Source organism: Battus philenor, unplaced genomic scaffold (assembly GCF_028537555.1).
Source record: "Battus philenor isolate CCGP_79_NKW_IND1 unplaced genomic scaffold, ilBatPhil1.0.hap1 SCAF_20, whole genome shotgun sequence".
NCBI classification, from domain to species: Eukaryota; Metazoa; Arthropoda; class Insecta; order Lepidoptera; family Papilionidae; genus Battus; species Battus philenor.
Genome location: NW_027181683.1, coordinates 10,690,163 through 10,834,341, shown reverse-complemented (window position 1 = coordinate 10,834,341; position 144,179 = coordinate 10,690,163). Strand labels below are relative to the sequence as shown.

The following is a 144,179-nucleotide window of genomic DNA, read 5'->3' as shown; positions in this document are numbered from 1 at the left end:
GCCACATTCAACGAAAACCAGATGACCACGTGGTAAAAACTGCCTTAAGCCTCCCAGAATTCCCCAAAAGGGAGAGGGCAAAAGCTACGTGGTGGTCTAATATCGGAAAGGAACTGGAAACCCTTCAACTTGATGCAGAGACAACCAAGGATAGAGTGGCCTGGCGCAAATGGATAAGAAGACCCGACCCCAAATAAAGGGAAAAGAGAAGGAAGAAGAAGAAGAAGAACGTAGAACCACGTCGAGTGTCTCATTGACTCCTGGGACTCCAGGATCACTTCGGTAAACATTGTTGTAAATAAAATACAATGTTTTTGCGTACCGTGGATCATAAGATATAATAACGAACCCGCAAAACATGTTTTCACGTTCAGAAACTTAAAGTACGTATGTTACGAAATAAGTTAATCTCATAATTGCGAGATAAATTCCTTGATAACACTACTTACATCACATTATTTAGGTTTATTCTAATTAGTGAAGATTAAAAATATAAACGTATTCAAATTCGGTATTGCACATAAAAAAGCTACAATTTTTATTTGATGTTTTTAATACTACATTTATGTTGCAAAATATGGTACATTAGTATGAAGGAACTTTAAATTATTATTATAAATTTTAATAGTAAAAAAAGGACTAATATATAGCTATTTCCGCTAGCTATATATTTTATTAGTCCCTTTCTTACTTAGGATGGACTTAGAAAGTAACGCCTGAATCTATTAGATATTTAAAATTCTATTAGATTTCTAGTAGGCGACTATTGTTTAAATTATACAAGATGATTGGTTATAGATGTATCATTTTAAAATGGGCTAAAAAAATATTATTTCTCCGTTCGATAAAACGCACTATCAACGCTTTTCCAGTCCTCAAAACAGTCGGAATAGTCTTTTTCCGATACAGCCTTCGAGGCTTCGATTAGGTTTTTATCTTCTCGATCGTGTCAAAATGCTTCCCCGCATTGGCTTTTTGAGTTTGTTGTATAGGCAGAAATCGAACGAAGCCAAATTAGAATACGGTAGCTACGGAACGATATCGGTCAATTCTTTGGTGAAAAAAAGTCGCGAACATCTAATGCAGTATGACATCGACTTATCGAGACATGGCGCGTTTGAAATACAAAACATTCTTAAAAAATGTTTGGGCTGAATGAAATGATATTTTAACTTTTGACAAACAGGCATTTGCCAAATGTTATAGACATTCCTTGAAAAAAAAAAAAAAGAAATAACCCGTCTTCCTAATGCCAGGAAGTTTTAGATGACAATGTCACTTTTTGCTTTAAGTAGTACATATATAGTCTGGCCACAAACACTTACAATTACAAATAATTTTAAAATATTACAATTTGAATTTGGAATCTTTCTTATGATTATTCATGGTGTTTTTTTTTTATTTTCACGCCAAAATACTGTAAGATATATTGTGATATTAAAATTGAGTGGGGTGATAAAGATAGCCGAATCGCTATTATTGTGTTACATATAGTAGGTATGGTGGTAAATTAAATTTTGGAAATCCTCCATATTCTTAGTTTTAGTAATATGTTCGTGTACCGGGATATAATTAGATACAAAGAGACCTTCACTATTTGTGGTTATATAACAATGTATTAAACTAACTGTAATAGGAATAAATGTTACGTACATTAATTATATATATACACGCATGTATATATATATGTGAGAGTGTGTGTGGGTGTGTGTACAAAAAGTTTTGAAGATTTTACCCCTTTTACCAATCATACTGTATAAAGTTTTAAGATGACATCTAATAGATTCAGGTGTTACCTTGCGGAAGTCCATCCTAACTAAGAAAGAAACTAAAATATAGCTACTTCCACTATGCACCACGGGTCATCCCGGGCATCCCACAGGGGGTGTTTGGCACTGGTCAGTGTAACATCTCCTGAGGATGCCCCGTGGAGATGTGAAACACGTGTAGAATAAATTAACGGTGGTAGTTGTGTTTCGCATTGTTTGCCGCACGCGCATTTATCAGCGGGCTGGCCGGCGGTGCATTTCATTGCACGACTGCGGCTGCATAGCGGAAGTAGCTATATATTAGTCCCTTTCCTTTAAAATGACGTTTGTGATGATGTTACTCACCAATTCCTGGGTCAGGATGACTTGTTCTCCAGCCATCCTGGGTCTCGGGCTGGACTCGGGCGTTTCGACCGGAGAGAACCAGTTCACCGTCGACTCCCCATACGTGGACTGGGCACCAACAGGCCTGTCGGGGTTCAGGAGTGGTGTTCTTTCCGTCACTACCCGTTGGGCTATAAACAAATCACGTTAACTTTGAAACTTTTGTTTTATAATTATTTTTATCAGTTAGTATATTTAAATCAGGTTCTTATATCTTACTTTTATTTTACATAACTTCATTAGTCTATGCGCCCCCTATTGTAAAAGACTTCGGTATTAACTTCACAGCAATACAACGTATAGGAACTGTCTTCTTCGTTCCTTCCTTCAAAGATATCTATGGGGATATACAATAATCACGATGTTTGTCTTCAAAAGACTTCAGCAAACACCGTAAACGTGCCGAAAGGTTTAATAATGGCAAATGAGCTTTTCGATTTCTTTATGAACATGAATCCGTCTATGGAACCAAGTCTTATTTTTAAAAGGCAAATTGTTAATGCATCTGCTGCGTGTCGGTCTGAATTTAAGGAGTTTAAAAACTACCAAAAGAAAATTAAAAAAATTTTCAAACCGTTACATAAGCGTTAGTATAATTAACCAATATTGTCAAAAACCTAATTTAACTAGATTTTTTAATTTATGTATATAATGGATATTTAACTTTTCATTGTAATTCAAGACTATTAATGGGACCGGAAAGTAATGCGCAGAATCGCAAGTCGATATTCGATTGTCATTTAGCACCTCATTACGTACTTGAAAGACCTTATATACTGGATGGCAAAAGGTTGTTGATAACGAAGGCAGATATATTGTTGATTAGAAATAAACACTTGTTAAAAATGTCGCGTGGATTTAACATAAGAAAGCGAAATTACTTTCTGGTCCCCATCTCCTGACGTTTTGTCTCTCTCTCCTGACATTTTGTTTCTCTCTTTCTCTCTCTCTCTCTTTTACTCGAGGAGGAATGTGTCCAAGTAAGATATAGGAAAATGTATGCGTTTAACATATTATTATAATTCAAAACTATAAAGCATTCATTTTTCATTAATTTCATCTAAAGAATTGTTCATTAATCGAGAAAAAGGCACTTAAAGTTGGATCAAAAAATGTCAGTGCTTTTAATCATACAGCTTAAATATACAAACTAAAATGAGGGTAGTTCAAACATGGTGGTAAAACAAGTGATATTAAAGTAAAATACTCACCATTGGCTTCCAACTCCAAAGGAAGCACCCGGAAGTCCAAAAACCACGCCTCACCCCAGGACAGAGTGAAAGAAGCAAGGATGAGGAACACTTGGTACACAGGCTGAGAGGCATCGGGCCACTGGAACAAATTTAGAAGATCACCTTTTCAAATAGTTCTATTAACCTTATGGATATGCTAAGAAATTATGGAGATGGATTCAATGTTATATATATATTAATAATAAATAAACATTTAAAGTTGACATATGATCTGGTAAGGGTCCTATTAGAAGTCTAAAAGAGAATGAGAAAGGAGAGGAGAGAAGGAGAGAGGCTATGTCCAGCACTTGGCATATGGAAATAATGAAATGATGAAGATGGTGAACTGTTTTTAGGGTCTACATGTACAGAAGCAGATGTAAGCTGTAGTAGTAGAAGTAGTATTTCACATTTCATTATTTAAATATTAATTAAATCATCATCCTCAATTCAACCGTTAGGTGTCCACTTCTGTATTTAAAATTCGCCCATAGTTTTAGACATTTGACGTTACGCTTACAAAAGTCCATGGTCTACAGAACCTTAAGTTAGTAATTATATTTAATAATATTAAATTAAATTATTTACCTCATACTTACATCATAAACGAAAACTTTGGCTATTAAAAAGGCACACGTTCCACCCGTCGACAGCTACAACAAAAAATTTCTTATATTAATTCTTTAATGGAATCAGCCGTTACCTTGCGGAAGTCCATCCTAAGTAAGAAAAGGACCAATATTTAGCCACTTCCACACATGCAGTGGTAGTCGTGCAACAAAGTGCACCGCCCGCCAGCCCGCTGATAAATGCGCATGCGGCAAACAATGCGAATTACACAACCGCCACCGTCAAATCACTCAACAAGAAGGGTTATTTACAGGTATTCGTTATAGGTAAAATGCTTTAAAGAGGTGAATGTATAGTTTATTTGGTGTTATTTAATGTATGCTACACCACATATGAAATACTACATATTAACATTTATTATTGTTCACTATCCATCCCTGCAGACTGTACTAACATTAGTTATTGGCATATCACATTCAATTTTTAGAAAAGTAAATAAATGTTATCTAGATAATTGAAAATAGTTATAAAAACCTAAAAGGTTTTTGCTGTAATATGAGACTTTTATAATCACATATTTTTTACAATCACCCTGTATATGGCTATAAATATACATACATAAGATTAGATTAAAAAAGAATAAAGCTATCAACATATATTTATCATATATTATACTATATCATATAAATTGAAACGCCATTGTAAATTTGATACAACTCTAATATCAATCATTCAGGAATGTGTTGTTATCAATGACTGAACCATAACAATAAACATTCTCCAATTTTAATAAAATAAACCATAAATGCACATTTTATGAAATTACTACCTTTTTGTTCAGAGTAAATGGGTTTCATTTACACAAATTCCTAATAATAATGTATTAGAATAGTTTTAGGGTGTAAATTAATTATATAAAATATTTTTCACAATATTTCTATGTATCATAATGATTTCTGGGTCTATCGCTTTCTAGAAGAGTAGTACGAAGTAGCAGATAGTAGTACAGAGACTTTTTAGCTTCTCACATGACCTTACTAAATTTTTAATGATCTCATTAATGCCTTTGGATGCCTAATGAAGAAATGAGATGATGAGAGATTACACTGCTAGACACTACACCACTTACTCAACCACATACAAAATATCTATGAATTTATTCTTAGTGATTTCCTTGACTAGGTTGTTATATTTGTTTATCATCATCATCTTTATATCAACTAATGACGGCCATTGCAAGGCATAAGCCACAATGAGCAGTCTTGTCCTCCCTGTATCTAGCGACTATCCGCAATCTTACCAATATTTATTAACCAAACTTTTATCTATATTATTTTAATTAGAAAAGCAACATATGCCCATAAATAATAATAAAGCCTTTTCATTTCAAGAAATTGTTTTGCATTTGCAAAAATTTACAGTTATAATAATTAATTCATTTATGTGTTAGATGTAGTATGTCCTGGGTCCTGATGCCATTTAGGGTAAAGGAAGACCTCTAATATGTTTTACTCCAGTCTATCTTTCGCTTTAGATATTTATTGCTTACAAGCCACTTGAAGATTACATGTCGGCCCATGCCTAGTGGTGGTTCTAGCGGTCCATATGTTATCTAAGAGATGGGCAAATTGACCAGCCTGTTGCCATTTATGTTTGAGAGTATGAGTAAGAGCGTCGGTGATATTAGTTTTTTTCTCTGATTTATGTATATCCTTCTGTGTTCATCTTTCTCATTGTACATGTGGGCATAGATTTTATAAATAGAACTATTTTTAGATTAAATATGATACACTGCACATTTTCACAGATTACTCAAAATAATTGATTGTATAATTGATCAGTATGAAAGAAACTAGAAAATTATTAACTTATCTCTATTACTAGTCCTAACAAGTTCCGGATACATTTATCTCATGCAGGGTGAGGACATTTCCTCCTGTATCTGAATGTCTATCTCCGATTACATGTGTTATATTTTGATAAATGATTGAAATTAATTACTCACAGCAATAACACTCCAATTGTTGATATAAAGCGCGGCATAAAATAATATCAGCAAAAGAAACCTCAACAGTGCAACAAGCACAATGTCAAACAGTGATGTCTTTATACTGTAATGTATTATTTCTCTACTGAATATTTGCGCTAACGTCTCGCCTTTCATCTGGAAAGAAATTAATTAACTATTACATATTATTAATATAACATTAACATATCTTTTTAATATAATTTTTTTAATGGCCCCCTTATTAGAGCCTCTGAGGCCTCTTGTACCTGCCTACAATCATGTTAAGTGTAGGTACTATATTTACATTAAGTTTTTTACTCATTATATGTCCTCTCACTCCTTGGTCCACCATACTTCAATATATCTGTCATTCCATTTTAAACTTTTTTCTTCTAAGCACCATTTACTATTCCTCATCAAGATTTACAAATTATCACAGGTCTATTTACACTAAATCCATTATATTACTATTTTTATTACTTAATTTAGATTTAAATGTTAAGGTTTTTTTTGTTGTTTTCTTTCCATTTATTAATATTCCTTCAAATTCTCTGCAGTATTTGAGAAACGTCTATAGGTGTTACAGACAGCCATCTGTGCAGGGCATGCCTAGAAAATGAGGAGACTCATGCTCACTTTTTATTCCGCTCAACAGTGGGTAGCATCCTACCTAATAACCCATCGCGGTTCACCATGGTGCCCTCACAAGACAAATGACCTAAACATTCATCCCTTTTTCATCTCTTACCAATCACCCTCTGTAGCATTATTGTATTTTATAGGTCAATATAAACCACAAGGAATATAACATTTCAATGGGTTGTCATAAATATATCTATGCCTCTTTATTTTTTTAACGGGCTATATTTTGTTTAAATTAACATATAATAATCTATAAATTTGCATTTTTTTGTCAATGTTCACAGATTATTACTCACTTAAAAAGAATAAGCCAGTTTTAAAGTATTAAATTTATCTCCTGGAAATAAAATAACTAAACCGCCCAAATCCCAAAGAGAAGTAATCAGTTGGAGCAACATCAATGAAGATAAGCTTTAATTTACATTCAATTTGAAATTATTAAAAAACATGATGACATATTTTTACCAATTTTGAAAATAGTCAATACACAGATCCTAATATTTAGTTACCTGTTCAGTGTTAATAAGTAATTAAAAAGAAGTAATGCCCACTGCATAGGCATAGGCCTCCTTCAAAGATTTATTTTAATGGTTGCTCCTGCTTTCTTAAGGACAGGGATATTACAATGCGAGTGTACACAACTTTTACTGCTCATTCTCATTTCTTTCTCCACAAATCCTCTCTCTTTTCCTCACATCCTTTCCCTAAAAAGATTGCCAAGCAACTTACTGGGGCATTGATTATTACATCAATCCACCTAGAGGAGGGTCTAGCCTTTGCTGAATGTACTGGCTTATAGTAGAGAATTCATTTAATTTTCACTTTCTCCACACAAATTATTTACGTAGTCAGTAGACAGAATGTGGATTAGCATAGAAGGAATAAAAACAATATTAATGATAATGTATAATGTTTGAAACTTACCACAACGCAAATAAGCCACATCAGGCTTGTGAACAGCAGATCAAAAGTAACAAATAAACAGAAAAATCTTCGCACTGATGACATCCTATTATTTGGCCTGTATCCAGCAAGCAAATCTTCCGTCGTTAGATTTATTGACTGAGTGTTAGCTGAAACAATATAATATATCTGAATAAGTATATTTATCAACAAATAATATGTTTGTTAAGTAGCAACTTCATAGAATTACCAAATCTTCATATAGAAACTGCAAGTAACAATGAAGATATCATCTATTTACCTAAACTCTATGTAAGTGTGTGTCATTTCAGTTACATTGCCAAAAGAAATTATGGAATGCACCCCATGTTATAACTGATCTGCTTCCAAATATCTGGTCAGTCTTCTGTGCATGGCATGGAGAAGGAGACCACTGCACATATACTACTTCAATGTACGAAGGATAGCATCCAGACCACCCCCCTTGTATTACCAAGGGGTCTATACTAAAATTTCTCTAGGGGATGAGTTAGCTGACTAAAGCCAACATGATGGAAAATGTGTGCAATGTTGCTTTGTTGCCAATACCAACTCATTGAGACAGAACAAGTGTCAAGTATGAATAACTAGAGCCATAGGTTTTGTATTCTATTTGAACTCTTACTTAACTTAACCTTTGTGTGCCGCAACATGGCACCTATCAGTGTTGGTAGTAATTTTTTAAAGTGATAAATGAAATATTATTGTTTATGATCCTATAGTAGTACATCAAGAACAAGCCATTTTAAACTGTATTTTTAGGGTGATTCAATATAATGTAGTAGCCTACTTTGTTTCTGGCAGATCTGACCCATAAACATCTGGGGAGTTTAGTCAGATATGTCCATAGGCAGCTGATAGGTTAAGAATGAAACTTAAAAATGGTCCCACAAAAGTGTGTGTATTCAATTTTTAACTTTTAACCTGTATATGTTATTTGATGACAAAGATTAAAAATATAAAAATATGTAAATATACTTACATGCAGTCCTATAGCGAGGATTTGTACTCTCTAGTAGAATTTCAGCTGCTTCCCTAATACGATGTTCAGCCATTATGACCTCTGAAACAATACTGTTATAAATACATTATTGATAATGAGATGGATATCTAATTATTAGTAAACATTCATTAAAATTAATATTTGCTTTGAATTAGTACCATAAATTGATCCAAATATTGTTTTTTAACTTCTTACACATTTAGTTACCATATTTGTTATAATTTTACCAATATAATTTTAAGAACTACATAGAAAATACTTCATTGTTTCAGTTACTCAATATTTATGCTGATATTTATAATGGACGCGTCATTATTGAATGACTCCATCCAAAGTTTTTATGTTTGAAATGACTTCTTAGTCATTTCAAAGAAAAGTTTCTGGTATTATACACAAAACTTGTTAAAATATTTAACATTTAAAAGTAGTAAACAATTTCAAAGCAATAAACACAGTTTCTCATAAACACTTGAAACATAAAACAATACTTAAACTGAGTAGATTTTAGACATTTTCATTTGACTTAGATAAATTAATTATCAATAGAGAAATTTATTTACCGAACACAAAATCAAAATACAGTACAACTTTATTGAATAAACTTGTATATATATGCACTGATTATTAATTCTTACATTGTTTATAGATAAATAGAAACAAAGACTCGCTTCAATTTTCTTCACTAAATAAAAATCATATCTGTTTTCTACTTTATTTGCTTTAATACACTTATAGTATTATAATTAACTATACTCAATACATCACGTACTTGTAACTTCAATCACAACATGTTATCAAACATTTAAAATTTGTTATCAACTTAGACTAATTCTATTCTCTAAACACCCTGTCATAAAATTGAACTAATTACAATGACGTTTAATATAACACCACGTTCCGTTACAGTTTATATGCTATGAAATATATCTTTTGTTTTTGAAGTGTAATTTTTATTAATTTAATAGTTAAAGTATTGATATAGCTATTTTAATTACAGATGTAATATTTAAGTCAATCCTAAAATTGTTTAATTTGAGTAAAGAACACCATTTTTTGATTTATTAATAATTAGTTATAATGAATGCAAAATATTTTTAGTCCGTTTCAATGATATATTGCGTTTGTTCAAATAATGAAATATAATACCAATAATAATATTAATTACACACATTTGAATAATATAAAGTTATTTTAGAAATATAAATGCTTAATACGGCGAAGAAACATTAATATTACATTTTATTGATAACTCTAAGTCATGGTCACTGTAAAGCTACAACATACTTATTACGTCTATTGGTCAGTAAACCGTAAATATTGCGTGCAGGTGTTCAAGAACACATTAAAATCGTTAACCGCGACCGCTGCTCTTGCGACTGAATGTCACGGTTTAATACCCACTAAACGAGTGCTGTCTTTATTCAAAGTAAATATAAAAAATGTTTTTCTTACAGTGTTGTTCACCATACGAATACATTATATTACAACTACTAGACTTACTAGAAATTTAAAAATGCGGGGTACTTGTAACTAATTTTTTCTGCCATATTGTAAAATAATCGATTAAATTACTTAACATATGCTTTACAACCTGAACCTAGCGTAATACTCTAATCGGGCTAAGCCAAAACAAAAACAAAAATTATTTATTGATAGTGTTTTTTTTAACATTTTTTTTTCGCTCTTACTAAACGCAGACAGTTAGGAGAATGTTTCCGCTATTATATTTATTTATTTGCCGATACTTAATTAGCACTAATTTTCACTGTGTGTCGTTAGATTTTCGAGGTTGCGTTGTTTTGGGTTCGAGTCTTTAATTTTTTTTTTATTTCCTATTTTTTTTAAAAGATAGCAACAATTTTATTTTTAATTGCGCCAAGCCATCAAAACTCGGGGATTCCTTTTCTAACTAAAAATCAACGCAATTTAAATAGTTTTATTTTCACTTTGTTTTGCTAATTTTAGAATTCAGTTTCAATTACGTGGTGTGTTGTGCTTTTTTTAAAAGAGAATAATAAATTTATATAAATTTTTACGCGTTGTTTCTGGTTACAAAAAGGTAAATATCATTCCAATTTGTTTATTGGCAGAGTTATATTATTTTTGCTTTTTAAATGTTTACTTTGTTCAATTTTGATTTTAAAAAGTAGTATTTTCGTGACCCTGAAACCTATCTTCGATCTTTACATGGTTTGCTATATAAAATCTTAATTCACTTTGCGGCGTTTCAATTTGCGCCGTGTTTTTTTGGAACGTAACCACGACGCAAAGTGAGATATTGGTGTATTTACAATTTTTCTTACACGTAAGTATAGCTATAATTTATACTTATAAACAATACAATTTGGAAGATTCATTAGCAATGTGTTGCACGAATCGTTTTCAAGAAATCATTTTTTTTAAAATCTCCCTCCATGACATGGCAGGGATAATCCGTTAACGATGTTTTCGGGTGAACCCCTCGGGTTAAATGGTTAAGTGAGTGATTATTATTTAGTGAGCAGAGTGGGCTATATAGAAGAAATAAATATAATATAAAATTATAATAAATATAATTGTCGATAAAATGATTTTTTTACATGCGTGCAACGTATCACCAATTATTTTCCTTTATATATACCCCTGTCTTTAAAATCAGCTAAATAAATAACTTTGTAAAATATAAAATCTGTTATATACAACCAGTCTACATATTCTGGGTCTATTCTAATAGTCTGAGCCATTTTCCAAAATTTTAAAGTTTTCGCGAGCCATAAGTAAAAACGTATTTATAATGTGGGCAAAAAAGATACTAAAAATTAAAAGAAATTACATTGTTTTAAAATATAAATACGAGTACAAAATATGTGTATTGAAAATTATTAATTAAACTCATTTATTTTATTTAACAATTCTCTGAAATTAAGTGAATAATTATTTGTAATTTTGTAAGTAATTTAAAATTTTATGTGGAGTGTGAGCCGCACGTTGGCAACCTCTGACCTATATTATAAAAACGTAGTCTGTATATATGCTTAGTTTTATTTTCGGCAGTTAAACTGAAATATACTTTTTTCTGATTTTTTTGTTATTATTTAGTATAATACAAATATTAAATTTATTTATTTTGGTCATGCCAATACTTCTACATTAGCATAAGAAATTGAATTTGCTGTACCACTTAATATATTTTTTTTTTCGTATCATCACGCAATATTTATGGTACCGTATTTTCAATGCTAACGTTTAGTTTATCGTTCAAAAGTACTTAAAAATAAAATAAAACATCAGTATAAATTATTTACAACTTTATTTTAGATTTTAACAGAGTCAATAAATACTAAAAAAAGAAACCTTTACAATTGTCAAATCTCAGCTTCAGATTCATTAATATCTATGTGTCTATTCATTCGTAACAATTCTAAGTAAAAAGCTTTTTCTTTATTTACACTTAAAGATTGTTAAGCCTAAATATTAACCAATATGTTCATATTTTCGGCAGCCATTGAGATTGGACTAAAGGGTTCTCAAGTGGCGACCGCTAGATGAACCTACGATACAATGAAAATCGCGGGAAGTCGTCGCGAGGCAACACAACACCCGCCATCTTGGCGAGGCGGCCCACGACTTGCAGTGGCTATCTATTGGCTGTAATTAATCCCGTTATATATTAAATACAATTTTTTTTAAATTAAAACGAAAAAAATAAAAGTATGAAATATTAATTTTAACACGATTTCATTTCTTTGGTTATACTATAATATATGTATAATAATTTTAATAACACATTACCTTTTAAATATTGTGTATTTAATTATATTCTATAAGGCCATCACAATTAAAAAAATTTACGTATTGTAATTACTGTTTATAACACGATAAATTAAAAACTCACAAAAATCTATATTTATTTTATGTTTAAACAATTATTAAATTTTGCCGTAGTTATTATTTTGACAGAATGTTTTTTTTTATTTAAGACAAAGACAACTTAAATCATGCAGCCAACGTCGAAGTAACTTGAAATTTTAAAATTACTAATACCATCTTGTTGTCCCAACTCTATTGTCAGGAGGATCTCTAGCACAGCAGTAAGAAGCTAATAATCCTACTGTAGCAAGGCACAAGGAAAGTATGCTAATACTGCAGACAGCTCCCGAAGTTATGTCGTTAAGCGCCGTACCTGGCTTTGGTTGTATCGACAACAAAATCAGCAAACCAAAAGCGCTGAGTAGTGAGAACGAAGATAGGACAATGTAACCTGGAAAATAAATTATGACGTTTAAAATACATTTATATAAAATTTTGATATAAAACAAAAAATAAATTTTGATAAATATATAGATATTTTTTTTTAGATCAATACTCAAAAAATATTACAAAAAAACCGAAAAAAGGGCAATAATGCAAATACAGAAAGACCATCGCTCGTGGACTTAAGACGTTGTGGTCTGATGATGGCCTGAATTTGAACGCCTATCACCTTTTTTATGATTATTATTATCAAGTTCAATTAATGTGGCACACAAGCACACGCACGCACACATGGACAATGTTCTGTTCGGGATAACTAATGAATGTTTGCTTTACTTTAATATCCACTTTTTTATTGTTTTTTATGTATTTTTAAAATAGTACTGGCCACCCTATGGCTCTTTGAATGATTATTTATAGCCTTCGATGTATGTAATCGAGCTCTCTTTCCATTTTTATGTTTAAAAAATTTACGTGATCAGTGGGCGAATGTGTTACCGCCTGAGCGAGGAAGATGATAGCCAAGAGTGATCGAAGAAGGTGTATTCACATACGTATAAAGAGTATTTACAATTTACACAACCCTAATACAACGTCAGCGACCACATCACTGATGGCGTACGAATTCAAATCGGCGTTCGAATTTTAATAGAACGCACTAGAACGATTTGACATTTGTGGTGGATGTATTTTAAAAACGCTATTTACGATGTTATCATTAGGTTATTTAACATTTCTGAAACCGTTGATTTCTGGATAGGATGTAACATACATTAATTGTCATGCATTCATACTTTTAAAGCTTTTACACATTTAACGAATCATTAGTAATAGTAAACGTTATCAGAACATCACATCTTATTTATGTTATTAGTTTTAACCTAAATAAGACGTTTTTTCCCCAACCGTCTAACCACCGTTAACGATATGAGCCCGCATTTCTTGAAACAATTTTCAAACAATACTCTGACAATACGCAGAAATATTATTGCGGTTGTACAAAACATGCGGGTGATATTATTACTTAATATTATTGTTACATTGACAATTATTAATTTAAAAAATATCAATACAGGAGAAAAGAAATATCAAATTATTAAGAAATACCACATGTTGATTCTAATCTGGTGTGTTTTACAATCCGTAGCTTTAAAATAAATATAAACATCCATTACAATTATGTAATATTTCAATGTTATAATTAAAATCCTTATTTAGTTACATTAATAACATAAACATCCATATCTATTTTATAATAGATTCTGAATGAATAACGAAAAAATCTTATTTTAATAAGTTTTATAAAAATAGCGACCTTCGTAGAGGTATTATGTGCAATAGAAAAAAATTCGTGAAGAAATTAGTTTGACGGTATATAGCCGATATATGTAATACGAGTAGGTATTTAGTAGGTATGATGTGTTTATATACACACACACATGTCTATATATATTTATATATATATGTGTGTGTACAACATATGTATACAAACAATGCGTGAATATGCACAATACTACTTCGGATAAAGGAAATGTCAAACATGTAAATGTGAATGTCGATATTGACATTCCACCGACATTTTGCAGTTCCAAATATGTGAGTACATGGAATGGAAAATAAAAAATAAATACCTGAAATATAGTTCCTATTCGGCAGCAGCTGGTTTCGTCGCGACCTCAGGCCGAGCAGTCCAAGCAGGAAGCAAGTGAAGCCAGACAGTACCCCGAAATCGAGATAGTAGCGACGGCCCACCTGTGATATGCAAATATAAATACATACATAACATTGCACAGCGTCTGATAACTTATAATACATTAAAGAAAAGGTAGAAATTGTACCAAACGCAAAATAAATAAAGTAATGATCCGAGTTAAGTTTCCGAAAAGTGCCCTTTTTTTAAACTGGAGTCTAACCTAACCCCTTTGAAGGTAACAAAGGTCAAGGGCTCTGGGAGTGCCTTGGCTCAGGGCACTAAATACTGTTTTTGATCTCTTAGATTGCTTTTCTGGACGCTCTATAAAGAGACAAGACTCAACGCACTGGGCTTGGACTGCCACTCGTTAGTATTAAAAAGAGCCCACATATATACTTATTGAAAAAAGATTTATGCTTAGCTACTTCAGCTTTCTGCCGCAGCAAATTGATGAAGACGTAAATTGTCATCAATCATAAAGACAATAGCAAAAAAATAATAATTTTATTCATAATTTTAATTATTTACTAAAATTATTTATATATGTGAAAACGACGAAGCGTTCTATTTACTGGCCACTAGAGACATAATACTTTTTAGAGTAAAATTATTATTGCGCTTCGATTTAAAATTCGAACGCTGATATGAATTAGGACGCCATCAGTGAGATAATCGCTGCCCTTGTGTTCGAATGCAAATTGTATATTATACAAGTTTGTTAATATTTTTTGTGTATATGTAATATACACATTGATCATTTCTAGCTATTTTCTTGCTATAAAAAAATGAATACATGCAAGAATTGTAATAGGAATTTAGCAACGGATTGTCACCTCTACCCGCTAAATGTTTATTTGATATTTAAAATGTTGTTACCTTTATTAAGAGAAATAAAAATGGCGGGAATTATTTAAAACTTTTACAACCGATTCGTAATGTCGCCTAGGAGTGTCTTCCTAGTTAGTGTACTTCCTAGTAGTTTTCGATTAATAATAAATTAATAACATCAAGCGTTTCTGTCATCTGTCACATTAAATTCGAATTTTCGTAATTCTATTTTTAAATTTCGAGAGCTAGTCGATTTCAACATATTTGTTTTAATTATTTATTTCTTATATTGAAAATAAGCGTACGGGGATTGGATGAATATTCCTTTTTTGCCAATTGTTCAAAATTATGTATTAAATATGTATCATTCACCAACACGTTGGTATTCCTATAGCGAAGGTACTTTACGTTTTTACGCAGTCTTTGACTAACTTGAAAGGTAAAGAAATTTACAGATATATCACGAATTATTTTATTAAGTTATTAAGTATGAGCTACAGATTAAACAGAAGATAGTAAAAATGTAAATTAAATAGATAAATAAAGAATTTTCTAAGTAATATAATCCAACAAAATCGAGTTTTAGTTCTCATTTTTCTAATTCATTCCTCTTTTACCATAACATTAAATGAATAATCATTGTACACTTACGCTATACATCATGTAGAAACTCAGTCCGGTTGTCAATCCCCCGCATAGAGTCAGCATTAAAGCAGCAATGGTCAGTGAAGCATACGAACTGTTCACTGCCTTAAGACTCGACAGCGACTTATAGGTCTCTTCCGAGTATACTGATGGACTTTGTGATGCGACCCTGAAACAATACGAAAAGAAATTGTATTAATGAAAATTTACGAATAATCTATTCTATTTCTAGAACATTCGAAACTGTATAATGATGACGATACAGAGAAAGTACACCGGTAAAGGTATTTTATTTATAATTTAAGAGATTTTTTTTTAATTTAAAGCTTTTTAGTCTTAGTTGTTGGTAACCTCAAAACAAATTTATTGTTGGCAATTACGCAATTTAATTCTAATGAAAAAAAAAAAAACTAACAATGAATCATATAATTATTATTTCGATTAGGATTTGAAAAGCAATGTCAGTAATATAACGTACATTTAAATACGTGATGATTCTATCGAATCCGGCAAGAATCCTTGACAATGATGGCGCATGTTTATTTTGTTTTCATTAAGGCAATATTAGAAACTGTATTTACATAAATCTGTATTTAAGATATGTGTTTTTGGTGGAGTTTCTTCATTCTGCTTATTCTCTATTAAATATAAAAAGTTGCGAAGCAGTAGCGTCAAATAAAGATATATTTGAAAAAAAAAAACAGTCGACGATCAATAAGAATTCGAATTTTGAATAAAAAAATTATATTTTTTCTTCGTTTTAATAATAAAATAATAGTTTATTACCAGTTAAATCTTATTATAGCATGCAAGAGTTAATCAACATGTGTGGTACTTGGTTTGTTGATGTTTACATGATTGATATTACAATGTTTACATGAAAAAATGTTAAATTTCAATCAATATAGACACTAATGAGTTTTTTAGGCCGGCTCTTCCCAACAGATCTGCGACCCAAACCGGTGGTAGCTTATTACTTATAACGTTGTAACAATCGACGCATGAAAAGCGCATGGAAATGCCTATTTAAATAAAGATATTTTGATTTTATTATTAATTTTGCTATAATATATCTATAAATTGAACACAAATGTATACATATACTATATAATCTGTAATTAGAGAGAACCATTAACCTTCTTTTAAAACCCAAAAGTTTTGTCACCTTTAATTCCAATAAGAATTTTGTTCCAATGAACGCTTTGGAATTTTAAATTACATTTGTTTGAAATGCCGTTATTAATTTAAAAATAAAATAAATATATTAATAGTTTAATACAGCACGAGAGATAAAGAAGTTTTTGTTGTTATAACACTGCAGCAAAATAGAAACTTATTCAGTTCTAAAAATACACACCGGTGTTTTGTTGTACTTTATATTTTCTGTTAGGGTATATGTTTGTTAATACAAATTAATGCCTACATAATGTTATTTAGTACTAATGCTATTAATAGGTAGTTTTAAAGTGTAATGAGGTTGTATATTTATGTTTATTTATTTATACATCCTTTGTATACATCATGTAATGACGAACTAAACATCTTAAAAATATTCTCTATACACCAATTCACGGTGGTGCACAGATAACTAATAGGCAGGTGTAAAAATGTTATAGAAAAGTTTATTAGTAATACGATATGGTATATATACATGATAAATACTATACTTATATAGTACGATATTTTAAATATATTGTTATTAAAATTATGATTAGTTTTGTGTTGTCAGTTTATCACAAATTTATCTTCATTTCAGCCATAAGATGTTCACAGCTGGTCAAAGGCCTATATATCGATGTCTATTCGATCGGCCGGAAACGGCCTACACTCATAACATGTCTTTCGACAAACTTAAAGCAGTTGTTTGTCCACCTTATTAGCAAACGACATATGCTACGCGTGAGTAGGGCTTACAATACCGGGATTCCCCTAAATATCCCGAATACCGGACGTTTTTTAGTCTGTTATTAAAAACCGGTATTTATGTAAAAATACTGGTGTTTTGGTATTACATTAGTTGATAAAAATAGAATTTATATACAATATAAATCAAATTAAAATAAAATTAATTAATAAGAAGATATTTTTAAACACATACAAACAATTTGTTTGCATTAAAATGTATATCAGGCACATTTGTTACACAGCGGGCCGATAAGCCGACTATGGCACCATCGAGAAGCGGCGGTTTAATACAAAGCAAATGTTTATGTTTTACTTCTACTGTCTAACGAATAGGTCTTGTTTACACAAATAAATAAAGTATGTAGCACAAAAAATATTAAACAGTTTAGATTAGATTGTTTAATTTTGCAAATCAGCTAATACCGGTTTTAATACCGGTATTCCGATATTTCAAATATCCAATACCGGTATTCAGACTTTAGTTCGGTATTGTAAGCCCTACGCGTGAGGGTCCGTGGTCTCCTCTCCAGATCTTAAAGTCCACTGCCACTTAAAGTTGCTAATCCGCAGAGCTGTATCGGTTACTTTCATTTGTTTACGGATCTTTTCATCTGTTTGATTCTATCTAATACAAATTACGAATGTTCAACATTATCAACGATTCCTTTTTTGAACGTCAGTGTTCTAATTTCAAATTGATTCTATAACGAACTTTTTTTACTTTAATGGCGGCAGATCGCACCTGCTAGTCCAGCTGTTTATAAACCACTTTGCTCATTATAATAGCACGTGTCTCACATCGCTAATATAAAAAAAATTGATTATACTGTGTACTGTTTAGAGTAATTATATAAATAAAAAGTTACGACTTTTTAAAAATCATGTCAAGGTGTAAATTAAAAAAAAAACTGAACGATATTGATTCTTGAGAATGAATTGTTTTTTGTACTGGAATAGAGGTATCTAGAATTTAAAAGTAATTACTAATGAAACTGATCGAGTTTGTAGCATGCTCTTCTAGCCATCTCTTCCTCATACACAGAAACGATAATACATATGCAAAAGTGATTTATCAATGCGGCGAAATCTGAAAAATCGGCAACGACCGCACAGATACTGGCGTATAACCCGAGGATGGCAATACGTCGTAATATTAAAAACTTGACAATTTTGACTTGACGTTGTGAACAAACAAACATACGAGACACCACTGAATTATATAAAACAAATATTAATATAGTTTGATTAAGTTTAATATTTAAGTTAAAAAATAGTTTACGAAGAGACAAGAGTAATTTAGCTAGGCAAACACTTTGACATGCAGAAACGTGAGCAAAGAAAAAACCGTAAATAACTGTTATTGTAAAAAAGGCACGAACGCTATTTGTGGTACATAGATCCAATAAAAAATTAGCCACAGTGAATAATATGGAATTCTGGAACATTAATCCTCAGAGACTTGAAATTTGTTAGGAATATTTCTTTGGTAAAGGTAACCACTGCTGAGGATTTTATTACATTCCATCCGGAAGACGAGTTGAAGGTCATGCGTTAAGATCGCGAATTTAGCTAATATTATTATAAAATAAAATGAGGTATGTGGAATACGTTTGTAATTTTAATTAAATCACTCACCTCGGTATAATAACTGCCGTGTGTTTATCCCTTTTTTTGTTTTCCCTTCCTTTATTGTCATAGTTCCTTCTGCTCTCTCTGCTCGATTCTCTTCTATCCATATCAAAACTTCTGTCTCGACTCTTTTCCCTAAAACTCGTCACAAATACGTCTTGCCTTTCAAACTCTTCGGGCAAGCCGTAGTTCAACTTCTGTTGAGCTTTTGGTGAGATGGGAGATGTACCGCCTCTCATCACCGATAAGTTGGCGCAGGACTTTGAGGGTGTTACTCCTTGGGTAGGTGTGCTAGATATGAGCTTCTTGGGTGTCCCTATATGGACATTTGGGCTAGTTTGCTTGTTCGGAGTTATTCTTACCGACGGTTGACTAGCATAACTTTTTAATTTTCTCGGCGTCGACAATAGTTCATGTAGCTTTTGTGTAGCGATAAGATTCTTCTGGGACATGATTGGAGATGAGAATGTAACATTCATCTTTCTCGGTTCTTCATCGTCGGAAGGGACAATGGCATATCTATGTGTTTTTCCATTAACAGTTTTTACTATTTCTGTTGGTATTTCTTTTAATTCATTTTCGTCCGGTCCATCTACATTGTACTCTTCTATTTCGCTTGCATCTGCTTCTACTATTCTCTTCTTCGTTGGCGAATAGTCTATACAATCGTCAATGTCCCTTATAACTTCATAGCGGTGTTTATATCTGCTGTCTTCAAGACCGTCGTCGCTTTCTGCATTTCTGTCATACTTTTTAGTGTGCATTTGCCGCAGTTGTGCCATTTCTAGGTCCTCGCTTCGTGTTCTGCATCGTACGATCTGGCGCGTTGGTTTACAGATGAGGGACGCTTGTCTTTGGAACTGACGCTGGTATTTAGCAGGCTTTGGCGGCAGTTCTGGAGGCTCCTCCCTCATCCTTGCACCTGGTGTAAGTCGTAAAGGATTATCAGATATATCTGTTCTGACTATTCGGTTGTCGATCTCTGTTTTTCTCGGTGAATTGGCGCCAAGAGGTGACATTCTTCTGTTCGGTGACACTACCTTAGTAACACATGATTTCTGTGCAAACACCACTTCGCTTTGAGCGCAAAATGCGGGGTTTGAGTAATATTTGTAAATAATTTTAGGCGAATCCATTGTATAAGCGTTTTGTTTCCCCAACGTTAAGACTCCAACTTAATGTATACACAAATGGTAAAGCGTTTCCCGTCTTAAGGGTGCTTCTCTGAGCGTAACGGTCGCGCTCTTATGATTTCCATCACGTTACAACAAAAAGCTTCACAACTACATTCGTTTAACCCTTTCGACTTATCAAACTATAAAATGTTAAACAAATCTGAACACACTAGCGCACTTAAACCTGTAACTTCACGGCACAAAATTTAGAAATAAATGTTTTTTATTATTATAAACACTTATTAAATTATACAATTAATAAATTACAAACACACTTCGTCTTTCCTGCTCAACGATCAACCGTCAACTGACGCAGGGGATTCCATTTTCAAAAAAAAAACAGGCTTCGGAAATGGCGCAAACGCAACCCCCGATAAACAGACGCGCACGCGCCCTTCGCATTCCATTTTTAAATAATTCTAACTCTAGCAATTTATGCCTTATGGTATATAAAATAAAATAAAATATGCAACGACATTTAGGATTCCATAAGTTTGACTGTCCCCAGTTTTATTGACAGACGATTATAGTTCTTAAGTCATTGTTATAAAGACCAATTAGTTTTCGGAAACAAATAACGGTTAACTATTCAAAAGCTTGCACAATTATTGAATGAATCTGTCGATACAAAGGGCGAAAGGCCGAGAGAGAAAGTATGACGATAACTTTTTTTTTTCTTGTATTCCAATTGTAAAAGCAAATTCAAATAAAGAATTAAAAATATTCGATTAAATAACCGATGCTTGCCGATTGCCTTTTAATTACTCATTTAAATTTAAAGAACACTGTTTTTAATTATCATCATCGTTTTAGCCATCAGATGTGCACCGGTGGATGATATAGGTATCCCCCGTAGATTTCCAACAGGAACGGTTGGAAGTGGCCTGCATCCAAGGGTTTTCAGCAACCTTCACAAGGTCGTCTAATACATTCAGATACAGCCTCCCAATAGCAGGGAAGCCATCAACATGAGCCATCACACAGACTAGACACGTTCATGTAAAAGAACCGCTAGAAGGAATAGAGAAGAAAGAAGGAAATTTAAATACCGAGAGGTACAGAAGCAGCTACAACGACGGCAACAGATACAGAACGAGGACTGCTCCAAACACCTCAGGGAGGGACGAAGAAATAGAGAAACACAGACGCGTCATACAACATCCAAATGGCGGACGAGAATGGGTAGAATTAGTATCTAATCTACAATCCGCAAGTTCTGTGATCGACCAAACTGTAACAGTCCTAAAAAGCTAACAGCGCCGACATCCAATAGAAACTAGAAATGAGTGATTCTAGGTGTTAAGCTAACAATCTATTTTTTATTAACAGACTAATAATATCAGGCCAGTACCAAGTCTACATGTATTTATAATTTATTATTATTATTAATCTGTACTAATCCGAATTCAAAACACTTTTTCTTACTATATTATCATTACATATATTATTTCAGAAACTATTGATTTTTTATTAAGTTGTCTAATAAAATATTTAATAATAAATATAATAAGCATCGTAAATTTCATTAAAAAATATCTTAAAAAGCTGCTATTTCATTTAGTAAGTATCAAGTACTTGACGTAGAATTGAAAAAAAAGGTTTATGTAATAATAATACGTAATAACAGGCGAGGGGTCGACAGCACGTGCTCACCGTGCGTAACCGTTGCCCGCAGCTGCGTCTGACAGCTGCCGACAGGGGTTGCAAACATTTTGTTAAGTTTAATACTTAAAAAAAATTTAGACAGACACATGATAAATACAATAGCTCAATATAAGCTCATATCATCTAAATATCCTTTTTAAAAAAGTGTACGCAAATATAATAAAATACCACATATCTCAGACGTTCCTTTTCCTACTTTTAACTCCAAAATTAAATGTATATTATTAAGTAAAATAAATGACGATTCCAAAGTGCGAGTAGATGCCTATTTGAATAAAGATATATTGAGTATGAATTTGAAACTGCTCTTGGATAAATGGGCCTCTGGATATCCACTATTACTCCTCATACTTACAGATTTCTAGCCATTAGAATTAAGTAAATATGTATGCGTATATAATGTATTAACCTGCGAGGACATTCTCGGTATCTACCTCATGTTACACCATAAAAGACATTGCATTAGTAATAAACAACTTCCATATCGGCATCACGTCTTTTTAATACACATAATCTTGGCACTATCACATATTTAGCACGGTTTTACAATTACGGGTAGTTGCTAAAATCCTCCTGGTTGCCACTTGCGTCGCCGCGGTTGTTTAGATATTATATGAAGTGATTAGTCTGCCAGCTAGACCAGTGCTGCCCAATATTTTCACCGCCATGTCGCACGTAAGCCTTTTTCAAATTACGCCTCTCTATATAACACACATAATTTTTATATTAAAGCGAAAGGGTTAAAAACGTGTCGAGTCGATTTTCTAATTGTCTACCATAACAATCAAATTGCCCCCCATGAAGGGCCTAGGGTTCATTTGAGGTAACACTGTCTCGAGTTCACCAACCGTGAAGGTAAACACCAATTACAAGGAGATCTCCTTGAGTCTGCTACGCGGGTCGTCAGCTGTGGGCACCGTACCCGGCCCTCTTCCTACAACGCGATGTAATCTTATTAACCATCCATCTAAAGATTTTTGGAAAGACATCGCTGTTTGGTATGACAGCTCTCAGTATTTATTGTTTTCTTTCTTGCAAGTTTTATCTATTTTTTAGAGTTATTTATGTAGTCTAAATAAATAAATTAGTAATGTTTTTCATCAATAATTAGCCTAGACAATATACTTATAATTAAAAAAAGTTTATTAGTGTCATAATAGTGAAATTATTTAACTCAGTAAAATTGCACCTTTCAAATATTAGTTTAACTAGATGGGTTATGAGGGATTCGACGGCAGTCTACGTCGGTAAGACAAGAAAATATATCTGCTTTGACTTAACCTCACAATAAAGGCTGACAATAATTTATAAAGATGATGGAATCGCTTTTTAATTGGCCAACTTCATTCATTCATTCTTTTTTGACATCAACTCACACTTCTACTACTTCAGATTTTATCTCCACATTTTTGTCCCATTTGGGAATATGGCGGAATTGTAACTGCAGGATTACAACCAGCTGAATTTTGAAATTGAGTGAAAGTGGTTTATTAGAAAAACCAAAGTTCGAGAACCTCTGTTCTAGATGGTCGCATAAAGTTGGTTATAAGTATTAAAAGTCGGAAGTCTTCGGAGAAAGGGATCACACCTTTCTCCGAAAACCGACTAGGTAACAATTGGCCAATACAATATGTCAAGTGAAGCATCTGACGTAGATTTTTTATTTTAAATTTAATAGCTCGCGGATTTTGAATGCCTGAGTCCGATAAAGCTGTAAAAGCCAAAACGGCTAACAGCGCGCATCAACATTCGAATATAGCCAACAGTCGGAATATTGTTTACACGAGAATTCAAACTGAACCAAATGTTGGCGACACCTTACGGCTTAACGGTCGAATACCACATATGATAGAAAAAATATATATTGGAAATAGTTTGTAACCTTGACATTGTCAATACTTAATGTTATAAATTCATTGTAATCTTATATTTCTTATATAGTTTTAGCCTGATGTGCATTCTATACTGACCCGCATATGTTTTATGTTGCTTAATATTGTTTTCAATAAGTCTGTTGCAATCTCATTGAAGAAATATATAAATAAGACACGTTTGTAATTTAATGTATGAATAAACAATAATTATTATAAATAAATTTTGTATTTTATACAAGATTTTAGTAATAACATCAACATACCATGGAGTAAACAGAGTAAGGTAGTCGGAAAACATATTGAAAATGTATAGTGAAGGCCTATGTTTAGCAGTGGACGGTGTAAGGCTGAAAGGACGATATTGAATTCTGGGCGACACGACAATGATCCAGTAGACATTTTTTTATTTATCAATTTATTTATTTTGATTTGGATGTGGAAAATACTATCGCGAGCCGTGTAGGAATGTCTCTTGGGAGTAAATGATATTATGTCACCGACTAAAACCTCAACGATATTCCATTATCACATGTATAAATCTGTATTGTTAAACTATTGAAAGATCAGTTGTGGAGTTTCTTCTTGCTTCTACTCCACAACTACAACACTGCGAAGCAGAGTAGGAATAAAAATAAAATAAGAAAAGGATTAAGATATTGCTACTTCCGCTATGTAGCAGTAGTCGTGCAAGAAAGTGGACCGCCCGCCAGCCCGCTGATAAATGCGCATGCGGCAAACAATGCGAGTTACACAACTACCACTGTTAAATCACTCAACACGTGTTACACCCTTCCACGGGCCATCCTCAGGAGTAGTAGACGGTAGACTCGGTGTTTGGCACTTTCTTGCAGGACTACTGCTACATAGCGGAAGTAGCTATATAGGTATTAGTCCTTTTCTTACTTAGGATGGACTTCCGCAAAGTAACGCCTGAATCCATTAGATATTTAAAAATGAAATAGATTAAATAAGTAAATAAATAAATAATCAGTTGACGATCGATAATCTTTACCGCTATGATTACGAAACCGAAAGTATTACCCCCACCTCTCCCCCCACTAAGTGTAAGTGTAAGCACCATTTAATCTTCATTACTCCTCGAGATTCTCGAATGGCGACCACGAATGAACCCTACACAAGGTAGACCTTCAACATAGTCAAGGTTGCCAGATTTCGCCGGATGTGGGTAGCACAGGATCTGTCATCGTGACGATTTTTTGGGGAGGCCTGTGCCAGTGAGCCTCTATCGACGAACATAACGATGTACACCAATACCTCGCTTTGCGTCGTTTCGTTTTGCGTTTTTTTCGAAGTTGCGTCGCTGCTTAATTAGTACTAATTTTCACTGTGCGTCGTTAGATTTCCGAGGTTGTGTTGTTTTGGGTTCGAGTCTTTAATTTTTTTTTAAATTTTCTTTTTATTCTTAATGATAGCAACACTTTTGTTTCTAATTGCGCCATGCTATCAAAACTCGGGGATTCCCTTTCTAACTAAAAACAACGCAAATTGAATACAGTTTTATTTTCACTTTGTTCTCCTAATTTTAGAGTTCAGTTTCAATTACGTAGTGTGTTGTGCTATTTATATGAGAATAATAAATTTATATACATTTTTACGTGTAATATATTTATTAATAAATATATTTCTGATTACAAAAAAGGTAACTATTTTTCCAATTTATTTATTGGCAGATTTATATTATTTTTGGTTTTTAAATGTTTACTTTGTTCAATTTTCTATTTAAAAAGTAGTATTTTCGTAACCCTGGAACCTATCTTCGATCTTTACATAGTTTGCTATAGAAAATATTAATTCACTTTGTGGCGTTTCAATTTGCGTCGTTTTTTTTTTGGAACGTAACTACGACGCAAAGTGCGGTATTGGTGTATCTATTTATTTAAGATGTGTACAAAATTCACAATATCTGTGAATAAGTAAATAAGACAAGATGGTTAAGGTTATTCTTTTATACACAACAGTAAGCCTTTTATGGAAATACTAACTAATAACTAATCAACTTAATCTCGTATATGTTAAATACTTCTTTTGCATAGCGATATTCCGAAATCGTGGAGTCCTGGCAACTTGGCATTGAGATCATTGTACATTCTGATTTCATCTAATATATAAAATTCTCGTGTCACGGTGTTCGAACTTGAACTCCTCAGAAACGGCTTGACCGATTTTTACCAAATTTCATATGCGTATTCAGTAGGTCTGAGAATCGGCTACTATCTATTCCATACCCCTTAGTGATAAGGGTGTACCACCCCTATTTTTTTTTTAATTTTTAGACAAAAATTTTTGTTTTTATTTTTTTATGAGTTTTTGTTTGCAAAACAACGTTTGCGGGATCAGCTAGTATTATAATAAATTTCTGTAATATCATGTGGTGGTTACTCCACGTAACACCCACTAGTAGCCATACTTAAAAAATAATTTCATTCGTGTTACAATTCCAGTCTCCGCGTGAACGAAGTGACCTATGTAATATTAACCCTGAATTATGCCACCGACCGCTAGACAGCCTGTAAAATCGCGCTCCTCACGCGCAGGTTTGAAGTTTCCGGTTGGTAGAATACACAAGATGCTGAGGAAGGGAAATTACGCGCCGAGAATTGGGAACAGCGCGCCCGTGTACCTTGCCGCAGCTCTGGAGTACATATCCGCCGAGATCCTCGAACTGGCAGCGCAAGCGGCGCGAGACAACAAGAAGAACAGAGTAATACCCCGCCACATACTTCTAGCAGTTAGACACGACGATGAACTCAACAACATGCTCTCCGGCGTTACCATATCGCAAGCCGGTGTGATCCCCTCTATTCAACCGCAACTCCTACCAAAAAAGACTTCAAAGAACGCCTCGAAGACAACATAGTGAACAGATATAATTTACGCGTCATTTTTAATATATTTTATGAGATTTTTATGATTATTTATTGTCCGTTTGACAAAAGGCCTTTTTAAAGGCTGCATTACAAATGTTTCTGAATGAGAAACGACAGGACTGTAGTTGACGAACAGATTTAATATCAAAGATTTCTATACAGATTCGGCGGATTTCAGAGGCCAGAAGACAGAAGGAGTATAACATAAACCTCGTACAAGGGATTCTATGTTTCACGTGTAACGAAGTCACCAAGTAAATTTGAAAATCAAGCGACAAAGAGAATTCGATGGCATTTTTATGCTATTTTTTTTGATACTCGGTACTGACTTACACTATTTATTGCATGGCTAAAAGTTGTTATATTATCTCTCCGGCATATAGATAAGTAACAACGTGCTACAAGAGATATTTTATCAATTATATTATAGACAAAACCTAACTTATTTATTAATAATGTGATATGATGTATTAATAAAATACTAAGTTAGATTACATTCATTGTGAGACATTGAATTCAGAAACATTCAATTATTTCTTGTATTACGAAGGAGCAACCTTAATTTTATCGTCTTTATTTAGAGTCTATTAACAAATCGATAAACATATGTACATTTCAAAGAAAAATATAAAATATATTATTCAGTAAAAAATATATTTATTATTTAAAGGAAGCTTAAATCTTAAATTAATGTTAATATTAAGAATAATAAAAATAGATAAATTAAATATTACAAAATAAAAATAATTAATTTGATATTTTCCAAGATGCGGACGAAAAGGGATCACGGCTTGGAGTGAATAATAACATTATCCCATAAAAATAATTTCACATTTCTATATAATTTGTAAGACATTCATAATAAAGAAACAAAGATCACTTGCAGCCCTGAAAAGGGCCTTGTCAATTACCCGTTTAATTCAACACATACATATATTAATAACAGTTATATCGCGTCAGTGCAAAAATGGCGCGAATTACGCCCGCTCGCCGCGTACTCTTCTAGCAAGTTGTATATCCTTCGGCATAATGGTAACTCTCTTAGCGTGTATAGCGCACAGGTTCGTGTCCTCGAACAGTCCAACTAAGTACGCTTCACTTGCCTCTTGAAGCGCCATCACTGCTGAACTTTGGAACCTCAAATCTGTTTTAAAGTCCTGCGCTATCTCTCTTACAAGTCTTTGGAATGGCAGTTTCCTTATTAACAACTCTGTGCTCTTCTGATAACGTCTAATTTCCCGTAACGCGACGGTGCCCGGTCTGTAGCGATGGGGTTTCTTAACACCGCCCGTCGCTGGAGCGCTTTTTCTCGCTGCTTTAGTGGCCAATTGTTTTCTCGGTGCTTTGCCGCCAGTCGATTTGCGAGCGGTCTGCTTGGTTCGCGCCATTTTTTTGTCAGTTTGTATTATGATCAACTTCGACACTAGGCTACCGATTTTAGTTTCACCGCTTTTATAGTTTCTCGCCATCCCCACTACTTTCTCGTTCTGAATGAATTTACGACGAACTATGACAGGAGAAATAATGCAGGTAGTCAAAAAAAAAAAGAACTACATTAGTATTTACTACAAAGAACATCAGATCATTATATTACCTTCATTAGCATTTCAATCGTAAGACGCCCAAAGATGGATAGACCTCCGCAAAAGATTTTCAATAAGACCAGCTGAAAACGATGTGGTATTCGCCTCTGATGTCTCTGGTGACCTGCCCAATGCAACACCGCTGTTATACCAAAATACGAAATTTTTCCAATTCTGTGTACGTCTGTTTTTTCGTAGAATTGAAATCAAAATATTTATGAGCTAAGTAAATATAAAATAAACTACGTTCCATGACATCATATACAAAATTTATATATAATATCTCTAACACCGATGTTTAGTATTATTACCAAAAAAGGGTTAGGCCCTGAAGATAAAACTCGAAAGCGTATGTAAAACGTAAAAATTTTTTGTCAAAAAGTTCAATAAAACCTAACTTATGACGTCCAGAGCTGGACACAGACCTCCTCCATAGATTTTTAATAGAACCATGAACGTAGCGCCTTCCAACAAGCTTAACCAAGGTCGACTGTCCACCTGAATGACGGCTGATCTAAGCTGCGTCTGCCAGTCCGCTGTCTCCACTACAGAACCATAATAGTCCACCTCCCAAGTGGCAGTAGGTTGGCCACTTAGCACGCAAAGTATATGGCTTTTAGATTTATAAACGCTTTTATTGCAATAGCATCGTTACGTTACATTATTTCTGAAACCATTAATGATCAAGTATTTCATTCGTTTAAAGTTAGAGAATACACGTTACGAATGTATATACATAATATTTAATGTTTAACTACATAAACATCTTATTACAATGCTATAGGGTATATGAAGTAAATATATACTTAACGGTACGTGAGCATATAATGAATATAGTGTAATATTTTCGTATTTTTGTACCTAAGTGATGTCTGTATGTGATATGACGGCTCCACAGTACAGACTATTCACAACTTACTCAAACACTGCTCCCGATTCGAATCCAAATACTTAACCACGTGACCTTATATGAAAATCTTAATATACCTCCGTTCAACTTACCGGACCTCCTTAAGAAAAAATCAACGGCAGAATCTTTTGATGAGTTGGCCCGGCACATTGTCCTAAACCTCAAGGCATTTAACTGTTTGTAGCGCTTGAGCAGCGACTTGAAATAAAATAATGTACCAGCTAATGTATAATTGAGTAAAACTTTCAAATAGTATTGTTAATATGTATACATTTTAGTTGTATTTACCTATAAGAGAAAATTGTGCTTGAAAAATTGTAAATAATTATAAAACGCTGTCGTGCCTCACAGCTGGGAGAAGAAAGATCCGTATCAAATAGCGGCAACCATCTCTCAACTGTCTGCGTTTAGAAAAACGAAAAAAAATATTGTAAAAAAACACTAGCGATAAAAATTAGAATTAAAAAGAACTGATGTCTGTATACTGTTATATTGGTAGAAGTTAAAAATAATACATTAGAATTGATAATTTGCAAGAACAAAGTCCAATACGATGTTTAAATTAAGCGATAGATAGTCCTCCACGCTTAACTAATGGCAGTTCGTTTGTAACTGCATTTTAGCTAATACATAGTTTAGTTTCTAACCACTCTTAGTTAAGATCTTACGCAGTGTTCTTTCTTTGCAATTAATATTATATTTATTGTGACATTGTGCGGTTTTAATTTTCAAGATCTTTTTCCGACATCCGAACAATACAGACGCGACATAGATAATCCTAACATATATATAATATAATCAAGACGCAGGAAACCGACTAGATGTGCAACACCTTATTGATCTTTGGGGGATGTTTATCCCTTGATAAGGTGTCTATAGGCTGACAAATTTAAATGTATACCTAAATAATATTATGCCAAAAATATAAATATCATGTAACATAGCAAATCGCCTTTACCAATATTGTTATAGAAGGGTTATCAATTAGAGAGAGTTCAATATCCTTTTCTATCGACTTCGAGTGCCGGTCTGGTTTTCAGGTCAAAGAAGACACGATACCCTCCCTGATAGGCGATAAAGCTACTAGGCAGGATTTTGTATATTATTGTAAAACAATAGTTAAAAAGATTATAGAAATAAATAAAACCTAGGTATAAGATAAAAGACTGTTATAAAATAAATAATAAATGTGCAAATATGTGATACCTAGAAAATAAGATATACAAAATAAAAAAAGGGATGAAAGAAGAGTAGTATAGAAGGGCACAAAAGAAAGAAATATAGCATGAAAGACAGACTAAAAGAATATGTGATGAAAGACTGATGAGTATGAAAATAAAAAAATATATGTGAAAAAATTACTGTAACAAAAGACCCTGTCCCACAAAAAGATAGGGGTACGAGAGACCCCCAATAGCGGGGGTCATAAAAAAAAAAAAAAAAAAAAAAAAAAAAAAAAAAATATCCTTTTCTAACCTAAAATTACAATAGAAATATATTATATGGTAAAATTTTATGCTATTGTTATGTGTTGGTAGGCCACTAGCGGGACCAACGACATATTTAGTTGTGGGAAAACGCTTGATAGGAGTACCTCAAGACAAGTTATTGTTGCGATCTTTAAGCGAAGCCTATGCCACACAGCCGGCGTCCCGCAGTTGATATGACAGTTATTTTTATTTTATATAACACAACGTGTCAAATTTAATATCATAATACCATAGAAACTTTAAATATTGTGGCCATTTGAAAGACCTTGTCTATATCGGGTTATAAATTAAACCATGATTATATATTAAACATTTATTTATTAACTTTTTAATCTATTTAATTTATCATTGTTTATATTTGTACAAATCAACCTCCAAATCCATATAACGTTCTGCCTTGACGTTTTAAAGCGTATAAAACGTCCATAGCGGTGACGGTTTTCCTCTTCGCGTGCTCGGTGCACGTGACTGCATCTCGTATGACATTCTGGAGGATCGCTTTCAGTACACCCCTCGTTTCTTCATTAATAAGACCGGATATTCTTTTCACGCCTCCACGTCTAGCCAGACGTCGTATCGCCGGTTTTGTTATACCTTGAATATTGTCTCTGAGCACTTTTCTGTGACGTTTCGCGCCACCCTTACCTAGACCTTTGCCGCCTTTTCCGCGTCCTGTCATCTTGACGTAGTGAAGTGCGCTAGCGTAGTGATGTGTCCGCATCGGCGCTGGCTTTTATACTCATCGATTTGAGATAAAAAATCGATAAATTGTAGGTAATTCGAATAAGTATCATTAACTGATTTTAATCTACCTTTTATTTTTAATATTTTATTTATAAATTTACCGATTAGTTAATGACGAAAAAGTCATTATGGTTGTGACTTCGTTTGTCGTATATTAATTAAAAATATATGATTATATGTTGGTAAATTTAATATGAGTATTATATATTTTATAATACTTTTAAATAAATTATGACCAATGAAACAACATGTATAAGAAATTTTCTATATAAAATATTTTCCAATATAACATTGAATTAGAATAGTATAAATATTTATGGATCGGAAATAAGTTGACAAATTTTATACTTTTTCCAATCATTTTGTACAAAGATACGTTACATTTTTTTTCTATCGAGATGTGGCGGACAAATAACTTCTAGCAGTATAATTGATATCAAAATAGTTTTACATTTACTCCTTTAAAGTATCAATACTTATTTCCAATCTTTATATAGATATTTAGTTCTATACGTGAATATAAAAGCTAATTTTATATAAATATACTATTAAAAACACGCAGGAATGTTATTTTAAAGAATTAACTTACTACTAATAAAACAAAAATTAATGCAACAATTAAGAAAAAATAATATTAATCCAATAGAGGAATATTGTTTTGATTATTATTGTATAAAACATGTTTGTGAATAGTTTACACCTAAATATATTACATAATCTAACATGAACCTAGATTTGTATTAATAAATATTCCTTTATTGTGCATATTGTAAGATAAAAACATTGGTGTTTAATTTATTTTTATATTATATTTCTTTTATATGATTATATCGACATCATATCAGCCGCTAGATACCTATTCTAAGGCTTAGGCCTTCACCAAATATCTACTGGACTTACTTTATATGTATGTGTATGTATTATATGTTATGCAGTTACGGTAGGCTTTTTTATATGTTATTAATATATATTAGTTTAAATTAGACCTTGATGTGTTTATTTCAAACTTAATAAATGAAAGTATGTACATATGCTACAATAGTAAATGCATCGACTACACACATTAAACAATTAAGAAAACCAAAATGTGTCATATAAAACTCCGTCTTAGCGATTAAAGGGATTTTATTCGCGACGTCTTCGCCGTAAATACCCACTAGTTGCAATACCTTATGATTATTTACAAGGTGGTTAAAAAAAAAGTAGAGATAACATTTAGAAATGGCTCCAGTAAAGCAACCGAAGCCTCCGTTAAAGTCGATGGAGAAGCCCGTTGAGAAAAAGATAGCGAAAAAGAAAAAGAAAAGCTATCACAGCTTCTCTATCTATCTCTACAAGGTATTGAGAAGTGTTGCCGAACAAGAGAATATGGGTATTTCAAGGAAGTCGATGTTGATCATGAATAACTTTGTGAACGACATGTTTGAGAAGATAGCGGAAGAAGCCGCAAAGCTGGTCAAGCATACAAAGAAGAATACATTGACGAGTAAGGACATACAATTTGCTATTAACCTGCTTGTGCCTGGTGAACTTGCTAAGGTAGCCAACCTGGAGGGAGCGAAGGCGGTCGCAAAATATCATCAAACTAAAATGTAATGACCGGTAACCTATACATTTGCCTACACTATGGATTTTGATTTTTTTTTTCGTAATCACCTTAAAATGTATTAATTATAAATAAATTTTTAAATCAATAATATATTATAGAGTTTTATATTAATTGTGTTGTGATAGTAATAAAAAAAATATTTACACATCATAGTATTATTTAAACTTTCCTTATTGCGATACATATTTGAATAAAATACATATTTTCGTTTTGTATAAATATAAAATTTACAAGAGAAACTTATTCTTACTATATTAAGAGAACTTATTTTAATTTTAAATTCTTCTAAAAATTTTGCTAGAATGATGTGAGAAGGGTTTTTTTTCTTTTAGCATGTATACCGTCGCCTACCACCATAAGCGATATATTTAAAAAAAAACAACGAGTTATAATTATTTAATATAATAAATAATAATATAAAAATTTAGAGCAGTATTGTATGAAATGTGGCAAAAGATGGGAGGCGATGTATATAAAGTATATACACCAATACCTTACTTTGCGTCGTAGTTACGTTCCAAAAAAACACGACGCAAATTGAAACGCCGCAAATTGATTTAAGATTTTCTATAGCAAACCATGTAAAGATCAAAGATAGGTTCCAGGGTTACGAACTTTCTAAAAAGAAAATTGAACAAAGTAAACATTAAAAAAAAAACAAAAATAATATAGCTCTGCCAATAAATAAATTGGAAAAATATATACTTTTTTGTAACTAGAGACAACACGTCAAAATTTATATGAATTATTTATTCTCTTTAAAAAAAAGCACAACACACTACGTAATTGAAACTGAACTCTAAAGTGAAAATAAAACTGTATTAAAAATGCGTTGTTTTTTAGTTAGAAAGGGAATCCCCGAGTTTTATCGCAATTAGAAACAGGTGTTGCCATCTTTTGGAAAAAAAAGAAAATTAAAAAAAAGTGAAAGACTCGAACCCAAAACAGCGAAAATCTAACGACGCACAGTGAAAATTAATACTAATTAAGCGACGCAACTTCGAAAAAAAGGAAAACGAAACGACGCAAAGCGAGGTATTGGTGTATATGTATGAGTAGTTAATATGTAAAAAAATAATGAAATAATAATCCCTGTCATGTAAATTACAGGGGGAAAAGAGAAGCTAAAAACATAGCCATTAAAATGACAATAAGATAAAAGATTATACAGTATGTTCAATCTTTAATCTTTTTGTAAAAATGGTTTTTCTGGGTTTGATTTTACCTAATTAATTTTATGTTTTATATCATCGTATGTATGAAGTCCACATAATAAGAAGAGTGTTTGATGAGGATCAACACCGAGTCATTGCACAGAGGCCCCAATAGACATGGTAAACAAATAGTGAACCCATCTTTAACATTAGTTTAATACGATAATAAAATAAATACAAAAAATTCTGTTTTCATTCAATATTTTATTGTAATAAAACTAATTTTATTACATACACGTAAAATTATATTTATCTTAAATTTATACACAAGTAATAATTAATTTAGATTGAGCAAAAATGCAAGGAGTGTTATTAAAAATAACAATAATAATTTATTGATTGTTATACATAAAACTTATCTAAATGTTAAACTACATGAATTATATACAGTAAGGATGAAAGAAATGTTAAGTTTTTTGTGATGTTAAAAAGAATAAGTCGATAGTTTAAAAATACTAACATCTCGGTTCAGAAAGGTTTTCCTAACAAAATTGGATTCTTTTGGCAATACCCTATAGATGTACAAAATTGATCACTATAAAATGAATTATTTGAGATTATAATATTAGACATAGAAAGCCCACAGCTGGACATAGGTCGTCATAGATTTCTAATTGGACTTATTGCTACATCCAGTGCCTTCCGACTACCTGAACAATGTCGCCTCGCTTACGAGTGGACATTTTACGCCGCGCTTGAAGGTTCGTGGTCTTCACCCCAGAACGTGAATGAGTTTTTCAAGTTTTTTAACTTTCTTCACAATATACTTTATTCTTTCCTTTGTCCTTCATATGTTCGCATTCACATTTTCTCCCATACATCGCCTTTCTTCCGTTTGTGATATAAATGGTCAATATACCATATTGTTTAATTATAATAAATTAATTTTTTTTTTCGTTCCTAACTACCATATTTCAATCAGAAAAATTAATGTTACTGTTAACAGTAACGTAAAAATAAGCTCTCACAGTAACGTAACTATTTAATAACTATTAAAAGGTAATCAATTTGTAATAGTTCTAATTTCGGCCACGCAATTGCAAATGGCGTACGTGCACTGCTGTTAAATTATAATGTAATGTAGAATTATTTACTTTTTCGTATTAAATCACCCGATGGAATACATGCTCAACTACCTAATCAAAGTCTTTTTTGTTCGTCACAGGGTACCCGTACATATAATGTCGGGTCATTTGGTCCCCTATGGTAGAAATAGGTACCAAGTGTTGATGTGATTAGTGTTGAAAATCTAAATAAGCTATCACTAGTCTAGAGCACCAAAAAGAATCCAATTTATGTTAGACTATTTTATAAGAAAATATACGTATATTTTAATTGATAAGAAAAAACATCTTTTTTCTTTAGGAAATCTTTGGAGGAGGTATGTTTAGCTGCATAATGAAATGGTAGTCATTTAAAGTGATGACTTATGTATCGGTCGGGGTAAATGGAGGGGTGCTGATGGTGATCAGTAGACGCCGATGTTGCTGAGGATGTGCGTTAGGATCATCTGGTGCACGTCGCGGAAGACGGTTCGCACGTTGTGCGTGTCGGTGGCGGTTGTGAAGTGAAAGTAGCATTCGCGGCTGCGGCTTGCCTCCAGCACCACGAACCGTTCTGCAGACGCGATCACATTTCGACGCTCGCGTTTCTTCGTCGTCAGGTTCTAGAAACGGAGCCAATTTTAACCCCTTGGTCTACACAATTTTTGCCAATGACCATAGTTAACAAAAAAAAAATGGCACAAATTATTCTATCGAGTACCAAAACTGACGCAAAATTTGTATTTTGTAAGACATATAACTCAGTGCGATGAAATCAATTGTTAAATTATAAACAGTGTTTAGTGTGCAATTTATTCGTTTGATTAATATAAAAATAATTAATTTATTATAAAGAAGTAGATAATGAATTAATAGCTATTTACCTTGAGCCTATAGCCACGAGTAAGAGTGGTGTGGCTTTTGTTAATGGCACAAATTTGACTCGTGATTATAGGCTAATAGTTTTAAGAATCTTATAGACTTAAGTTTCGGAAGTGGAGACCACAACGCAGGAAGTAGATAAGGTAACTTTCAATATTTGATTAAATAAGAATAAATTATTAGCGTAAAAATAAAAATAATATAACCTAAATAAAGTTTCTTTCAAATTAAATATTTTTATTAATCTCAAAAATGTCTCTACGGTGATCTGTCTGTCTGTCAAATGTCAAGACATGATGTAAATATAATAATGGCTCTAGCTAAAGAGAGTATCGTTGAACATAAAGTAATGAAATTTGTATTCAGTGCCTTTAATACTATGACAATACAAAATACAAAATACCGCTGAAGATATAAATGATTTTTAAAGGTAAACGATGTCTATCATCATCGTTTAAAAAGTAAGAAAACTAATGCTGGTCATAGGACTTTGCATAGATTTCCAAAAGGACCTGGGGTCGTCTTTCGTTGACTATAAAACGGTTGACAGTCCACTTTCTAGGTGGACATTCTACTCTGCGCTTGTCGGCTCGTGATCCGTCGGAAGCATCACAAAACAGACCTTAATATAGGGTAAATTCTTAATTTAATTATCAATATATCAAATCATAATTTAATCGAAGAACATGCACTGCTGGATATAGACCACTTCCATAAATTTCCAATACGACCACGGTTTCCGTTCAGCGTCTTCCGACCCCTCAATAAGGTCGTATGTCACTTTTAATGGAATCAGGCGTTACCTTGCGGAAGTCCATCCTAAGTAAGAAAAGGACTAATATTTAGCCACATCCGCACATGCAGTGCACCGAGTCTTTGTGTTTGGCACTAATCAGGTGTAACATAACTCCTGAAGATGCCCCGTGGAGGGGTGAAATACGTGTTGAGTGATTTAACGGTGGTAGTTGTGTAATTCGCATTGTTTGCCGCATACGCATTATCAGCGGGCTGGCGGGCGGTGCACTTTGTTGCACGACTACTACTGCATGTGCGGAAGTGGCTAAATATTGGTCCTATTCTTACGTCGTATGTCACGTTTGTGTGGTATCTACCCCAAAACCTTAAGGTCCCAGCATCTGCTCTGTGTTATGTGCTCTCCCGTTCTTGCGAATCCGCTGGAATATGTCCCTATATTCATTCGTCTACGGATATTTAGACCACATACATATATTGAACGAAGAGGTAACTTCGCTGCATTGGTTTCTCACCATGGATTCAACCTGCTGGTGTCATGCCAATAAGTCAGGTTGCCAACAATGTAACCATATTGTAATCATCAAATAAGCTGCTCATCTTCAACACATTTACTATAGCACACTAACCGCAAAAAGACTCCTTATGAAGAGTTTAGTTCTGACATATTCATCACCGGGTGCTTCGAAATGGCTGTACTTGGGGAAGTACGGCGCGATCGATCGTCCCGCTTTGATCTTCGCCTCCAATAGGTCCTGCTTGTTGAGGAACACTATCAAACCTGCTTCAAGGAGAAACCTAAAAAAAATCATATCAATATTCTATATTAGTACACATATATACGGTGCACATTAGTTAAAAATGCTATACAAGTTTCCATATAACAAACAGTTGTATTACATTACGGGGACATGAAAGTAATGTCATTTCTATCGACATATTTTATAGAAAAATCCATTTATTTTTACCTTTCCGACATTGAAAATTAGTATACTAGATGGCAAAAGATCATTGATAACGAAGGCGAATATAATGTTGATTAGAAATAAAAACTTGTTAAAAATGTAGTCGTGTGAATTTAACTTAAGAAAGGGACATTACTTTCCGGTTCTCCTAAATTACCTTTATAGGTTACACTACATATATAATTACAATATCTACTTATTTTCAGCCGTATATAGGCTTTCTACAAAGATCGTCACATTGACTTGCCCGCTACCAGCGACTTCCTGCATCCTTAATTATGTAGGCGGTCCACCTAGGGAAAAGCCTAATTACGCCTCGTCTAACACCTCGAGAACCTTTTTAACCCCAACGACCGTTTACAATATACAACTTCATTAATTGCTTTGAGTAATAACACCTTACTTTTTTAATTATTACGAATTTCTTTAATATATATAATAAAGTGTATTAAAATAAATGAAATAGACTTAAAACACATAGAGAAAAGTAATCAAAAAACTTATCGCTGTATCTTCATCGTAAGACATATATTGCCTGGACATGGAACAAATTGTGTTACAAATAACAAAATATCCCAGCGTGCGATCTGTACAATAGTCAAAAACAGGGGTGAGCAACCTTTTTTGGTCGGAGAGCCGCAGTTTCAAAAACAGTGGGCCATGAAAAAAAAAAGTATATATTCAAGGTTCAAACAATGTTCTAAACGTAATTTATGTTGGTAATCAACCCATTTACAACTAATTAGACACTTTTATTATCTTAAAAGCCTTGATTCTAGCAATTTTTTTAAAAAAATATAAAAATAAATTATTTGCCTCGAGGGTCGCATGCGGCCCGCGGGCCGCGGGTTGCTCATCCCTGATCAAGAACATTCGCATAAATTGGACTTTATATAGTTTTTGTGACATACGCTTTAAGAGACGTGATTGTTACAGACCTGCTTTGCCACACGTCTTCGAACAGGATGAGGGCTTCCTTGAGTCGATTCTGGGAGTTGTCCTCTCTTAGAGTCTGATCGAAATCGCTGGAGGCCACCACAAACCAAATCGCGTGGATGCCTTCGAATACCTATAATTTATATTTTTAATGGATTTTATAATTTTGATTGATGAATATATTCCGAGAAAAAGGAGCATACGCAAAATGGAGCATACAGGATAATTGGAAATAGGTAGTAAAATTTTAAAGTTTTTTATTTACAATCATTTTACAAATATGTAACATTATTTTTTCTACTGGAATATTTACACGTATACCTTCTGGCAGTATAAAGTCTGCATTAGCAGATAATTAATTTTGTGTTAGAACGTTTATTTTATCCATATTTTCAGCAAATTAATTATTAATTCTCAAACTAATGACTTTAGGATAGGTTGTATCTTACATTAATTGACAGGAAATGAACTATTTATTCATCCTATCTAGCTTGTACACTTATAACCAATCAGCCTTACAAAAGATAAACGAAAAAATATAAAAGATATTCATCATATACCCAACAGATAATAAATATTTTTTTTTATCTATGGCAAATGTTGAAAATTATGTCACTTCTTTGCAAGACTACCCACGATTGTTACTGACTCAAATCCGATAACTTTTCTCTCGGAGTCATAAGTCAAGAATAAAAAGAAACGTTAAAGAAAAACTTGTTAAAATCTCATTGTAGGATGAAGGATTATTAAGTGATAAATTTGGGAATGCAATGTTCTAAATATTGGATTACGGATATTGTAAACATGATCGCAAAAATCTGTCTAAGTTTGTTTTGTACTGTTCTTACATCAGATCGTGTTAGGAACCTTCGAAGCATAAAGTTTAAGGTTATATGAGACCTCATTCTGGTTAGAAGTTTTCGTTTTCCACCATAATATAAACCATAGACATCTTTCCTTTCATTTTCCAATAACCATACCTAAATATAATTGGCAAGCTCACAGATCCTTATCCTCACGAGCCATGGACAGAGTTATGCTCGGGATTTCTCAGCGAAATCGAATCAGGAATAAAAAGATTCGAAGGCGAACAAAAGTGACCCAACCAACAATTGAGGAGTTGAATTGACAGTGGGCAGGCTGCATAACACTCAAAACAGAAGGTAAGTGGGATCTAAAAATTTGTGAGTGGAGTCCAAAGATCGGCAAACGACGAGCAGGACGTCTACCAAGCCATCACGATGCCCACTATCGACAAAAGCCGTTGTTAAGGTCGTCGAAAAAGCCTGTAAGCAGCCCGCTACCAACCAGTCTTATTGCAAATTTATAAGGAACGGCTATGTGGACGTCTTACGACTCAAATAATAATGATAAGCCGGAAAAATGTGGGTAAGTATTGTGGGTGAGTATTGAGCCGTTTTATCAATTTGAAGTCCAAATTACTTAAAAAAAAAACTAATGCGATAACCTGAATCCATTTCTTCCTCTCGCCGCGCTGTCCGCCGACATCGAACATCCAAAAGTCCTGGGTGCCGCCGTGCATTGATTTTGGAACCTGCGGCAATTATATATTTTAGCAACACTGCTTGGGAAAATGGGTTTTGTCCGTACTCAAAGCGCCATCTATAATAATTATTTATAACCTCAAATGCACATACAAAAAAAATCGTTAATATTATTATTCATTCGGGTCAAGTAAATAGTAAGTCAACTATATTTCTTAGCTAATTAATAATTAGAAACTTTTATTTATGGTCAATAATTTGATATTTAATGATAAACCAATATAAGTGCCGCCACATATTGTTTATGAACGCTTACCAACAATGTTACAATTTAAGTCCATAGTAAACTACTTAATTAAATAAAGTTTTGTGCAAAAATGTTAGGTTTAATCTTATTAAATAGTATTAAGGGTGGTTTAAAAATAAAATTAATAGTGGACAATATCTTTTGAACAATAAGTAACATCTAGTGCCGAGTGAAACGTATACATTACCACGTTAATAAGTTGTGTGTAGAAAAAAAAAATTTCCCTACGACTCTACTAAAGAAAATACCAGAAAAAAACTTCCATTGTATCAATCAAAGAAAAATGGCAACATTAAAAAAGGACAAAAAAAGAAAAGATGGTATATGCCAAATCAAATTAAAACAATCGAAAATAAGTAATTTTAAAGTAATCAAACATCATATAAACAAAATTGAATAAATTGGGGTCTTCCAAACTATGAAAGGGGTTTTAAACGTTGCAAAAAAGTCAAAAGGAATTTTCATCAAATTCTTGAGGTTTAAATTTTACAAAAAACCTATTAATTTTACTATATTTGATAGCAATTAATTTTAATATAAATCGATTATAAATAATGGCCATTAATTATGATATATATACAATAAATTATTTTGCTTACTTAATATCTTAAGAATAATACGTTGATTAATGATTTGAAAGTAACGCCATCTAGTAAAAATATATACGAGCTATTAAAAATAATGTTATCGAAATGGCAATACAGAATATTTTATTGATTTCGCTGTTGTAGTACCTTAACTTTAAATTCTATTTTCTGGATGCCTGTCGTTTTCCGCCGACATCTTAGTATGTCTGCATCTGACGGGACGTAGTCCTCCTTCTCGATAAGATCAATTCTGTCTAAAAAACTGAAAGTGAATAACAACGGATAATACGGTTGAAGAATTTTTGTAGTTTATGGTGAACGATCATTACAAATTTATTTCTTTTGATCTTAGACTTTCGTGATTACATAACATTGTGTTCAAAATTGAAAACTATCAATCAGTTATATTTCCCTTGAAGATATATTTATTGCCAATATCTGTCTAAGACGAAGCAGGTGATATTATTGTGTTGGTAAGTGTTATGATCACAATATTTTATTTTAAAACATTTTTATTAAACGGTTATATTTAGTTCGACCCATACGGAATTTATTTATTTATTTATTTGGGTCAAAATTAGAAATTGAAATTTAAGCACCTTCCCGTTGTCAGATTGATCTGAAATTTGTTACACACATTTAATGTAGATGACAATACAATATAATAAAATCAATAATATTATAAATCTAAGATGGCCGCCGATACAAAATGGCGGATTACATATTTTTCCTTAACCCCCTCAATATGGGTATCAAATGAAAGGGCTACACTAGTGAAACACGATGATTGTGTCAAAATTTAAAATTCAAGATGAACGCCGTTCCAATATGGCAGACTAGGTACATATTTTTCCACAACCACCACAATATGGGTATCAAAAAACCGTTTAACTTAAAAGTTTTTTAAATATATTTATTCCTTTATTACCATGTGTCACTAGAATATTATCACTATGCTTTATAGATTCAGGCATTTATCTAGATGTAAACAAGATTCAATGTTGTATAAATAATCCAAATAGAATGTTATATATCAATATTAAGTTGTACTGTAGTATGGTAGAAATCTGAAACTGTTTTTATATTTTATCGATTATACGCCATGATTACGAAAGGCGTATTGTGTGTACATTGTTGTTTTTACGATCTTCGTTCAATATCTTGATAAATTCGGTAAGTTTTTTTTTACAATTTTTCTTTTTATAAAAATAATTTATCTGCTCGACTTTTATTTAAAAATAAGTGATTATGAACAGGGTACGAGCAGGGCAAGGAATATTTCTTTACTGTCACCAAAGAACAGAAAATATTTTACATAAAGGGTATGTCGTATTTTACTACGGTCATATATATTCATATATATGTGTTCGTAAATAATATATACAAACATTGTCCAATGTAATTTGATCGAAAATAAAATGTTTAATATCCAAATAAATATCTAGTAGTTATATCCAGGTTGACATTTGTATCTTGTTAAACGATTTTATTTAGTTCGACCCGTACGGAATTTGTTTGGGTCAAAATTAGAAATTGAAATTTAAGCACTTTCCCGTTATCAGATTGATCTGAAATTTGGTTCACACATTTAATTTAGATGACAATAAAATATAATAAAATCAATAACATTATAAATCTAAGATGGCCGCCGATACAAAATGGCGGATTACATATTTTTCCTTAACCCCTTCAATATGGGTATCAAATGAAAGGGCTACACTAGTGAAACACGATGATTATGTCAAAATTAAAATTCAAGATGAACGCCGTTCCAATATGGCGGACTAGGTACATATTTTTCCACAACCACCACAATATGGGTATCAAAAAACCGTTTAACTTAAAAGTTTTTTAAATATATTTATTCCTTTATTACCATGTGTCACTAGAATATTATCACTATGCTTTACAGATTCAGGCATTTATCTAGATGTAAACAAGATTCAATGTTGTATAAATAATCCAAATAGAATGTTATATATCAATATTAAGTTGTACTGTAGTATGGTAGAAATCTGAAACTGTTTTTATATTTTATCGATTATACGCCATGATTACGAAAGGTGTATTGTGTGTACATTGTTGTTTTTACGATCTTCGTTCAATATCTTGATAAATTCGGTAAGTTTTTTTTTACAATTTTTCTTTTCATAAAAATAATTTATCTGCACGACTTTTATTTAAAAATAAGTGACTATGAACAGGGTACGAGCCGGGCAAGGAATATTTCTTTACTATCACCAAAGAACAAAAAATATTTTACATAAAGCGTATGTCGTATTTTACTACGGTCATATATATTCATATATATGCGTTCGTAAATAATATATACAAACATTTTCCAATGTAATTTGATCATAAAATAAAATGTTTAATATCCAAAAAAATGTCTAGTAGTTATATCCAGGTTGACATTTGTATCTTATTAAACGGTTTTATTTAGTTCGACCCGTACGGAATTTGTTTGGGTCAAAATTAGAAATTGAAATTTAAGCACTTTCCCGTTGTCAGATTGATCTGAAATTTGGTACACACATTTAATTTAGATGACAATACAATATAATAAAATCAATAACATTATAAATCTAAGATGGCCGCCGATACAAAATGGCGGATTACATATTTTCCCTTAACCCCCTCAATATGGGTATCAAATGAACGGGCTACTCTAGTAACACACGATGATTATGTCAAAATTTAAAATTCAAGATGAACGCCGTTCCAATATGGCGGATTAGGTACATATTTTTCCACAACCACCACAATATGGGTATCAAATAAAACCGTTTAACTTAAAAGTTTTTTACCGATTTTATTTACATATACGTATTTAAATCTGTTGTTAGCAAATAAGTTTATTATTTTATCTACATGTTATTGTAAGAGACACTTACTATTCCGCACTGTCAATCAATTGATATTCATTTGACCTTCTGAAGCATTCCCTCACGCCGCCATCTTGCCATAAATCACGTATGTTGTCAAAATATACCTGAAAGTATTTTTATCGTATATTTATGATCAAAAAGTAATTTGTTGTTTTGAATTTTATACAAAATATCAGGAAGAAGAAGAAAGAATTGATATTGATAATGGCTATCATTCCCTCCAGATTTTTTACAGCCAAAAAGTTATTAGCTTGTCGCATTTCAATAGAAAAAGTAAATTAATTTAACATGTAATATTTTACAGCGATCTTTTTATACAGGATGTTTAAATTTTAAATTAGTCGCGGAAATATTTAAACTTTACATCAAGGTTACAACCCTTTTATTGAATTAATGTTTATATAGTAGATAAAAAAATGCCAGGAATTTGTACAAAGTGTTTGCGTGACTATCACTATTTATAACAGAAAAAATTATAAAAGATATATATATATATATACATGTTTAAATTTACGCTGTATCAATGTCTTGATTTGTTGAAAGCGCATATCAAAGCGTATTCAAAATTTTTAAACATTTATCCATTGTTTTCTTACAAATAGGTGTGAAAACTTTTTGCTGATAAGCTATAGATCCTTGAAATCTTATACACCTATAATCAAGCATCCTGTAGTTATAGTAAGATATACTAACCTCTGTGTACTCCTGTGGACCCCCTGGACCAACTTTCAGGAGGTACTGCTGTGCGCGTACGTTTTTAGGATTCTGAAGACCAATGCCGAGCGCTGGCATGTTCTGTATGATCTCGTAGATTGATTCGTGAGTGTTGAAACGTATATGAGGGATCATTGCTGTCCGTTCGCTGCGGGAGGAGGGCATATTTATTCACATTAAGAGACTTTAGAAGTAGAGAACCTTAAATGTTAGGAAGTTCTATGTTCTAATTGACATAAAAGACTTGTGTCATGTTAATCGTATGAATGTTCCATATGGAAAATGTAAACGTAATATGGCTATTAAGACACCGGTGGGAATAATATGAAGTATTGTCACAGTCGTACAGCGTATCAGTGGCTAATTGTGGAGACATTTGTCAAGCCATAACTTGTGGCGTTTTATGCGTTACTCGAAGTCAATCGTTTTTAACAACAACGTTGTCTGATTCTTGATGCACATGGCTTCCCACCGGTCTTATTGGAAATATATGTGGACTATGCCCAGCGGTGAACGTCCTAGGTTTGAAATGATGATAAAAAGAATATATGCAGCCATTGGTCATCTATAGATTGTATGTGATTCAAATATTTTGGTATTCTTCAAATCTCTCTAATTGATTTATTGTGGGGAAGTCTAACCATAGAGTTCTGGCTTTGTTAAATTCTGTGTTGCTAAGTTTTATAATCCTTTCTTTTTATTATTAAAAACACTTATAAGTTTCATGATAATTAAACGATTTTATTTAGTTCGACCCGTACAGAGTTTATTTGGATCAAAATTAGAAATTGAAATTTAAGCACCTTCCCGTTGTCAGATTGATCTGAAATTTGGTACACACATTTAATTTAGATGACAATACAATATAATAAAATCAATAACATTATAAATCTAAGATGGCCGCCGATACAAAATGGCGGATTACGTATTTTTCCTTAACCCCCTCAATATGAGTATCAAATGAAAGGGCTACATTAGTAAAACACGATGATTATTTCAAAATTTAAAATTCAAGATGGACGCCATTCCAATATGGACGCCGTTCCAATATGGCGGACTAGGTACATATTTTTCCACAACCGCCACAATATGGGTATCAAAAAAAACGTTTAACTTAAAAGTTTTTTAAATGTATTTAATTTGCTGTTTAAGATATGTTCATTTTAAAAACAAAATTTAAAAAAACGAATCATACTAAAAATCAGCCTTTTAGCAAACAGTACACTTTACTTAGTGGAGCTGTGGTAGCAACAGGGCTGAGATTTGCGTTCGTAGGCCGCAGGTTCAACTCCCGGGATACAATGTTATATAATTCACTCTTTCAACAAGTTTACAGAGGAAGGGAAACAACGTGCTCTGCGTACGAATAAGGCATATCCAATAAATTTCTTTGACGGAGGTCTTTGCCTTTTATGGTCTATGGCATGGTTTCACAGACTTATTAAGACTAGGGGCCACTCGGGCAAATCATGAACTGATGGCGGGCCGGCCGCCAGAAGTATAGGTAATTAATTTTTTTTTTTGGTTTTATTCTGAAATAGAATTCAATATTTTTCGAATGTACGAGAGTATTATTTTTGCTGTCGGCGGGCCGCGGTCTGTGCATCCATGGTCTATGGGATGAAACGACGACAGCACTTTATTCCATTGAATTCATATTTTACTAAATCAGCGGACCAAACTGAAAATTTATTCATAAGTACTGATATGTTGTAACGTTGCAAGTTAACGTCCCATAAATCTTAGTTAGAACTTTAACCAAAAAAATTTTTGCTGTATTGCGATTTATGAGATGTTTCTCGTGTTTATATTTTTTGGGTTAAAATTTTAACTAAGATTTATGGGACGTTAACTTGCAACGTTACAATGTTCAGTTCTGCTTGACTTTTCAGATCTTACAGCGGATCTGAAAGTTACGATAAATTCAGAATCCATAATAATTATTGTTGTCTATGGTCAAAATTAAAAAAAAAAAATACAAACCTATGACTGAAACCTTTGACGTGTAAGATTTTCATTTGCTTTATTATCGTCGTCTTTCCGCTTTCCCCAGTGCCTAGTAGGAGCAGCTTGATTGCCTGCAATAGTTATTATCTGTGCTTATTACGGAATATAGCACTAGCATTTTGCATACAGTCTACAGATTAAAAATTATATACGCAAGTCATCTACATACGACAAATGCGTTGACTTAAACGTAATTAATTCACTTTAATTATAAAAATTACGTACATCTATGTAAATAAATAAAATTGTGTGTTTGTTTGTAATATTAAAATAGCCGCTTTTTACTACATGTATAATATATATATACATACTAAATACACACAACCAATATATACCAAATACTACCAAAATATACCAAAATCACTTTTTTAAATATTTGTCTGTCTGTCCGTTTGTTCCGGCTAATATCTGAAATAGCTTGTCCGATTTTGACGAGACTTATACTGGCAAGTAGCTGATGTAATAAGGAGTAACTTAGGCTACTTTTACTTTAGAAAAATTCTTAAACGATTACAATAAAAACTAAATAATTTAACTGTCAAATTCCACGCGGACAAAGTCGCGGGCACAGTTCGTTTTTGCATAAATATATACATATTCCTCTAAAACGTAAAACAAAATTAATGTATAATTAAATAATGACTTTCATCTTATTAGTCATTTCATATACATAGATTAAAAAAAACAATTACCGTTTAATTAGTGCTGTGCTATTTTACCCTAGAAAAAACCGATAAAATACCGCATACATACTGAAAGTAGACGATTTTTTCCGCCATTTTCGATTTTAAAGCAACAATATATTTATTCTGTTGAAGGTTGTTTTTACATTGTTCTTTGCCTTCTATGCTAATTACGTAAATTATGTTGTTTAATTGATTTGTACTCGGGTATAATTTCGTAAGGTTAAGTGAATGACTGTTTCTCCTAAATAACTATTAATTTTGCCGTCGCAACAAGAAAGTTTTTTCATATTCCAACAAGCTATTTTTTAAGTAGGCATACCTACCATACTGCAAGCAATAGCTATATTTATACTTGTAGTATTTATATTGTTTTTATGCTTGTAACACATCTCTTTTGCAAAACTAAGCGTCGAACTGCGATAGTTCATGTTTCGTCTTGTGTTTTAAGTTTTTGGACAGCGAAATAGAAAAAGAAAAAGCCGCCGCCTCAGGGAGCGCAGCGGCACCAGTGTGCTTTGCACACCCTGCACCTTACCCACCGATTAGTGCCAAACACCGAGACATTACTCCTGACACTATAAAATTATTTATGAGGATGCCCCGGGGAGGGATGAAACACGTGTTGAGTGATTTAACGTTGGTAGTTGTGTAATTCGCATTGTTTGCTGCATGCGCAATTATCAGCGGGCTGGCGGGTGGTGCACTTTATTGCACGACTACTGTTACATAGCGGAAGTAGCTATATATTAGTCATTTTCTTACTTAGAATGGACCTCCGCAAAGTAACGCCTGAATCTATCTATTAGATACTATAGATACTATAATATCTATCAGATATTATAGTGCAGATAATACTACAGTAACTAGTAATAAAGTAAAATGAATTTTTGTTTACTATCTGTTCCTGCAGATTTTGTGCTGATAGAAATTATTGGACTGTCGCATTACAATTGAAAAAATATCTTGATCTGAGACATTATTTTTACTTATTGTAGACTTAGTACCTTATACACAGTGATTGCAAATCAAACCTTTTTTGCTTGTTTTTCGCAGCCTGTATTTTCTGCGGTCATACACCTAGCTTCTTTTAGTATATATATAGCCAAAATTGTAGGACGGATATTAGTTATAAATAAATGAATTATTCCAGTAAATGATATTTTATCTGATAATAAAAACTATATATAAAAATTCCCCCAATGCATCTGTCATTATCGTATTGCGGCGTCTTTGATATTGGATTGGATCGGCTATCTCTTTCGCACAATCTATTCGCGCTTACCGTTTGAGGTTCACCGCCGAAGTAGCGATAACCGACTCGGAATCGATCTAAACAATCGATAACATTGTTGATCGATGATTACTCGATTATTATCGATTTTAAAGAGCGCATCAATATTAAGTGTTATTGCAAATTAATAGACATCAGGTAGCTCACAGTGGTTCAGTAAACCATGGAAGTCTATGCTTGGGATTTCCTTACGAGAACTAATTGGTAATGTTGAGATCCCTAGAACGACAAGAGTAATCGAAACAGACCAGCGAATTCGGCAGTGGCCAGCGCTACTGGCAGGCCACATAGCGCGCAGAACAGATGGCTGTTGGTTAAGTTTCTAGAGTGGGAGACGGAAGCGCGACGTAGATCGTCAACCCAAAAGATTAGACGACAAGGATAGATGACCCTGTTTAAGTCGTAGGAAGACGCTGGATGCAGGCCGTTTTAAACCGGCCATATTGGAAATCTATGAGGAAGGTCTATGTCCAATTGTGGACGTCGTATCGCTGAAATTATGATGATGAAAGTGTAAATATCACAGCCGATGAGCGCGCTATATGTCTCAAGTATTTTTATATCATAGTTAATAAGAAAGCCGCGTTCACATTGACAAGTGGAAGCAGTCACTTAGGATGTTATGAGTAGGGCACAGTACTAATCACCCTGCCAAGATGGCGTCCTATTAATTGATATTTTGTGTCTGTAATAATTGTCTAAAGGTATTAAAACACCCAGTCTTAGTCTAGTATTCTTATTTATATACATTCCACCGACCAATACAAGGAAACTACGGAATCGATTCTTTAATCTAATATATAAAATTCTCGTGTCACGGTGTTCGAACTTGAACTCCTCCGAAACGGCTCGACCGATTTTTACCAAATTTTATATTCGTATTCAGCAGGTCTGAGAATCGGCTACTATCTATTTTCCATATCCCTAAGTGATAAGGGTTGTTCACCCTTAAAAATTTTTTTTTTAATTTTTATTTTTTTATTTATTTATCATACAGCATACAAAAATACATACAACCCTAATTTTTTACCCCTCTACGATAAACCGTTTTCATGTCATTTTTTATTTGTTAATTAAATTTTTTTTGCAAAACAACGTTTGCGGGATCAGCTAGTATACTATAATGTACACGGTCCAAGGGCGTGGTTAAACTGAGTTACAAAAGTTATAAAGTTATATAGTTCGGACACAAAGGTTTAAAAGAGTAAAGTTTACTTTGGAAAATAAAGTAAAAAAAATCCTTTTTGAAATAAAACTTATTTTATTCAGTTATAATCGTGACTATGAATGCCGCAGACCTTTCAAAACAACGGGAACGTGAAAATTGATTCAATGAAATTTTTTAAAAACTAGCTGTGCTTGCGATTTCATTCGCGTTGGAATTTAACAAAAATATTATTGAGTTTATTAAGTTTAAGAATTTTTCGAAAATAAATGTAGCCTTAATTACTTCTTATTACATCAGCTACCTTACAATATAAGTTTCCTCAAAATTGGTTCAGTCATTTCAGAGATTAGCCGGAACAGACAAAATTTTTAAAAATTGGAATTTTTGGTGTATGTATTTAAAGGCATGTTGTAAAAGGTTATTTTAATATCACAACCAGATACTCCAATTTTATTTATTTGTTTGTAGATATTTATACTTCTAAGAAGTAGTAACTCACATTTTTTTATTTTAATACTCTTTCCCTCTCTTTTATAATACAATTATTCTGTATGGAACAATCATGCGCTTTTTAGACTCTGTTTCATTTAGGATAGAGAATAGAATACTTTGACTACTAATAATAGTAGTGAGTTAGTGGAATAAATAAATAAAACATGTCAGGCACTTTAAAGCGACAGAATCAACAGTTTCAAAATCACTGAAATATAATCACGATGCAAAAACTTACCTCATTGTACGTTTTAATCCATTCTTTGATCTCTCTGTCGATCTGTTTAGAATGATCAACGCCTTCATCGTAAGTCTTTATACATGGCAGAAGACGCATGGTGTGTACTTTTATTTCTTTACGCCAATATCTGGAAAAATGAAAGAAAATTTCATAACTTTGTAACTATAGATGATGAGCAGTCATCGGACATATATATGTCTAAAGTTATTTATAGTTAAGATACTATGGAGGCAGCTTCAACGAATAATTAATAGAATTATTTTAAAATTAATTATTTTTCTACCTTTTCCTGGTTTTTTAACTGGCACAGGTAGGTTTTTCGTGATTTTTTTAATACAAAAGTGCTATTCACTATAAGTGTGCACATCAACGGGTTGGCGATAGTAATATACAAATTACTCAACACGTGTTTCACCCCTCCACGAGGCATCTTCAGGAGTTATGTTACACTGATTAGTGCCAAACACAGAGTCAAAGAGAGACTCTGTGTGTGCGTGTTGAGTAATTTGGCGGTGGCGGTTGTGTGATTCGCATTGTTTGCCGCATACGCATTTATCAGCGGGCTGGCGGGCGGTGCGTTTCATTGCACGACTACCGCTGCATGTGCGGAAGTGGCTAAATATTGGTCCTTTTCTTACTTACGATAGTAATATGATATTATAGTACGCTGGGGACGCTGCTGCACGTCCCCTGGAAACTTCCTTATGAGGAGTGACAATCCTATGTAATTAATGCAAAAATTGCGATATAATATATATAAAATTGTATACCCCAAAATCGAACCCAGTCCTAAACCGCTGGACGTCTACTTATCAATTTCTTTCTGTCAGAAATTCTTTCAGATACTGGTAAGTTAATATTGATCGGTGTTTGAATTTAATTTTTTTTAAAATATAACACAAAAATGTAAAGGGAACTCAGGGTTACAAATAATCCTTGTAAGAAACGCATGCGTCCCACGAGTTGCAGGTTTATGCCCCCCGTTTAAATTCATCGAAATATAATTAATAATTGTACAGTAATTCATACTAATGCTATTATATTATGTAATAATCAAAATAATGTTATATAAAGTAGATTTGGTAGTCAGAAATATTTATTTTATTAAATAATATATAAGTACGCTTATATCTTACCATCGAGTAAGCTATGATTTGTATGATATCTTAGCGGTATTAAAGGTTTATTATTTATTTCCTGGGAAACGTAATTCTTAACGCTGTGTTTTATAAGATATAAATTTAATAATATTTTCTTTATAACTATCGTTTTTTAAAACGGAAGCTTGCTATTATAGAATTCACAGCGGGTTAGTATAAATAAAGACAATCTTTATATTTATAGCTTTTGATCAAAATATTTATCAATTTCCTTTCGATGATTTTCCTTAACAGTTTGTGATTCAACCAACAATCTATTTATGACAGTACTTACTCGTAATATACACCTATGTTAATAAATAAATCTCATGAGGAAACAAAAAATTGTGTGATTAATAAAACACAGTGAACACAACATATACTTAATATGTTTCGTCATCATACCAGCCGACAGACGCCTAGTAGATATCATCAGCCTCCAAGACTTCCCGTGACCATAACTTAGAAGCTGATTCACCTAGTGATGGATTTACCCACGCCGTGTTTACGGTTTTAATATTTAGTGTGAGAGTAACACCGTATCATTATATTTATATCATAATTTTGACCAAATAATTACTTAGTGAATTTAAATTAAAAAAAATTGTGCTGTAAATTACCGGTAATAATTAAAAAATTAGTAAAACACTCACGTTGTCGACAATCCACAACTCGCCAAAACAAAAGCCACTTATATTTTTAATATTACATTGAAATCTCGGCGGCGACGCTTGCGCTGTGTTGTGCATCTTATCGATGCCTGATATCGCTATCTCGAGTTCGATTAAAGATAATTAAATACGAATCATATCAATAGAATGAGTATTATTTAACAATTACCACTAATCCATGGCAGCTTGTCTTAATACCACTCCGTTGTCTATTTCAAAATACGTGCAATATAATGAAAACATTTAATTCTTTTCGCTCATTTATAACTGAGGAAAAATTAGGAATATGAAAAGAAATAGTTTAGCCCAGGGGTGATGAACCTTTTCAATCAGCGGACCAATAATGTAACACTTATTAATAATTAACAAAATTCACTTTTTATAAGCATTAAAATAAGAAAATATACAAATTTTAATGCAAAATAAAAATAAACAAGATAAAAACTGAAAAATGATTATATTTGAAAATGTTAATAAGAAATTTAGTATAGTTTTAACGATACAAGCGTATATATAATACGTACGCAGTTAATGGTTTAGATTTAGCATGTACCACCAATTTTTTTATAATTTTATAACAATATAATGTTGAGAAAAAGTCGATAAAAGAATTTCAAGAAATTCTTGGTGGGTGCCGCATAAATATATTTAACGGGCCGCGTGTTGCGCATCCCTGGCTTAGCACATTTACAAATTGAACTGACATTTTGTTTTTAAAATGTCTATATTTCCATTAATAATAGAATATCATAAATTATAACATACATATTGAAATTAATATGATTTATTTTAATTTTATTTGGCTTAAACGCCTATACAAATTATCTAATATATATATATATATATATATATATATATATATATATATATATATATATATATATATATTTATATGAAATGGCACTATACTTTGAAATGGCAGTCCCTCATAACGCGCAGAACTGATGTCTACTGGAGCCTTAAGATTTCGTAGTGGGCTTCACCGACAGGCAAATGCTGCGTAGATTGTTCACCCAAAATGTGGACAGATGATCTTGGTCGAAGACGGATGCAGGTTAGTCCAACCGGTCTATTGGACATATGGAGGAGGATTACGTCCAGTTATAAACATTCTCCGACTGAAATAAAAATAATGAATTAATATAAGGAAATATTTCGGAGTATACTTGGGCACATGCAAACTATATTTCTCTCTCACTCATACACATTGCACATTTGTATGCGCAAAACTGTTTACGAGTTTTTTAATACGTTCGCCCGGTATTTGTATTTCTAGCTTCTATTTAATAGGAAAATAAATACTATGTAATAATATATTAGGGTACGGGAAAGTAATGGCGCTTTATGAAGTTAAATTCACAGGACTACATTTTTAACAAGTTTTTATTTCTAATCAATAATATATTCACCTTCGTTATTAACAACCTTTTGCCATCTAGTATACAAATTTTCAATGCCGGAGCGGTAAAAAATCAATTGTTTTTATGTAAAATATGCCGACAGAAATGACATTACTTTTCGGTCCCCTGATATATGTGGAAAACTAATAATATATGAAAACTATTTTTGTATGTTTAGTATGTTTAGACAGTTAAAAACAAAATTTAAAACTGGCTGTGTGAAAAAATATATTAAAGCTCCATTTTATATTGTTGCACAATGTTGTATAATGTTAACAAATATATTACTATACCAAAATATAGGGTTGCTTGGAAAGTGATTTTGTTCTATTTTTTTTTGGAAAAATGAAAAAATATAATATATTGGTCATTCTATTCCAACACTTTTTGACAACTTTCTAGTATAAGTATTATTCTATATTTGAATTTTTTTTTGCTGGGTACCTTCATCTTTTCAATGCTCGCGCGGTAAAATCAATCGGTTTTTATGTAAAATATGTCGAAAGAAACGACATTACTTTTCGATCCTCCTAATACACCTATTGACTTAATCCGAATGTAGCAGTGATGCAGCCGATAAACAATTGTACTGGCCTGAATTAAAAACAAATTTATATGCGTAATATGTAACTTTGCTCCTAAGTAAAACGGAATCCTACTGTAAATAATTGAAACTTCTTACATTTTCTTTCTTATAAAGACGACTGTATAAAGCGTGACATCTTTGAAGGATTGAATGTATAGTAAAAAACTTTAAAGTCTATTTCCAATCATCTTGTAGAAAGTAATAACTCTGAAATATATTACATTATTTAATGTTTTATGTTAAATTGGAGCAATTATTTTCCACAATAACAAATCTGCGGAGACAAGAGGGTATATAAAAATTAATTTTTAAACACAGTAATCCGAATTTATTTTAAATGTTCTTTTTTACTATATTATCATAAAGTTACGATTATTGCTAAAACTATTTATTTTACGACATATTAATTGACAGTAAATGGGCTATACATTCCTTCATTTAAAGCTATTACTAATCATCCTGTATTTATGAGGTAGTCGAATAGAAAACAAAATTTGTTTGTTATGGAATTTCCGACAGAGTGGAGTTACGTAAAATGGCGGCTTATACCTTAGAAGGAGGAACAGAGATAAATATACTTGTTTTGTTTTCTATCTCTGCTGTCAAATATCGTCTACTTCCAAGACTTGTCTTCTTTAAATGCTTCCGACGTAACATAAACCGAAGAAATCTTGATAAAGAAGACTCCGTAATATGTGAAGTAGACTTCTGTGGGAGGGTATGGCTTTTCATATCTTCTCACCATTCAACTCCACCTATTCCACAGCTACAAGTTTTTTTGTCCTTTCAGCTCAAAGACGCTCAATGGAAAGTATAGCCCACCCCGAAATATATCTACGAGGGTGGGTATATATTATAATCGCCACGTTTGGCATGTTGGATGACAATCGAAGTGTATTATTAGGGTCCTCTAGAAACTTGTTTATAATAATTAATTCACAATTGTGTATAAGATTGTATCCCTGGAATGGAACCCGCGACCGTATCCCAAGTCCCAGTCCTTTACAGCTGAGCTACCACCGCTCTTACGTCTTATATTTTTTATTAATTAGGAGAAAAGGTTTTTCCGGGAGCGTTTGAGCTTCACTACTCTAAAATAGGTTTTATGCTAGCTCTCTGTGTCCTACCACATTGAACCTATGGATTCTGCAAATGTCAATTGGATGGTAGTGGAAGTCTGGCGCAAAAAAAAATATTTGGGTAGTCGCTACTATTAATGTTTTGTCAATAATTATTGTAAATACCCTCTGTAATATGCACACGTTGTGCAAAACCCGTATGAAAAAGCCCAATAACACGTCTGCTTGTAAAAAATCAGGCAACGCGCATGAAAGAGTGAGACGGAGAACTATACTTACTTACGTGCGGACAGAGTCCGAAATAGATCAGTAGCTTAAATGATGATCTATTTGCATTCCTTTTCTTTCGGACCACGGTTACGAGCAGACGTGCCCTCGCTAAAGTTAATGTTAAAAATATTTTTTATATTAAAACCCAATACTGGGAGTGCTTAACATTGAAGAAGTGTTCGTACTTGTAGGCGCCTGGTACTTTGTCACTTAAAAATTCGCTCGTCGTGTGAAAGAAATAATCATAGGAAGCCGGCCATCCATTGCTCACTAAGCAACTTAACCAATATAGAAGACCAGAGGTACGCATTTTGCTTGTCTTAATTTACCAGCGCACGCTTTTAACATCGTCCTTGGATTTGTGCGCTCCTGGTATTTTAGCTGAATATTTCCATAGTTATTTTTTTTCTTAACCCACCCTCCGCCCGTTTTAAAAAAGGTTATATGTAGTGAAATTTCGATGTGGGTAGGAAGACTTTAAAAAAAAAAAACAATTTTATTGTAGCTTAAAATAAATGTGTTGTTTACCTTAACTAATTAAGAGACGATTTGTGTGTTCTTTTAAAATGGAGATCGATTCTCCTAGAGTCAATTTTTGACTCTGAGTGTAACGAAGTACTCTGTTGAAAAGCAATTCCAGAGGCTAAATTAGGAGTGATGAAAGCATCATCAGATACTTCACATTGTCGACTTTAAACAGCACGTCGGATGTTAATACAATTTTTAATACAGTTTACTTGCTTCAAATGTTCCGTTAATGCACGTTACCGCCTCCTTAATTTGCGTATTTACTTCTATTAAGCCATCTACTGCGTTTATTGTTGCAAAGCGTGATTTAGTTTTCTTTTTATAAATAAAAAAAATTTCTGACTACCCGCATCTAAATATTACGCACTGATTCCTAAACGTAGGCCCTCTCAAAGAAATTTATTGCAACGTATTATAATGTGATGAATATGAAAGTCGCTTTTTGATTTCTTAGAAATTATACCATCGCACTACTGTGTAAAGTGAGTTAAAAGTGGGTAAGAGGAATACGTATCTTCTGAATAAAGTATCTTCACAGACAATATAAAAGCCATGATTATGATATAGCTATTGAATAGAAATAGATTATTTATTACAATAATAACTAAATTTAACAATACCTATATTATTAAGGGGACCGGAAAGTATTGTCGCTTTCTTGAGGTAAATTCACGTGACTACATTTTTAACAAGTTTTTATTTCTAAACAACAATATATTCACCTTCGTTATCGAAAACCTTTTACCATCTAGTATACAGCGTTTTCCAAGTACGTAATGAGGTACCAAATAACAATCGAATATCGAAATGCGCAGAAACGACATTACTTTCCGATCCCTGTAATATATGTAAACATAAAATACCGAAAAAATTTGCTAAACTTATGATTACTCGTCTAGATCTGATGCGATTTATTCGCTTGTGTACAGTCATAGATTTATTAGCCATAATGGTTTTGGCTTAGTTACTTTAGTTGGTAAGTAACAATTACTATGTTCAATTTTCCATAGCAGGGTAGGTAATAATTATTTTTTTCCCCGCATTATGGCATTAACAATTATTATATTATTGCATTATTCGTATTGTTTCTTTTTTATATGTATCTATATATAAATATATATTTAAAGACACATACACACACACACACACACACACGCGCGCGCGCACACACACACACGCGTATATATTATAACTTGTATGTATGAATATATATATATATATATATATATATATATATATTACTAATTTAAAAATAAATATTTATTTATATTTTTTTTATGTTAGTAATAAACAATTTTTTGTTACCTTCACATCAGCACATAAAATTTTTTATAGTCAATACACATATCTATACAAATAAATATATATATATATATATACATATACATATAAATGTATACACGTGTATATATATATATATATATATACACGTGTGTATATCTTAATATATATAAATCTCGTGTCACAATGTTTATACTCAATGGACTTCTAAACCACTTAATCGATTATAATAAAATTCGCATACCATGTGCAGTTCGATCTAACTTGAGAGATAAGATAGTTTAAATCTCAAATTATAGTCGCAATTTTAATTTATTGCTAATTATTGTCTGTTATTATTTGACAGTCACAATTATCTAATAACTCCAAATGATTCTAACAGATGTCGATACCTTTCGACTGGGTTGAGTAAGTAATCAATAGATGGCGCTGCTATGGTAAATCTACGAACGTGTCATATAAGCTACATTTTAACAGCATAATTACCACGTGTTGTTGGCGCTATAAAATTAATTAAATTTATTTTGTAGTGAACGAAATACCGTATAATTCAATTATTTCCACTTTTTAAATTTTCACAGCAACGCGTGGCCGGGTCAGCTAGTATATATATATGAATGTATACATATATTTAGTTTTCATCTTTTATTAGTGAATTTCTTACTACCCTCTTACAAAATTATATGCATGTCATCTATAATAGGTTAGGTATATATATTGCTATACCTTTTCTTTACATAATATCACTACCTATTTATGTATACATATAACTACATCTTAATTCTATGTATTGTATTATCTAAATCTAACACAGCCTCTGGTCCGTTTATGGCCGCCTTTATGCTGGCCCAAGGAAGGACGTGCTACCGTTCCTGACCAATGCTTTACGTGTGACTTATTTTTTTTTCCTTTTTTTTTAAATGGCCCCCGCTATTGGGGGCCTCTCGTACCCCTAACTTATTGGAATCAGGGACTTTATTATTCAATAATTTTTTTCAGTATTTTCTTTATTAATCACTCTCTTTCAGGCGTCACAATATCTTCCATTCTTTACTTTCGTCCTTCACAATATCTTTCGTTTTGCTCTTTTATACCTTCTTTCTTTCCTCGCCTTTTTTCCATCATCTTCTTACTCTAAGGTGGCTAGGTACGTTTATTTTATTTTTTTATTTATTTATTTTTTCTTACATTTTATTTTTATCATTATTAATATATAACATTTCTATACATAATTTGTCATACATTTCTATTTATTTTGTTAAAATCGTTTACATGCTTTTTTATTTCATTTCTTGTTTCTGTTCCTACTCGGTTTTATTCTTATAAATTGCATTGCCTGCCACCCTGCGAGTAAAGGACAGGGAAGATGGGCGAAGATTGTCGTCGCCCGTGTGTGACTTATTAGATTAAAGACGTTAATAGCGATCTATGCTTTATGCATAATTATCACCCGTAAACTTTAACTTACGAGTCTTCAAGAGTAACTTAGTATCTTCTAGACTAACATGTACCATCGTAGACCTAGTCATCAGTCATACTTTGCCTATCAACGATAAGCAAACCTTAATTTTTTTTCACCACCAAAATACCACACTGCGATCGTCAACCCACCTGCCGAGTGAGACGATTATAGTATATCCCATATATATCTTTGTCATATAACGTCTGCTTCTGAACAGAGTTTGATTATAATCGATTTATTTTTCTCTCTTCTCAGTTTTAGTAAGTACACATGGTATACTTTATATTATTATGGTCATTATGTTAGATGATAAACACATATTGCACGGCATAGGCTTCACCCAAAAATAACTGTGGGGATATTCCATAATCGCCACGCTTAGCAGGTGGATTGGCGATCGCACTGTGGTAATAAGGTGCGCAGAGGACACTGCTATTCAAAGTGTGAATTATATAAGATTTTAATTGAAATCAAACCTGCAACCAACGATCGCACGACTTAATCCTCTGCCGATGGGCCACCACTGCTTACTGCTAATTAAGTTTACACAAATCAATGTACACACTAATATTACAGTTGTACACGGATTTACGACTCATGCATACCTACATAATTAGTAACCACAGACTAGTTACATATATTTTTCGTCAATATTTATGTATATAAGTCAGCCCATAGCAACAATCGGAGGTGTGGGTCAGCTCTCTAGGAGGCCCTTGTGTCGAAATGCCAAGTGGGTATTGTCGACGAGTCACAGCCCAAGCTGAGATCCCCTAGTGGGGGCCCCTGAGTTTAGTCACTTTATGGACCGTTCACTGATACGATCTAAGAACACGGCAGCCACCGATTCCTGTAAAAAAGAAGTATATACCGGTCCGAGCCAAGACCCTCCTGGGAACCCTCGAGATGCACTCCATGTCACCTCATATGAATTTGGAAATACTATTTGGGAATACCAATTCGAAAATAATATTATGTAATATCATATTGCACAGGAAATAAACCAAAACCATCAAAATTAACTTAAATAAACTAAGCCTAAAGTCTCCTTCTTAGTTTCTTAACATTAAATTACATTAAACAAATAAATACCTGTTCACTGTTCATTACATTTAATTTGTACACGCTATGTAAGTAAAATGCAGTAACTGAAATTTATTTCTTTTTAATTTCAGAAGCAGGTGTAAAGCAACAAAATGCATACCCCGCGTCTTCTGCCATGCACGAAGTCTTATGAAGAAGGCGTGGACCGTTCTAAATAAATCGAAAGAGAGATCAAAAAATGGGATACGTACAAAGAGGTAATATCGTGTTTATATTTCAATTATTAAGATTGTGTTGTGTTTTTTGAACAATTCTAGTGTCCAATGTTTTACAGTATCCTGCGATAAATATTGCACATCGACCTTTGGAAAGAGACAATCGGCTAATTCCGGCTCCGTTTTGCCAGTCGTTGTATTTCGTGCGACAAAGATAACGGTCAATAAAGGTCGATGTGCCATATTTATCGCCGGGTATTGTGCTTATTTATTTATTCCAATTACTACTATTTACAGGTTATATCAGCAGTTACAACAGAAGTGTGGAACATTTAAATAGACGAAATATTCTCTATCTTAACTGAAATAGAAGACTTTGAAGCTCATTGGGCTAGCGAGAATAACAGCAGATGCCGTCCTTACTTGCAGTAATACTTATAATATATAAGGAAACAGAACCGTCGTTGCTACACATCTATCACATCACACACTAAAGTCGACGGGAGCCAGCTAACTGGACTTCAACTTTTAAAGACGAGCGTACAGAAAAAGTAGAAGGGAGTCAAACGCTACGCAGTAAAGCGGTCGTAATGGACAGCCTCTCTAAGCCTACGCCATCTGAACATGTTGCCTTCAAGCTGCTTCATGCATGGGTCATAATACAGAAAAAATATGTAAAAATATAAAGAACTTAGACCAAATCAGCCAACAGCCTACGGAGGTCAGTCCTTAAGCGTATTAAGATATTTTAAATAAGATTTAGATTAAAAAATAGATATAATGAAAATTCATAAATAGTTCATCAATTCATAAAATTTTTGGATACACCACCATAAAGATCTGAAGTATTAAGGCACACGTGCTTGAGATGGAAGCAGTGCTCCAAGATTCCCTCGCAGATCGTATCCGAGAAGTCATCGCGTTGATATATATGTGATGATGACGATGATAATTTTTCAAGTTTTTTTTAACCACCGAGAGGACGGGAAACTAAAATCAGACAATACTGCGGTGTGGGCGCTGGCTGATCACATCTCAACGCCACGAATAGTACGTCTTTGATCAAGCTTCCCATGAAAACAGCATCATGGTTGACGAAGAAGACAACCACAGAATTTGTCACCTAACCTTGTACACCAATGCACTGAGTACTGTTTGGCACTCATATTGGAGGAAAGAATTATTATCCGAGCAGCCATACGTATACAGATCCACCATTACTAAAATCTATCACTATATGACCACTCTACTTTTCCTTACTATCCAACTTCAAAGTTGTCTGGATGAATTCGACCTTTTGGCACTTGACGTCACGAGAGCATGTTCGAGTGTGAGTCAATTAAATTGTACGATTTAAGTAATTAGCGCAACGAGTAAAGAACAACGTGGAATCAACTTTCGACTGGAAACTTTTATTATCGTTTTAGGATTGATAACGGTCGACAAAAATCTACAACTTTTAGTTTGTGCACTACGGAATTTTATCCGTTTTTTTTATAGGGTACAGCACATAATTATTTCTTTATTAATTTGTGGTGGGATCCTAATCGATCGAATAAAATAGCAATGCGATTTCATCCCGTTATCTGATCGCTCTTAAATTTTTTGCCAAATGTCCCTTTTCTTCAATTTAATTTACGCTTATCACGTCTCTAACCATGCGGCTCCAGACTAGAATCCCCTTTATGGTCCTACAACCAGCTTACGCAACACAGAACCTACGCTTAGTCAAATAACATTCGCACAGCCATGCGACAGTGACAGGCAACTACGCGAAACAGGTCCAGAACCTCGAATTCATTGCGTCCGCGCTAGCAGCTTCGGCGAGCCTTTGCGACGTTCGGATGTGTCACAGCGCTCTCCGTCGAGCGAAGCGTACGTCTGGCTTGCTTATTACGCCTGTCTGTATCTTCTAGAGTTGAGCGGCACGTGCAGCTGGCACTGCAGGAAGAACTTTGGTTCTAGGATTGGATGTTGACGTACCTTTGTGTTTATTCACAAATTGCTAAAGATTTCCAACATTCCACTTGATGTCACGGATATGTCTTAATAATTAATCCCCAGATAGGACTTCCTTGAGACTACTTCTCCCATTTCAACAAATCTGTTTGTTCAATTGTCGCAAATGTTTGCTACCTTCTCGTACTTTAGTATAACTCTGTACCAGTAACAGTTCGGCCGTTTTCGTCTTTAGTGACGTTTTTGACTTCCCATATGATAGCCTATTCTATTATTGTAGAATTGAGTATTTTTTCTGTTGTTGAAATGACTTCTTTGCCAACAAACTCTTTTTCTCGGAAGCTTACGAACGTCCCACGAAAATGGTTCATCTTTTATTCCATTGTCATTGTGTGGCTATGTAGAGTGAGAGCCCGCGACGCCCAGACCTTCGTTATATTATAAAAGCTGAAAATTCTTCTATATATGTCCCCTATACAGGTATAAGCAATCCCAGCCTATACAACCTGGGTCGCGGTGGCTTTGGCAGGTAACAGGTAGTAAAGGTGAGTAAAATTGCGTTTCAAATTTATGATAGTATCAAACTTAGTTTTCATATATTTTAGCTTACAATCATATTAGAAACCGCCTCGTATATTGGCGGAGACTAAGGACGATAACAACCCCTTTCCTGACACCCTCACAGTCTAACTTTTATGTGTGTTATTTAGAAAACTATAAGAATAATGTTTCCAAATCCCCAGTCACTTTCGATGGTTCCCCTATCTTCCCAGGCACATTGAAATCTACCCCAGGCGTGCGCGCGATGAATATACATTGGTGTACTTTGGTGCGAGTGAAAGAGCGCGATGTATACTCTAAATTTATGAAGAAAATTAATTATGTAATTTTATAACGGATTAAAAAAGGAAATTTTAAAAAAATAATGTAAAAAAATTTACATAATAACAAATTAACTGAAATCAACAATATGCGATTTATTACGCTAATAACTTTGTAATAACATTGTGCAGAAAATAATAAGAAAAATCGGCAGCATCGATGATAAAATTCTAGAAGTTTAAAGTTAAGAAGATAAATTTGTATGTATGTTGGTTTTACTATAAGGAGAGAAAATAATTTAGATTGTAATGAAATCAATGGACAAAGAATTAAATTACACTTTTAATTATAGCCATTACAAAACCAAGTAAAAAAATAATGTTTCAAACGTGTAATGTTAAATTAAAAAAAGATTCAATTATTTCCATCGTCATCGTCGGTATTTCCATTATCTCCATCACTGCTACTCCATTCTGTCCTCCGTTTGTCCTCATCACAGTCACACAGTCACCATCTTCAACAGCTTGTGCAATAACGCGCACGCCTGGAGTAGACTTCAATGTGCCTGGAAAGATAGGGGAACCATCGAAAGTGACTGGGGTTTATGGAAACATTATTCTTATAGTTTTCTGAATAACATACATAAAAGTCAGATTTTATACTATGACGAAAACAGATTTAAAAATAATTAGACTGTGAGGGTGTCTGGAAAAAGGTTGTTACCGTTTTTAGTGTCTGCCTATAGACGAGGCGGTTTCTAATATGATTTTAAGTTAAAATATATGAAAACCAAGTTTGATACTATCACAAATTTAAAACACAATTTTACTCACCTTTACTACCTGTTACCTGCCGAAGCCACCGCGACCCAGGTTGTATAGGCTGGGTTTGTTTATACCTGTATGAGGGACATATATAGAAGAATTTTCAGCTTTTACAATATAACGAAGGTCTGGGCGTCGCGGGCTCTTGGACCAATGGGTTGACAATAAGAACATATCTGTGCCATTATTTGAGCATGATCTCGCCGCTATGAATCTCACTAAAGAGACATCTGAAGTTGCTAGAGCTCCTAAAACTGACAAGGAGAACACTAAGAGGAATCGTTCTGGTATTTGAAAAGATTACATTGAAAAGAGAGAGAAACTGAAAAAAGTAATGCACCAGTACTTGATCATCTTGTTAAGTGCGAGGAAGCGGTTGTAACTAAAGTTATACCCCGCGGCCGCTCTATGGTGAAAATAACGACTATGTTACCAAATTAAAAAGCTTGATGGAAAAAATGCATCTCAATTGAAAACAATGTTCCTTTGTCTTGATCATTTGTGCCAATAAGAGGACAAATCGGTGTCGTCTTTTTATCCCAAATGATCATCAATGGTACAGGGCGAAAGTTGAATAAATTACTGATGACGAAAAGACCAGTGTGTTCTACATTGACTACGGAAATGGAGAGGCGGTAACTTCAGTGGACTCGCGCCATGGCGTCTGAGCTTGGTGGTTGAACCTCCGAATGCCAATGAGAATGTTCCGAGCTGCAACAAATTTCTTACGGGCGCTGATGACCGGATGGAAGCCATTCGCGCCTTTTCCATATATACGCTTAAAAACCTTGTACAAAGTAGAATCCTGTGGATTTGTCTTCAGCTTTAACTCTTGTAGATATGGGCACCAATGCCAATATTAGGAAGAATCTGATTAAAGAAGGTTTAGTGCTGATGGAATACAACGGATGGAGTCGATTGGTGGCCTAAGGCGCGAGTACCGTGCCGCACAGGAGCTCGCCAAAAGCCCTCTTCGCACTTTGTGGCGACACGATGGCAACACTGACGATAATGCGATCGAGATTGGTGCGCGCCGCAAGCATGACCTATCTTGGTACGACGCTACCGCCTCGCCTTCGCATATACTCCACTGTGCCACATGTACAGCGCCGCAGGTCATCGTCTAAATCGTTATTGTTGTTGACATAATGGACATGTCAAAATTGAACGCGGATCCCGAATCCACGAGCTGAAATATTAAGTTTCAATGGTTCAGTTGACAGAGATAAATACATTTAATGCAAGTATAATTAGTAAAGGTTTTTAATGTTAACTTTCCGTTGTAAAAATCTAATCGATTGCGCAATTCAAGCCCATTATCACAAAAAGACTTTCACATATTTAATATGAATTATTTTTATTCAGGCAGCTTCTAGAGGGTCGGGCGAACGGAAAGGACGAAGTGTGAATGTTTATAATACGTTGCTGCCTTTACAATAACTCATAAATGACCATTTAGACGTTGACCTGCGGCGCTGTACATGTGGCACAGTGGAGTATATCCGAAGGCGAGGCGGTAGCGTCGTACCAGGATAGGTCATGCTGGCGGCGCGCACCAATTTCAATAGCGTTATCGTCAGTGTTGCCATCGTGTCGCCACAAAGTGCGAAGAGGGCTTTTGGCGAGCTCCTGTGCGGCATGGTACTCGCGCCTTAGGCCACCAATCGACTCCATCCGTTGTATTCCATCAGCACTAAACCTTCCTTAATCAGATTCTTCCTAATATTGGCATTGGTGCCCATATTTACAAGAGTTAAAGCTGACGACAAATCCACAGGATTCTACTTTGTACAAGGTTTTTAAGCGTGTACATGGAAAAGGCGCGAATGGCTTCCATCCGGTCATCAGCGCCCGCAAGAAATTTGTTGCAGCTCGGAACATACTCATTGGCATTCGGAGGTTCAACCACCAAGCTCAGACGCCATGGCGCCAGTCCACCGAAGTTTACCACCTCTCCATTTCCATAATCAATGTAGAATACACCGGCCTGTTCGTCATCAGTAATTTTTTCAACTTTTGCCTTGTACCATTGATAATCATTCAGGATAAAAAAGACGGCACCGATTTGGCATCTTATTGGCACAAATGATCAAGGCAAAGGAACATTGTTTTCAATTAAGATGCATTTTTTCCATTAAGCTTTTTAATTTGGTACCATGGTCGTTTTTTTCACCATAGAGCGGCCGCGGGGTATAACTTTAGTTACAACCGCTTTCTCGCACTTAACAAGATGATCAAGTACTGGTGCATTACTTTTTTCAGTTTCTCTCTCTCTCTTCAATGTAATCTTTTCAAATACCAGAACGATTCCTCTTAGTGTTCTCCTTGTCAGTTTTAGGAGCTCTAGCAACTTCAGATGTCTCTTTAGTGAGATTCATGGCGGCGAGATCATGCTCAATTAATGGAACAGATATGTTCTTATTGTCAACCCATAGCCACACAATGACAATGGAATAAAAGATGAACCATTTTCGTGGGACGTTCGTAAGTTCCCGAGAAAAAAAGTTTGCTGGCAAAGAAGTCATTTCAACAACAGAAAAAATACTCAATTCTGCAGTAATAGAATAGGCTATCACATGGGAAGTCAAAAACGTCACTAAAGACGAAAACGGCCGAACTGTTACTGGTACAGAGATATACTAAAGTACGAGAAGGTAGCAGACATTTGCGACAATTGAACAAACAGATTTGTTGAAATGGGAGAAGTAGTCTCAAGGAAGTCCTATCTGGGGATTAATTATTAAGACATATCCGTGACATCAAGTGGAATGTTGGAAATCTTTAGCAATTTGTAAATAAACACAAAGGTACGTCAACATCCAATCCTAGAACCAAAGTTCTTCCTGCAGTGCCAGCTGCACGTGCCGCTCAACTCTAGAAGATACAGACAGGCGTAATAAGCAAGCCAGACGTACGCTTCGCTCGACGGAGAGCGCTGTGACACATCCGAACGTCGCAAAGGCTCGCCGAAGCTGCTAGCGCGGACGCAATGAATTCCAGGTTCTGGACCTGTTTCGCGTAGTTGCCTGTCACTGTCGCATGGCTGTGCGAATGTTATTTGACTAAGCCTAGGTTCTTTGTTGCGTAAGCTGGTTGTAGGACCATGAAGGGGAATCTAGTCTGGAGCCGCATGGTTAGAGACGTGATAAGCGTAAATTAAAATGAAGAAAATGGACATTTGGTTAAAAATTTAAGAGCGATCAGATAACGTGATGAAATCTCATTGCGATTTTATTCGATCGATTAGGATCCCACCACAAATTAATAAAGAAATAATTATGTGCTGAGCTCTATAAAAAAAAACGGATAAAATTCCGTAGTGCACAAACTAAAAGTTGTAGATTTTTGTCGACCGTTATCAATCCTAAAACGATAATAAAAGTTTCCAGTCGAAAGTTGATTCCACGTTGTTCTTTACTCGTTGCGCTAATTACTTAAATCGTACAATTTAATTGACTTACACTCGAGCATGCTCTCGTGACGTCAAGTGCCAAAACGTCGAATTCATCCAGACAACTTTGAAGTTGGATAGTAAGGAAAAGTATAGCTTTTATTAAGCGATGATGAGTGTTGGAAATAGGTGTACCGTGTGAAATGTGGGGAAATAGATTTATAATACAGATTATTTATATTACTAAGTATTATAGTACCTAAACTACATAGTTAAAGTACAAAATTGTTACTGAACTCTGATTTGGGGATGGTAGTAAAGACACAGAACAAAGTATAGAATTTTATTCTGTACTCTGGAAGCGCATCTGTACTGAAAGAGATTACTAAGCATCTTTACGAAGAAGCAAATCAAAAAATGTCATGGAGAAAAGAATGTAGCTAACCGCCGCTACCGCTGACAATGCATATTTCAAAATTTTGGCACGATTTGGTAAAACTATAGTTTATCAGATTCAAAGCCATCATATCCAAAATAAAACAGAACAAAAAGATCTCGCGCAGAGGGTCGTTGCGCAACTCAAGAAGTATGATGTCGGACAAGTTTCAGACCTCCATCAGCTTCCAGGGCAAATATTTACGATGCGCTAAAGAAACGGCTTTTGTCCGTCTACGAGGGATCAGAAGCTCCGGCTGCACCAACTACTATGTTGTTAGAAATGATGCTGTGCTACCAAAAGACTTCCGAGCTGCTATGACGCATCAGAGGTATCTTTCACAAGAAGCACAAACACACTACAAATAGTTTGAATCATTCTTCGACCAGCTCATGGTTCATTAGTTCTTATTGTCGGCGAACGCATCAGAAAAAAAACTGGTCCCGATGATGTAGCTGTGCTTGTTCACAAAATATTAAAGCGATCACAGGAAATTGCAATTCCACACGCTATAGAAATAAAACGCACGAAAATCAAGGTTGTGAAAGAAATTCCCAAGCCGTCACTCGAAATCGTCGACCTGAAGCGAAACCTTTGCGTTTAAGACTTACACTACAATACTATTGTATACCTATCCTGGGATCACTGATTCATCATCAAAGTTGATGTTTTGTGATGTACCTATTACAAGGTCGAAGGGAAACTACAAGAGCCAACCTTGCAGGAGTTTTAAATATAACCCATCAACCCATAGTCAGAGTCAGTGTAATGAAAAAAACCACACAATACACGTGCACAAGGGTGTGAATGGCAAAATAAACACTAACATTAAAAAAAATATCTTAAGTAAGGTTTTATTTTAAGCGACTTTTTAAAAAATTAGTGTTATAATTAAATTGTATGACATAATAATTCATAACTAATATAGCCTTTAAGTAAAAATTGTTACTGTAGATATGTATATACTGATATGTAATTTGTTACTGTATTAAGTTTAGGATAAATATATTAGATTATTTAGATATACGAGTTTTATTCCCTACCTGGTAAGCACGACCTCTCATACACTAATTGCCTGCCAGTTTCGCTCATGGACGAAATTCCCGCTGGTGTGTAATAAGTTGCGTTGACAATACAAGCATTGTGTTAGTGTTCCGTATGGAACTTTCATTCAATTTAAGATAGAGAACCTGTTTCTACACCTAAAGCTCTCTATTAAAGAATTAATCTGTTAAACACTTTGGAGTCTTCAGGTTCCAAATTCACGACTCAAATTTAGCGTCGCAAGTTTTACGTAAAAAAATTAAATAAGCCATGTATTTATGGGAGTAGTATTCGCTCACAAACAAAAGATAAAAAAGCCGCCTTCGTAGCAAGTATACTACACCTAATAATTATGTTCGTCTAGCAAATTTGCGCCGAGACACAAACTCTTATAACCATCCAAAATGGCAAAATAAATAGTAGTTTGTCGTCTTTTCTTTTTATAATCTTAACCAAATTAACCCTTACACGCATGACTTTTACCTTTACTTTAAAAATATATATATCTCGCAGATAAGTACACTGCAATGCAGGAAAAAATAGAAAAAAAATATTGCATTTACTTTTAAGTGGTATGTTGTGGTTATGTTGTAATAATGAAACCATAAACAATGATAAAACATTTTATTGGACATTACATAAGATAAACAAAACAATTTCTAATATTAAAATAAAATTAAGTACTTTGCTCTTAACACTATGGTAAATAAATCTACATGCATCGCGTATCACCGTTGTCGTTACTTACTGTGACAACGGAATATTCGCGGAAAATAAATACTGTTCTCTCTTCTACATTGAAAAGAGGAGAATAAAAGAGATAATTTCGAGATTGCCTTTAGTGTTTAGATTATGGTGCTTTGGTGTGATTTCTAGTCGGTATTGTGTATAGTATAGTCTTTAATTTTCCCAAAAAGATAACGTAATCACTTTCCAAATAACCCAATATTCTAGTATAGTATTTGGTAACATTATACAACATTGTGCAACAATATAAAACGGAGCTATAATATATTTTTTTCTTATAGTCAGTTTTTAATTTTGTTTTTAATTAAATAAACATGCAAAAATAGTTTTCATATTAGTTGTCCACATATATTTATGACCAATTTTAGAGAGAAATGCTTCCTCTAAACATCATGATAATTCGGAGTATCTAAACAATCCATACCATTGGCAGTAAATTTCCCATAGGAAGAGTGTTTACTGCTATTGATATCTAGCCTCAACGGTTAAAGGGGTGTATTCTAATGGTTTTATACTAATGTATTTAACTAACACACTATAATAGTAATAAATGTTACGTACCATAAAAATGTAGTTTTTTATTCATGGCAAGACTAAATAGAGTAGGCAACGGCGCATTTAAAAAAAGTTAATAATAAGGTATAATACAATTTATCTCATTTTATGTAACTTGGGTTAAGTGTTTTAAAAATAAATTCTTTAAACAGATAGCATTTCTTATAAGTTGTACATTTCAACAAACCGGTGTAAGCCAAAAATTTTGAATTACAAAATCAAATGCAGAGATTTTTGATCAATTTCGACTTTTAACGAAACTTTAATAATTTTCAATTATAATTTATTTGACGAAAACTTTAATATTCGAATGTCGCAGTCCCTAAATATATTTACAAGAACACAAATAGGAAAGCTTCACAGTACAACTGTAAAGCCTCCCTTCATCATCTCACTGGTACAAGGCCATCACACTCCTCAAGATTTGTGGTCCAGACGATGCATGCGTATCATTGTGGTGGTTTATTATTCCAAATACTCTCATCTAATTGCAACTGCACCATTTGGTTTGAGGCTAGCGAACCTTCGCCCATCATCAGCTGGACGTTCAGTTCACCGAGCTCCTTGAAACATAAGACGTGAACATGAACAATGTTGTATTATTATTATCAACTTAACTGGATAATATTTTATATTGTATTAGTACTGCTGTATTTGTATTAGTATAACATATTAGTTTATTTTACACTTAGTTCCAAGAATTGCTCAAATACAGTGACACTATACTACTACTACTACTACTACTACTACTACTACTACTACTACTACTACTACTACTACTACTACTACTACTACTACTACTACTACTATACAGTGACAGTGGGCGTGGCACATCGCTGTTGCAAAAGGATCTAGCATCTAATGGATTCAGGCGTTATTTTGCGGAAGTCCATCCTGAGTAAGAAAAGGACCAATATATAGCTACTTCCGGCAAGATGGAAGTAGACATGTAGTACATGGTGTAATCTAATATATAAAATTCTCGTGTCACGGTGTTCGAACTTGAACTCCTCTGAAACGGCTCGACTGATTTTTACCAAATTTAATATGCGTATTCAGTAGGTCTGAGAATCGGCTACTATCTATTTTCTATACCCCTGAGTGATAAAGGTTGTTCACACTTAAATTTTTTTTTATTTTTTTAACGAAATTTTTTTGGTTTTATTTTTTTATGATACAGCATACAAGAATACATACAAGCATAAATTTTCACCCCTTTACGATCAACCCTTATTTTTTATTTTTAAATTATAATATCAATTTTTTTTGCAAAACAACGTTTGCGGGATCAGCTAGTTAGCTATATATTGGTCCTTTTCTTACTTAGATCTTTAATGGTGACCAGGAGCCGGTAGACCCTTACTAGGTGAACCAACTATAAAGTCAATTAGCGGGAAGTCCCTGAATGTGGGCAGCACAGGTCCAGTCATCGCGACCATCTTTTATGGGAGGCTTAAGCCTTGCAGAGGGCATCTATCGGCTGACATGATGTTGGAATACATTAATTACAAAATAAAACATTGACTGAAAATTTTAACATTAATGCAAGAAGCCCTGAAACTGACAGTGAATCACATAATGTTGAACTAGAGCATTTTATAAATAGTCATATATGCTATCCTTTATTTTCATCTCATTAAGTCTATAAATCTATAATATTTTTCTCTAATATTATATAAATTAATAAAAGTATTGACCTAAATGTTTACTTGCCCACCTTTTTAGAAAATAATTATGTAAACGCATCTTTACATTTTAATATAAACTGTAAAAATTAAACAAATACTATTATAAATAGACGTTAGATTATCTGGTCTATGGTTTAAGGTACAAGACTTAGTAAGTGAATATTAAGCCTCTCAAGTAGAAGCCTGTGTTACCAACTAATAATAACTTATACATTGTGATTGGTTATTGGTTGTAGATATAAAAGTTTTAAAAGAGTTAATATATAGCTCATTATTGTTAGTGTTGGGTACGCAAAAATCAATGATTTCAGAAATAATAAATAACGTAATGATATAGTAAGAAAAAGATTTTGAGATTTAACTTTTTGTACTGTCTGTAGCCCTGTCGAATTCCATCAGAAAAACTAAATTAATCTAACTTATTTCAGAGTGACAACTATAGACAGGATAGTGTAAATTAATCCTTTTTAAACTTTTACACTCATATACAATCACCCTGTATATTTCCTGAACTAAGACAGGACTAACCTCTCCGCTACCATCGATAGGCATGGGGTATGAGCTGGCCTCAAGTTCGGTCTCCTCGTGGGACCCCTGCAAGATCTTCGGCCGCCTCGGATTCTTTGCAATTCCTCTCCCGCGTCGCACTGGTTGGAATACATCTGCAAACGTCAATTCTTTATGAAAGGACACCAAGTGGCAGCCATGGGCCGGTGGACGCTGCGGCGATAACCCTCCTCCCACTACTTTTGTTATTTATGACCTCCGTTTTAATGGGCCCTCTCGTTCCCCATGCCTTTATGAGGCAGGGATATTACAAATTCGGGTAAAATGAGTTTATCAATTGTTATTCTACATTCTCTTTTGTCCTTCATATTATGTTTCATTCTGTCATTCTTCTCTAGCAGATCTTTCATCTACATTCCTAGATCACAGTACATTTTTTTTATCACAGACTCTTTATGTTTCTTTTAATTATTTACACTTCTTTTGTTATTTTACTATATTGCACTATGTTACTACCCTCAATTTAAAACCTCGCGAAAGTCGCTGTTTGCGCGCAGCATTAGAGATGTCATTGTGTCGATCTTTGGGGGGGGGGACGGGGGGGAGTGCGTCTTGCTGGGGGTCTATCGGCCGACATAAAAGAATTGATGAAAAAAAGTTGAAAATGTTGTATTCATTACCTGAAGCGACGGGAGGCGGTTCACAGGTGATCTTGGTGCGAGGCACTCCGCTGAGCAGAGACAGGGCGCGAGCGCTATTCGGCACTATACTGGTGGATCCCTACAACATCAATCATCATATCATTTCAGCGGTAACACGTCCAAGGCTGGACATAGGCCTCCCCCATAGATTTCCAATAGTACTGGTTCATGCATGCATCCAGCGTCTCCCGACCTTGACAAGGTTCTATCCACCTTGTAAGCTGATGTTATGCGTTACGCTTGCCGGTGGATAGATCTTAAAAAGATCGTGGGAACCACCTTAGGGCAAGTCCCATGTCCAGTAGTGGACGTGTTATGGCTGAAATGATGATAATGGCCGCGCCTTCTGCTAGAACTTTGGTTAAAACCAAAAGATTTACGCAATGCAGACAAAACAAATATTTTTATGAGACATAAAGATTCGAGACTAACGTTATTCATATGAGGCTAAAAATTTACAGAATCCATATCAACTCCGAGTTAAAAAGTCTTTTTAAATACAAAAGGTTAAGGTAGGCAACTTAAAGTGCTTTACGTTTTTTCTTTAAGACATAAGCTACTTTTTGACGAAATTTATTAATACTATAAAAATCTAATCAAGCAGATTAGGTTATAGGTTCGTTTATATAGGGTGATCGGCTATATACGTAAAAGCTTTAAAGGAGTGAAGCTATAGCTCATTTGTTAGCAACAAGATTTTATGCCTATTTTCTATCACTCCGTATCAAGTGATCACTGAAAAAAAAACTTTCATTAAAATGCGAATGGCAAAGTACTTCTAGCAGTACAAAGTCTGCAGTAATCCGAATTCTGTAAACGCTTCTTAATATATTATCATTACGTTATTTAATATTTTAAATGTGCTATTAATTTATCACACGCTTTTAAACTTAAAAATCACCCTGTATATTATTACCAGGAATTGGAGTATACCTTCTCAAAGGACATCTTGGTGATCTCAATCACCCGGCCTTGCGTGATGTTGTTGTCGCGGATATGCTGCATTATCTCATCGTACGTGGGGTTTAAACCTTTCATCTGACGACGAGAAAAAAAATAATGACATAGTAATCTGGTTAAAAAGCTATATCAAAATTCTATTATACAATAGTTTTGTGAAGACCTGGGGTAAATAGGCTAGACCTGGCCAGTATTAACTTTGATATAGAAAAGAAAACTTTTAAATAATGACTACGTTACTCGTATAGACACCATATCAAATATTTATCTATCAAAAGCCGAACTGGTTTTGAAGAAAAAAAGGAAGTAACCTGGTTTTCCTTACTTTTCTTTCAAGCTGATAGACGCCCATTGCAAGACCTATGTCTTGCATCTGACGACGAGAAAAAATAATGACATAGTACTCTGGTTAAAAAGCTATAACAAAATTCTATTATACAATAGTTTTGTTAAGACCTGGGGTAAAATACATACGCTAGACCTGGCCAGTGTTATATTTGACATCGAAAAGAAAACTTTTAAATAATGACTACGGTACTCGTGTAGACACCATCTATCAAAGCCAAACTGGTTTTGAAGAAAAAAAAGGAAGTAACCTTGTTTTTCTTCTTCTTCTTTTGAGGTGATAGACGCCCATTGCAAGACATAGGTCTCCCTTAACGATCGCCACAATGATCAGCTTTGCACTGCCCGTATCTAGCGAGTTTCCGTGATCTTCACTATATCGTGGGTCCACTTATGGGGGAACCTATATACGCCGTAAGGTATACACTTAAGTAGCTGGATACGAAGCGCAAGACCGACCAAAGCCATTTATGAGGTAAAAGAAGAAAATGATTCCATTGTTGTTTTTGTTTAAATACAGTGTTTCTGAACGGCGGTGTTTATTAAGAGTATCACAGTCATCATCACATTGGAGAATCTTTTTTCCGATGTAATGTAAGGCAGGCTGAGCTTGTGTCTTTGACGCCAGGTCTTAACAAAACTATTATATAATAGTCAGTATATAGCACAGTAATAGTCCACCAATACCTCGCTTTGCGTCATTTCGTTTTGCGTTTTTTGAAAGTTTCGACGCTGCTTAATTAGTACTAATTTTCGCTGTGCGTCGTTAGATTTTCTAGGTTGCGTTGTTTTAGGTTCGAGTCTATTTTTTTTAATTTTCTTTTTTTTTCTAAAAGATGGCAACACTTTTGTTTCTAATTGCGCTATGCCATCAAAACTCGGGGATTCCCGTTCTAACTAAAAACAATGCAATTTGAATACAGTTTCATCTACACTTTGTTTTGCTAATTTTAGAGTTCAGTTTCAATTACATAATGTGTGGTAATGTAGTGTGTTGTGCTTTTTTTTAAAAGAGATTAATAATTTTTTATAAATTTTTACGTTTTATTTCTGGTTACAAAAAAGGTAAATATTTTTCCAATTTATTTATTAACCGAGTTATATATATTTTTTTTTAATGTTTACTTTGTCCATTTTTTTTAAAAAAAGTAGTATTTTCGTAACCCTGGAACTTTTCTTCGATCTTCTTCTTGAAAATCTTAGTTCACTTTGCGGCGTTTCAATTTGCGTCATGTTTTTTGGAACGTAACCACGACGCAAAGTGAGGTATTGGTGTAGTAACAATGTCATAAATTTATTTTGTAGTGGATGCGGTTATGTGGGTACCTCGAAAACGACGATATGTGTGGGATGTTTGAGCCGGAGATGCGTGCGCAGGTCGGAGCGGATACGGAAGCGCTTTGGGCAGCGCGGACACGCCCACGCGCGGACACCAGAGTGGATCAATCTGTGGTTGCGCATGGCAGTCGACCTGGTAATAAAAAACATTATCGATCTGTATATCCGATCGATGAAATAATTTTATTATTTCGTCCAATTATATGTACCATTTAATGCATATACTATTAAATAAGAATTCTAAACATTTTTTGTTATTTTGGAACTTCTGCAAAATACCAAGAGAAGTAGTGTTAGCACTCCTGTTTTGTTTAACCTGACACCGCCTAAAGAATTCTGAAGAGACTCAAACTATTGAGTTCTGAAAATATGTATGGTCTAGCATAATCACGATGGAAGACTTTCATAGAAGATTTTTATATTCATCAGTGATTAGCAGTATCAGTCCAAATCGAAAGTCCTGTTCTGCAGGAAAAACTCATAATAAACAATACTCTTCCAATCCTGCTATAAACAGCGTCGCTTTTATCGCGAGTTAATCCGGTTTTGCCAATAAGTGGAGGCTGATCAATTTTCAACCACGACTTTTTTCACACGTTTTTCTAGCACTTAGAACTCCATTATGATCACCAATTATCAACTTTAAATTCTTCACATTCACAAACGCGCTTAATATTAGCCCAAGGCTTGAATGGTCGCCTATTATGGGGTTATAAAACGACGTCATGTAAGTAGCATATATGTTTCAATCTAGGCCTCATTGGCAAGACTTACGCTCCCTCAAAAAGCCAAAGATTATGCTGGGGATTTCTCTACGAGATCCAACTAGCGATGAGGATCCGTATACAAACGAAAAAAGTAATCGATACAGCCCAGCAGATTTAATATTAATAAATCAAGTGGCAGCCTAAGGGCAGGCCAAGGAGATAAAGTTTTCTAGAATGTAGACCTTGGATCGGCAAGTGTAGTGATCCATAAGGCGGACAGACGCCATTGTTAAAGTATCTATCGTAATAACACTGGATGCAAGTCACTACCATCCGGTTTTGTTTAAAAACTATTGGGCAAGCTTATGCCCAGCGGTGGTCGTCCTAATACTGACGTTTTGATGATGTAAATAGATTAAAGATGAGATCTAGATAAAAAGTGTTCTTTTGGCATGTGGTAGCCCGTATAAGGCGCAGAGCCCAGACGGCTTTAAAGACAGCCCAGCTCCAGAACCTCTAGGGCATGGTTGCACAGACTTATTAAGACTAGAGGCCACTCGGGCAAATCATGAACTGATGGCGGGCCGGCCGCCAGAAGTATAGGTAATTAAATTTTTTTGGTTTTATTCTGGAATAAAATATTCAATATTTTTCGAATGTACGAGAGTATTATTGTTGCTGTCGCTGGGCCACCAGTATTCGACCGGTTGGACGCGGTCTGTGCATCCATGCATCACAATTTCACCGAATTGGGAGTCCACCGAGCTCTTAGATCGCTTCAGCGGATGCTGCATGGAGTAACTAATCTCAAGGGCCCCACAAGAGGACCTTGGCATGGGCTGTCATTCGTCGATAATACTAGTAAATTTCTATATATAACAACCAGATGTCTTGTCGGGTAGATAAGTATGTGGTAGGTGCCTGACCGTCGGAAGGCGACGCCGCATACGTCGCAGGGGTATGGTCGCTCGCCGGTGTGAACACGCAGGTGTTCGTTGCGCACGGAGGCTGAGCGAAAGGCGCGCCCGCACACTGCGCACGCGTGGGCACGACCCGCACGCGTGTCTCCCTCGTGCCCGTGCACCTCTCTATAACAGCGTTCTTGTGTTAATATTTTTTTAATACCTATTTCCATCACCCTGTATAAAATAATCACTATAAAACTATTGGAATACAAGTCCAATAACTTCTGGAAGTATAGTCTATAGGTACATGTATAAGAACATTAACTTAGTACATATCATTGACAGCAAAATAAACTATACGTTCATCTGTTTAAAGCTTTTTTTAAATAGTACTTCCCCTGTCCCGGGTACACAGGGATAACAGTTACAATCATAATATAATTAAATTTCTTATTTTCATACTGTTCTTTTCCCATGTTCATATCATTCATTCATTCCTTTTTTAATCATTTCGTTCTTTGTCTTTCATACCGCGCCTCATTTACGTCGTCTTTTCTCTACGAATAACTCCATGCACGATTCGTTCGTATATATGTCGTTATATTCAGTCTATTTGTATCTCTTTATACATATTTCTTCAAAGCTTTTACACCTAATTACCTTCCAACTTGTATCTAATATATAAAATTCTCGTGTCACAGTGTTCGAACTTGAACTCCTCTGAAAAGGCTTGACCGATTTTTACCAAATTTTATATGCGTATTTAGTAGGTCTGAGAATTGGCTACTATCTATTTTTCATACCCCTAAGTGATAAGGATAGTCCACCCCTAAATTTTATTTTAAATTTTTTAGACAATTTTTTTGGTTTTTATTTTATTATGATACAACATACAAAAATACATACAACCCTAAATTTTCACCCCTCTACGATCAACCCTTATCTTACATTTGTTAATTAAAAACTTTATTTTTTTTTTTTGCAAAACAACGTTTGCGGGATCAGATAGTATCTATATAAAAACAGAATCCTTACTTCAAATGTCGTTGCAGGGCAGCTGGTTCGGTGAAGTTGTGCCCGCACTTGCAGCAAGACGTGGCGCGCGACGAGTACGCACGGACCTGCGTATCTGTACCTGTTGCAGGCATGACGTCATTGAGAAGATCATATCAGTCGATAGACGCCCACTTCAAGGCCCAGGCCTTCGCTGCCCGCTTCTAGAGACCTTTAGTCTTTACTCAAGAACCTTGCGGCCTCAACGACCATCGGTTTTACGAGAATATAATAATAACTTTTATATCCTTAGCATTCGAAATGAAATTAAAAACCACAGGCTAAAAAACATCACAATAGGCACAGATTGTCTTAGAGTCTTATATTCGAAATTACGAGAAATTTTAAGAGATAAAAATGAGAAAAATTTGACATATCGCTATTGTCATTGAAAGTTGTTCATAAACATTTCAGTTTATGTAGAACTAATTTAACTGTTGTTCAGTGGTGGTATTTTTCGAGATGTAATAGTTGTGGTTATATATTTCAAACTTTGTTGAATTTGTTATATAAATAGTGCTTCATGTAGAATTTGAAGCAGACAAAAAACATCTCTTTTCATCTGTATATAAGATTCATTTCCATAAATACTATATCGTAAAGATATTTTGAAAACAGAAGGTAAGTTATAGATGTCCAAACATTTTTAGTTGATTCGCTTGGGAATATATACTTGTTGCTGCGATTATGAGACACTTAAGCCCAGTTATGGGAGTGGGACTACTTCTTACAGATTACATTAAGACACATACATAACGACTTGAAGGCTACATATTCAGATGAAGAAGGATTAGAGTGGCCTTACGCCACGACCAGTTTTCTGCTTAAAATTTAACTTTCCAGTTCTACTTGTCAGGTAGTCTCAGAACATAGTTTCTCTTATAATATTAGTTTATTTTCGACACAAACCTAAATAATGAACTTAAGTTCCGCGCGTATATTATGTATGAAAATGGAATAAAAATGTCGTAAAATAAACAAACAAATCATACCTTGTTCGTCGCTCATGGAAAGCATCGCGTCGCTATGCTCCTTCTGTCTATGGGCGTAGAGTGCAGTTTTGTTCGGCAATACCTCGCTGCAATCTCTACACGGTATTCTGCTTGGGAGATTAAACATTTGTGTAGTAATACAACGGCGTCCGGTTCACTAGACATTGATTATTCTTAAGTACTATTCAGTAGCAGTAGGCAGGCATAGCGATCAGTACAGATGGTCACTAGGATTAAGATTCTAAAGTGGAGACCACAGACCGGCAATGGCAGCGTCCAATGACAAGTTAAGCAGATATAGATTGATATAGATTGCTTCTAATCGATCCTATTCAAAATCCAACAGTGAGACCAACAGTGGACATCCTGTGGCTTAAATTACGAAAACAAACCAATATTTCTTTAGGCAGGAATTTGACTCCCACAGCAACAATAATTTAAGTTTTTGGTTTATTAGGAAAGTTAGTTTCACACAGGGGAAAAAGAGTCCCACCGTCAAATTTGTGGGCTGATCAAGTGCAAAAGCCATCCTTTTATTCTATACATAACAAGTCACATAGTCTCGCACTACAAGGCATACGTCTAGGCATAGGATCACCGATCTTGCACTGCCCGCATTCAGCTATTTCCCGTATTATTGACTATTTCAACGGTCCACCTAAAGAGGGACCTATTCATATCACGTCTACAGCCTTGTGGTCTTCACTAGAGGACCTTTCAATAGTTTATATGAGCGTTGTGCCCCAGCCGCTGGTACTTCAGATGTAATTCTTCGAGCTACGTCTGTGACATTCGATCTCGCTGTGAAGTTCCAGTTTCACCATTGTTCTATTAGCAACCTGGAACCTCCTTATATGGACCACCGTAAAAGAAGACTATGGCCACGTTTCAGATTAGACGTAACACACTGATCGTGGCCTTCGTCTTGCTGGTGCAAATAATTGTCATTGCATCATGGTTTCGTATCAGGACTACGGAGTTTCATCATCATCATCATTTCAGACTTAGGAAGTTCACTTCTGAACATAGGTTTCCCTTAGACACTTCCAATAGGACCGGTTGGATGAGACCTGATTCCAGAGTCTTTATTCCACCTTCAGGTCGGACAACATCCGCTGCTATTGCTTGTCCGTAGTATCCACTTCAAAACTTCAACACTCCAGAGGCCATCTGTTCTGCGCGCTATGTAACCTGGTCACTGCTACTTCAGCTTTCTTTTTATTTCCTAAATCGTTCTGGAGAAAATACGACCTTCAGGAACGCAGAAACAACAAATCAGCAATATATACTTGTAATCCTCTCGTGCGATCTTAGTGGCTCCGCCTCCGTCTTCCGGGCCGCTCTTACCGTGCATCTTTTTCCTGTGGTACGCCACACTCCAACTGTTTAATTGAAAAATTATATTATTATCATGATTTACAATAAAACCTGAAACTTGACCTGTCTGTAAACATATTTGTAAGCATTAGGTAAAGCTACCTTTTGTAATACCCGTGCTTAATACTGCGGTAGCAAGCACAGTGTTCTTTCGGTTTTTTTTTCTTTCACAATTCTTCTGTCATTCCCTTTCGCTCTATAACGCCTTCCATTCATCCCTCATTGCTATTTTACATTTTCTTTCTCTTATATTTTTATTGATTTTGGTGATTTTTTTATAGGTTTTTATTTTTATCTATCACTATGCTTATTATTTTTCTACATAGTAGGAGGAACTCTTCTTTGGTATCTTCTTCTCTAATCAGGGAGGCTATTCTCTTTCGGTTTATTAGTTCCTGCACCTTTTCACAGAAAAAACACTATAATAGCTATGCGTTCTTTTATAGCAATGGTTTAGTAACATCGTAAGGATTTTAGTCGGTGCAAGTGCGATTTAATACATCAATGCCCTCCGTAAGAGCAGGCCATCATGTCAGCTGATAGATGCTGACTGCAAGCCCTAAGACTTGACTGACCGGCTTTGCGCATTCCACATCCAACGACTTCCCAAGGTCTTGTCTTTAACAACGACCGGCTGATGATAGCATGATAATTTTTCGGTGTCTAAACACAAATGCGAAGGTATTTCAAAAATAATGAAAGTAATATTCAGTTCCTTTAAGAGTGACCTGTTGGGAAAGGTCAGCTCGCACTGGTTACACTTGTAGAGGAAGTTCTCGTTGGCGTGCTTCATGCGACGATGCACCTGCAGGTATGTCCAGTGCAGGTACGAACGCCCGCAGTCCTGGCCCAAAGAAATATTAATCTATAAATTGTAACTCATATGGTTTATTTCATCTAGTAGTAGGTCCACATTACTATAGTTCGTACAACTATAGCAAGTATTTGCAATAGTATGATCCATTACTTAAGTAACTTACCTTCAGCGCTCTTACAAGCATAACACAATAATATACACTACAAATATTTTATTACGCAATACAGAAAGGCTTCGAAACGGGTTTTAAAACTCTCGCTAACGGAGCAGAAGGCTCCGAGGCAGCGCCATCTTTGGGAAGGCGGGAAAAAGGAGACGAACTGTGCGACATCTCTTGAGCTATTTCTCACACCCTCTGTTATTAGCGGGGAGGCCCTCATTGTTACAGAGAACGCACGGAGGCGGTTTCTCTGTAGCTGGGGGGTGCTTGAAGAATGTGTTAGAGTGAATAAAGTGATAGTGTAGTTAAAATGAAAGCCTATTCCAAATCTTCATTTATAGCGTTATTGTAATTAAAAATATGCTTATAATAAATTGAAAAAAGGGTTAGACACTTTCCGCACCGAATAAAAGAAGGCTGAAAAAGAATCAATCTAGCTACGTTTTATTGACTATTAAGGTTAAGCCCGTTGGTTGATCTATAATTACACTTAATTTTATTTTGTCCTATTATACTCGCAAGCCAGTGCTAGTTTAAGAGATTTGCTCAAGTCGCGATTTTTATAATTTGGATGTAAACAGTCCCGGTTTATTTTATTGTCGTACATTTCTAAAAATCTATCTTGGTTAGAAGTCCACCTATCTACATTTTATTAAATCACAGAAAACAATATTTTACAAAATAGTAAAATGAAACAAAAATTTCACTTTTAATCTGCACTTACGAGCCACTGGCATTGTAAAATTTCATGCAAATTTACGTCCGAGCGAGAGGTTAGAGGGAGTTCGGGTGGCGAGTAAAAACAAAAAAAAAATTGAAGTAGCTTGCATGCCACTAGCTGACCCACTTACGTGCGAGTTACTGGTACAATGCGGTCACTTGGGGCAATTAATTGTAAAGTCACTCGCTTCCTGTTTCTAGCCCCCAATAAAAGGGCTTTTAAGTACACTTCTCAGTTCATTACATCGAAGGTCCTAGCAAAGAGGTATAAAGTTTCTTTTAAATAAGAGATCAGAGGGAATTAGTCTCTCTTTTATTAAATTAAGGCATTAAGTATGCCAAGTAAACGGACATTTTACTACAATGTAAACACATCCTTGCACTTAAATCACCTCGCATAGAAAATGTTTGACAACAGGAAAGCCTCCGTAACCCAGGATGCCGATGGCAGATGGTCCAGCCTCCGAGGTGCCGGGGCACTTTGCGGACTTCTTGCAGTCCGCTAGGGAGCGCTTGTAGAAACCGTGGGTAGTCTTATGTGTGGTACACCTTTAAATATTAATAATTAATACAATCTGATTCTACTACTTTACATATATCTTAGTAAGTATAGAGAAAAATGACAATTGAAGATGAAAGTTAACTAAAAATGTTTTTATTACTTTCGATATGTTATTATTTAATGTTTATATTTTTTTTTATATATTATTAATAAAACTTTCTGACTAATAACAACATGACATTAAAAATTATACATCGATCACAAAATTGACTTGCATATTTAAATTTAATATCAGTAAATATTGTCTATTGCAATTGGACAGATATTACAGGTGGTTAAAAAATAATGTCATAATTTGAACCGGCAGCCATATTGTTATAAATTAAAAAAAAAACAGCACTGTTGTTAAATTGAGGTTATTTGAATGTGTATTTTAATGATATTAATATAAAATAATTTTATAACTCAAATGACCACCTCTAGAGCTGAGGCATAATTATTAGCTTTTAAGGCTTGTATGGTGCGTGATTTGTTGCTGTAAATGTGGACTAATTTTGCAGTTTGCAGTACACTTGATTGACCAAGCACTTGGAGACGAAACTCAAGCAGTAACAATAATTCCACATCCTTGAGGTTTATATAGCTATATAGCTTATTGACAACTAACTCTCTCTATATATCTACATTATAAATGTCAAAGCACAGTAAAATTTGGTGCCATTTATAAAAATTAAGGCGCGTTCATATTATGACATTACTTTTGCGCCACCTGTTATGAATTCAAAAATCAAAAACCTTACCTGGAATATGTAGCGAAGCTCACTTTGCAGATATGGCAGGTAAATGGATTCTTCACGCCTTTGTGTATGACGCGGTGACTGTTAAGCGCGTCCTCCAAGTAGAAAACACTAAAACATTAGCAAAGATATTCAAAGTCATCTCTTATAGAGAGGAATACCAGAAGAATCCAAAATGATAGAAACTACAATCAAATGTAGCCCCCCCCCCCTATAATGGCATCGTTTACTTAAATCCATGAGGGCTCCAGACGCGTCCTGATTTGAAAAGAACCCACAATAAACCCTGTGGGTTTCTAGGTGTTCACTTTAAAAATATCGCGGTGCACTACATCAATAGATGGATCGAGGATGTATTAAAGGTCACAGGAACAATCTTTGTGGAAGGCTTACGCCTTGCTGTGGGCATCAATCAGCTGAAAAAAGGAAGAAAAATAATAACGACTATCGTTAACACAATTTTTCCTCGTCCATAGGAATTTCCAGAGGTAGGAACTGTGATTTCGGCCGCGAAGAGCCTAGTAATACAAAACTACTAGCCATAATAAAACACTTGAACTGAAGTAAATAGGTCCAAAATTATGGATACTTGTAACAATAGTAAGGCCCTTATTTAAATATAAGAGTAGAATATTAGTCTTGGTTAACAGAGAGAATAAAGATGGAGAACATCGCTTCACAGGAGTGTAAAGAAGAGTGTCAAGACCTTTTTAGAGTTCTGCAAAAAGATAATAGGAAGAAAAAATTAGCAATAAAATAATTAAAATATACAAAAGAACAAGAATAATGAACAAGAGTGATAAAAGAGCTGTGACATTAAAAATGTTAATTAAGTGCAATATAAGTAGTACAATATAAATAAGAATTAATAAATAAATTGTGAAACAAATGTATGAAAGTTAAAGAATAAAGAAATAATAATAAATGTAATATTAGTAGTAGAAACCTGGAGGAAAAGCGAAGGAAGTAAGGCAATGTATTAAAAGGAATATGAGATAATGTGAATGAATATAGAGGAAAGAATGAAAGGCATTGAGAAGAACGAAAGATAAATATGTAAATAAAAAACCATGTTGAAAAATTATTATGTATTATAAATAAAGAAGCTGTCCACCCATGGAGTTGAACAAGAGGCTACCAAAAAATTTAAGGCAAAAATACTATACAGTGGCATCCGTCTACTTACTCCTCGCAATACTCGCAGCGGAAGGCCTTCTCTATCTCAACGACCCTGATGATGATCCTCGCGAAGTCTGTCAGTGTCGCCAGCAGGGCTTCGCCTTCCGGTCCGCAGTCAACTTGTGGAGATTTCGCTGAAATAAAAGTAATTATAAAAATAAATTTACAAAAGTAAAATTCTTTTAAATATTATATAATAGCATAATTATTGCTTGAAAAATATTATTTGAAGAGAAGAGACATATTAGATGCCAAATACAGGTCGTTACTAGTAGGTTCTATTAGAAATCTATGTATCTGTGTATGCATGCATGAGTCTGTGTATGCAGGCATGAATCTGTGGTTGCATGCATGAGTCTGTGCGTGCATGTATAAGTCCGTGTGTGCGTGCGTAGATTTCATATATTCGTGTCTACCTTTCATGAAACTTTTGCTTAATGTTATTATATTCTAGTATCACGTTGAGGACGCTAGTCGGCGCTTTCCCTATACAATTTGTTGAAGGGTATAACTTGGCTATAAAGCCTTCTATAAATAAGACTTGAGTACATACCAATGACAGCGACGGACTGCGTCACGAGCCCGCTGGTAGGGGACAGCTGCACCGACATTTCGTTCTCTTCTTTAACAGCTGGATTCAGTTGCTCTATGCACTCCTTAGATTTGCCTGCATGTTCCTGTATTGATTTTGTTTTATAATAATTACGCTGTTAACACAGGCGTTCTATCAATAAATAAAACCGATAACGTCTTGTATATACTTCGGAGATTCATGCACCATAAAGCTAAATACAGTGTGAAAGGTTTTATAAATGATAATATAACTTGTTAATTACTGAGTGATCAAAATAATAATTAATTTGTCGTGAGCTCTTCTCAGATCAGGGCATCTAGAACCTTCGATTTCCAAACCTGAGTTTCATTCTAGTTTTTATAAAAAAAAGTATCTTCTAGCATTGTTATCATGACGGCAAAATTGATAATGAAATGAATACATAAATGAAAATTACGTCGTAGTTGAATGAAATTAATAGACAGTCCAGAGCCAGAAATGGTAGCAGGCGGACCATATAGGCCGCTGGGGTTTTCAGGTTCTGGACTGGAGACCACAGATCGGCGAACGCTGCATAGAACCTTTATAAAGAAGACTGGATGATACGGGGTAGGCCTATGTCTATCAGATGACGTCGTATTGCTGAAAATACGATGACTTTTGTATTAAGTCGAGAATTAAATCGATTTTTGTAGTCAGTTGATATTATGAGTATGGTAAAGTTCCTATTGGTGGACGTGACACACGGCTTATACATATGCCTCGCAAGTCTATTGGTGATGAAATACGTCGTATATATAGCTAACTTTTTATCTTTAAATGAAATGATAATGACGACGATGACATATCTTCGTAATTCTTCCACAGCTGACCTGCCGACTCAAAAACAGAAGTAGCAGTGGGTAAGGTTTCAGCACTACAGTTAAATGAGGAACTGGTAACCTCAGCATCACTGGAGTCCCTGAAGGCCCTTCCGCAGGCAGCACACACCAGCACCAGCCTTGGCGCCAGTTCTTCCTCATGCGCGCGTAGGTGCATTCGCAGACGGGAGCGGCGTGTCAATTGTTTCAAGCAGATGTGACACTGGAATGGCTTTATCTGAAACAGATATAATTGTCACTTGAAAATTTATATTTTATTGGTGGACACGCGACTAGCCATGTCAATTTGACAAATACAACCATTCCGTAACGGTGTTCCGTATGGAACAATCATGCTGTTTACTTCACCCATTGTCTTTCGTTTAATTTAGAATAGAGAAGCTTTTCCTTATTTCCAAAGTACCCTACTCATAAACAGATAACGTTAGCAAGGCTTCCTTTGCATTCCAGCGTAGATTAAGTGATAGGACTTAATAACGAATCAGAATAATACTAGATTAAGAAGATTTTGTAATACAAAATTTGGGGTGAGATGGTCTATTGTTAACGGCACAAAATTTCTTTAGAGCTTTTGTGGATATATTGTACATACGGTATTGAAAAACTCGTAAAAAACCTATTAGTCTAAATTTTTTTATGTGATAGTACTACCATATTAAGGAAATTTATAAACAGGATTACAAAACAAATTATATAGAGAATCCTGGGCTCCTCTCAAATAAAGGCGCCTGGTAGTTGTAGTAAAGGACGCCATTATAATACTCATTCTTTTCTTCAATCATCATTTTTTTTCTGACAATCATCACAACCGATCACTATAAATTATCACAAGTGACAAAAATCGTGATTAACAAAATACGTTTTTGGCAAAAAGTGATTGAAATTTTTGATGAAATAAATCTGGCAAAATCTAACCTAGCGTTCACACGACAGTGTGAATTACTGGTACAGCCACAAGTTTTTAGAGTTGAATTATTCTCGCACTTTCGAATTCAAATTCAGAATATCGATTTAAATTCATTTATTTAAAATTATTAACAGTATACGATTGTAAATATACGAGGAGAGATCATTTCGGGCCAACAAGACAGATTTAATATGTATCAGGGTGGTCTTTTATCACCTTTCGCTAAACGAGTACACTATTTTCATTACCAAACGTCAAAGTTATGATTGTAAAAGAAATCCTCTATTTCCAAGGTACTGAATTATAGTGGTACGTGGTATAATTATAGTCTTACCTGCAGATGAGTTACTCCGTGCTCATCAAGGGTCTGCTTATCGAGGAAGCGTTTACCACACGTCACACACACATAGCGGCGCGTGTCTGTGTGTGTCCGGCTGTGTTTCGTCAAAGTCGCCCTGCGCACACACACTATTGTACCACCATTTATGAGTTTCACACCAGTTGTAATCTATACAGGATGATTAAAAATGGGTGTAAAAGCTTTAAACGGTGAACATATTACTCATATATCAGCAAAAAGCTTCATAGATTTTACACCTAACTTCAATCCATCTGTATAAAGTGATCACTGAAATATATAACAAATTTATTTTTTCCATTAGAATGCGACAAGCCAATAACTTATAGTACTACAGTATGGAGCGACAGAGAGTAAATAATAATAATTAATATTGATATGAATTAATGAGAGTTTAGAAAAGAACTTTTTTACTGTATTGTATTTACGTTATTAATTGAATGCAAATGAGGTATATATTGACTCTTCTAAAGGTTTTACATATATAACCAATGAGGCTTTGTACGGAGTGACAATCAAATTGTTATATTAGAAAAGACCTGTGGTACCTTAAATAGAAGGTCTTCCCGCAGTCCTCGACCGGACATTGCCAGCGCTTCTGCTTGTGATGTTGGAAGTGGACGTGGTCGAAGAGTTCACTCTCTGTTGGAAAATGGGCGCCCTCGCACTCTGGACACACGTATTGACCATCGGACTTGAGAAGGTTCGTAGTATCGTGGAATTGCCTGTGGAGATCAATGATCTATTCCCAAATCTGTTTTCACCATGATAATCATGTCCATCTAGTGGGGGCCGTAGAGAACCTTTCCTAACGGTTGCACGAGAGATGTGTCATACCAACTGCCATATTATACAAGTAACTCTTCGAGCTACGTCTGTGACCTTGGTCTTTCAGCGGATCTCTGCATCCCAAAATATTTTTATAGAGACGATCATCGTTAGGACCGAAAGACTTTCGAGTGGTGACCAAGAGTCCATTAGGTGGACTTTGGACAAAGTTAATGCCGCGGGAAGTAGCTGGATGCGGGGAGCGTAAGACCGGACATCATTGCGATTTTAGGGGAGACCTTGCATTGAGCGTCTATAGGCTGAAACCAAGACGGAGAAAAAGAAAATAACTTACATATGAAATTTGAGTCGTACTTTAGACGTAAATGATTCATTGCAGTTATGGCAGGTCACGATCTGAGGATCCGAGGTCGGTTCACGGGTTCTTCTCTTACGGGGTCTCTGGAAACAGTTATTCTTTCCTTTTTTACTAGATAACGACTTGATCAGCGGATAGAACATCCACCTACCAGGACCGATGACCTGGTCATCTAAAAACGCTAGATGAAGGCCGTTTCCTACCAGTTTTATTGCAAATCTATAGTAAAGGCCTGTAAGAAAACGACCAATATTTAGCCACTTCCGCACATGCAGTGGTAGTCGTACAACAAAGTGCACCGCCCGCCAGCCCGCTGATAAATGCGTATGCGGCAAATAATGCGAATTACTCAACTACCACCGTTAAATCACTCAACACCTATTTCACCCCTCCACGGGGCATCCTCAGGAGTAATGTTACATATGTAATGGACTTCCGCAAAATAACGCCTGAATCCATTAGATATTTAAGGAAATACCTGTATCTAGTAGTGGGAATCCTACGGCTGAAATGACGATAATAATCTAATACCAGTAATATAAACTTCGCTGGTGACCTTCGCTAATTTGACCTTTTGCAAGGTTGCATAGTAAATCTTGTCGATAACACGCTCCGTTTCTTTCATACCGCCAAAATAAAATGGTAGCCATTTTGTTTATAGATCCAAGCACGAGGCGCTTGCACTAATTTGACCGTATGTACCCATTTAAAAGTCCTGAAAGTACACAAGATATCACGTTTGACATGTAGTCAATAAGGTTTACATTGCAACATTGCACCTTAAGGCTTCGTTACTGGTGATTGAATACATAGTATATGTCGGCAAAACCATATTGTAAAATTATGTTAAATCATATAGTGCTACCCCTTAAAAAGTGGGGCCGAGGAAAAAAGAACATGTGCACCGCGGCCTGATTGAACGGAGCGTCTGATACTTCCCCGTCTCACCGTGCTCATACCTAAGGAGTGGTACAGCGGTTTCGGTAACTGTATACTATAATTTTTTTTGTAAAGTTACTACTGAATATTACTTATGCTCTGAACTGTGTAAATATAATAAAATATCTATCTATCTATTATTCTACTTACGACCACAAGTAAATCATTGTTCACAGTCTCTTGCTTTTGTCTAGGCCTTCCTTGTGCTCTCTGAAAATTTATCAGCGCATAAGAAACAATTGAAGTGATCTTTAATATACAGGGTGATTAGTTACGTGTAAAACCTTTAAGGATATAAAGGTATAGCTCATTTGCCGGCAAAAACTTTAAAGCTTTTACACTTATTTACAATCATTATGAATGAGGTGATCACTCTGAAATTTGTTACATTAATAAATTTTTTTTCTATTCCTATACTAAAAAGGTCGTACCTACGGCTAAGAGAGAATTCATACTTGAACTACCTAGACGTTCTAAATTCAAAACACTTTGTTCAAGTAGGCATTTTTGATTTGTCTTTTTTTTTTAAATTATAAGTAGTAATCTACCACCTTTTCGGAATATTGATCCGCTAAGAACCGGCCAGAAATTCAACAGTTACTATTGTTAAATGAAACTTTACCCTGTTTTATGTAAATAAGTCAACTAACCAAGTCTTACACATTTCGATTAACCAACTACTCATGAATGGTATAATAAGATTTATTCAATAATATACTTTTGATATTAGATTTAAAATTTAAATGTATATGCATGCAGTCGGACGAAATTTTGACCTTACGATTTTATATTTATTTCGTGGATTTAAATGTTGTTGATGCTCATTCAGGACAAGACATCATCGACAAGCACTCTTTTATAAACCTGTATTTGTAAAGAGCAGAAAAAGTTTCTCGCCGGCTCGTCTCGGCAGAACTACCTTCCGAGCTGGCAGCAGCTTGCTCTAGAGATAGCAATGCCGACATTTAATGTTGATTGACGATTCGAAAGTGCCTGTAATAGCCTATTCGAATATTGAATATCTGGGTTTTAATTTATTTTTCTTGTATCCATCATATTTGATACCGTTTTATATAAATGTTTAAATTTTGGCGTACAAATAGTACGTTATTTAATTTATATTGAGAAGCAACCTTACGAATATCAATTTCTTTAAAAACATCTGTCAAGTTATAAATAGCCCGTAAAGGTCTTTTTTAAAATAAATATAGATAAAACACTATCAAAGTATTTCAAATATACATGTCCAGCGATAAAGGCTAGCATTTTTTTCATATAAGAATGTGAATTACAAAGAAAATTTAAAGTACGAATCTCTGATGACATTGTTACATTATTATTAGAATTGAAGATTCTACCAAACTGCGTTTTGTAATAAATGTAAATATGTTTGTGATTTAAGTTAATTTTCCTTTAAGTATTTTAAATATAACGCTTTGATGACAAATGAGAATTTAACGACGAATTTAACGGTTCTAGCAATCATGTTTGAGGGTAGTTCGAGATCTAGTTTAAAATTTGAATACCTAGTTTAAAAAGGTTAAACAGTTATAAGTGCAAAAATCTTTATTAATGTTTTGTAGTGCCATTGGCAACTCTAGGGTTCAAGGTTATTGTATCTAAGAAGTGAAGTCAGGATGCTATGATCTATGATTATAACTATTTAGTCTATATTTGTTGACGTACCCTCTGAATGACACTGTTATGTTAAGTTGTTCACGTAATTTCCTTTTTCAAAAGAAAATTCCAATGTGATACTTCGGCTATTATTCACATAGATATATGAAAAGGCGTACCCTGAAGAAGTCTTCTTCAGATGGAACACATATAACCGAGTCTTCTTTACCCTGACTTCGTCGCTTTCTACCACGTCGGCGGCACTTATGAGAGACCAGACTTTCCGAATTAGGAAATATTTGGCTGCAGAGGTATAAAACAGGAAAAATAGAATTATTACAGTAAAAAAAAACTTAGTTAAAATGACACGGCTAAATATGTTATCTACAAAAAATGGCGATGTAAATCTTTTTAAAAATCTATTCACCTGCAATTGTTACATTTATGTTTTTTTCTTATATTTGAGTCTTTCACTTCATCGTTTCCCTGAAAAGATAATTTTTCTTTATAAAGTTAAGCAATTTAAGTTAAAGCAAATATATAATATAAGTATACCGGTTGTTAGAATCCATATTTACCTAACAGATTCTTTTTAGCTAAGAAATTAAGGAGACGGCTTCGATTAGTAAAAAATAAAGCAATCATTTTAGCTGAATCGGGTGTAGTTTTTTAGCATACCTTCTACACTTAATAGGAATATGTTTTGAAAAGGAGCCAACGCATTAAATATACTTCCGAATAAGTGATTTTCATATCTTGTGCTTTTTTTTAATTGTATAACCCGTCTCGTGTTCACATGGACAGTTTGACACACACTTTGCCTATTATATTTCACCGTTTCCCCTGGATTGCTTTCAACAGGATTATAAACCTATTTTATTTTCTTTTCACAACCTTTAAGTCTCTATAATCTTATTACACTTCTACTGAAACCGCTGTACCGCAACTTAGTAAAGCACGGCGAGGTAGGGTCTAAAAAAACGTCGAATCCCCGCGCATACATAAGACGCGGTATAGTGGTTTTGATAGCATTATCTTACGGAATTATTAAAAAAATCTCAAAGCTGTTTTATGTCAAGAGAACGATATATTGCGGTATTTCGATCACGTTTTTCCACGCTCACCGTAGCTACCTTCAGTAAATTCTCCAACTGCTCTGTTGCTTCGTGCCCGACGGTCTGAACGATCCATATCGCCTCGTCGTCGCTGCTGTCAAGACACTCTTGCTTCACCTCCGTTTTGATGGTCAACGTGGATTCGTTCTCGAAAATTAATAAATAATCTTATTGTCCGCTGTTTATTTAATTTATCTATATATAAATAAAAATTAATTGCAAAATGTATCGTTTGTGAAAAACTCTAGTATGATTCAATCAATTCTACAATTCTTTTAAATTTTTATATTGAGAAGTGTACGGTTTCATGATCATCATCATGCCTGCCGACAGACACAATGAATGTCACGATGTCACACAGTGAAGATTGTCACATAGACCAGTTTAGCGCTGCCCGCACCCTGCGACTTCTTGCAACCTCAACTGAGTCATCGGTCCAATTAGTGAGGGCTATCCACGCCGCGTCTACCCTCTCGTGGTGGCCACTCAAAGAACCTTCCATTCCCCACGGCAGTAAGGTGTACGGGTGATATGCCCAGCTCACTGCCACTTCAGACGCACAGTTATTTGTTTTTTTTTTAATGGAATCAGGCGTTAACTCACAGAAGTCCATCCTAAGTAAGAAAAGGACTAATATTTAGCCACTTCCGCACATGCAGTGGTAGTCGTGCAATCGCCAGCCCGCTGATAAATGCGCCACCGCCAAATTACTCAACATCTGAGTGTTGAATAATTTGGCGGTGGCGTTTGTGTGATTCGCATTGTTTGCCGCATGCGCATTTATCAGCGGGCTGGCGGGCGGTGCATTTCTTTGCACGACTACCACTGCTTGTGCGGAAGTAGCTAAATATTGGTCCTTTTCTTACGCACAATTATTCGAACTACCTCGACCTTGGTTCTTCTGCGCATATCTCAATACTGATGCGAACTTGCAATGAAATTCTGTGCATTACCCTCACCTAATCGGTGGTGGCTTGCTCCATCATATTTCAAAAAAACTAATATGAAAAATAATAAAAAACCAAAGCGATAATTTTATATGATTTTCTTACAAACATTTGATGTTAGTCAAAACTAAAAACGGCTGGTTATGATGTAATCAAACAAAAATATCGTATGTTATATTACAGTTAAAACAATCCTATTATTATTATTCCCGCAGTGTACGAAAAAGGCAAATTTTTTTTTAATACTTATTTAATAATAAATTAAATTAATATTTGCATAATAAATAAATGTTTGTATATATGTGTTTTGCACCTCTGCCTACCTTTTCCTTACTATAGTTGTCTTTAAGAGATTGCCTTGTGTGATAAGACCGCCCTTTGTACTTTTTAGTTTATTATTGTGAAACAATTTAAATATATCCTAACGTGTACAATAAAGAATACTAAATTAATAAATAAAGTAATTACTCTGATATATGTTTTTTTCTATTGTACTGCAACAAAAAGCTTATAAAATTCGTCATTACTATATGTTAAAGCAACTAGTTGATTATAAGAGGTATGTTCTTTCTAAAACATCACTAACCGATTCTAGCTTCGTTGTGAAGTTGTTAGTGGCTTCGGATGATTTTTGAGTTGCGGATGCTGGTGAGTCTAAATAAAATAAATCTCGTTTCAATAATGTTAGACACTAAAAGTAAATATCTTTACTTCCACTAATTATCCATCAACAAACATACACGTCTTTTTTATCTTTATAGACAAATTTTGATGTCGTTAGATCAATTAGGTATAGGTTTTTCTATAACGTAACAGAAGATCATTTTCTACCATAATTATAATTTCAACCGTGGCAAAGCTCGTGGCTCGGTGGTAGAGCTTAGCCTTAAACTTTTTTGGTTAATCATCATCACGTCAACCGATAAACGCCAACGGCAAGACATGCCTGTTCCAAAGATCGCCATGATTACCAGCCATTCGCAGCCCGCATCCAACATCATCTCGCGACTCTTACTATGACGGTCCACCTAGTGGGAGGCATACCCACGCCACGTCTACTGGCAGGCCTACCCACGCCACGTCTACTGGCAGGCCTACCCGCGCCACGTCTACTTGCAGGCCTACTCACGCCAAGTCTACTTGCGGGCCTACTCACACCACGTCTACTGGCAGGCCTACTCACGCCACGTCTACTGGCAGGCCTACCCACGCCACGTTTACTGGTTCGTATTCGCCACTTGAAAACCTTTCAGTCCCAACTTTCCTAGGTTGCACGAATGACTTGCCATATGTGGTTCTTCTGCAAATCTGATTTCTGATCAGGTGTTCCTTTTTAACAAAAGGTAAGTCTAAAGTAAAATAATTTAAGTGTTAATAATATAAAAAAGACCTGGAAATACGCGTGGTAGGTTAAGCCTCCCTTCCGAATTACATTGGCGTCAACATTTTTTTTTTGGTTTCGCAGGGAAATCATCGGAACATTCAAGATACCCCGCCTCTGGAGAGAGAACAGGGTTATGCTGGATTCCTACCCACTGAACCCATCCCGGTGGCCACCGCACTTTGTGAGGAACCGCGGTATCTTCCAGTTAAGGATTAACCGCAGTCCCTCGCACTGCGCTATCTTAGATACCTCTGTCTTATATTGGATCCTACCAATACTGATTTGGAAGCCCGTTCCAGAAATAAACCGATGTTGTTGGCAACCCTCAATTCTTCAGCAGGTTATTGAGATTTCGCTGTTATGCCTAATTACTTCGTTAACTATAGTCGTAGTTTTTTTATACCTAAGTTGTGTGGTCTTCGAGTGTATTTGTTTCCTAGGCAACAGTTGTTTCTATCAGCAATACACAGTTGAATATAATAGAGAAGATAATACGAAAGCAACACATATATCTAACAGCATCTTCAGTCAGTAAAGACTATCTCATTTTTTTAGACAATTGATTCTGTTTGTCTGTTTTCTATAGATATTTTCCTTCATTATTTGTTAGCAGTGGTACAGGATAATATATAGTGGTAAGTTAAATATTAAATTTAAAATTGATCCCCATCATCGATTTAAAGCCACGAATCTTCACCACTATGCTATCATTTCAAAGCTATTTTAAGTATAAATCATACATTGTTAAATTAAATTAAAAAAAAACGACCGACTCTTATTGGTTCAGCATTCCGATGGTGCCTTAATACTTAAAATGTTAAAATAATCGACGATTTAAAAATGCCTACTTGAACAAAAGTATTTTAAATTTAAATTTATGAAATTAATCCTTTCAAGTAACTTTCGAAAACGTGACTAAATACTTTAGATAAAATTCCTTTTCATCGTTTCAGCTTAGAATTGCAAAACATAGCCCTCCCTCAAAGATATCTATGAGAGGATATACCATAATTAAGAAAAGGACCAATATTTATTCACTTCCGCACATGCAGTAGTAGTCGTGCAACAAAGTACACCGCCCGCCAGCCCGCTGATAAATGCGTATGCGGCAAACAATGCGAATCACACAACTGCCACCGCCAAATCACTCAACACGTGTTTCACCCCTCCACGGGGCATCTTGAGGTGTTATGTTACACCGATTAGTGCCAAACACAGAGTCCATAATACCATAATTGTCACGCTTGGCAGGCGGGTTGACCATCGCAGCGTCGTATTATGGTATGTATAGTATGCTGCTAACCATCCTTTGGAAACTTATTTGCGAGCAAAGCAACCTATATAATTAATATACGAAATATGAATTATATGAGTTTGTATCCCGGGTATCGAACCCGCGATTTACAATAGCAAGTCTTAGTGACTAGGCTATCACTGCTATATAATAATTCCTTGTGAACTGAACGCAGTCATCGCGTTTGTTCAATAATAATAATCATGGAATTGAAAAAGAATAACAGACCTGAATCCTTTTCATTTTCGTTTTCCACTTTTCTTATTGCGCTTCTCGTTCTCTTGGCTACCGGTGATTTGGAGGGAGAAGTCGGAATAGCATCTACATTGTCATAGAATATATAATCAACACCTCTAGAAGTAAAAATTTTGAAATTGGCTTCTATAAAAAATGTGCAACGCTTTATACATATAAAGGGCACAACCACGTTCTCACTAATGTAGGCACTTCAAGAAAATATATGGCAACACTTTAGAAACTCATGAAGATGTCCACAAATGAAAAGGGAAATTTAAGCCAATCTGGGGGGCTGGTTCTCAGCCACGATGCTCTTGTCAAGCGCTACAGGAAACATTGTGAAGATAATATTTGAAATTGGTGTTTAGAATAATAATATACAGTGGCGTAGCTAGGGGGTGGCAAGCGGGATAGCCGCACCAGGCACCACAAGCAGGGGGGGGGCACCAAAGTAGAAAATAATTTTTTTGAATTTTTTTTTTGAATGACGAATAATGAAATGTTAAAAGAAAAATGAAAATCTATAGAAACAATTTAAAGTGAATAACATAAAAAATATCGAATTTTACTATTTTTGTGCTAAAAAACTTGTTAAATAATATGAACATTAAAAAAAGTAAACGGTTACCAATTATAATACACACAGTGTTTAAGCCTTTCATTCGCAAAACACATAAAGTGTTTTTTAAAAGGGCCCTAAATCACAAAAACACATGTCTGTGTTTCGAACTAGTCAACACTATTGATTTTAAAAATGTGATTAATGACTTTGCAGGCCAAAAAGCGAGGAATGTTCATTTTTAAATTTTCACAATAAATTTTATTAAGATCTAATGTTATTTTATATATATTTATTATTATTTTGAACCAAAAAAATATATAATAGGTTGTCAAATATCTCCCTTCCGCCTTTTTGTCTTTTGAATTTCGCGGCTATGTACAAAGCGCTACAGAGCTCGTATCTGGCAATACTATACATAATTTGAAAGGCCTTGACATAACCTACAAAACGACGCTATGCATGATTAGTTTGGATATTGCGTTCAACAGTTATAGACGTGTAAACATGGAGTTCACTTACGCCGAAATTCGCGCTATTTTAAAGTTTTCCTTCGTTAAAGGCAAATCCGCTAGAGAAACGTTCCGTGAGATTAATGGTGTTTTGGGGGATGGTACTCTATCACTTCGAACCGCGGAGGAATGGTTTCGACGATTCAGAGCCGGCGAAAACGACACCATGGATAAGCCAGCCGGCGGAAGACCTGTGACGACAAATACCGATCAAATCATGGACTACATCGAGTTAGACCGGCATGTGGCATCTCGTGACATCGTCCAGGAGATGGGAGTTAGTCACCAAACCATTTTAAACCATCTGCAGAAGGCTGGATACAAAAAAAAGCTTGATGTTTGGGTGCCGCATGATTTGAAGCAAAAAAACCTTCTGGACCGAATCAACGCCTGCGATATGCTGCTGAAACGACACGAACTCGACCCATTCTTGAAGCGGATGGTGACTGGCGACGAAAAATGGATCACATACGACAATATCAAGCGAAAACGGTCGTGGTCGAAGGCCGGTGAATCGTCCCAAACAGTGGCCAAGCCGGGATTGACGGCCAGGAAGGTTTTGCTGTGTGTTTGGTGGGATTGGAAGGGAATCATCCACTATGAGCTGCTCCCATATGGCCAGACGCTTAATTCTACCATCTACTGCGAACAACTGGACCGCTTGAAGCAGGCGATCGATCAGAAGCGTCCAGAATTGGCCAACAGGAAAAGTGTAGTGTTCCACCAGGACAACGCCAGACCACACACTTCGTTGATGACTCGTCAGAAGCTACGGGAGCTCGGGAGCGGGTACAGATTATCGAACAAAACGGCGCATATTTGAACTAAATCCGATCACTGTAACACTTTTTATAAAGCATTGAATAAAGAGCAAAAAAGCGGAAGGGAGATATTTGACAACCTGTTATTAACTACATTCTGTTCAGAATTTTGAAATTATTTAGACTCTTTGGGGGGGGGGGGGGAGGCACCAAGCCCCAATCTGCCCCAGGCCCCAAATACCATAGCAACGCCACTGATAATATATATATATTAGTTGCATTGTGATAAAATAAATACTATTCTCATTATAATGTATCAGTTATTATATTTCGTTGCTTATTGGAGGACGCCTACGATATACTAAAAATAAATTAATGTACTTTGTAATTTTAAATAAACAAAATACTAACACTTATTATAGCATAATAAATTAGATAAATTTTGTACGTATGAGAATACAACTTTTGAAGTACCTACGTTTTTAAAGCGAACAGTTGTAGCACAGCTGTAGAGTTTGATCATGGGTTGCGGGTTCGATACCCGATATATTATATAAATTCAGACTTTGTGCATTAATTATGCAGGACTGCCACTGATGGATGTGTAGATGCATCACTGCGTACTATAATACCACACACCGATCGCTAACCCTTCTGCCAATTGTGACGATTATGGTACATCAACCCATAGATATCTATGGGGAAGGCTTATGCCTTGTAACGGACGTCTAAATACTCAAAATATGATTTGCAACAAAATCAACAAATCCTGATAGCCATGCTGGTATTGCTAAAGATAATACTATATGTAAGAAATCTAATGTCTATTGCTCCTTTTTGGGTCGAGGCAATAAGGTTTTCTAATGCCTTGAATATCATGATTTGTATTTTGAAACGTTTAGAAAAAAGTTTCACTTACTATAAGGTGAACGTCATGTGTTTTAAAGATTGTTTTTAAAAAAACGTAAAATATTCGGCAGTTTTAAACACAAGTACATACTTCTTCATATTCAATATAAATTCACCTTTGTCATTTTCTTCATTAATAACATCCTTTTCGGTTTCTGTCTTTGCCTTATCGTGAGCTGCTTTCAGATGACCTTTCAGCCATTTAAAATTAGCGTAGCCTAAAAATTGTAGTTAAATTAGTGATTTTTTCTCTAAAGCACTTTTTATAGAGCTAGAGAACTGATGCCTTTTGAGCCAGCTACGTCACTTGATTATAATCGTGCTAATAATCGATTAAAGCAATGCTTATTATATTAGCGAAAAATGTTTACGCAAATACACTCGTATGCAGAGCGTGTCAATTGCTGGTGCCGTGCGTAGCTTCAAAAAGCTTTGATAAAGTGGGAAGCCATTCCCCAAACACCAACAAAAAAAATTGTTTTCTTTTTGATAACAAATCGAATGAGAGCCAGTCATTAGATTCATTTCGCAAAACTTCCTTTTATTTACTAATTTCCTCAATTTGGTTTAATAATGTTTTTAATGAAAAAATGTCTGCAGTACAGATTTCCTTGATAATAGTGAAAAATACATTTGCATTTTCAAATCTCGTTTTCAAAGCGGCTCTGAGCCGGTAAAATCTTTCTAGATGTTCTTTTTTATCTGGTTAGTTTTGTTGACATGAAAAAGTCTACTAAAAACTACAGTAAATGTTACCATACCGTACCATAATCGCATAGCGGACACGGGAACACTTCTCCATCATCTAAACTATGTTTATGTTCTTCCCCGTGATTTATTACCTCACTTACATTCTCAAAGATGCGATCACAAAACCTGTAAATAAAATCTTAACTTCTATCAATTTCGATGATGGTTGATCTAAACATTACTATCTTCTTTACCATACTTGAAAACTTGTACTTGAGAGTACGGTAAAGGAGAAAGTAGAACAAAGTTCTTCTTATGACCACTTGAACTACTATTATATAAAGCCATGGTTTAAAATTTTTCCACTTTAAAGTCATCATCATGTTGATTTACGACAAATAAAAGGTATAGGCCTACTCCAAAGACAGCTTAGATGCTCAGTCTTGCGCTGCACATATCCAGCGACATACCGCGACCCCATGTCGTTGGTCCACCTAGTGGTCGGTGTACTCACGCCGCGCATTTCTGCAAGTAGCACGAGCCGTGGTAGCCCTGCAGCATAGGACTGATGATCGTAGGTCTAGTATATAAATAACTTACACTTTGAAATTAATTATATGGGATTGTCCCTGCTCACAACCTTCCCAAGTATGCGCAGCAGCGTCCTCTGCGCACCATAATACTACACTAAAATCGTTAACCCGCCTGCCAAACGAGGCGATTACGCTATGTTCCCCCCATAGATATTATATATGATTGCTATAGGTGTCTGTGGGATGAAGGATGAAAGGGCAACGAGGAAATTTAATAGACCAATTACCATTTTATAACAATCTGCACCTAAAGAGGAATATTATGATCTCGATTGATTTTAAACATTAAAATAAAGGAAAAATGATAACAGATAAAACAATTTATAATGTTTAAATAATTCACACACCTGCATTTCAATTCTTTTAGTTTGTCGATGTTTTCAGACTGATAAATACCTAAAAATTCTTTAACTTCCTCATCGGCCTCTTCCAAATTATCTATTATATGATCATCGATATCAGGTTCATTTTCAATTATTTCAACGTCACTTGAACTATCCTTCTTCTCGTCTTTTACAATGACAACATCATCAGAAAATCTGGTGTCGTTGTCTATACATTTAGTCACAATTTCTCCGTCTGAACCTATTTCGACCTTCACGAATTCAAGTTTCTCGTTCTCTTGAGTATCTTTAGTGTGTTGGGATTCCAATTTATCACTCACTTCCGTAACTTCAGCTACTTTGAAATCTACTACCTTTTGAAATATCAACTGTTGGTTATTTTTAATAACCAAGTATTCATCGGAGTTAAGTGATTGGGTGGGACTTTTCATGTGGCTAGGTTTAAAATTTTCAGACAAGCAATGGTCACAAATGATTTTAAGTTGCGTTGGGTATTTTCTGGGCGACGTGCATCTGTGTAACTTTTGGTCTTCGTTATCAAACAAGTAAAGTTTTTCTACGTTGTTATCAATTTTTCCGCAAATAAAACAATTCTGTCTACATTTGTCTCCCGGTTTTACATCTATATAGGGTAAAGGTCTATTATTCCAATTTTTATGAAGTCTAGATGGATCAGTTTTGCGTACATGTCTCCTTTTCTCGTTATAACTCTGATTTTCCTCGTACGGTAAGGATGTAACTGGAGAATCTTTAAACATGTTTAGAATCTCTTCACGGGTGAAACTTGCAAAGTCATCTTTGCAGCGTTGGTTCTGATAATTGTCATCGTAGTTTGAGTAATTATCTTTAATTAAACTTCTAGGGGATCTATTTCTATTTGCAACGGCGTTTAACGTTGCGTAAGTTTTTGAATTGTTCGATTCTAAATATTTTGTAAATTGGGCTTCGAAATTAGACGTGTTGGAACAGACAAGTTTGAAGGGTAAACTGTTGACGAAGCTACATTTAGGACTGGAATTTCTGCTCGTCCATCGTTTGACGGGACTTTCGACGATGTTTATCTTTTTAGTGTCCTCAATATCTAAGTCCTTACTTTCACTCTCGTCAGCACTGTCATTCGCGTATTTAACAAACGGTATCTTTTCCGCTGTCAAATCTACGGGTGGATCTTCATTATCGAACTGTATTTGAGAGGCCCGTATCTGTGTGCCGTCGTCCAGTACGTATACAAAACCATCTGAGCCAGGTGTTACTTGTTCTGCCGTCGAACCAAAACTTTGGCTGTTTAATTGTGGGTTGTTTCGAAAGTACAATTCGGAATTTAATATATAATGGTATATGTTTTCGTTTAATGAAACCAGTTGATCACCAGTTATGGAATTTAAATTAACGTCTAAACCAAGTGTAGCTCTGAAAAAGAAAGCACTCCATCTCAGCAATACACTACTGTTTTTGAAATAATGAGGTTTGTGATCATTTACACACTTATTGTAATACTCTTTACAACATTAATTGTTCCTCTATTGTATTCATATTTATCAAGATATTATTTAACATACACGACTGTTAAATAAAAGAAATGTCGATCTAAACTTTGTTTTCAATAATACCTTTACTAAGTTGATTGTTGATCCACTTCATAAAATCTTTTGTAATGTTTTGGCTAAAAAATAATTCTTATATCTTTTGACCTTACTTACAAAAATTAAATGAACAGAAACTTGTAACATAATGCTTCTATGTATATATATCTCTATTTGATTGTTTTTCTTTTCCTTTAGAATTATATGCAATAAACAGGCCAATGTAATAAACAGGCACTCTCTAGTACTTATAACACAGTCTAGTCCTAGTATAGACACTAAAGATAACAAGATAATTTATACAATTAGTATAATAATACTTTACACATAATACCAATAAAGTTCACTGTTTTAGTGGTCAATTTTAAATGTTTGTTAGTATATTTTAGTTCTACTGTTGGCTTAAAATATTTATATTTTTTTGTTAAACTATAGAGTTCTTTCTATTTCTAAATCTATAATTATAAAATTACAAATCTAGGTAATAGGGCTACATACTAAAGTTTCTAAATGATAAAACTGGATTTGTAAAATTACAAATCTCATAATGGCAATCCAAGGCAATAAATGTCTATTATTATACAACTTGAACTTGTCACAGATCTGAGAATTTATATTAAAGCTAAATTACATGAGATCTAATCATAAAATGATTAAATAAATAATGATTTTTGCACAATATCAATGTTACATTGAATCATGTATCAAATAAAGGTTAAAAATTGATTAAGGATCACGTTGTACTTGGCTTTATCCAAAAAACTTTGAAAATCATCATTAGGTTCAATGCTAAGTGTTACTTCTTCTCCATTCACATTCTCCATGCAAAGCATTAAAGGCGGTAGTTGTTGCTCCATATTTACAAAATCTGAAACGTTTGTTATATTTATTATTTCATTTATAATAATATACATAGAAAAGTATTTTAAGCATAATGTAACAACCTAACCCTGTAATCTGTTTGATGGTAGTTAAGAATATGCCTTCAAGAATTCAAAACTCTAAGTTCCGAGTAGTTGGTGCTTACAACCTTGTCAGCACCTGTTGGTAAATCTCACTCTGCACAATCTATATACTAATATTAATATTACACATGAATAATATTTTTAACCAGCGAAAGAATTTTCTTTAGGTAGCCTCTGAATCAGAATTTGGCATTCTGATTGTGTATTGAGTGACCATCCAGGTCGAGGTTCACTTTATGGAGTCTCTACCTGGGTATACTTAAAGAACTTTGTAATAAAGTTGCTAATAGCAGATTCAACTGATTTGAGGGGACAGAGCAGAGACAGAGCTTATACTGAAAAAAAAAAACTTTTAAGATAGCTAAGGTCTATGGCTAACTTGCCTTGAGTCAAGATGGTATGGTTTAAGTCCTACAGCTTCACCAGATTTAGTGAAACTGAAGTATTTGGACAAAGAGAATAGTCCAACATATAACTACTTCCAAATCATATGGTATAAGTACTGTTATGACCAAAATTGAATCTTCTGTAGCAGCTTACAAAATGTGAAGAGGTTGAACTGTCTTATACGACCTCATAATTAGTAAAGCTGTTTGAAGCTGTATAAATATGTATATATATATATATATTGTAGAAGGGCATTCCCTATTGTCTTACAATTAAACTTGAACATTGGAAGAGTGAGAAGTGAGAGAGTGGGGGGCAACCATAATATAGGTATGATTTAAAAATATTTATATTTTTCCTCAAAAATAATTTTAGTCTTTTAATCTTTAAATAGATATCCCATCAAATACGTTATTTATTTTACAGTGATTTTTTAGACTTTTGTTTTGAATAGATTTTATTGAAATCAATATCATCATCTATCATCATTTCAGCTGTAGGATGTCCACACCTGGGCATCTCCCCAGTAGATTACCAATGGGGCTGTTTGGAAGCAACCTGCATTCAGTGTTAATATAAATAAAATAGACAATGTAAAATGCAAAATTTTGCTTTTTCAGTCTATTTACTATGACATAAAATAAGATATACTTTTTATAATAAAGATCATAAATAGAATGCAAAATTGTGTTTACTTAAGGTTGTTATTAATTGGGTTTTATAAGCTAAAATATGATGAATGAAAATAAAGGACTTTAAATAATTACTATTTAGGTTGATTTATCATATTTTGGTGACTTTTAATAAACAGCACAACAAGAAATAACTAAAGGTAATGGGATTAAAAAAAAACAGCACGTTTATTTGAATATTAAAGGAGACATGAAATCATAAATGTTTTATTGAAGAAAATACAACCCGAAAATTTTATAATAAAAATTAATTACTATATTTTGTAATTCACTTTGTTGTTTTCATGATAACAGAATATATGATAATAATGAATAAAAGATTGAATTTATTTATCATAAAACAAAATTTTTGGATGGTGCGTTTTCCAGCCAAACCACTCTTAAAGTCAAAGCGCGAAAATCAAAACACAATTTTGTGACCGGCCAATAAAATAACAATGATGGCCAGTGACATTAAATAAGTAGGAAACCATTTTTAACATTAGGTTAAAAGTAACATAATGTCGTACAAATTTGTTGTACTAACCAAATATTTTGCTGTTACACGATAAATATATTATAGAACAACTGGCACAGCAAGAATTAACAAATGAAACAAACTAATGTCATTTCAAAACAAAACACTGTAACCATAGAGAAAAATTGTTGCTATCATTACCGGAAATACACTGATCAAAATTTCCGGAAATATTAAAGTCGTATAAAATAAAATTTATTTCCCTTTTCCCATCTCTTATACGACTTATTATGCTGTATGAAAAATACCTCATACCATATATCTTATCTTTTCACGTATAATCGAAAACATTAATACTAATTCTTTTAATGTACTTCTATATAAGAAAAGCGCGCAGATTTTCACATTTTAAGTAATTATTATTTTGCGTATTATATTAAAATAAAATAATGTCTAGTAATACTAAAAATAATATGGATCATAGTAATAATGAACAAAGTTGAAAATATTTATGTACTGTATTGCAACAAGGACAGCAACATAAAATTTGTTGATTGGCAACTAAGCTGTCAGTCATTTCATTAATCACATTTGTAAATCGCAGTAATGGCCGATAAGTTAATTTAAATATTAGATATACGTATGACTTTCCTTTATATTGTGTATAATTTTCCAAGTGTTAATTATTTAGTCTGAATGACTTAATGAGTGAAAATTTGCGGAATGTTTCCGCTAACGCCGCCTGTAGTGAAACGACTTTTAGAGTGGAAAAAAGGTCCTGAAGGATCGTCTGCCGCAGAGGACAAATGGTCAGAAAAGGCAGTAAGAAGTTTAGTTAAGAAATTAAAGAAAAGTGGTGCACTCGAGGAATTAGAAAAGGCTATATCTAGTCAGAGTAGTCATACTAAATGCGTCACAATTCCCAGGTTCCTATCGATTGCTTTATTTTTATTTTGATTATCGAGTTTAATAATAATTTTGTTGTTCTAAACTTCAAATAATCTAACATAGTCAATTTTTTTTATTATTTACTAACAAATTACGGAGTTTCGACGTTTTCGTATTTGTTATTGTCTGATATAAGAATATTTTTGTTCTATGCCTAATAAGTTGCATTGGACGTTAGTGATATTTTAATGTAATATATTAACGTTCCTGATTAAATACGTAATACTCTAAAATTTAGTGTTTATATATGAACATACTCTTATATTAAAAATTACTTTGTGTGCCGAGAACTATTAGTACAAGCTATCACACTAAATGGGTGAAACCTTATTTAACTGCAACAGTTAACATATTTTCTGATAATTTAAACTATACTTTTTTATAGATAGGAGTAACAATAGTTTCTTGTAAAACTATATAACCTTGCTAAATATCGGAGTTGTGCCGGCACATTGACCCCGTACCTGGTAATGACCATCGTACTTTGGTTACATAACCACAGACAGGACGCAAAATCCAAAAAGGAAGGTCAAATCGCCGTCAAAACAATCGAAGCTTTTTGTCAATATGGCGGCGAATTTTAGGACCTCGGTATTTCTAATTTGCGTTAGTAATTATTGCATATTAAATGTATGTGATTAGTGTTACAATACAAAATTTAGTGCGACGATTATATGCCGTGTCCTTGTCGTTCGCCGTTTTCGTCGATAATTAAGGTAATTTGTTTTTATGAAACATAATGTGTGCGTTTAGAATTCATTTTACGAAAATGAAGGTCTCCGTTACGGAAATATACCAATTAATCTTATCGGTTTCGTGTTTGATTACTATTGGATTTGTTCTTGCTTGTACACTGACCTTGTCGAAGTTTTCTTTATAAATACTGTCTAAATAAATTTGCATCCCGTTGCAGAATAAACGTCGTATAATTAATTTGATTTATGAATTAGCACCTATTCATATATACGTAATTACTATATGATTACGAATTTACGATTCGCATATAATCGCAATGTTTTTTGATTATACAGAGAAGTTTTTCTATTGTTTTAATTAATTTTATTTGCGCTGTGTCGATACGATAATAGTTATAATATTGTAAATCGTCAGTCATAGTATTTAAAAAAATTAGATCGAAAATTGAAAAAAAATGATGATATTAACATTTATTAAATGTTACAAAGAAAAGGCATTTTTATAATAGTTTCAACTAATTCTCACGTCATACTTATGTGAAATATAAATATTTTATAATAAACACAATCAGAGAATGAAATAAAAAAATCTCTTTCATTATATATTTTTGTCTGAGAAATGATGAAGTTAGCTTCAAAGAGTTACCAATTGATACATTTCAAAAGGAAATATTTAGTCTTTTTTACCTGTGTATAAGCACACATAGTTTCATTGTCTCTTTCTCCAATATGTGAAATTGTTTTTGGTAGTAATTTTAATATAATATAAGCTAATAATACCTCAACTTTAGGTTAACAACTGTCTAAATATCTGTTATTTGGACATAATTAATCATTAAGTTTTTGTTATAGTGAAATTTTTGTAGCAAGGAAGAAAATAGTAGATAATAAGGTAATATCAGGTATACTTTATATTTTATTCATCACCACATAGACCTATATACCTAGTTCTATTAAAAATTATTGGTCTGTTGCAGTCCAATACAAAATCATTTTCAAGTGAATTATTTATTAATTGATTTTTCAATATTTAATTTTAATTAAAAATTATAACCAATAAAAGACAAATTTTTTCTTCCATCAACAGCAACATTAATTATGTTTTTGTTGTAATAATTTATATTTTGATAAGTTATAATGGTATGTTTTATCTTTTGCTTGATTAAATCTTTACATACTTTTTTGGTTTGAATTATGCCAAATATTTTACATGTGTTTTAATATACTCTGTATTTACTGCTATTTTTTAAGGGCTGTTGTATTGTGTATTTATTTTTAATATTATATTTAACCTTCTCAATGCAAATGATGGTAGGCAATGGTAGAAATTAAAGTTCTTAATTTTTGTGCTTAGTGACACATTTGCCAGTTCATTTTTAAATAACATTCATATATCTTTGAAGGTTTAACATTAAAATAGTATTAAAAAAAAAATTTACTATACTTTGGCATGGCAATATCATTGGGGGTAATATTACTAGAACCAAAGAACCACAGAGTAAAAATAGAATGATGCTTAACTAATTTATTTAAATACTTTTTTTTGGGTTTATAATGTGTTTCTCATATCTTAAATTCAAAACCTTATATTAACTGCCGTTATATGAATAGCAGTTTTTCAATTTATTAGGTGATCCAAACAAAAAAAAATTGTTATATTTAGAGACTATGTTAATAATTTTGTTTAGATTCATTTTGTTTATAGATTGTTAAGTTATTGTTAGTGATTGTTAATTTATATATTGATAAGAAAATTATAAGGTTGGTGATGTTGTGAAGTAAAGGGGTAAGCCCACTTAATGGAAAAAAAATATTTTTTGTAATATAGAATTTGGTTTTTGTGGCTAGTGACTCCCCAAGTAAGGCTTCACAATTGAGGAGTCAGCATATTGACAATTATTGTATTACAGCAATTTATTAGGTTGTGTTTGTACTTTTTAATAATTCTAAATTGTAAATTTTTCTGTGTGTGCTGTTCTATAGACAGTTATTGTTTTAGCATGCTCAAAGTATTACTCTTAATACCTTTGTAGTTCATAGGTGAGCTTATAAGATCAAGTGTTCTTAGAAAGTTCCTAAGAACTGCAAAATATTTTACTTTTGATATGTTTCATAAATTTTTTGTTAATTGCTAAAGCAGTTATCAATTATTTATTTCCAAAACCATATTATTTACATCCAAAACCATGATTTTTATTAAGGAAACTTGATGTGCTCTGTTTTTTGAATTAAAAATGCTCAGACAAGGTTATATTAAAGATAAACTACCATTAAAAAATATGGTAATAATTTATTTATAGTTTCCATAGTTTTAAGCAATGTTTCACTACAAATTACTTATTTTTATATTGGTACATTAAGATCACTACATATTACATTTCAATATAATATATCAATAAGGTACAATATCTGATTTGGTTTGATACTTAAAAGGATACATAGCATTTCTTATAGGCAATATTAAAAATGAATACTGAAACATTTGCTGGAGTAGATGAAAATAAGGAATAATTTAAAACTCAAGAGATTAGTATAAATAAATAGTGCAATGTTTTGTAGTTTTGATCTAAGAATATTTTTTTATTTTACAGAGCAAAACCAAACGATAACATAGTCAATGGTCAGTACAGAAAGGGCTTGCCGCATGTTATCTACTGCAGGCTGTGGCGGTGGCCGCAGCTCCAAGTATGTGTACAAACATTTTAAACCATTACTTCTTCTTTACTTTTTTCATAAAATTAGATGTACACAGCTCAGTGTTTTAAGGTCTGCCTAACAATCACTGAATGGAATTCTCTGAAAGAGGATATCTTGTGTTTGAAGATAACTTTCTTACATATGATGATAGAGAATTGTTGTATTAGATGGTCATAATTGGTGACAGGTAAGGTACATTAGAACTCCACTCTGCTTCCATAGTAGGATATAACTAGATATATTAATAGAATGATCATTATTTTAGCCAGAGTCCATCCTAGACCTAGGCATTCTTCATTGATTTCCAATGGGACTATTAGGAAGCGTTTATCTGTATTTATTGTCATCCCATGACCTTAAAAAAGGGCGGATAACTTGAGCAGTGTTTGTCAGTCTATGGTTTCCTTTTAAGAACAACAGAATGCTTTTTTTCATTATAAGAATATGATATTGTACAGAAAATGTGTTTTAAAAATATTATCAGCTAAGGCTTTAATGCAATTGAAATTAATGGCACAAATATGTTTCAGGCTAATTTATAAAATAAGAACTTTTAAGTTGAAATAATTGTTTTGATATATAGATACATGTGGTAGTTATTCTTTACATGTGGATGATATTTTTACAGAGTCAGCATGAACTAAAGCCAGTAGATCATTGTGCCTATGCATATCAGTTGAAGAAAGACGAAGTGTGCATTAATCCTTATCACTACAATAAGATTGACTCACCTGGTAAGAATAAATATTGATTAAATATTTCATTCAATTAAAATTCGGTTAAGCTAGATTGGTTTTGTGCTAATAATATAAATCATAAAAATATCTTCATTTATTGTAAAAATGAATAAAAACGCACTATGGTGCTGTGTTTACAAATTTTATGTGGTTATAATTTTTTGTTTAATTCATTTAAAACATAGTTTTTAACATTCCATATTATATATGGGCAGGGCAGAGGTTGTTAATTTAAATGTGATGTGTCCAGAAAAGCACTGGTAGCTGGTAATAAATGCAATATAATAATACAAAAAAATGTTTAAAATACCAGTTTTTGTAAAGCATCACATTTGCATGTGCTAACAATGTCACAAAAAATATATAAATGCAATAATGCATGCCTTGCTTGATGGTCATAGTGGAAGTATCCAAGGATGCCTCATGATGAAAATTTGTTGCGCTGATAGGTTTCTAACAATACCATTTTGAAGCGGCATGCATCCAGTGTCTTCAGACCTTAACAAAAACGTTTGATAACTTTGTGGGTGAACATCTTAAGTCATACCCACAGTCACTTCAAAGTGCCAATCCACTGTCCGCTTACAGACTTATTTCTCATTCTATGCTGAAGAGAAATCATGAGTATATTCCCCTCTCATGGCCTATTGAACTACTAACACTGTAACTGTGTTTGTCAATTAGACTTAGAGAGAAAGACCATGCATGTGCCGTAAGTCATCACTGATAACAATTTGGTCGAAAACTTCTTAAAGCACAGGAATATTAGACATATTACAATATAGATCAATAATATGTTAATGAATGAAGAATGCGCCAGATTTTAAAATTTATCATTAAAATTTAATTTGTTGTAGCTCTCCCACCGATTTTGGTGCCTCGCTGCGCTGAGGGCGAGGTCCGTGCTCCCCCACCATACACAGACTACCACCAGCAGCATCACGATCATACGGACGCGTGAGTTATATATGTTTTTTTGTATATCTGTCCTAATTTTTAGTCATTGACAAAGGTTGGTTTGGCCGTTTACAGTTTCACTGAGTTTGATGTCTAGTTTGATCTAGGGCTTTCTTGAGTCTCCACCCTGGCTGTTGCATTTGTTATCTCATGTCTACATACATGCCTTAATCCAGTGCTTGATTTCATTCTTACAATTTGCAGAAGAAACAGTGGTTTCTAAATAAACAAATAATAAATTATTGATGTGACTGTAATATTCATCATTAATTCATCAAATATCATTAATTAATTTGACTAATTATTTTTAACTAATAAATTGATATGCTATCCTCAGAGTAAGCAAGTACATAACTTTGGTTTTTTTACTTGGATCTTGCAAATTATTTTTATTACTGTCTTCTGTGTACACCAATAGTTTTTAATGGCCGTTAAATCATTAACTTATAAATACAGAAATTTGGTTTTCGTGTTTTGCTTCTTCATATTTACTAGTTGTGTGATTTCAATCGTGTTTTTTGGTTTGGTACATGTATGCCTTTTTACATTAACTAATCCTCCATATCTTCGTTATCGTCAATGGGTCACGTCATTACAATATAAGACATTTTTTAGTGGTAACTAATTAAGTCCGAAGTGTTTTTGTGCAGGTTGTCGCTGAGCGTGATGCAGAGTGGCGGAGTGGTGGGCGTCGGCCCGCACAGCGCCCTCTACCTCGAGGCCACCCTCGCGCAGCAGGTGCCGAGCAACACCACCGTCCACGTGTAAGTTGATCCAACACAAAAATTCTTAATTTAAACCATAATAGCCCCTATAAAATTTGTTATTTCAGCTGGAAGGCAGTTTATGAAGTGAAAATTATCTTTAAACCACTTTATTATTTTTTTTTAAATTTATAGTAGCATGTAGATAGTAAGCTGCAACTGGACCCTCACTGCTTAAAAACAGGGAAAAGTGGAGAAACATGATATGGAGGTTTACACTAAATGTGTTGTTGACCAAGGCTGAAAAAGAAAAAGAAAATAACGAGTTTTTTTTTAGATTGTACTGTTCATCACTATTAAAACTTTGATTCCTTTTCAAGTTTTTTTGTGAATGGAATGAAATTGTGATAAACAACTTTTTACTTTAAATTTCACGATATACTAAGTCTTAAAAATATCTCTGATTTTTTTTATATCAGTCCTTTTTACCAAAAATTTGAACATCTTTTCGAAAGTATTACTAAAATATCATGTAATTTAAAACTAATTAATTCATAGTAAAATACAACGGTTGTACAGGTACCATTTGATGGTCTAATATATAAACTATTTTATTTACAAGTAAATATTTATGATTAAACTTGCAATGCCGCTATTCAGAACCACAGGCTTACTCTTACAGAGAGAGTGGATCTTAAAACACATATTAACCGTCAAGGATATTAGTAGATCACCTATATATTGTAAAAGGATTTTGATCATTAAATATTCAACACAATCTGTCATTATAGTGAAGAAATCCCTAACTTTTAAATGCAAGCCACAGGTTTTAACCATTAGAATACCCTTGCTTTCATAAGTAAATCTGTTGATTGTGTTAACTTTTGGCTGTAGGAGTTCGTCATCAGTAGAAACTCCACCACCAGGCTACATGAGTGAAGACGGCGACCCAATGGATCACAATGACAACATGAGTGAGTTTGTACTCCCATTTTTTACTCTTATTTTCTTTACATCATTTTTCATCATCTAGCCTGTTTGATATTATTTCTCTAATTAATAGAACAAACCTACTTTATAGAACATAAAGCAAACTTTTTGTTTATTTGCTTATAAATATTGCAATTGTGTCAAACACTTGGAAATCATTTAATTTACATTAAAAACTAGTAAAGCAATTTGAATAATTCTTTCAATAAATAAATAGGACACTAAATATTTTAATATAATTTCATATATTTATAATACCCAGTAGCTACCTAGCTTAAATTATTAAAAGTATGAATCATGTTTTAGACCTAACACGTTTGACTCCATCACCACCGGGGCTTGCAACCGAGGCCGCTCCCGTCTTGTATCATGAGCCAGCGTTTTGGTGCAGCATCAGCTATTACGAGTTGAACACAAGAGTTGGAGAAACCTTCCATGCTTCTCAGCCCTCAATCACTGTGGACGGATTCACTGATCCAAGCAATAGTGAAAGGTGAACACCAGTTTATTAATCAATACAGTAATATCAAAATAACAATATTCATATGAGTTCCAATGTCTTCATTTATGATACATTGCTACAGACAAGTAACTTGTGGTTATCAGTGTTTCTATTAGCAGTTTTATTAACTAGTTATAAATAATTAGAAATGAATGCAATTATTTTGAATTATTATTACTGAAAGAATTTCAAAATGTTAAGATATACATTTTTTTGGGTAGCATTATTATTACTCAAAAAATGTATATCTTAACATTTTTTATTTCCTTATCATTCAAAATTGCAATTTAAACAATGCCTAAAGAAACAAACATTACATTAAGAACAGCCTGTCGCATAGAGTTACATTTGAAGTAACACTTAAGACTGGCATGCAGCATGCATTACTGAAAGTTTATATATAAAATAAGAAAAAAAAACTTGAATGGTTATGATATTATAGTCAGTTGAAGCTTTTCATAAAATTTTATGTTATAAATAGAACCAGTTTAACAAGTGTAAGATATTTACAGGTTTTGCTTGGGGCTGTTGTCGAATGTGAATCGTAACGAAGTGGTGGAGCAGACACGTCGGCACATTGGTAAAGGAGTCCGACTTTATTACATTGGAGGTAAACAATTTATTATATAAAATAATTTTTGCCAGAAGTGACACCATATATTACCGACACCAAAAACTAATAATGTATTTGTTTCTTATTTTTCTGTTAGGGATGGTTTATGATTCGAAATAAAAATAAAAAAAATAAACTGACTCAATAAACTTGCTTAAAAAGATATGGGTAGTAGTTTAGAATTTAGGACTGTAGGGATATTTCTATGCTCCAGAAGTGCCTAGTTAAAAAAAAACTAAGCATTTCTCTCTCTTAAAAAAGAGATTCTCCATGTCCGATGATAAATATTTGTTTTTCAGCACAGATAGATGAACACAAAGTAAAAAAAACAGGAAAAAAAAGAAAAGAAAAGGAAAAGGTTATATTAAAAAATAAAATAAAGATAAAATTCATTCATTCAACACTGGACCTTTTAACAGGACTTGTTGAAAATAATCTTTTTTTAAATCCATATTATTGTTTACTCTGCTTCACTATGTGTTATAGTTGTGAAGAAGAAGCAGGAAGAAACCGTAAAAGTTTAACAATAGCCATTTATGCACAAACACTTTGTCAGATATAGTCATTTATTTATAAAAGAAAATAATCAAGTGCCATCATTCAAGGACACTTCTCGTTTAAATTAAATATATGTTTATTCAATAATATGCCTTATCCTTATTAAATTGGGAAGTAAGATTATGAGCTCTGAGGAGTTATGCATATTGCTTGGATCACTATTGCCCGACTGAACCATTCAAAATATATTTTTAAAATTCCAGGAGAGGTGTTTGCTGAATGTCTCAGTGATTCGTCGATATTTGTACAAAGTCCAAATTGCAACCAACGCTACGGATGGCATCCCGCCACTGTTTGCAAGATTCCGCCTGGTCAGTTGTAATTCGCTTCTAGTACTTACGATTATTCCCAAATAGAGATGGATATCACAGCATACTGGCAAAATGGGCTATGTTACTTACCAAAGCCCTTTTACAGCAACAAATCAGTATGGCGCAGAAAAGTGTCAAAACACATCTTGTTATCTTTTGGCTTATTGCTTGAATAATTAGAATGAAAAGGTGCAAGGGACTTTGTGTAACAATAGCTTAACTCTGAAGAATTCGGGTGTGTATGAATGAGATATTTCTAAAGAATGCTCGGAGTGTTGTTAGCGAGAACATTATTGGGTAGTGATTCAACAACTGTATGGGCATAGAAAATACTACAAATGAAAGAATTTACGAGGCCTCCATTTTACGTTTGGTGCATACAAATTTAATAATTTAGATGTCTGTCAAAATGAAAATAAAAGATATTTTTAAAAGTTTTGAAGTCAAGGATTTGCATGCTACTTTTAATTCCGGCATCAAATGACGCTTTATGTGAACCTAATTTTGTGTAAATGGGGTACAACGGGCCTGCGCTGCGATTTTATTTCATGATGATTCATAATTATTTTTTTTTAGGTTGCAATTTGAAGATCTTCAACAATCAAGAGTTCGCCGCATTGCTGTCGCAGTCGGTGTCGCAGGGCTTTGAGGCTGTCTTTCAACTGACCCGTATGTGCACCATACGGATGAGCTTCGTCAAAGGATGGGGAGCAGAATACAGGTAAATAACTTAAGACTAATCAATAACTGTTCATTAGACTATATCAAGAATAAATTTTGCGTTCATAGTTATATATCATGACATCTAGTTTCTGAAAAGTAAAAACTCATCATATCAGCCGATAGACACTCAATCTATGGTAATATATGGTAATAACACTTAGGCATAAGCCCTTTACCAACAATGGCTAAGATGACTGATCTCGCTCTGTCTGCATCCAACAACTGGCATATGTTCCTGTTTGTTGTATGTTATCTCTTCATTATTAAACATATACATATTGATGTTATTATCATCTCTATGAATTAAATAATAAGGTTTGAGCGGTGGTAACCTGTTGGTTGTATATTAGCTCATCAACATGAAGATTTTGATTCCTTTAACAGACGGCAGACTGTGACTTCCACTCCATGCTGGATTGAGTTGCACCTCAACGGGCCGCTGCAGTGGCTTGATAGAGTGCTCACGCAGATGGGCAGCCCTCGCCTGCCCTGCTCCTCCATGTCCTAGGTATAAATACAAGTTTATCTGTTAGCGTACTAATTATATATCATCTAGAGCTAGAAAGACATCTCCCTATAGATTTTCAAATAGACCTTGGACCTACCGACGTCACTAATAAGGTCGTGTATACATCTTGGGGGGGGGGGGATGTTGTACACTGCACTTGTCGGTCCGTGGTCTCCACTCCAGAACCTTAAAGCCCCTTCCACTTCAGCTTAAATGCTCTCCTTAAAATAATTTATTTGAGAATGCAACAAAATCCATGTTACAAATATGTAATTTTCAACGTAGTCCATGGTTTATGTATGTAACATACATGCTTAAACTAGTGAGATACAATTAACTCACAATAAATGGGAAAAGAAGGCAATCTGTAAACAAAATAAACTATTACAATCTGAATATGGGAACCGTGATCCATTACATGCTAGCAGCCATAATAACCTGTGATAACAATTTAGTAGGTATTTATAAGTTATTTTATGTATTACTTCCTTTAATTCTATGGTTTTTACTAATTTTGTATTTTATAAATATCGACTATATATAAATTATAGTTCTTGTGATTACTAAGGTTGCCTTATCATCTTTGACTTTAAATCAATCGTTTTACAGCTACGTTGCACAGGGTGATTGCTTATAGGTGTACAATCTATATATACTACAAGTTCTTAATAAATTAATATCAAGAATAAGGTCGTAATTTGTAATATTTTGTCACACAATATATATATATATATATATATATATATATATATGTGTGTGTGTGTGTGTGTGTGTATATATAGGTATATATATGCATGTTATAAAAAAAAATTATTAAATTAATGCTCTTTTTGTCTTGTTTCCAGGCATAGCGGTGCATTACTGGAGTCATCTGCGGTGCATTGATGTATTGAGTTGTGTGGACAGAATATTAAGGGTAGCTCAAAAACAAATACCTCCAAAATGAGTCTTATAACATGTTTTAACGTAGATTTTTAGAGGTAAATTAAATTCGGAAACACTTAACCTCATTGAATATCCATTTAGCGTGTAAGGCGTAAACCTTTTTATTTCAATATTGTCTTTAGCTCATAGAGGTCGATTGAATTAAACTTACTCGATTATGTGAAAGATCAAAAGTTAAAACATAGAAATTGTTATATATTATCAATTTAAATATGTATTCCTATAATTTATTTCTAGTCTACGGCAAACATTTCTGGAATGTTTCGTTGTAGTTTCATTGACTGCAAACATAACCAAGGTAAATGTGATCACACAGCTTTCTATTCAACGTAACCATGCAGTATGAGATATCCTGAAATCACAAAGCAATGTTAAACATACTGGACCACCATACCATAAGTTAATATACCCAATGCTGCCAACACAGTTTTCATTAATTGCAATATAATAACTTTTATTGATCAATATTTAATTATAGTTTAAAAGTTAATCTACCTATGATCACATATTATCATTCATAAACCAATATTTAAAACATTTAGTATATATTTTACAAGGATTTTAAAAGTCGCTTTTTAACGCGGAAATAATTTGTAATAGGATTTTAATATTTGATTAACGAGATAGTTTTAAATATTTTTTAACGTGTACAGTAGTTTTTACAACGTAACAGCATTGCATTGCAACCGTATTTTGAGCAATTTTTAATACTCAGACGTTTGTTAGATAGTGTTTGTCGAGGCTTTTGTAAGATACACAATGAAATATATATTTTTACACAACATGTATATAGTGCAGTGTATAATGTTTTTTTTTAATTGATAAACATTTTGCCATCATTTAAGCATTTACGGTTATGTAGAGAATTGTTATCAGTCACTACAAGTATTAGAACTTTAAATATATAGGTTTATATCATTATCATACAACCACATGGGCTTATTCAGTTTTTGTTTCGTCACCCTGTTTGTTCATGTGTTGCAAACATTAATGTAATGCTTAGGTTAAGTCATTATGTGGGCTGCCACATAAAAATATGCCATTAAATGGCGGTACATAAAAATTTAAGATTTATTATTTAAATTTTTGTCTTAGTGGCATCCCTATGTATAATCGTTACTGTTAGATTGCACGTAATGTATGTTGTACCGAAAGAAAAGTTTTGTAAATGAAAATATGACGTATGTGTTACACTCAAAGTGTTAATATATCTAAATTTAAAATTGGTTACTGATCAAGCATCTGTTGATTGCGTAGTGCCATGAAAAAACTGCTACATATTTATATATATATATTCACAATTGAGCTCCCCCTATAATGAATTCTTTTATTTAAATTAAAATGAAGGTCCAGACACACCTAAACAACACATAAAGGTTTTCTTGGTCACTTTCTCAGCTATCCTTTATACACAAATATAATTGTATATCTAAGTATACCTGTACATTCAAAAAATTCCCTGACGCATGGATATATTTTAAAGTGTCATTACTTATTTAAATTATTTAATGTGAAGATGTTTCTTATAACATTTGAAATTTTTTAAATATTTTCAAATGAATTCCATGGCACTATGCAATCGCATACTTCTTGTACCCCGGTAGTACACCTATATTTTCGGAGGGAAATCGAAATTGATGTTAAGAAAGAGAGGTTATTTTGGAAAAGTTTACGATGTAAAAGAGATAGATTATTGTAGCGTTGGTATATTGTTGGTAATGAGCGGAATTAGACTTTCAACGGAAAGGCAAAATCGTACAGATTATATACATAACCTTTTCATTTCCTTTTTTTTTTGTGTAATTCACAAAGCCCTTATAAACGTGAGGCGGACATTGTATCAAATTCACCTATTGCCTTAAAATTATATTTTATTATTTTACGAAGATAATTTAGTATTTTATATGTCGTGTTTATTCATTTGTATGAATGTATTTGTTTTGATCAAGTATAATTTATATTTTATTGCTTATTTCATTGTAAACGGCTGTTAATAGAAAAATTATTTTGGTTCTTAGTATTCTGTATGAGAATATACAATAAGTGATGTCCACTGCCTGCTAAACTGCTAATGTTTCTTTATGGTTTCGTTGTAAATCCGCAATCGTGTTAGCTCAAGTGAAATAGCAGCATTATTTTAATTTTATTTTTCATTTAAATCACATCTTTACCGCTCTAGTGTGTACATACCTTTTATAAACCAACAATTTGCAATACTAGTCATTCTAACCCGGCGAACTATTTTTCTATATGTTACTTTGAAAGAAAATGTATTGCCAGAGTAACAGTTTGAGATACTATGATCGTTTAGTAGGGATTGGCAACCTTTTTTGACCGGCTTAAAATCTTTTAAAAGTAATTATTAAAACATTTTAGCCAGAGATATTTTTGCATTAAAGTTTATTTAAGCATTTTATCATTTACTTTTTAAAATGATGTAATAGGTCACACGGTGGCCAGTGGGTTGTAGGTTGCCCACCCCTGATCTATTTTTATTACCTTCATTTATTTTTCTGCAGCACATAGACATGTAATCTATAATTGTTTATTTAGATTTTTATATCATTATGTATAAGTACTAAGGAATATAGTTCAAAGGTACATACATAGGACAAATGTGTTGACATATTCAAAAAGGAAATTTACATTTTCATTTTTATATACAAAAATGGTTTTTCTTTTTTTAATTTTATTTTGCCGTTACCTGTTTGTATGGCATGAAATCGTCTTATCATAATTAATCTATAAATAAATCGACATCGTGAAAGTTATCAATGTTATCTAGCCATAGACGATTAAACTATAAGACTCGGGCTGCTGAAAGCGCTGTACCGCGACTTGGAAGGAAGTGGGGAGGCTAAGGAAAGTAGACAATGACGCTGCAGACGTTGATAGTGAACTGACGGAACGAAGCGACCGATACTCTCCGCCTTCACGCCGCGCGCATGCCTAGGGCGCGGTACAGCGGTTTCGGTAGCACTATAGTTTTTGACTTTTTATATAGTTCACTTAAAATTGATAAGATTACGATAATAACGTATTGATTATGAATTTCAGAATTTTACTTGTAAGTCATATGAGCAAGTGACCATCCTTGTTGCACATTTGAACTGGTTTGAATGTAGTATATATATATATTTTTTAATCATTTTTGTTTGCACATGTATCGTAACGTGTTATAACTTACATATATAGTTGTAATGTTGAAATTGAATATTCGGCGCATATGTGTAGTTTGAAAGTTGAAATTAATATTTTATTGCACAATTAGATAACGTTATATATTAATCGATTTTGTTATGATCTAATACTTTGAAACCTGTTTTTTTGCGGTATAAAAATTTCAACCAAATTTGAAAATATTAAAACAATTGTCTTGCATATCAGGTTACGAAGACAAAAGCGGCTAGTGAGACAATAGCCGTAATTAAAAAAAAGTTAATCCTAAACCTAAATTTACTACAAGGAAGATGGGCGTGTTTTTAGCAATTCCTAGTTTTTATCCTAGCGATATTTTTATACATTTTGCTTTGTCATCTCTGTCCACCGCACAAAAACAGGTTTAATTGTACCTAAGTTTAAAAGAGCACAATTTTATTTTTAAATTATCCGGCTTTGCAATATGGCAATACTGTGTAATGTTACATTGGACACATTTGTTATTTTTTAGACACTGTTAGTTATTTTTACTGGTACGCAATAAGATATTATATATAAGCGCATATATTACCATATATAACTAGAAGGTATATTATAAATTTGGTTTTCGACGCAGTCTTAGATTTTCAACTGTTACTTTATGCAAATGATTATGTTGTCTGTAGTGTTTAAGTTTGTACGTGTTTACACTGGAGTATACGGAAGGTGGTTCGAAACGTGGCTTCCATTGTGTTACGATTTATTTTGCCGTTCTTTGTTGCGATCTCCCGCGGGGGTTGTGTAGAAATTATCAAAACTGCAATATACATGTGTGGTTTGTAAGATGTTGTATTATTTATTCCTCTCCTACATACCTTGATAATTGGTAGCGACTGACTGAGTCGTACATATACTTTTTGTATTGACAGCTTGTTACTAGGCGCTCTAAATAAATGATTTGTTCTGTCAATTTTTACATACCTGTTACTCAGTTTTGAAAAATTATAATTAAATTGTCACCATCATTTGCTATTTATTTAATCCGTTTATACAGCCCACACTCTCGCCAACAGTAATTGAGACATTACACTATCATGTACCGTCTTTACGTGAGTGTGATGTCTCCTAAACTTGAAATATATTTACGAAGTTTTAAAAAGAAAACTGAAAAAAAGTAGCACAGCGTCCGATATGTCAGATTTCTAGATTATCATTTCAGCTGTTGGACATAGGCCCACAGATTTCCAATAAGACCGGTAACAAGCGGCCTGCATACAGCGTTTTCCCAGGAATAAATGTAAATTATTCGATGTACTTTGACTGTATCTCATTCAGCTTACTTTATGTAGAAATAAGGTCATTGTGAACTTGACTTTCTAATAACAATTCAGTGATAAACTGAACGATTAGATTAGTTACCGAGAATGAAAAGTTTAGGATAATGAATCTGCATTCCTAACGCAAAAAAAAATAGGCAAGTATTCTTTATACAGAGGATTGCTTATAAAGGCTTTGAAAAGGTGAATGTACAGCTCGTTTGTCAAAAAGATTTTACATATATTTCCAATCGCCTTGTATAAAGTTGGCGAATCTGAAATATAATATTTTATTTTTTGTAATGGAATGCGACGGGCAGAAATTCTGGCAATACAAAGTTTGCAGAGACAGATAATAATGAGTAGGAAAGAGAAAGACAATAATTTTAATTCGAATTTAGACCACATTGTTAGGGTGGCGGTAAGTTCCTGGGTGTGGGGAGCGCAAGATCGGTCATCGTGGAGATCTTTAAGGGGATCTTTTTACTTTGGAATGTTTTGTAGTAGGCGTTTATAGGCTGAAAAGAAAAATTCGAATTTTGGTAACTTCTACTGTTATAACATTTTAATATTTTTCTGATACCTTCGATTTTTAATAGTTTGTATCATACAATAATTATCAGCATATGAGCTATACATTACTCCTATAAAGCTTTTACATCCAGAACCAACCACTTTATATAGAACTACTACAGGTTATATGGAGTGAAAAATAGTTGGATTTTCTATTTATATTTTAACCGAAATAAAAATGCTTCTTTTAACAACAAATCACATGACCTTGGTCCCCGGCTCCCACTTGTAGCTGTTGAAACCGCTTCGCACCCTCTTCACCTGGTTGTTTATATTCGAGGGTCTTTGAACAGACTCCATGGAGGAGTAGTAAATGATGTTAGTGGAGGGGTCATAGCTTTCACTCCTAGCTGTCCTCTCCTCGGAGGTAGATTGTGAGATAACAGACGAAGTATCCACTGGACGAACTGTTGAATAACTGCGGTCGGTATTCTTGACGCTGCCTTGGTCTTCGTCTTCCGAATCTTGGTATCGCTGAGGGGCAGTCACTTCACGGTTCTGACACTTTGTGTTTCTGTTGCGAATGCGATGTTCTGTGCTGACGTGGAGGTTTAAACGTTGTCTGTAGAAAGTAAATGAGAAATTTATTTTTATCGTATGATGACAAATAGATAGAAGAAATAATATAAGCCAAAATCTATAAATGGGCACCAGATAAGAAATACAGAGTCTAGGGGTCTACGATTTGAAAGTGTGATTGCGTGTCGGGAAAGTCCCTAAAATGCTAGCACATTAGACAATAGCAATAAATATTCATTGGATGAATATTAATGAATACGGGTTAGTAAGACTTGCTATTTGAATTGCTTTGACGCTCGTTACTATTTTTGTAACAAAACCACGTTTTTATTCTTTTAACAGATTAGGGTGCTTAGATCATAGAACTTTTTGTTTAACTCAGGCAAGAATTTTATTATCTGTACAAATTTTAGAACGAAACGTTTAATTTCCAAGTTTGCAGTTTTATTAAAGTTTCATAAAGTTAGTGTCTTTTGTGGGCTATTTTGTACAGTAGGACTATACACTAACACCTCATCGTCATCATCATCATCATCATGATAGCATATATATAGGCTGGCGGGTGGTGCACTTTATTGCACGACTACCACTGCATGTGCGGAAGTGGCTAAATATTGGTCCTTTTCTTACTTAGGATGGACTTCCGCAAGGTAACGCCTGATTTCATTAAATATATAAGTGTGCAGGATATTTAACGGACAATAAAGCTTGAATTACAGATTTTATAAAAGTGACCACAAAATAGCCTGTCTGAGTTTGTTGTGGTGGTTTTTTTTCTCATACCCCTGGTATTGAACCCTTGTTGCTTTTAAGTCGAAGTATGTCATTACAAGGGAGCTCAATTTGATTTAAATTTATAACACATTGTAACAAATGAATATTTACATGTTTAACATTGTAAGAAATGAATATTTTACACGTGTAAGATTGCTAATTATTTAAAATACTCAACGGCTTTACTTGAGTAGGTATTAAACAGCACTTTTGTATCATCAATTATTTTAAATATTATATGAATGTCAGTGTAGATAGTTGTGTGCTTGGAATGCTAATCTGCAGATTTGCTCTTTTAAAATGAAATTTAAAAATGTTTAAAACATACGTAGCGATATTAACTCTGCCGATTAAATACAATAAAAGAAAAAAAAGTTTAAAGCCTTACATGTGATCGAAATTTTCTCCGCACATTTGACATTTTATCGACGACTCCATCGAACGCTCCGATACGACCGAGTCTGCGGACGACACAGACTTCCTCTCAGCCTTTTGCAAGTGAGCGCAGCTGGACTTTCGGGAATTGGATATAGATTTGTTATGCCCGGAAATCACAGTTTCAGTTTTAGACGAATGACGTGTTAGATTGACGTTGGACGCCGAGTGGCGGCTTTTTTTCAACTCTGCGAGTATCTCCTCGGGGTCGTCGATTTTATCAAAGAACGATACAATTTTTTTTAATTTCTCTTCATTCACGTCCTTCGGCTCAGGATCAGTTTGGGTGATGCTAGCTACTTTAGAGTGTCGGCTCGAGTTCGGTACGGGTATTAGATTTGTGTTCAGCTTGGAAATACCGATATGCTCATTCTCGTGTACCAATTTATCGCGCTCTTTCATGAAGCCTTCATGGCAATAGTGACAGCAGTACTTGCGGTCAGTGAAGTGGCATAGGTTTAGATGATCGTTGTAGTTGATGATACCTGCCCACAACAATGTTCTTCAATAACATAAATGTTATAACAAACTAACTGAACTAACTAACTTAAACTACCAAATAACGAAACAACTATATAAGAGATAAAAATAAGATATAAGAGACACGAATATAGACATTGATTCCAGAGTGACTTTGAGTAAGGCTATGAACCGCTAGATGGATTCTTTGATGCAACGTATCCTTAGAATAACTAATAACCCTAAAGTGTTCCTATTTTCTCACAATCTTGGCTTTTATTGGAATGGTGGGTGATGTTAAAATTTTATAAAAATTGCCTCTTCAGGGGTTTGAATTCACTTACTTAGACAGTAACTTAATCTACTATTGGATAAAGTTAAATTAAGAAACGAAAGAAATTTATTTTGTATTTTGTGAAACTGGTGAAGTATACACACCGTAAAAAATCGTTCTGCATCCCACAAAGGGACACTGCCGTGGCGTGGTGTCCATCAAACAGTTCTTCTGCACGGACTGCACGTACGTGAGGATGACGGGACTCTGTCCCTCCCGCAGTGCAGTCTCCGAGTGAATCTTCTTTGTGTTACGTAGTCTGCGGAACCGAAGCCCCCGGCGTCGCCGCTTTTCGTACCGGTTGCTTATGTTGTTGTCGCTGGCTGCGTACACGTGGGGGTTGGGCAGGACGCAGCTCGGCTTCTCCCGCCTAATGCCAAGGATACGTTGGAGGAACATCTGGAAACGTGTGGGTTTTGGTTGCGAATCTTTTACGATCAAAAACGGCATCTGTAGCAGCTCCGATGTTTGCGTGCATTCGCACTCTTTCTCGCTGGTCGTGATTGATAGGAAGTCTTTTGAGTCCTGTGTGAATTTGTCGCGACGGCTCAGTGAATCTGGGACAGAGGTTGCATATTGAAGTTTCAGGTCACGTATGACAGATGTGGTTATGGAGCGTTTCTCTATCGGCAGGAGAACAGTCCCGCACGAGACCTCGGTGCCTGCGTCTGCCTTGGCCCGGTGCGTTCGCCGGCGCCTGCAGTGCCTTCGTTCCTCCCGCTTTTCGGACACAGCATGAGCTTCTGGGAGTATGCCTATCACACTAGCATCGTAAATCTGAAACAGCTTCTTCAGGCACTTGTACTTGGCTTTGAGCACTTCATGCTTTTTCTTAGGTATCCATTTGCAAACTTCTTCGTCGGTTTCCTCCTTACCGGAGTCGCTCATCAATGTGCGATGTTTCGTGTCTAACATTGATATGTAGCTCAGTAGGGTACAAAGAATTTTGCAAAGGAAATAAAACGACACACTCGCGTAAATTTGAAAATGATACGGTATCATAACTAATGCACTTTGCCAAAAGGTTTTGTGTATGTTTGTATAAAATCGAAACACTTCGCGATTGAGTGCATTGTGTAGTGACATTTTTGACAATTCGAAAACGAAATTGCGTGCGCTGTTTGTTTTTCTGGAATTACTGACGGAGTTTTTAATGCAGTTATCTCATCATTATTGATTGGGTAAAGTGAAGCGATTTAAGAAAAATGGAGTCTAGTCTTATAACGTATTACATATAAATATCATAAATATCTAATGTTAAAAATGTGGAAGTGTAAAATACAATTATTAATTAAAAAAGAACGGCTACTGGACTTCACACCCTAGAGAAGAATTTGAATTGAACATGAACACGTAACAAACATTTTTTGTATACTTTTTATTATAAATTATCTTAAAAGTATTATTCACTCAAATGTAATTACCTTGGACTGTATTAAATTTTTGACCAAATTAAATAGTATTTGTTTATACAGATCTATAGTTACGTAGTATATAAAAAGTCCGCCTGATTTGTGAAAAGATTCTTATGATTCATATATATTCATAACATATATAATTATTCACTTGTTATACAGCGGGAGAGAAATATCTTAAATGCATTGGAATAGATTGAAAAATGATGAGGAATAATGGAATTGTGTATTTTAATGCTTACACTATAAAATACAGACAAAAATATCAATCGTCTTATATAATATTTAGACATTATTGAAGTTGTTCTCCATTTTTTTCTGCATTATAATTACGATGTTTGACATTTATCAGGGGCTAACCATTTGTCGCCAGTGATTGCTCTCTAATTTAATTATATGTTATTCAGAATGATTCAAGTCACTATATTGTCGACGTTTCAGAACACTGCAAAGCATGGGCTTGCACTAAAGATATCTATGGGGATATACCATAATCGCCATACATGGCAGGCTGGTTAGCAGTCGTAGTGTGGTATAATGGTATACGGAGGACACTGCTATCCATTCTTTCGGAATTTTTTTGTGAGTAGTGGTAATCCTATTTAATTAATGCACAGTCTGAATTATATAAGATTGTATCTCGGGAATTAAACCCGCAACCTGCTATCGCACGTCACAATCCTCTACTGATAGGTTACAGAATGAATCAAAATTAAAAAGATTTTTTATATCAAATGTCTTTACTTATATTGTTAATTTAATAAATAATTATTGTCCATAAGGATCACTAAACTAGGACATGCGCAATGTGTCAGTCAGAAGTTATTTTCGCTCTTGTCATCCAAACGAACCCTCCGGCATGAGGAGACCTGAAACAATTGGAAAATATCCACTTCATCATCATTTTCATCACCATTATAAAAGCACTCTATATCCAGAGTTTTCTGACGACCTTAACAAGGTCACGTGTGCACCTTGTGGGTGTACATCATTTTCTACTATTGAATAATAAACGGTATTATGCACATTGCGTATGATTTCACCGACAAGGTGGACAGACAACCTTGACAAAGTTCAGACTTCGGATGCAAGAAGTCTTGAAACGAACCTATTGCCTATTTAATGGAATCAGGCGTTACCTCGCGGAAGTCCATCCTAAGTAAGAAAAGGACCAATATATAGCCACTTCCGCACATGCAGTGGTAGTCGTGCAATGAAATGCACCGCCCGCCAGCTCGCTGATAAATGCGTATGCGGCAAACAATGCGAATCACACAACCGCCACCACCAAATTACTCAACACGTGTTTCCTCCTCCTGAAGATGCCCCGTGGAGGGGTGAAGTGGCTAAATATTGGTCCTTTTTTTACTTAGAACCTATTGGAAATCTAAGATGGAGGCCCAGGACCAGCTGTGAACAATTGACGGTGAAACGTATTTTATTCGGGTCCATTAGAGATGCTGTACAAACGATGTTAAATTTTAATTCGAATTTGTTGTTTTTAGTCAATTCATTCTCATTACCTGCTATGCACGCTGTCATGAAGCAAATACCGCAGCCCGTGAAGAATGCGCGCACTACGATCTGAGAATTAAATAATTTTTGTTAGTGATCTTTGAGAAGACATTACATATTAGTTAATTATATAGGATGACCAGTGTAAAACTTTAAAGGGGTGAACGTACAATTCATTCGACAGCAAAAAGTTTTCGCACCTATTTTCAATCATCTTGTACAAAGTGATCAATCAGAAATAGAATGATACTTAATTTATTGCCCCGCACCGAGACAAACTAATAACTACAAGCTGTACAAAGTCTGCAGGGAAAGATATTAAACAATAACTAACTTTAATAGGTAGTAAATCAATTTCGAAAACTCTTTTTCTTATTATTATAGATATAAGATATTCAAGCTCGTAATCAAAACCCGGTATTTGATATACATTATGAGCATCGGTAGCGCAACAGCAGAAGACTGAGACTTGAAATCGTAGGTCACAGGTTCAATTATAAGATTGTAAAATAATTCACACTTTATTCATTAATAACTCGTATATAGGGTTGCCACTGATTACAAGTTTTCAGAGGATGGGCAGGTGAGTCCTCTGCGTATCATAATACTACACTATCATCCTCAATCCACCTGCTAAGCTTGGCGATTATAGTATATCCTCAGTAAGAAAAGGACCAATATTTAGCCACTTCCGCACATGCAGTGGTAGTCGTGCAATGAAATGCCCCGCCCGCCAGCCCGCTGATAAATGCGTATGCGGTAAACAATGCGAATCTCACAACCGCCACCACCAAATTACTCAACACGTGTTTCACCCGACCACGGGGTATCTTCAGGAGTTATGTTACACCGATTAGTGCCAAACACAGAGTCAATGATGACTGCATGTGCGGAAGTGGCTAAATATTGGTCCTTTTCTTACTAAGGATGGACTTCCGCGAGGTAACGCCTGATTCCATTAAATATATAGTATATTATATCCTCACATAAATATCTTTACAAGAGTCTTACGCTATAGTGGGCCTCTATCGGCTGATGTGATGATGATAATGTGCAAGGCCATGGATCGAAGACAAGGACACGATTTTTGCAGAACTTTCTGTTTTGTTTTGAAAGAAGAAAACATAATTCTCGTTGGAAAAACCCCTTTTAATATTACCACTGCTATGACGGTCTTGAGTTCCGTATGACTAAGTATATATGTTTAAATAGACAAGACTTACACTGGATAGGGTTTCCCTCTGGTTGGGAGCCATAGCGGAGATGACGCCCATCATGATGCCCGCAGAAGATGGGTTGGTGAAGCCGCAGAGAGCGTACGTCGCGATCAGTTCGCCACGCGACTAGCGGGGATTTACAATACAGTTTATTTATTTACACTTTATTGTACACAAAAACTATATATAGAAAAAATTAAAAAAGTAAATTTAATATATTAACACAGACATTAACTAAAACAAAAAGTTACAATTTATACACACATCTTTAGGTGGTCGCAGAATCTCTACCAGACATCCTTTGGATGGAAATGGGTGACATGAAGGAGAGAGCAGTTTAGGTTGTACAAAATATAGAAAAATAAAATTCTTAATATACTGCAATTTATACATAATACAATGCCTTTACATAATACATTATGTCTAATATTTATTTCTTAACGTTTACAACGGGCTCGCAAACCGCTTTTGCCGTGCACGATGTTAGAAACATAATTTCTGTAAAGGTTTTACGACCCTTGATTTAATAATATTATTGTAGAGTAGTTATTACTAAATGAGCGGTAAACATCAATGGTTTCGGATGAAGTAAGTGCTGGTAGCCTTACAAGTTTCACTGCTTTATTAATGGTGAAATTATGAAACAAAAACCCGCAAGTTAATAAAAATTCCTTATCGATTTTTCTAGAAAGTATTTAATACGATATATAAAACCCTCCCGGACTTTTTTTTTCAGTTTTAAAATTTGTTTTTTTGATTCATTTACATAATTGATATTATAATGTATACATTAAACATTGTTAATTTTCATTTGAAAAGAGAAATTGTTGAGTTTCTGGTGGACTCTCCTCAGGAGATCAACTTTCAGAGCTGGTAGCAGCTTATTACTTGATATGTTAAAATAAGTAACGATTCAAAAGTGCGTGTAAACACCTACTTAAATAAATATATTATGAATTTGAAATTCTCTTTACTTACCGAGAGCAGTCCAGCTTTCTTCATTTCACCCATTCGCTGGTAAGCAACGAACTCGTTCACTACGGTCTTCAGCCCCACCAGAGTGCCTACATGCTCGCACTCATCCCACGGTACGCCTGGTGTTGAAAACATGACATTTAATCATCACCACACATCCAGAATTAAATGTACAAGGCTTGGTCTAAATTTACACATTGTAATTTATTTTTGTACTCGTGTATGATGCGGTAAACAAAGTCCTAATCATTTATATAGGTTGATTGGTTATTGGTGCAAAAGCTTTAAAGTCGTGAATGTACACCTTATTTGTCACCAGAAGCTCTATAACTTTTACTCATATTTCCAACCACCCTGTATAGTGATCAATGTAAAACTCTAATGGAAAGCGACAGAAGGTTACCTTGTGGCAATATAGTCTACGTGGAAAATGTTTTTATTACTATATTATCATTACTTTGTTAATTATGTTTCGAATCAATGATTTATAAACAGAATGCACCACGCATTAAATGACAGGAAATGAGATATATATTCGCCCCCTTTAAAGTTTTTTACATCTATAACCAATCATCCTGAATTAATATAAAAATATGTGTTTATTCACGCCACCGAGATAACAAGTAGTCACGGACGTATACTGATTACTCAATCATTCCGTAAATACAGGAACACTAGACTGTAACACTTCGCTACCACACTTCAACGCTATCATCACCATCGCTGACGAGGTTGCTCCTTAAATTCCACTAGGAGATCATTTCTAGACGGTCAGTCGCTGGGTGTGGAGACAAAGAGAAATTAAAGCTACATGAAGAATGAGCCTCTTTCGTAGTCGGTATTTCATCTCACCTTCTGCTGTTTGCAGTGAAAGGTGCAGACGCAGAGAGACACACGATAAGAGAGAGACCAACATACATACACAACTCCTCTCCAAAATTGGTCATATGAGAACATTCAAGAATAATCTTAGAATAGAAGAGTTTAAAGTACCCATGAGCCAGCAGAGCGGGATGAAGATCTTGCCGAAGATCCACTCGAGGTTAATGTCGGGGTTGCCCAGCAGACCGCCGCAATACCCCAGCACGCCGTTCAGGAAGGATATCACCGCCACGAAGGCCACCAGGTTGGCAATGATGTTCATAATTAGTGCTATACCATTAGTGGCGCCGCGGGTAGCCGCTGATAGCGCAGACTGGTCCTCTCTGGTGACAATGGGTAACACTAAGAATATTGTTACAAAATCCGAATTTTATTTCAAAATTTCTGATTAACCTTTATACAGGAGTATATTGCAATAAGCAATGATCGCACATGAAAGTGTTAGCAATTTACTACTACCTTCTCTTGCGATTAACAATAAATTAGCCAAATCTATTAACGGAAATTAGGGGAACTTGTGCCCAGCGGTGGACTTCCTGTGGTAGAAATGATGATGTTGTATACCCACATGTGGACAGGCTGCAAGTTGTCAACGGCTGTGCGGGAGCGACGGCTCTCTGGCAACATGAGCTTGCCGTAACAGATCGCGGCAGGCGCCGACATCACGCTAGCAGTCACCAAGTGAGCTGGCTCCGCCCCGAACGCGATGTACGCCGCCAGGATGGTACCTGCACAGAGACGGTGTATTCAGCAATTACTACAATCATCAAGAGCCTAGTTATTTTTAATACACAGAGTGATTGCCGTGACACAGTCTCTTGACTTGCACGGAAGGCTAAGAATATAAACACCAAAAGAACAACGCGTTGTAGAAGTTAATAAGAATGAGGTTAATTTAGTTTTAAGAGATTTTTAAGTATTAATATAAAAAGAACAATGTGATGTAAATTAAAATTTCAAATTGTCATAAAAAATTTTTTAACTAAAAACTTTTCCCTTCCTTTTATTATCAGGACAGGAACCAACCCCTCCAACTTTTAACTTCCCTCTCTCATCCTTCACAATTTCTATCATTCAGCACACATTCAAAATATAACATTCACCCATAATACATTTACGCATCGCCTCCCATCCCCAGCCACACTTCCCGTTACATGCTTTTGTTATGCTTAATTACGTCATCCATCACCCTGCAACAAAACCGTAAGAAAGTATAGCGTCTCTCCTCCCCTTCTAAAAGAGAAGCGACGTTGCTGCAAGCAATGCTCCCATTCCTACTTCGCAAGCCACTCTAAACCCTCCATATACGGGACAAGTAATTGTGTGCACCACGGTTTAGTCCACCGCTGGGTCACAGATGCACGAGGGTCTCTCTTTGAGCTTAAACCTATACAGGTACTCTGAGAATACCCTATGCCACGTGTCCATCTCTACTATGCGCAGAATACGGTAGGCCCTCACGGCGTCCGGGAAAAACTTCCTCGTGGTCGAAGCCATCTCGCCTTCCTTATTCCTCCTATTCCATTCGCCAAGCGTATCCAGCCTTAGCTGTCGCTTGACGAACGAAACGGGACACTCCTCGTATTCCGTTCTTTTTTTAATCTTTAGGGCCGCGTCTTCGGCCAGCATTACATCATACAATATTACATATGTATTTAATATAATAATAAAGTGATCACTATTAAATAAGGTACATTTAATTTTTTTTCTATTTGGATGGGAGAGGTCAATAACTTCTGACAGTATAAAGTCTGCACGGACAGATAGTAAGCAATAATTTCAATATGTAGTAATTTGCATTATGGAAACGCTTTTTCTTACTACATTATCTACTGTTTCTGAAACCGTTCATTTTTTTAATAGGGTGTACCGAACATTAATAATTTACAGCAAACGATAAATATACATTCACACACTTAATGGTTTTTCACCTATCACCAATCACTCTGTATACGTAAAAATGTAGAAACATTGTGAACAATATCAGAAAGCTGCAACAAAATACGTTTCAACTCTCTCCGATATATGAAAAAAACGTGTTTTGGAGTACATATTTGGGTAATTGTCGTTATTTGTTTTTGCATTAAAAATACCTAAATTTACTTCGTTCATCTTTGCTTCCCGCATATACAGTGTGATTGGAAAAAGGCGTAAAAGATTTAAAGGTGTATATAGCACATTTGCTGTTAATTAATATACGGTATATTTTATACGAAAATTAGTGGTATGAAAAATAAATAACGTAATAATAATATAACTGTAAATAAAATGAGCGTTTTTTCGGATTTTTCTTCGGATTACTACATATCAAAATTTACTATTGTCTATTATACATAGCAACTCCGTAGATTCCGTAACATGTGTAAGTTAAGTGTAACAATCGGCGCATCTTTAGTTGGAAGAAGATAACGGATTTCCTGCCCCGAGACGGAGTCACGTTACTGACAGTGAAAAGTATTCCAAGTCCATCCATATACAGCTTATGTAGGAACATCGGGAAGGTTTAATCGGTGCAAATCAAACATAACCCGTCCTTGCTCACGCGAGGACATGTATTCGTACACATTGGCTACATGCTAAAATGCCAAAAAATTTATGCAATATGATTTAAAGTGTGGTTTGGCAATCTAAGTTTTTTTTATTTGCTATTTGCGAATGTTGAAGTGTTTAAGCGATTTAGATGTTCAATAGAAACTAAGACTTGCCAGATACCGTTGCGAAGCCCGAAGCCATCACCACGTGCAGCTCAGAAGGGGTCAGCACCGACAGGTAAGGCTTGATTATCAGCACCGATTCAGACTGCAGGCACAAAATAAATTATTATGAGCTTATTATATTAACAAGACATATTGAAGTCACGAATCGGGTTTATCTCGTTGGGCTTAAAAAGAAAAAGGAGAAATTTAAATTTGAAAATCTAATTTCTAATAAATATGTGAGTGATGATTTATAAGAGAAAATCGACATCTATGATGGAAAATACCTTTTCTTTATTATTTACATATTCATGGATTATTTCGCTATTTAATGAGAAGGAATCTGACGGTTGTAACACGTAAGAAAAGGACCAATATTTAGCCACTTCCGCACATGCAGTGGTAGTCGTGCAACAAAGTGCACCGTCCGCCAGCCCGCTGACAAATGTGCATGTGGCAAACAATGCGAACTACACAACTGCCACCGTCAAATTACTCAACACGTGTTTCCCCCCTTCACGGGGCATCTTCAGGAGTTATGTTACACCGATTAGTGCCAAACACAGTCTGTGTTGAAGTGGCTAAATATTGGTCCTTTTCTTACTTATATATATATATATATATATATATATATATATATATATATATATATATATATATATATAAGTGTACTGTATAAAGGTAAAAAATCCTTTTAATAGCTATCACAAAAAATATCGGACTTTGTTGAGGATGCTTCTTAAACGTTGAAGGAGAACATTTCAAGTAGTTCAACTTGATTGTAGTTTCTACCAAATTGAGCACTTCTAGTATCCAAATCTACCATCACCATACCATAGTATCCAATACTACCATCCAAAGTAGATGATAATAAAAACAGTCTATACATGACGATTTATCAACACGTGAGAAATATATAATTAGGCTAAGCAATTAAATTTGTGACCTGCCCGAGGAAAACATTGGCGACAGCAATGACGCTCTCGCAGACGGTGGTGGACGTGATTACTCGCAGCAGATCGCCAAGCTTCAGACAAAACCACTGCAGCGCACCCCAGAAGAATAGCACCTCCACCAGCATACTGAAGAAGAAGATCACCGGCAGCGTCTGCGGAGAGAATGCGAATCTTTAAAACGATTACATCGGATGCAGAATATCCATAATCCAATATTATAATAAACTAAAGTCATCATTATTATCATTATATCCTCGTTGCAGCACATCCGTTGGAAGAATCCAAAGATCGCTGCGACGCCCGGTCCTGCTCTGTTCGCATTTAGCGTCTTCTCAACTTAAATACTAAGTGAAAGTTTACTTTCTTTATCAAGTTCATCAACATCATTCATTAGGCTTTGAATAACAACGAAATTTAAATACCAACAGCTGAAAAAGAACCAGGTCATGAAAAGCTATAGTATTATTAGTATATTATAGTATAATTTACAGAGCAATTGTGGTATCGTCAGACCGTCTGATCGGTCTTGCTGGAAATCTATGGGAGAAGCCAGGCTCCTACTGAAATGATGACGATCATAATATGGTCACGGAGTTCGTAACAGCTTCCGCCATTTATTTTTCAGAGGCATGTCGCACGCTCAAACTTTGAAGATATTTTGTGGAGGCTATCAATTTATTAGTCCATCGTCGTATTTTCAATAATTTTATTATAAACACTGGTTTAAGCACTAGCTTAGTGGTGAATGATTACTTTGCAATTATAGATCGTGGGTTCTATCTTTCTTTCTTTCGACACATTTTTGATTAAATTTATAACTATGTCATTATTGGTAACTGTTTAATAATCATCACAAATGAGTTAGCGTAATGAAAGAGCTGAAATCATTTTCTTCAATTTCTGAATTGAAACTTTTTGCGACTAAGTGTGTGCTATACCAGTCACCAATTTGAAAAATTAAAAAAAATTATAACCTTATCTATTAGGAAGCTAAAAGCATCATAAAAGAACTGTTAAATAGATCCTATTTACACACCGACAGTAGAATGAAAAGCAATAATTATATTGAAGTAACTAATATATTCAAGTCATTTAAATTTTCTTTTTCCTTTCTTAATCTAAATTGTATAATTGTTGTAATATAAACTTACGACTCTTATATTTTCGCATAAATTAAAAAAAAATTGCTAACGGGTGGCATAAGAGTCGCTAATAACTTTATCTAATCTTCACCTGTACCTTTCACTTACCAATGTTAAATGACGAAATACGTCCCTGAAAGTTTTTAATTGCGATAAAGAAAATTACCACACCTTGCGTGGAAATAATTAAAACTTACACTGAAAGCAAACACCCCTTCAGTTTTGACCAGGAAATCACCGAACACGAACGCAGCGCCTTCCACACCATAGGACAGGAATGTGGCCACCTGGACATCACACAACGGACATTTATTACACTGTGTAACTGGTTGCATCAACGACCGACTCCTTATTAGATAAAACAAAAAAAAAACAATAAAAATTAAAATAAATTATTCTTTGTGTGGCTGCCACTCTTGAACTTATTATCGCCCAATTGCTGACCTGTGACTCACACCCAATGGCACTGATTAAACCAAGAGAGAAATGTCATCTTGTTGACAGCTGAAGGATTCGGACTAGCTGTTAAAGTTAACTGCGGTGACAAAGGTTGCCACAATGAGCCACTCACACGCCGCGCAACTGTGGGAACTCTACACGGTCTTTCGACAGATGCATAAATAGCTCTATAGTTTTGTCTATACAAACATTTAGAATTAGTGTTCCGTATGGAACAGACATGCGGCTTACATAACACAGCCTTTTATTTCATTTAGCATAAAGAACCTCTCTACTCCTATGGTTTTCACACATTTCGAACAAAAAAGTTGAGTTGATTGTCATCACCTTGATAAAATAATGAAAATAATGATAGTGTATGTAACACATATTCGTTAAATGTGTGCTATATATAAAAAAACTATGTAACAAGAGTGGCCAAACTGCGGCTCGCGAGCCAGTTCTTTGAGCGATTATTTTTGGCTCCGATTGATTGTCGAATTATTTAAATATGTAAATTTATATAACCTATGCGAGCTCCTGGGAAATCAAAACAAATGACTGGTGTGAATATTTGTTATTCCACCATAAAATTATTGAAATCTAAACATCGATCACAATTAACCGGCATCTTAAGTATTATTAGGAGTGTTGTCATATACTTGTACCATTATATATAATTTCAGTGCCCATTTTTTGTTTTTTTGTCATATAATTTCAATAACTATAATTTTTGTAAAAAAAAATTCGCATGCGTGTATTAAATGCGTATTAAAAAATTTTCAAATTTCGAACAATGGCTTGCACTATCAAAGAGCTTGGCCATCTCTGCTATATAACTATGTAAGTGTATATATGTTCAGTACATATAAACATAATTTATACTTATCGTTAATATTGTTTGGCATTTCGTGACTTGCAATTAGATTTAATGATTACTGCTTGGTGATAAGCTGACCAACCTTATCTACGTAATATTATTTATATCAACAGAAGAATGTACCGGTATTTAAATCATTATTATTATATTAAGGTATGTGAATGCAAATTTAAGATAGATAATTTTATAGAAATTTTAAAAAAGATATTGTCATGAGTTCCATTCATTTTTGCATTTTTTTCGAAAATATATTTGATATATTGGAAACTCAGTGTTTCAATTCTTTTTTATTATACATGAATGACAACAGAACAACTCAGAACCATATGAATTACACCTGTTTCCATCCAACCTATATAAAGTGATTGCTCTGAAATATGTTTCATTAATATATTTTTTCTATTGCAATACGACAGGCCAATAAATTTTGAAAGTGCAAAGTCTATAGGTCCAGATAGTAAAGAATAATTAATTTAAATATGTATCTGTCCGAATTTTTAAAACGTTTTTCTGTTGTTATGTTACCATTAAGTTATTCATTATTTCTGAAATTGATTTTTGGAAAGGGTGTACCATATATTAATTAACAGCAAATGAGTTATAAATACACCCCTGTAAGGCTTTTACATCTATTACATATCAGTTAAAGAATATTACCTTATCAGAGAAGCACTGCAATGCAAGTCTACCAGACTCCCATCTGATGAAGACCAGTCCGAAGATGAATTGAATTAGAAGCCCCATGCTAACCGTGCGCCATTTCACCCGCCCCGGGCTGGCCGAAAACGCGAAACCTGAAATCATTATTAAAATAAATATAGAAATTTCGATACAAATATATTTGAATTTGTTTTAATTACAGCACCTGTCAACCACAATAATTAATGTAAAACTTGTTAAAAAGGTAGTCGTGTAAGTTTAAATTAATAAAACGACATTACTTTCCGGTCCCCCTGACATACACAGCTCAATTGATGTTAACAGTTTAAAAAGTATATCAACTCGAATTTTCTACTTCTGTCTTAAAATAACTCACCTAAAAATAAAAGTACAATGAGACCAAGCAATGAGATCAGTCTTTCAGGAGCGTCCCTGGTGTCGAAATACAAGAATACGGCAATCGCAGCGAGCACTGCCAACGAGAAACACCATCGGAACCACCTGAAGGAAAAACAAAATATTAAAAAAATGACAACCTTATCCATGCCTTGAATCTAACAAACAACAAAGAGGTGTCATGTTGCGGTACTTGATTAGAACTTGACTATAAAGAGTGATTGTACCATAGGACCCCTTTCGAAAATCATCGACTCACAAATTTTATTATTAATGTGAATAAATTTTAGCTGTATTTACCCATAAGAGAAAATTGTGTAAGTAAAATTGTAAAAATTATAAAACGCTGTCGTGCCTCGCAGCTGGGAGAAGAAAGATCCGTATCAAATAGCGTCAACCCTCGACCAACTATCTGCGCTTAGTAAAAGCGAAAAAAAAATTGTAATAAAACAATAGCGATACAAATTAGAATTAATAAAAAAAATACAGAGTGATTGGTTACAGACGTGAAAGGCTTTATAGGGATGAATATAAAGCATATTTGCTGCCAATTATTGTATGGTACACCCTATTCAAAAATCAATTGTCGCAAATATAATAAATAGCGTAATGATATAACTCAGTCTAACCATAAAAATTATTACAAGGAAAAACATTTTTTTTATTTTACGTACCATTTATTACTGTTACAGTGTGTTCGTTCAATATATTATTATAAAATCATTAAAATATATAAAGGTTATTTGAAATGGTCTTCATTGGCTGCAATACAGTCCTTTAAACATTGATGTTAGTTATCAATATCAGCTTGCAATCGGTCTATAATAATTTTTTACTGCCGAGCTTATGGATTGTTCTAGGAACTCCAAATTATTATTTTTTTTATTATTTTTGTGGCCCTCGCTATTGGAGGCCTCTCGTACCCCTAATTAGTTGGGATCAGGGTCTTTGTGTACAAAAAAGTTTTTCAGATTTTTCATCTTTATTCTTCACTCGCTGTCATACTTCTCAATTTCTTTTATTCTTACCTCATTTCCATCATAATATCTTTCATTTTGTTCTTTCATTCCTTCTTGCTTTCATCGCCTTCCTTCCATCATCTTAGCTCCAGATTATTATGGCGTTTAGAGCAAGCTTTACGCTCTAAAACTGACCAAAAATCATAATCCAGTGGGATAAGATCACAATTCAGTGAAGTACAATCAGGACTAGATGCAAACCAGTCTTCAGCTCTGATGAAGTCCGGAACGTTCGTTTTTAACCAAGATTGGGTGGATCAACCTTTACACTCGGTGCTAAATCTCATTGAAAGGATCATACTTGGCTATCAAAAATGGCTTTGTTAAAGGGCTGTTGTTAAATAATTTATTGATACACATGTGCCGATGTTTTCATGTTTTTCAAGAATATGGTTCAGCCACTCCATCATAGCTTACACCCCACCAAACCATCATTGAAGTAGAATAACTCCCAAATTACTTTTTTGAATAATTGAGAAACTTCTTAAGAGCTGTCAGCATAAACACGGTCAATTTGACTGATAAAATATTACTCAATTATAAAAAAATTCTCATCCGTAAACAAAATTTTTCTGTGTCCTTCCTTTGCGTACCGCTTAAGTACACACACCGGCACAATTAGGAGAACACAGAACAAAGGTTTTTTTTAAAAAAGTTTTTGTAAATTTTGAGATCTAGTTTTTATTAACGTGTAAGTATCCTCATAAAAAATAACATACTATAAAAATTTCACACTTTTGAAGTGCAGTGGCAGGTTAAATGGTTCTTTTAAGAATTTGCTGACATCGAGTGTCCTAATTGTTTAGAACTGTTGATTAGAACTTTGTTATATATATTTTACTTTTTATTTTTTTCATATTTTGCTTCATATTTGACGTGTTCCTTTCATATTCTTTTCGATTTCAATTTATCGAAAATTTAATTAATGCAAACCGTATACATTGTGTGGCTACACATCATATAAAGATGAAACATTCCAAATTTAAAAATGGTATTTTGTTTATTTTTAACTATAACAGTATTTATGGCCAGACTAAGTATGCTGTAAGTAAAAGCGTTTACGAAAATCGAATTACATGTGCTGACAGAAGTTATTGACCAGGCGCATTGTAACAGAAAAAATAAAAATAATGTTACCCATTTCACAGTGATCACTTAATTTATTGAATAAATGTAAAATAAATAAATTAAACTTATGTTTTATAATACTGACCGATGCAACTGTTACACTACAATGTACAAATAAAGCACTTGAACTATTTAACGCGCCTATCAAATCAAACTAGCAAACGCTCGAAGTTTAAATATAAAAATAACATAATTACACGTTGACACATTTGACAACCCACACATTGACCTGCAATAAAGGTTATAAAGGCCAACCATGTCGCTGTTCACCAATAACAATAATACATAAGAGTATATAAAAAATCTAAATATCTGTATTCGAGTAGGCATTCTTATGCACTTTTAGAATCGTTGATTATTTTAAAATTATAGGTTATAAGCTACCTCCGGCTCGGAATAATGATTTACTAAACCGGACGGAAACTTATCAGTTGTTCTTTTTAAATTTAACAATGCTTGATGTGTACAATATAGTATCCAACACTTAAATGAGTCAACACACCAATTACCACACTTTTCGATTAACCAAAAACTCATAAGTGCTGTAATAAAATTTATATGAAGTTAAACTCTTAATTTAAAATAATTTTAAACTCGTAAGATTTATTGTGGAACTTTATTACATCAGGGGGACTGGAAAGTAATGTCGTTTCTGTCGACATATTTTACAGAAAAATGATTGATTTTTACTGCTATGGCATTGAAAATTTATATACTGGATAGCAAAAAGTTGTTGATAACGAAGGGAATATATTGTTGATTAGAAATAAAAACTTGTTAAAAATGTAGTCGTGTGAATTTAACTTAAGAAGTCGACATTACTTTCCGGTTGCCCTAATATAGGCGTGTCACTCAGACCCATTTAGTATTTGATAACCTTTTAAAAACGAAATCTAAGCATTTTAAAATTTATATTTCTTATATTTGTCATCTGTCTGTCACTATTATACAATAATTTGTATTTGCTGATAAAAAGATGCTAACAAAGTTTGCTTTATTATCTAATGCAAAGTAAAAATAAAATGGAAGCTGAACACCCCTTACCCAAATTTCCAAAGGTACAGACACAAATTCTCCACCCTTCTCCAGACAGTCCTCTCGAACCATCCACCGAAGTACCTCTTCACCACGAGAAAGTAGATGATGAAGAAGTATATTATGCTGAGAAAGGCAATTAAGCTGCCGAATCCATGGCAGAGCTCAAGAGGTTTGTCGCCTGTCAAGAAAGTCAGTAAGTGAAGGTTACTTGTCTTTGAAGACAGAGGGTCAAGTGAATGTAAAGTTTTTGCTGGTATTATATAAAACCATTTAACAATTAGATACAATTATTTTAATCGCTTTTATTTAACTATTTAGTTAATGTACCGTAAGACAATAGATGATTGTAAAAAAATAAAAATGCGTTTACACAAAGCTCCTTTTTTGAAATATATAAAAGCAACAATAACTGTTAATTTATCAACATTTTCAATTACTTTTAACATTGTGGTCTTGGTTCAAGAAAAAGATCTTTTTCGATGTATTTGATACGATTGTCGGAAGAAACATAACAAATCACGAATTGAAATAGGAATAAATAAAATGGAAGTCCAATAATACATTAAGTGTTAGGCTAATAAACATAAGCTATAAACATAGAGCAAGAAAACTTATTATTACTAGCTAATAAGGTAAATTGCGTATTATTTTAACTTCAACAAGTTTAGTGAATAAAGTGTAGTTATGAATGCCTCCAATAAAATAACATATTTAATTATTCTTGTCTATTTACTTACTCTTTATTGTACATTTAATAAATATAAAAAGAAAGAACACGTTATCAGATTTGATTGTTGGTTGCAAAACTCAATATCTTCCAGACAAAACCATTGGATGGACTTAGTTAATAAGAAAATATGGAGCGAGCGTTCAACAAGCTATAGTTGTTAAAAATACAGAATATAAATGTAATATAATAAATAAATATGTAACACATAAAGGAAAAATATTACTACATAGTTTAATCATCCATAAACTACGTATTTTAAGTACAATATATAAATATATGTAGCGATAAGCAGAAGTATACATCCATAGTTATTGTAGTTTACAAAATATTACAGTGACAAACGGTCAAGCAATTATAATTTAAATCAATATATTTAAATAGTAAAAGAAACATATATGAACATCTAAGCGTGTATTTTAATAATAATTATGTTTTATTATTTTAAATATAATACAATACTTACTATAATTAAGCCAGTAATATAGGCATCCGAAGAAAAAGCCGAAGATTAGGCCATTGAGAACGAAAATTGAAATTGTCTTCATAGCCGAGCTGTTTTTTTTAAGAAATTCCTCCGTTGAGTTGCCAACCTTATACAATGTCACTTCTAGCCAGCCAGTTGGTTCATAGTCCAACTTTTCATGGATTACCTGTAACATTTGCTTAGTAAATAAACTCCTAAGACTAAATAACCTGTCTGAAGAAAGATTAGTCAATTATTTTTATACAAAAATGTTCTAGAATACTTAATACATCTCCACCGAAGTTAATAGATATGTTATATTTAACAGTAGATAAAATGGACATCTAATGGATTCAGGCGTTACTTTGCGGAAGTCCATCCTAAGTAAGAAAAGGTCCAATACATAGCTACTTCAGCCATGCAGCAGCAGTCGTGTAATAGCAAAGACTTGGTGTTTGGCACTAATTGGTGTAACATTACTCCTGAGGATGCCCCGTGGAGGGGTGAAACACGTGTTGAGTGATTTAACGGTGGTAGTTGTGTAATTCGCATTGTTTGCCGCATGCGCATTTATCAGCAGGCTGGCGGGCGGTGCACTTTATTGCACGACTGATGCTGCATAGCGGAGGTAGTTATTTATTGGTCCTTTTCTTACTTAAAACCTACATCATCATCGTCAATTTAAAATCAATTCTTCAAAACATTCTACCAACGAGTCAAAGTTATAACTTCGACAAACTACTTCTTGCAGATAAGGTAGACGGTAAAAAAGCACGTGGTAATCTACCAGCCAGTCTGATCAAGTTAACTCTATATCGAGACCCTTGTTATTGAGTGAAGAAAGCAGAAGTTAGTACGTTATGGAAAGAGCGAGTGATCGATTCCGTCAAAGCGTTTGTAGACGGACACGATCTTCAGTGAGAAAAAATGATTAAAGAAAAAAAAGAGAAATGTTAAAAAAATTGTGTCATCTGAATGTGTCATCCGTTTAAAAGAAAACGAAGAAACGAAGATAAAGTTATTTGCGAGGAATTTTATGAAAATGGATGTTTTCATAGAAGACTAGTTGTGCCCGTGACTTCGTTCTGCTAATTAGATCACTTACTGCCAGTATAAGTCTCGTCAAGATCGATCCAGCCATTTCAGAGATAAGCCGAAACAAACAAACAGACTGACAGATAAAAATGAAAAAAATGTATATTTATTATATGTATCGTATATACATTGCGTGTTTTAATATAACAAACAGACACACCAATTTTATATATTTGTATAGATTATAGAATCTATCAAAGCATTGTTTTATACGGGAGCGAAACAAAGTTTATAACAGCGTCAATACATAAAAATAGTTACTTAGTATAACTGTATATACAGCCATGGTCATATTAATATTAATATTAATATTAATATTAACACACACACAGTATAGTACATATAATAAATATAATGTACTATTAAATATTAATATACATATTAAATATAAACTAATTGGTGGATTTTTCTAACTTGCGTGTTGTATATTTAGTCTCACCTCTCCATTAGTGTCTGCATCCTTTTTCTGCATTTCGCCCATTTCGACGAGTGTTCCATCTGCTGTCTGGAGAAACAATACTCATTGATATTACCAAAAATGTCACTGCTTAATTAGGGCCACTTTGGCTAGCTCGACGTTTCAGCCCATAGACGCCCACCACAAGGCGCAGGTTTCCCTCAAAGACATCTATGGGGGAATATACCATAATTGAAAAAAAAAAGTCTTATATCCCTACATATGTAGGGATATAAGACATTGACGGACATATTATTTACCTTATTGATACATGTCGCATTATTTAATATAGAAAAACACAGGCTTTTCTTCATTCAAACTAAAGAAATACGTTAAGTATAGAGCTATACGTGAAACTTAGTGAGCCGTACAACGTGATATACATAGATATAACACTAACAGTTCCCGCCCGATGATTTAACTTCAAATGAAGCGAAAGTAAGACTGGAATGTGCGTGCGCAGAATTTCGCTATGCCTTTGTTGATAAACAGAAAGTTAAGTGGTTGGT

General features: G+C 34.2%; 11 protein-coding genes and 1 long non-coding RNA gene across 14 annotated transcripts in view; 4 read left to right on the top strand and 8 right to left on the bottom strand.

Annotated features, from left to right (window-relative positions):
* Positions 1–9,394, bottom strand: part of Start1 (Steroidogenic acute regulatory protein-like) — a 26,814-nt gene extending 17,420 nt beyond the window's left edge. Inside the window, exons 1-7 of one of the 3 annotated variants that reach the window (XM_068765759.1) lie at positions 9,320–9,394; positions 8,530–8,610; positions 7,530–7,678; positions 5,961–6,119; positions 3,985–4,038; positions 3,365–3,485; positions 2,115–2,284 (exon numbers count right to left, since the gene is read on the bottom strand). In XM_068765759.1, coding sequence (XP_068621860.1) covers positions 2,115–2,284; positions 3,365–3,485; positions 3,985–4,038; positions 5,961–6,119; positions 7,530–7,678; positions 8,530–8,602 — 726 coding nt within the window. In that variant the 5' untranslated portion in view covers positions 8,603–8,610; positions 9,320–9,394. Of the gene's footprint in view, positions 1–2,114; positions 2,285–3,364; positions 3,486–3,984; positions 4,039–5,960; positions 6,120–7,529; positions 7,679–8,529; positions 8,622–9,185 lie in introns of all 3 variants that reach the window. The other 2 variants (XM_068765758.1, XM_068765761.1) reach the window with 2 other exon arrangements.
* Positions 9,395–12,539: 3,145 nt separating this feature from the next.
* spdo (sanpodo) lies at positions 12,540–20,813 on the bottom strand. The gene is made up of 4 exons (XM_068765736.1): positions 19,490–20,813; positions 15,956–16,118; positions 14,415–14,535; positions 12,540–12,790 (listed from the first exon to the last, which is right to left on the bottom strand). Exons 1-4 carry the CDS (start codon positions 20,617–20,619, stop codon positions 12,567–12,569), a joined length of 1,638 nt encoding a protein of 545 aa, XP_068621837.1. The 5' UTR covers positions 20,620–20,813; the 3' UTR covers positions 12,540–12,566.
* Positions 20,814–26,703: 5,890 nt separating this feature from the next.
* Positions 26,704–27,075, top strand: LOC137923043 (late histone H2A.L3-like). Its single transcript, XM_068766163.1, has one exon. It carries the CDS (start codon positions 26,704–26,706, stop codon positions 27,073–27,075), a length of 372 nt encoding a protein of 123 aa, XP_068622264.1.
* Positions 27,076–27,965: 890 nt separating this feature from the next.
* LOC137922625 (histone H3-like) lies at positions 27,966–28,499 on the bottom strand. Its single transcript, XM_068765605.1, has one exon. The coding sequence runs from the start codon at positions 28,471–28,473 to the stop codon at positions 28,063–28,065; it is 411 nt and encodes a 136-aa protein (XP_068621706.1). The 5' UTR covers positions 28,474–28,499; the 3' UTR covers positions 27,966–28,062.
* Positions 28,500–31,405: 2,906 nt separating this feature from the next.
* Positions 31,406–31,761, bottom strand: LOC137922800 (histone H4-like). Its single transcript, XM_068765870.1, has one exon. It carries the CDS (start codon positions 31,745–31,747, stop codon positions 31,436–31,438), a length of 312 nt encoding a protein of 103 aa, XP_068621971.1. The 5' UTR covers positions 31,748–31,761; the 3' UTR covers positions 31,406–31,435.
* A 1,272-nt stretch (positions 31,762–33,033) lies between these two features.
* LOC137923042 (histone H2B type 1-P-like) lies at positions 33,034–33,408 on the top strand. The gene has a single exon (XM_068766162.1). It carries the CDS (start codon positions 33,034–33,036, stop codon positions 33,406–33,408), a length of 375 nt encoding a protein of 124 aa, XP_068622263.1.
* A 2,383-nt stretch (positions 33,409–35,791) lies between these two features.
* Positions 35,792–53,081, bottom strand: Galphaf (G protein alpha subunit f). Its single transcript, XM_068765791.1, has 10 exons — positions 52,893–53,081; positions 51,098–51,227; positions 47,199–47,293; positions 45,195–45,363; positions 44,508–44,605; positions 41,761–41,875; positions 40,683–40,769; positions 39,217–39,347; positions 37,943–38,111; positions 35,792–36,301 (listed from the first exon to the last, which is right to left on the bottom strand). Exons 2-10 carry the CDS (start codon positions 51,194–51,196, stop codon positions 36,104–36,106), a joined length of 1,161 nt encoding a protein of 386 aa, XP_068621892.1. The 5' UTR covers positions 51,197–51,227; positions 52,893–53,081; the 3' UTR covers positions 35,792–36,103.
* A 3,378-nt stretch (positions 53,082–56,459) lies between these two features.
* LOC137922747 (uncharacterized) lies at positions 56,460–62,531 on the top strand. The gene is made up of 3 exons (XR_011107541.1): positions 56,460–56,547; positions 60,692–60,817; positions 61,073–62,531. It is a non-coding gene; the product is annotated as an uncharacterized lncRNA (long non-coding RNA).
* An 8,446-nt stretch (positions 62,532–70,977) lies between these two features.
* On the bottom strand, positions 70,978–105,269 carry LOC137923041 (uncharacterized). The gene is made up of 29 exons (XM_068766161.1): positions 105,202–105,269; positions 103,376–103,499; positions 101,052–102,458; positions 100,188–100,297; positions 99,513–99,639; positions 96,672–96,796; positions 94,352–94,419; positions 92,828–92,965; positions 92,131–92,189; positions 91,883–92,006; positions 90,237–90,296; positions 89,124–89,230; positions 88,549–88,725; positions 87,977–88,097; positions 86,797–86,952; positions 85,855–85,978; positions 85,309–85,435; positions 84,126–84,233; positions 83,216–83,372; positions 81,855–81,970; positions 81,039–81,131; positions 79,750–79,859; positions 78,740–78,839; positions 77,726–77,887; positions 76,081–76,225; positions 74,383–74,487; positions 73,429–73,528; positions 72,770–72,918; positions 70,978–71,116 (listed from the first exon to the last, which is right to left on the bottom strand). The coding sequence occupies exons 2-29, from the start codon at positions 103,486–103,488 to the stop codon at positions 71,003–71,005; spliced, it is 4,602 nt and encodes a 1,533-aa protein (XP_068622262.1). The 5' UTR covers positions 103,489–103,499; positions 105,202–105,269; the 3' UTR covers positions 70,978–71,002.
* Positions 105,270–105,729: 460 nt separating this feature from the next.
* Smox (Smad on X) lies at positions 105,730–118,285 on the top strand. The gene is made up of 12 exons (XM_068766279.1): positions 105,730–106,058; positions 109,367–109,460; positions 110,101–110,206; positions 111,067–111,166; positions 111,817–111,930; positions 112,765–112,844; positions 113,167–113,353; positions 113,875–113,972; positions 114,737–114,844; positions 115,421–115,565; positions 115,952–116,075; positions 116,921–118,285. Exons 1-11 carry the CDS (start codon positions 105,856–105,858, stop codon positions 116,073–116,075), a joined length of 1,359 nt encoding a protein of 452 aa, XP_068622380.1. The 5' UTR covers positions 105,730–105,855; the 3' UTR covers positions 116,921–118,285.
* Positions 118,286–122,221: 3,936 nt separating this feature from the next.
* LOC137923074 (uncharacterized) lies at positions 122,222–125,570 on the bottom strand. Its single transcript, XM_068766206.1, has 3 exons — positions 124,673–125,570; positions 123,729–124,260; positions 122,222–122,609 (listed from the first exon to the last, which is right to left on the bottom strand). Exons 1-3 carry the CDS (start codon positions 125,568–125,570, stop codon positions 122,246–122,248), a joined length of 1,794 nt encoding a protein of 597 aa, XP_068622307.1. The 3' UTR covers positions 122,222–122,245.
* Positions 125,571–126,731: 1,161 nt separating this feature from the next.
* On the bottom strand, positions 126,732–143,713 carry LOC137923117 (uncharacterized transporter YutK-like). Its single transcript, XM_068766280.1, has 14 exons — positions 143,653–143,713; positions 142,119–142,305; positions 140,932–141,103; positions 137,721–137,845; positions 137,342–137,478; positions 135,564–135,653; positions 134,215–134,376; positions 133,278–133,371; positions 131,141–131,300; positions 130,684–130,895; positions 129,694–129,809; positions 128,722–128,841; positions 127,507–127,567; positions 126,732–126,852 (listed from the first exon to the last, which is right to left on the bottom strand). Exons 1-14 carry the CDS (start codon positions 143,692–143,694, stop codon positions 126,821–126,823), a joined length of 1,710 nt encoding a protein of 569 aa, XP_068622381.1. The 5' UTR covers positions 143,695–143,713; the 3' UTR covers positions 126,732–126,820.
* Positions 143,714–144,179: the final 466 nt, after the last annotated feature.

Excerpts from the sequence above, each read along its gene's own strand:
- spdo (XM_068765736.1), bottom strand. The coding sequence starts at position 20,619 with ATGGATTCGCCTAAAATTATTTACAAATATTACTCAAACCCCGCATTT. Across the intron at positions 16,119-19,489 it reads ACGGCAGTTATTATACCGAG|GGTCGCATCACAAAGTCCAT; the intron begins GTGAGTGATTTA and ends GTATTGTTTCAG. Across the intron at positions 14,536-15,955 it reads GTTTCTACATGATGTATAGC|GTGGGCCGTCGCTACTATCT; the intron begins GTAAGTGTACAA and ends TGCATATCACAG.
- LOC137923043 (XM_068766163.1), top strand. The coding sequence starts at position 26,704 with ATGCCACCGACCGCTAGACAGCCTGTAAAATCGCGCTCCTCACGCGCA.
- LOC137922625 (XM_068765605.1), bottom strand. The coding sequence starts at position 28,473 with ATGGCGCGAACCAAGCAGACCGCTCGCAAATCGACTGGCGGCAAAGCA.
- LOC137922800 (XM_068765870.1), bottom strand. The coding sequence starts at position 31,747 with ATGACAGGACGCGGAAAAGGCGGCAAAGGTCTAGGTAAGGGTGGCGCG.
- LOC137923042 (XM_068766162.1), top strand. The coding sequence starts at position 33,034 with ATGGCTCCAGTAAAGCAACCGAAGCCTCCGTTAAAGTCGATGGAGAAG.
- Galphaf (XM_068765791.1), bottom strand. The coding sequence starts at position 51,196 with ATGCGTCTTCTGCCATGTATAAAGACTTACGATGAAGGCGTTGATCAT. Across the intron at positions 44,606-45,194 it reads GTCCACAGGAGTACACAGAG|GTATATTTTGACAACATACG; the intron begins GTTAGTATATCT and ends AAATACTTTCAG. Across the intron at positions 39,348-40,682 it reads AGAGGAAGAAATGGATTCAG|GTATTCGAAGGCATCCACGC; the intron begins GTTATCGCATTA and ends TATAAATTATAG.
- LOC137923041 (XM_068766161.1), bottom strand. The coding sequence starts at position 103,488 with ATGGAGCAACAACTACCGCCTTTAATGCTTTGCATGGAGAATGTGAAT. Across the intron at positions 92,966-94,351 it reads TCACAACGAAGCTAGAATCG|AACGAATCCACGTTGACCAT; the intron begins GTTAGTGATGTT and ends TTAATTTTCGAG. Across the intron at positions 84,234-85,308 it reads CGCTGCGAGTATTGCGAGGA|TGTTTTCTACTTGGAGGACG; the intron begins GTAAGTAGACGG and ends CTAATGTTTTAG.
- Smox (XM_068766279.1), top strand. The coding sequence starts at position 105,856 with ATGTTTCCGCTAACGCCGCCTGTAGTGAAACGACTTTTAGAGTGGAAA. Across the intron at positions 113,973-114,736 it reads CCGACTTTATTACATTGGAG|GAGAGGTGTTTGCTGAATGT; the intron begins GTAAACAATTTA and ends TTAAAATTCCAG. Across the intron at positions 114,845-115,420 it reads TGTTTGCAAGATTCCGCCTG|GTTGCAATTTGAAGATCTTC; the intron begins GTCAGTTGTAAT and ends ATTTTTTTTTAG.
- LOC137923074 (XM_068766206.1), bottom strand. The coding sequence starts at position 125,570 with ATGATACCGTATCATTTTCAAATTTACGCGAGTGTGTCGTTTTATTTC. Across the intron at positions 124,261-124,672 it reads ATGCAGAACGATTTTTTACG|GTATCATCAACTACAACGAT; the intron begins GTGTGTATACTT and ends TGTTGTGGGCAG. Across the intron at positions 122,610-123,728 it reads GGAGAAAATTTCGATCACAT|ACAACGTTTAAACCTCCACG; the intron begins GTAAGGCTTTAA and ends TACTTTCTACAG.
- LOC137923117 (XM_068766280.1), bottom strand. The coding sequence starts at position 143,694 with ATGGGCGAAATGCAGAAAAAGGATGCAGACACTAATGGAGAG. Across the intron at positions 142,306-143,652 it reads ATGCAGACACTAATGGAGAG|GTAATCCATGAAAAGTTGGA; the intron begins GTGAGACTAAAT and ends CAAATGTTACAG. Across the intron at positions 131,301-133,277 it reads GGGCTTCGCAACGGTATCTG|GTACCATCCTGGCGGCGTAC; the intron begins GCAAGTCTTAGT and ends GTCTCTGTGCAG.